Below are 144,179 nucleotides of genomic sequence, written 5' to 3'. Positions count from 1 at the left end.
ACCCAACTTTGACTATCTTTGTATGCTAGTTTACATGTGAAACCTCCCTAGATTCCTCTTAATATTGTTAATTGTCATTCTTGCTATCGTTTTAATTTGCAAACCAAAACTCAAAACAAACTCGTTCTGACCTAGATAAAATTCGACCCATGACAACCTTTTTAGCAACCTCCGTCTCCTTATATTCGACTTCGACTACACTAGCTTAGGTTAGAATCATTGGGTAATTTATCTTTCATTGGGGTATACGACTAGCCCTATCACCGGTATATTGTGATAAACTTTTATAAAATAATACGGCATTTAAATCTTTTTTTAATTTTCTCAAAAATTATGTGTTTGACGGGCTGAAAGTCGTATACCAATCAAAGTAAATTTACAATCACTCACTTAACTACACCACTAAAAATAGTAATATAGTGACAGTAAGGGTCGAACCCACAAAGAAGGACTAAGTTAACTAATCTGTATAATAATCTAGAGTTGTAGATACCCGTATCCGTCGATATTGGAATTTACAGAAATCCCGACAAAACACCCGATGATGATAGGACACATGTTTACTTACATCGCTCGTTAGCGGATTCCGATTTGTGATGCGGGACAAGAGTTATTTGACGATTTTATAATTTAAATGAAATTTATATGATTTCGAAATAAATGAAATTTATTTCATCGGTTTTCTTTATTTTCGATTTTATTTAAAATTTAAAGCTTTTATAATTTATTTGAAAAATAAATTATTCTTCAAAGTTTTTATTTTAAATTTATTTGAAATGAAATGTGTGACGGTTTCGTGTTTTATCGCTTTATTTTAATTCGAAGAATTGATTTCTAAAGCGGTTTTAAACGAGGTTTTTGAGACGGTTTTAAGCTCGTGTTTTGAACGGTTTTTAGCACGAGTTTCGAGGTATAGCTTTGGCATGTCCCATATCCCCTACGTCCTGGGTTTGAACCCCCATACCACCACCTTTTTCCCTTCTCTTTTCCTTCCCCAAACCCGCGACCAACCACACCCATTCCCCTGTTTTCGAGCCCAACCCGAAGCCCAAACCACTACCCAACCTAGCCTAGACCACACACCTACCTAGCCCACCAACCCAACACCCATCTTAACCTAAACCCGTGCCCATAATCAAGCCCAAACCGCAACCCCCAACCCGCACCCGTGCTCTGTTTTGCTATTTTGCGCAGCAAAACAGAGAGGTTTTGAGCCCTTTTCTGAGCCCTTATCCAACCCAATTCCTTCCCCTATCTTTTCTTACTTATTCCCCAAGTAAGATAGATATTTTCCCCTATCCTAACAGCTAGCAAACCCCACCAAAACAAAAACCGTATATCATATGTTGATCTTTTCCAAAACCGACATTATCTCCTCTACACTCCATATTTCTACCAAATTCACTTTCCCCTCCCTCAAGCAAGCTATCTCACCAGCAAACCTAACCCTAGAAGCACCCCCATTCTCTTTTCCTATATAAACAAACAAACACACACACACACACACACACACACACACACACACACACACACACACACACACACACACACACACACACACACACACACACACACACACACACACACCGAAAAAGGGGACGGAAGAACAAGGTTTTGAGAGCACTTGAAACCCTAGCAATTGGAATCCTTTCTCATGTAACAAAACAACCCTAAACTCCTCTCATACCTAGAAACAAAGTGCATAGTTCACACAAAGGATTAAACGAACATTAGAGCATTAATTTGCCCACTTTTTCATCTTTTCTCGAGTTTTGGACTCCTCCTGTTCTCGTTCATTTTGAGTCATTTTTAAAACGTTTTTACCTTTTTTTTTCACTAAAGTTTGCATCTTTGGAGTCTGCGAATTCCAGAACATCTTTCGTATTTAAATTTGAGTAAGAAACGAAGTCACAATCTTCATTTGAAAATCACTGCACGAAGTGCCTTTTACGCGAGAAAATTGTTTTTGTTTTCGAAATTGATTTTGTTAAATTATTTCGATATTTGTTTTACAATTGTCGAAGACACACCTTCTAAGAAACACTTGCATACGGGATCCCAGGTAGTGTTCAAGTCTACATGTAAGTTGAGGGTGCACAAAATCCCGACTCAATTCCTCTCCTTTTGCTCGTGGGGTACACGGCCTAAGGGCCTTTTATTTGCTTTTATTTCGTCGTTTAATTATCGTCTCATGTTTCTTAATATGTTTCATAATTATGATGCTAATGATGTTTAGTCGCTGTTTAGAATAAATAGCATGTCGATCATATGTTTGCTTTTGAATTTATGACGATAACATGTTTAGTTAGAATAATTATCATGTTTAATATTATAAAACCAAATAGTTTGCAATTGTATGACGATAACATGCTTTAAATTGATTAAAATGAAATTTTAGTCAGTTTAATTCCTTTCCACATGTTTTACACCTTGCTTAGTTTAATTACGAAGTAATTAGATTAATTCACATGTTTAATGACTTGTTTTAGTTTTAATTATGAAATAGTTAAGATTAATTCACATGTTCGATTTGATTTATTTGATTTATGATGCATGTATGTTCATTTGTATCGTTAACATTGCTAAATCGTAATTTGGTCAAATTAACAAGTAGAAAGCATGTTAATTGAATTAGACATTCAATAGGTCATACAAACCCGACATAGGATTTAAATGAATTTCTTTAAAGAATATAGTGAATTCATCTGTTCTTATGAGAATTTCTTGCTAGTTGAAATGCACATGCTTAGCATCCAATTCACGACACTCGATGACTAGAATAGTCAATTTTGACCTCCCCTTTGGCCGTGTGATGCCTCGACATTTTATCCCAAGTTTGGGTTCGTTTTGTTTGATTATTGCGGTTTTATTTCAATTGTTATTGTTATTTAATCGTTGTAATTATTTCATTATCATTTCAAGCAATGTAATTTCTACTTTAAATATGGGTCTAGTTAGTCCTTTATTTTGAGTCAAAATGATTTCACAAAACCTTTGCTTTAGTTAGTTAAATTGAAATATTTAACTAATTAAATCGAAGCAAGTGCGCAAAACGATGATGAGGCCAAGGACGAAGTCCATGTGAGCTGTGACCTCCCCATATAGCACGAATTTCGAGGCCTAAGTAGGTTAGTTTGTGTCGTCAGCCGTGTGTCATCTCTAGAAATTGTATTTAGATCGAGTTGTATCTTTAATTCAATTGTTTGCAATTTGAGTCGACGAGAATCGTCTGGGTTGTAATAACTTAGCTCCCCAACGGCTCCCCACTCCCCTCTAAGCCATGTCGTGAATGCTTGTTAGTATAGTTCAAATCAACCTCATATGCTAAATCACTTGGACAAAGTAGATTAGATGCATTAAACGATTAGAAACCAAGCTCACATGTTAGGATCAAAATGGTGTTTTGCACTTTCATACAACAATCGTAGTCTTAACCAATTAGCCATCATAGTCCCAAGTAGAGGCCGTTATTGCAACGGACGGGGGTGGGTGTTTTATTAACGAACTTCTCATCACGTACTTTCAACAACGAACTCAAACCTCTTTTCAAAAATGGTTCCAAAATTTCCTTAAATTTGGTGGTGACTCCAAGACGATTTTCAACCCCGTGGATAAGTACTCTCCATTTTCCCTCATCCACATTTTGGCGATTCCTGTGGGGAGTTGTAACTTGAAAAGGAAAATGATGGCTAATAGGACTACCACTACGACTCATTTTGCATACATGCATTACTCATTTGAGACTTTAGGAGGACCACCTCACCCATTGGGTTGATTTCAATGGTTAGGAGGTGACGTCCACTATGCCGATTTAAATATCAAGATGGTACCGCCGAGATCTTTAAGTACTTGCTCTTACCATATTGCACACTTCTGCTTATGGGAGGCTTGACATTCTTTGATTAGGTGGATCATTGGCATAGACCCAATTAAAGGACCGACCGAGACTTAGAAGAGTCTAGGCTCATGCACGATTAATATGCGAATGCTTATGTGCTATGTGATAATCCTCCATGCTTTTTAGAAAATCTCAAACTGTTTTGTCAAACCGTTTTTTTTTTCGAAAACCGTCTTCAAATCAAGCATGTTTTCAAAATCGGAATGCTGCCGAAATAGATGTAGAATTTTCGACCAAAATGAGCTTTTTATAGCCGGCATGCTTGCCATTTAAAATCTCATTTTCAAATCATCTATTTTCAAATCAATTTCGAAATGATTTCTCATCATTCCCGAGCATAGAATATGTTTCGAGACAAGTCTAGTCATGTTAAGAGTTCAAGCGAACCATGTCTAGTACATGACCCTAGTGGGTCGCCCAAGCCACCTCTTGGGTCCAAGTCAAGTATGTCGACCATTTGGTCAAAGTCAAACCACCAAACATCCAATTTAGACCACCTAGGACGTTTTCCATGAACCATGTTTAGTTCAACGATGGTTTAGTCACACCAAGTCGAAGTCAAGTCCAAGACAAGAAGTTAGTTGAATGGAGTCATAGCCCTTGTTAGGTCTAGACCCCTCTCCCGTGCGACCCCTTACAAGTGAGCCACTCAGCTTATTTCCTGGGTCAAAGTGTCTTTGAGTCAAGTTTGAGTCAATGGTCAAGTATATAAGTCGAGTCATAGTTCATGTAGGGTCGAAAACCCGAGTCATGCACCTCATTCACATTTGACCCCTCACAGATGAACCGTGTGGTTCATTTCATGGGTCTTAGTCAGTCATCAAGTTCACAGGTTAAGCCTAAGCCAAGTCCATCCAAGTTCATGTCAAGCGAGTTTGAGTTGAAGACCCAAACCCATTCAAATGAACCTTTCACAAACGAACCACCATGTTCGATTCAAGTCCACCCACGTTACGTCGAGGTCCATTTGAGTCGGAGACCCAAATCCAACACCATTTGCATTAGATCTTTCACAAATGAACCACAATGTTCATTTTCATGTCCAATCCGGTCCAGTCCATTTGCATCCCGAGTCAATAGTTAGAGTGAAACCTCTCTTGACTTATAAATAGCGTCGAAACTCTGTCGATTCCTGAACCCGAGTCACATAGTTCTTTTCCCGAAGTCGAAGCTGAACAGCAAAAGTGGGCCAACTTTTTCAAACCGAGCATCTGAGTCGAATCTTGAAAAGGGAAAAGTTCAGAACCGAGGTTGATGATTATGAGTCGCAATTTACATTCGAGTCTTAGTCCGAGTCGAGTCTAAGGTTCGTTTTTTCCTACAACATATCAAACTCCTTCTAGTATCAATGAAATTGATCCTGTTTCCAATCCCTTTTCCATTATCAAATTAATGAAAATGCACAACGCACTCGAAGGGTGCCCTTGGGTAGAAACATGTATTCCGTTGTAAATGGTAGGGTACTTTAGGATCCCGTGTATGTTTTCTCTACCTATTCCATGTCTGGCGGTAGAACCATCAGAACCAGTGCTTATGACAAGCTCTTATATGATTCTATGACAAACCCGGACTAGTTCCTTGTTTCCCATATCGATGACGGAAGGTAAGCCCATTCCCCAACAAAATCATCCCATCTCGAAGAGAGAAGAGACCAACCTGTTCTAACAAGGAATTGTTAGTTCTGACCCAATTCAATTGGCGAAGCCCAATTTTCAAGGTATATCCTTTTGTTACCAGGAGAATGAGTAGAAGACCATTTTCAAAGAGAGAAGAGGAAAGAAAAGATGAAAAAGAATGAAAAGATGAGAAAAAAGAAAAAAAAAAAAGCAAAACAAGCAAAAAAGAAAAAAGAAAAAGAAAAAAAAGAAAAAAAGAAAAGTGAAGGAAAAAAAGAAAGAGAAAAAAGAAAAACTGTTGAACTTACAGAAGCAAGTTGTGGCAGATGTCGAAGTTACAGAAGTGGGTACACAAAGATGTCAAAGTTACAGAAATGAGTAGTCGAAGATGTCGAAAATACAGAAATGAGTGGTCGAGAATGTCGAAATTGCAGAACTCAGAAGCCGATGTCGAAGTTACAGAAACCAATAATCAGTGTGCAAAGCGGAAGCCGAGTACCATAATGCTCGTGGTTGAATGTCAAAGTTACAAAAGCCAAGAGTCGGTATCTGAAGCAGAAACCAAGTGCCAAAACACTTGTAGTCAAAATTCAGTGGGCGAAGCCAAAATAGTAAGTTAGTGCCATTCGTAACCTTTCTACCCCTAAATCCTTCTCGAGACAGTTGCAAGGGAATAGTCAGGGATTTTGAGGATTCATCTAGCTTGTTTCATTACACCCAAGCCTTTAGGATCCAGACATGAAAATTTGAACCCACATCATTTTCCTACCCATTTGCACTCGGGTGTCATCAAACCCGAGACACCATTTCCAACCACATCACCAACCATAGCCCTTGATACGTGCATTTTATATAGTCTTTTAGATCCTTTATTGCACGTATTTCTATATAATTTACGTAGTGTTATGCTACAAATGTCTCTCGAATCGTATACTTTGGTCTGCTTTGTCTTATTGGCAGGATTGGACCCGAAAGTAGCGGAATCATGCCTTTTCCAGTCCCCTTAGCATGCATTTATGGAGATGGAAGAATTGGAGCGGAATTACTATGCCTCGGGAAGCGTGAAGTGGTCTCGGATGCAAACCAATGAAGAAGGGAAGCTGGTTCGGTGGCTAAGTACTCGATCAAAGCCCTTTATGTTCGATCGAGTGAAATTGGGTAGTCAACAATGCTCGATCGAGTCCCTGCTGTACTCGATCGAAAGATGGTATTTTGAAGGTTCTCGATCGAGAGGTGATGTTCTCGATCGAGAGGTTTGGATGGAGGAAGTGTTCGATCGAGTAGTTCCATTGTACTCGATCGAGAGCTTCAGTTTTTAGACGTAAGATTTAGTATCTTAATTATGTTTTAGGTTAATAAAATATCTTCTCTATATAAAGATAAGACGTCATTAGGTTTAAAAACACTTCTTAATCTGATACATTGCTCCTAATTACTCAGTAGATAATTTCTCTCTCTTTTGGACGTTGCTTTGTTCTTTCATTGCCGGATCTTGAAACTTTGTAATCTTTCTTTGCTCTTTGATTTAATTTAATTTTTCTTTGCATCCCTTTAATTCTTCTTGTTCTTTAATTTCTGTTTTAATTAGTGTTGTTGCTAAGTTTATGTTATTTCATCTTCATCATCCCTATATCATGTCTCTTGCTATTTCATCAATTATTGTTATTAGTTTTATTATGAACATGCGTAGCTAAATCCTTTTATGTTAGGATTAGGGGAGCCATGGTAGTGAAACAATAATGTTGTAAATAGATTAGGAAGTTTACATGTGAGAATTGATTCATAACAATTTAATTGTAATCGTTTAGTTGAGCGCACGCTTCTAAACTAGTTAATCCGGTTAATTTCAGACCTAGATCGAGAGATTAGAATGAATAGACCTGTTATGAACAATAGACTACACTAGTGAGGGCGAGAGCTAAGTTAGTAGTATTTTAGGGCAGATAGCAGACCGAGAGGACCTTTCTTATACCCTTCTCACATTAGACCGACTGATCTCATTATGACCGAATTGGCTAACTATCATGGTGAACCAACACCCTAGCATTCTTCTCTTTATTTGATCACAAACTATTTCATTTTACTACTTTTATTGTTCTCTTTCTCTCTGCCTTAATCTCATTTAGTCGTTTAGAAAACAAATTCAAACACCCCAATTTGTTACCATGACGGACTTAGATAACAAGTAGATATAATAGCCTCCCTGTGGAGTTAGTTGAGCCGGTTGGTTTATTTTTGATAGGGTTGCGACAGCCGTGTCAAATTTTAGCGTCGTTGCCGGGGAGGCAATTAGCCTATTTACTTGTCTATTTTCGTTTATCTCAGTCTCAAGGGATTTCTAATTCCTTGAGACAGTTCTTATTAGTTTTTTTTTATTTTTGTGTATGCCCAGGTCCAACAGGTCAAAATTAGTACCAGCTGATCCTGAACCGGAGCAGACTTTTTGCCGTAGACAAAATTTGTTGAGAAAGCATCGTCAAGAGGAAGTCGTGAGTACTTTTGACCCTGATCTTGAACACTTTACATTTGCAGAAGATCAGTCTTTAGAGGAAGACAGTTATATTTCTGCAACAGTTATTGAATCTGTGAAGATGCCTAATATTGCGAGTCATTCTGAGCCAACAGCTGCCTCCATTCCCAAGGGTTTCAATCTCGCAACAGAAGATGGGAACACCTTCGACATTCGGCCCTCCTATATTAATCTGGTTGAGAGGAATCTATATAGGGGAGTAGCTAGCGAAGACCCGATAAAGCATTTAGAGGTCTTTACTGATTACTATCCACCATTCCCGCTACTAAGGGAGTGACTCAAGATAAGATAAAGGAAGTCCTTTTACGTTTTTCTCTGACTGATGGAGCCGGTGAGTGGCTAACTGATTTGGATAGAGTAGCAGCTGGAATTACCAATTGGGAGACCTTGGCTCTCGCTTTTTACAAAAGATACTTTCCTCCACAAACAACCAATGCATTGAGAGGAAAGATTACGAGTTTTAAACAAACTCTAGACAAGAATTTGTATGAAGCGTGGGGTCGGTTTAAGAAACTGGTCCGGTCCGTCCCTCATCACGGGTTTAACCAGTGGTTTTTGTGCAACCAATTCTACAATGGGCTGTATGATGACCACCGTACTGTTTTGGATGCACTACTACAAATACAGGCTATAACAACGGTCAAAAATCGTTGTTATATAAAAAAGCGGACGTTGTTAAAGCGTCCGTTGTAAAAGGTTTTAACAACGGTTGGTTTTCTTAAGGAAACCGTTGTTAAAACTATTAACAACGGTTTTAAGTATCAAAACACGTTGTGGAAAGTGTGACTCAATTTTGGGGGGAAAGTTATAACAACGGGTTTTAATATACAAAACCGTTGTTATAACTAAAGACAACGGGTTGTTTGTAAATAACCGTTTTTGGTTGTTCTTAAAAAAAAAAAAAAAATTAAATTAAATATTACTAGATGCATGCATAATTACGGTCCGTTAGAATTCCGATGCGTGCATTATTACTGACATCACTGTGCATATGAACGGACAATATGGAATGAGAAGGGTTAGCGTAATAAGATTTGAAGCAGCATTGAGAGATATAATGATGATTATGACACAACTTCCTAACATATATATTAATTAAAAAACAACTCAACCCACACATTGCTTAGTATAAATACGTTGCATTATCTCAACTAACATTTCCATTATCTCAATATATACATCTCCAAACCCTAACTGCTAAAACAAACTCCAAATAAATAACTCTACTTAATCTTTCAAAACAAACTCCAAACTCCAACAAAATGAATGATTCCATCCTTAAGACTCTTACTATGATCGAGAACAACAACAGCTTCATCCGCCGGTTCCTCCATATTGAGGAAAGTTTCAGGAGCTACCTTGCGGATGCTCCATCCGCATCAAGCACGCCAAAGAAGATGGCTTGACGGAGCAGAAAGCAGATTGCGGCTATATGACGATACAAAGAATCTGCTGAACGGAACCTCCAAATAGCCAAGGAGGAGAGGACGGATACGATAGAGCAGAATAAGATCCTCTATGAAAATATAAGAATTGCATTTTTATATATGTAATTTTTTTTTTAATTTATGTATTTATAAATATATATATATATATATATATATATATATATATATATATATATATATATATATTAATTATGTTTATCTTGCTTCTTCATCTTGCTTCTTCATTGTTTTACTAACTAATTATGAGAACAATACTTAAACAAATAACATAATGGTCGATAAAAACACATACATGCAAAAGAAATAAATAGAAAAAAAAATAATGACGATGAAACTAACGGTGGATTTGCGAGATTTACCTGATAAATACGAACGTAAGAGACGATGAAATCAACAGTGACGGCGAGAAGATAAAGCGACGATGAGAAAGAGAGAAAGAGAAAGTGTGTGTTTTGTGTTTGTTTGTCTGCTGTGTTTGTGTTTGTGTTTGTGTTTGTGTTTGTGTATTAAGGGTTGTGTTTTGTGGCTGCAGCAGACTTGTGTTTGTGTGGTTTATAGTATGGAAGGTATTGACAACGGTTATTAAACAACAACCGTTGTCAAATAAGTTTTAACAACGGTTGTAAAAAACACCCGTTGTCAAATATGTTTTAACAACGGGTTACAAAAGTAACCGTTGTGATTACTTTTCACTAACTTTGCGCCAATTTTGCGCCAAATTATTAACAATGGTTGTGCATGTGTGACCCGTTGTTAAAACTAATAACATCGGTTTTTATAACCATACCCGTTGTAATTAAGTTTATTAAAATTCGCGCCATACATTCTACAACGTCTATTGTGATTTTCGTGAATAATCGTTGTTAAAGGGGCGTTGTAGTTGCCTGGATTTGTAGTAGTGATGCTGCAGCCAATGGTCGATTCCAGAAAAATATTGATAATGATAAGGGCTGTGGAATTATTGAACAGATGGCCACCCATTGTGTTGAATATGAGAATCCTAGGGGTGGTATTAGAACGGTTTCTACTATTGATAGTGCACTTATGGCTCAGCTGGAAGCCATGAATGCCAGATTTGATAAGTTTGAGTTGCAGGCCGCGAGGAATCAACAGACGGTTCACTTGTTGTCTAGACAAGAAACCGTTTCATGTGAGAGATATGGTAGTAATGATGGCCATCCTGCCGTGGATTGTTTAGCTGAGAAGGAGCAAGTGTATGCCTTTCAACAATATAGGCAAGGAGGCTCCTATTATAATAACCAAGATGGAGTCCATCCTAACTTGAGATAGACTAGTCAAAATGTCTTGAATCCTACACCTCCACCGCAACAACAAACTTATGTGCCACCTCATAAAGCTCAACAACAAGGCTTTCAAAAGCCTCCATCTTTCCCACCGCCGCAACAAGGTGCCTCTTCTAGTGGCATAAGTGAGATAGCTGAGTTAAAGTCGATGGAGCAATCATTGACCATCCAATTGCAGAAAAGTGACCAAGTAAAAGATGCCTCCATTAAGTCACTTGAATCTCAAATGGCTCAACTAGCTACCAATCAAGCTTCAAGACAACCGGGTCATTTACCGTCACAACTAGACAAGAAACATCATGAGATGATAAATATAATAAATCTGAGGAGTGGTTTTTCTTATGAGAGACCCAAAATGCCAAGTACAGATGCTGAACTTTCTGACCCGGAAGCTGAAGTTACTGCTCATGAACAGTCGTCTTTTGACGAAACAGTGCTGACACTATGAAAGGTCCTCGATCGATTGATTTCTAGTGGTCGATCGAGGAATATTATTGCTGAGGAAGTTCTCGATCGAGAGGTCGAAAGTGCTCGATCGAGCACAAGGGAAAAGGAAGTTCTCGATCGAGTAGATGAAGGTGCTCGATCGAGCACTATTACTGAGAAAGTTACTCGATCGAAAGGTATTGATGCTCGATCGAGTAAATCTGATGATGAACGCGATAATTCTTTGGCAACGAAGAATGAAGGACTAGCTATCCCAATTACGGTCCCATTTCCGAGGCGATTGCAGAGCAAGAAGATTGAACAACAATTCGGTAAATTTGATGAAATTTTGAAGAGTCTTCATGTTAATGTACCTTTCGCCGAGTTAATAACCCAGGTACCCTCCTATATGAAATTCATGAAAGATATTTTAGCTCGTAGGAGGCACATTAACGACCATGAGACGGTGGCTTAGACTGAAGCGGGCACTACCCTTATTCAAAATAAGACCCCACCTAAATTGTCTGACCCGGGTAATTTCTCTATACCATGTTATATTGGGACCCATTTAATTGACAATGCATTATGCGATTTGGGAGCTAGTGTCAGTGTCTTACCATTGTCTCTCGCTAAGAGGCTTGGTTTACCAAATTTCAATGTACTAATATGACCGTGCAGATGGCCGACCGTACTTTATCACGGCCTATAGGTGTCTTAGAGGACATTCCTGTTAAGATAGGGATACTCTTTATTCCCGTTGACTTTGTAGTCTTGGACATCCCTAAAGACTCTTACACTCCTATCATTTTAGGACGACCATTTCTATTTACCGCTCGCGCAGCAATATATGTCGGGGGGAAGACTTTAACTTTTCAGGTAGGCGATGAGGAGTTGACTTTTTATTAGTCAAGCGTTCGCAGGGCTCCTATGAAAGTCCAGCTCTGCAATGCACTACCCTCTATAGACCCTGACACGGAATCTCCAATCGATAATGTTGAATCATGCGCTGCGATTTTAACACCTTCGCCCCAGATTGGGAGCAGTATGAAGGACCATTCTGTCATTTCTGCTAGGCAGATTGGACATTGGAGATCCTGGCGATAATAGTACAGTGAAATTTAAGTTCAATGATAAGAATGATGCTAAAGATGAAGACCATGAAAGGAAAAAGCAGGAAAAAGAAAAGAAGAAAGTGAAAGCATATGTGGATGCGGATTATTCTTCTTCGATCAGTTCAAGTTCTTGGAAGCCAAAGAGGACGGTCCGCGATGTTGAAAGGACCTCGTCTAGTCAGAAGCCCTCTTTTTGGCTATTCAAGTGTTTTGGAAGATGAAACGGGACACCATCCCGTTTGTATAAACATTTTGTAATTTGAATTTGTTAGACATTTTAATGGCTCTTAGACAATAGTTTTAGATTAGTTTAATTAGCGTAAGACCGAATATAGACTACTGCTTTGAATTTGGTATTTTTGCGGGAAGTATTTCTGTGTTTTATGCAAGTTTGGGAGATACTTGACCATTGGAAAACGTGACCAGGAGAATATCCTCGATCGAACTCTTATTGTGCTCGATCGAGCAAAATGCCAAAAAGAAGTCTTCGATCGAGTGATCTACATTTCTCGATCGAAAGGTCAAAATTAAGGGGTTCTCGATCGAGTTGTCCTGTACTCGATCGAGCAAAAATGAAGAGGAAAAGTCCTCGATCGAACAACCCAGAGTTCTCGATCGAGTGGAATTTAATGCACCAATGGTAGATTTCGATCGAGCACTTTCAAAGCTTTCGTTTGAGCAACATGACGAGAAAAGCTCTCAATCGAGTGGTTTCAAATCACTCGATCGAGCACATTATTGGCTGATAATACGCGAGGGAGTATCTCTTTCTCCTCTCTCTATTTCATTTATGCAATAATTGTTCTTCCCCTTTTTGCTCGAAAACCCTCGATCCCCAACCTAAAATCATCATTTTGTTCCCTAATTTACCAAATTAATTTACCCAAATACCTTCTTATTCATCAATTAAATCATCCCCCTTGTTTGCTCCTTTAATTTTCGATTAATTTGGGGCTAAATTGAATTAGGGTTCGCGGAAATCCAATTTATTTCGATTGATTTGTGCTTTTTGTAGATTTTAATTGATCGTTTGTATTGGGTAATCGTCACAAGTAAGTTATTTCCCCTTCTTTTTCATGTTTAATTGCGTTTTTATGCTTATATTTCGAAATTAGGGTTTCGTCATGTTGAATTGGGGGAAAGATCGAAGTTGGTTAATTGCATTTTGATTAGAACTTGTCTTGTGATTATAGGATGGATAGTAGTTTATCGACTAGTTCTGCTTCTGCTTCTACTTCTACTTCTGCTACTGTTCCGTCTGTTTCTGAGACGGTTGTCCCTGTTGTTACCACCGTCACTACTGCCGCACCTGTTACCACCGTCACTACCACTGCTACAGTGGTTATCCCTACTGCTGCCGTTACTGTCCCTATTCCGGTGTCGACCGCTGCTGTGTCGACACCAGCTGTCACCACTTCCACCGCCCTTGTACCTACACCAGTCACTACTACTGCTGTTGGTTTGGCCACGGCTGCTCTTACTGCTGCAGCTGCTTCGGGTTCTCTTGCGGGGAAGGCTACGGGTTTTAGAGCTGCCGCTTTACGTACCGCTGCTAGGTACGCCGCTGACACTTCCCTAGAGACTCTGGCTGTGTTTCCGCAGGTACGCTTTATAAACCCGCTTCATCGCACTCGTTTCTTACATTTGATGGATTGTGACGTAACATTGACCCGTTTTTTGTGTCGACCTTCCTTGGAGAAGTTGGGGATTTTTGAGCCCGTTGTTGAGCTGCTCAATGGGACGGGGATGTCGGGTTTGGCCACCATGAAAGAGTTTACATACTGACAGTTGACCTTAGAGTTCTATAGCTCTTTCATCTTTTTCACCTGCGGCCAATGCGACTGACCCCGGGAGCAAGTGCATTTCCTTTCGACTGTTTAACACGACTTACACCTGGACCTTAGCTAAGTTTGGGGGGAGGAGGGGGGGGGGGAGGGGGTTCGGTTTAGTTAGCGACGGTCCTCAGGAGCCTCCTAGAAAGCTGCTGGTTGTGCTTTGGCTCACACTTGCACAGACTCCCTTTAGTCAGCGACGTGTTGCTCACGTCCACTTTCCCCTAGCCCATTACTCTCTCCGTCTGCTAGGAGAGACCATTTTTGGTCATCACGAGCCCAACAATGTTAACAATGTCGAGCTCTCCATTTTAGCGGGTTACCTGAACATTTGATGTGACCATTATTTGAGCGTATTTAGTCCCCGAATTAGCCTTGTTCCCATGCTTTTTAGTGCATATTTAGGTCATTTATTGTCTTTAGTCCTTTGTTTTGCATATTCTTTGAAGTTTTGATCCCTTGGTAGGAAAAGAGTGCAAACCTTGGATTTTCATGGCAAAATAGAGCTAAATTGATTGAATTCAATGACCAAGCATCAAAGAGAAGACAAGACTAGAAGGCCTTTGTACATATTGTAGTAGATGGGCAATGATGAGAAAAGATCCTTGCATCTCCGACAAAATCCCCAAGGATTGTATGAACAAGAAGGAAGAAAATAAGAAGGGAAGAAGCTGACCAAGAATCCGAGCGGATTGACCTCTGGACGCCCGTCCAAGACAAGGAATCCGAGCGTGTTCCTCAGAGGGACGCTCGTCCAAAAGACCCACAATCCGCTCGTCCAGCCCAAGAATCCGCTCGTCAAAAAGCCAGACAATCCACTCGTCCCGTGCCCTGGACGCTCGGATTGTGTTACATCTATTCCGTTTTCTTCTTGTTCTATGAAGGATGCGCATATCTCGGAAAGACTAGCAAAAAGGAGACTCGCATATTTTTCTGAGAGGAGTGATTCCTCAAGGACTTAATCGTCATTTAAGCCCTTAGTAAACCCTAATTTGTGTACCTAATCTCCACTATAAATACCCCATTAGTCTAATTAGATAATCAGGTTATTCTTATCAATCTTTAGTGTAGTTTATATTATTCTAATCTCTCTTTAACCTTGTAATCAACTTTTAATCAAGTCTTAATACAAATATCATTTCTTTAATCTCTCTTTTGTTCATCTTTCATTTTGGGTAATTGAAGATTATTTGGGTTATTGGGAGATTGACAACCTTCCAATCAATCATCAAGTACTTCTATTATTCTTTGCTTTATTATTGGAATCATTAGTAGGTATAATTCTCTTAATCCCTTTTTAATTATTGTTAATCATCTTCATTTATTCATCATGTTTTACTTTGTTGGTATGATTGACAACCTTGCTAGCATGTTCAACATGATAATGAGTGAGTAGTTTCCTTAACTAGGGTTAATGGGTAATTAGGGGAAACCAGCATGGGGGATGATTCATGCTTAATTTAATATGTTTTCATAGTTTATTTGCTTGCTTGTTGTGATCTCAATTTATGCACATGTTATGTTTGATGAAATGCGAGCCTATGAATCCTTGCATTTTTTACCCATCACTTATCTTTTCAATGAGACTTGTAAGACATAAACCAACTCGAGTCTCATTAGACCATGCATATAGTTGAGTAGGGAAGATTAAGTCAACTTGTAGGTGTTGTCCAATCTAATCGATTCGGCTCCGGGACCCAAACTTTCCTAGGATTGTAAGATATAAACCAACTCGATCCATCACAACAATAATTGCTTGCTTATAATTTGAGAATATGTTTGTATGATCAATTCCCATGAATCCCCTATGTCCCCATGACACCCTAGTGCCTTTTATCAATTTTTTACATCTCTTTTTAATCATCTTGCTTGTTTACTTTCATTGCTATTTAGTTTAGTGATCTTCTATTCCAACCCCAAATTGTGACACCCCTAGACACCGCTACTTGCAATTGAAAATCTCACTTCAATACCCATCCCTTGGGATCCTACCTTTACTTGCCTCTTTACTAATAGTAGAGTTGTTTGTAGAGTTATAAATATTGTTTTGGTCTAGGTGCTCCTAATGATAAGTACCGAAAACTAAACCTCTCAAGAGGGATCGACCAAAAAATGGCGCCGTTGCCGGAGACGGTGTTAACTTGATTTAGATTTTCTTAGATTGTTATTAGTTGTGTCTTTCTTTGCCTTGGGGAAGTAAAACTCCTCAAGGTTTGTTCTAATTGTTTTCAAGTTGTTCGATATTTTGCAAGATGGATCTTATAGATTGTTTTGTAGAGGACCACTTAAGTATACCCTTCTTCAAAGACCCCATGCAAGCATTGGAAGCCTTGGAAGCAAGTGAGGCTAAAAATATGTATTGGAAATTGGAGGTAGATCTTTTTGAGGCCGCTCTAGCTAACAAAGAACTAACTCATAAGCAATCCGAATTAGTACATAACATCCTTGTGGAAGCATATCAACCTATAGAACATGAGCAATCAATCCTAGAAGATATCTTACAAGCCCAAGACAAAGAGGAATTCGTCATGGAATTCGAGTATGATGAGATTGATGAGCCCGAAGAACAAGTTGAACATGCCATGAGAATGAAGTGTCTAAAGGAAATGGAGCAAATTCTCAATGTACCTTCAAAGGTGGAAAGTGAGGTACAAATCCCTACTTTAAAACCCCTTCCCCCAAATTTGAAATATGCTTACCTTGATGAATCAAAGACCAAACCCGTGATTGTTAATGATAGACTTGATGAAAACCAATTGGGAAAATTCCTTGATGTGTTGAAACAACATGAAAAGGCTATAGGTTATAGTCTAGATGACCTTAAGGGGATAAGTCCCAACTTTTGTTTGCATAGAATTCATCTAGAGGAGGACCATAGACCTACCATTGAATCTCAAAGGAGATTAAACCCCCACATGCAAGAAGTTGTCAAGGGAGAGGTTATGAAATTACTTGATGCAGGAATTATATATCCCATATCGGACTCTTTGTGGGTTAGCCCCGTTCAAGTGGTACCTAAGAAAGGAGGTACCACGGTGGTGACAAACGAAAAGAATGAGCTAATACCCACAAGGAAGATCACCGGTTGGCGTATGTGCATTGACTATCGAAAATTGAATTCCGCAACAAGAAAGAATCATTTCCCCCTACCATTCATTGACCAAATGCTTGAGAGGTTAGCCTCCAACAAATTCTTTTGTTACCTTGACGGGTATTCGGGATTCTTCCAAATCCCTATACACCCGGATGACCAACATAAGACCACCTTCACATGCCCTTATGGTACTTTTCCATATAGGAGGATGCCTTTTGGCTTGTGTAATGCCCCCGCCACTTTCCAAAGATGCATGATGAGTGTCTTCTCCGATTACCTAGAGACCATAATGGAAGTTTTTATGGATGATTTTAGCGTTTATGGAAAAAACTTTGACTCATGTTTGCATAATCTTTCTTTTGTATTGCAAAAATGTGAAGATGTTAGTCTTGTTTTAAATTGGGAAAAGTGTCACTTCATGGTCAATGAAGGAATTGTTTTGGGTCATTTAATCTCGGAAAAGGGCATTGAAGTCGATAAAGCTAAGGTTGAGGTGATAGAGAAACTCCCACCTCCCGTGAATGTTAGAGGGGTGAGAAGTTTTCTCGGTCACGCGGGTTTCTATCGCCGTTTCATAAAAGACTTTTCAAAAATAGCGAAACCCCTCACTCAACTCTTACTTAAAGATGCCCAATTCCATTTCACTGATGAGTGTGTTGAAGCCTTTCATAGAATCAAGGAAGCACTAATCTCGGCACCGATCATTCAACCTCCAAATTGGGAACTACCGTTCGAGATTATGTGTGATGCTAGTAACTACGCCGTTGGAGCGGTTCTTGGCCAACGGGTAGGAAGAGCTGTTCATGCCATCTACTATATAAGCAAGACTCTTGATCCCTCCCAAGTGAACTATGATACCACCGAGAAAAAGCTTCTTGCCATTGTCTATGCTTTGTACAAATTCCGTTCCTACTTACTTGGATCCAAAGTGATTGTCTTTTCGGATCACCGTGCCCTCCGACACCTCTTGATAAAGAAGGAGGCAAAACCAAGGTTGTTGAGATGGATTTTGCTTCTTCAAGAATTCGACTTGGAAATAAGAGACAAGAAAGGAGCCGAAAATGTAGTGGCGTATCACTTGTCAAGGATCCGGTTTCATGATGAACAAGGAGAAACGCCGATCAATGACTCATTTCCCGACGATATCTTGATGGCCATTCAAACACAACTTGAAAGGCACATCACCCCATGGTTTTCCGATTATGCCAACTATATCGTTGGAAGAGTACTCCCTCCAAATTTGAACTACAACCAAAGGAAGAGGTTCTTATTCGAAGTAAAGAGGTACTTTTAAGACGACCTAAATCTCTAAAAAGAGTGTAGTGATGGGCTCTACCGGAGGTGCATCCCTCAATGGGAAGTCCAAGGAATCTTGGAAGGATGCCACTCGTCACCTTACGGTGGGCACCATGGAGCAAGGAGAACCATTGCAAAAATTCTTCAATCGGGCTTCTATTGGCCTACGATGTTTCAAGATACAAGGGAATTTATCATTCATTGTGATGCTTGTCAAAGGACGGGGAATATCTCTTGGAGGAATGAAATGCCACAAAGGGGCATACTAGAGGTGGAGATCTTCGACGTTTGGGGGATCGACTACCAAGGGCCGTTTGTGACATCCAATGGGAATAAGTATATCCTTGTGGCCGTAGAATACGTCTCAAAGTGGGTGGAGGCAATTGCCACCTCAAACGATGATGCAAAGACGGTCACCAAGCTCTTCAAGAAAATAATCTTCCCAAGATTCGGAGTCCCTAGAGCAATCATAAGTGACGGAGGAACGCATTTTCATGAAAAGAAGCTCGCATCCGTTTTGACCAAGTATGGTGTTCAACATAGAACCGGTTTAGGAAATCATCCTCAAACAAGCGGTCAAGTTGAAGTTTCGAATAGAGAGATCAAGCAAATTCTTGAGAAAGTTGTAAACAAGACCCAAAAGGATTGGAGCACAAAGCTTGATGACGCTCTTTGGGCTTATAGGACGGCCTACAAGACTCCCATAGGAGCCTCTCCTTACAAGCTTGTTTATGGAAAAGCATGCCACTTGCCAATCGAATTAGAGTACAAAGCTTTTTGGTTAATCCGAGCCCTTAACCTTGATCTCAAATTAAGTGGTCAAAAGAGGATGATTCAAATTCAAGAGTTGGAAGAATTCTGACTACAATCTTATGAGAATTCCAAGATTTACAAGGAAAGGACAAGATTGCTCCATGACAAGAGGATCAAGCAAAAAGCCTTGCACAAAGGGGATAAAGTCCTTCTATTTAACTCCCGATATCTACTCTTTTCCGGAAAGTTGAACTCTAGATGGATGGGTCCCTATGTGATCACCGAGGTTGGAAAGTATGGGGATTTTGAAATCAAGGCGGAAGATGGAAGCAAATTCAAGGTCAATGGTCAAAGATTGAAGCCATATTATAAGGGAGCATTTATTGAAGAGGTCGAGGTCACCTACCTCGGGCCTCCTCATCCTTGAAGGAATCATCAAAGGGAGAGTTTGGCAGAGTCCTCCCTAAACCACCACTTGTAAATATACTAACCCCTCTAACTTGTATTTATAATTTTGTTGCGTTCCTTTTATCATAAACATAAATTCTTTCCATGCGAGTAAGTGAGGGAGGGTCACTAATGATTTTTGATGACGGAAGGAACGAGTTTTCAAGTGTGGGGAAGCTTTTATCGGAGTCGGGGAAATCAAAGGGAATCCGCAGCAAGAAATCCGAGCGTCTAAGGAGGAAATCCGCTCGGTTTGTAAAAAGACGCCCGTATTATTGAGAATCCGCTCGTCCAGCAGGAATCCGAGCGTCTAAAGAAGAATCCGCTCGTCTTATTGCTGCAACATTTTAAGAAAAGTTCCTGTAACAGAATCCGCTTGTCTTTAAAAAAAGACGCTCGTCCTACTTCAAAAAGGACGCTCGTCCTCAGCTCGATCCGCTCGTCTTGGCTGCTTCAATTTTTTGAAAAAATCCGCTGTAAGAGAATCCGAGCGTCTTCCCAGGAATCCGCTCATCCCAAATCAAGGAAATCCGAGCGTCCCAGGCCCGAATCCGCTCGTCTCCTTGTGGCCTTCACTCCTGATTTTTGCAATTTGAATTCTCCCCACCACACAATTTGTGACACATCACCCTTCCTTCCACTTGTATTATAAAAACCCACCTTCTTATGACTCCAAAGCATATCCCAATCACTCTTTCATTCCACAAAATCAAAAAGCCCAATTTCTAGGGTTTCAAAAGCAAGATTCAATCCACAAAGAGCATCTCCATACTTCAACAAATCAAAAATTTCAACTCCACAATCAAAGAATGGGACCAAAGGGATCTTCATTTAGTAATAGAAGAAGACCAAGAGTAAGAGGAAGCTCTTCTACTTCTCACATCAACACTCTAAGGAGGGAGCATGAAGAAATTGTGGATCTTACCAAGCTTGATGACTTCTCTAATGTTGAATTCGTAAATGATGTGCAAAGGCTCGTTTTTCACCGACTTCTTCGTAAGAACATTCTCCCTACTAAGTTTTTATTTCATAGAACTTTAATGAAGCTTGGGATTTACCATCAAATGGAAGCCCTTTTTGAGTTGTTTGGTCTCTCTACCTTATTTTGCATGCACGAGCAAACCTACCGATCCCTTGTTCTTGAATTTTTAAGCTTCTTGAAAATCACAACCTTGAATAGAATGATATGCATAGAATTTAGGTTGAAAAGTGTTTCAAGAATGATGACTCTAGTGGAATTTGCTAATGTGCTTGGTCTTGATGTCTCGCCTACCCGGACATCAAAACCGAAGAAATATAGTGTTGCACTCCTATGGAGAGCCATGACCGACCGAGATTTCATGTACATTAAGGAGTGTCTAGCTTTCCACATTCAAAAACCTATTTTGAGACTCACTTACCGTTTCCTTTCCGGTACCCTCCTTGCTCGCCGAGACCCGGCAATTGTGAACGAACTCGATCTTGTGTTCATGGAGTCTTATCTCGATATCCAAGGAAGGGGTGGGTACCATTTTAATGCGCCTCTTGTGCTACTTGAGAAGTGGGCTGAGTTTAGAAACGGAGATGATGATGGGATGAAACACATCGTCAATTGAGGGCTCATTACAAAGATTGCAAAGCATTTCAATCCAAAATTTAATGAGAACAATGAGTACACTCCTCTTTCCGGGAATACAAGGACAAATGAAGACCTTCTTCTTGTGCATCATCATTGGATAACCCTTGAGGGGGTTGATAAAAGGATCAAGTGGATAACAAAGGGGAGTGATCCAATCTACTTACCAATGACCGATCTACCAAGAATGTCACCACGAAGGGGTCCTCTATCACCGATCCCATCCTACTACCTCATCCCCGCAAACCCAACCCAAGCAAGGCAAGCACCACCACCACCACCACCAAATACCCAACAACAACAAGAGCAACAACATCAAGATGAGAAAATCAAGATACCTCCCTACTCTTTTCCATACCAACCGTACAACCACCCTAACCCCTTTATCCTCCCCCGTGATGACTTTGTAACGGGAATACTCCAAGACTTGCACTTCCGATAATATGAAGTTACCGTGGATAACTATTATGCACTTTACCCTCAATTCCACGATATGATTCAACGAGGGAAGATTAGTGATGAGGGAGCGTTTCCCACTTGGGCACAAATGGATACACTTTTCCCAAATTCGGAAAGAGCAAATGAAGAGGCAAATGGGCAACAAGATGAAGGGAGCGACAAATCTTGCGGTGGGGATACGGTGGAGCTTAATAGCGAAGAAGATGAGTTCATGGACCCTAATACAAGTGATGCATCCAAGGAAATATGGGATAGTGACCTAGAGGGGGATGATGGTGATCTCTAGAAGATCTCTTCATAGCTAGATGGAGCGGGCATGAGGCACCCATCTCAAGTTTAAGTGAAGTTTCCTTATCCTCTCTCTTTATTTTCAATTTTCATGAAAGAATTTAATGTTTTGTTAACTTGTACAATATTTGACTTTGACTTGTTTGGAGAGTCCTAGCAACACGAGGACTAACACCTTGGCCCCATTAAGGTGTTCTTTTTATTGTTCCCACTTGAAAAATATAAAATGACCATATATAGTTTCATGCATTGCATTTCGTGTGCATGAACTACCCCGGAATTTAAGACATTAGAAATAATGTCTATCTCGGTTTGGGGAAGTACATGCATACGCAACGGGAGGTAATCTAAATTACGCTCTCCGTCATAAACAAAAACCCATGCATCATGTAGTGTAGACTAGTATAGCTTGCATTTAGTCTAGAAATCATGCATCATACTTGCATAATTTTCTATCATATTGGCCATTGAGGACAATGCCCATATTAGTGTGGGGACGGGAAATTCTAACTTAAATTTTATTCAAAAATCCAAATAAATCAAAAATTTCGAAAAATCAAAAAATTTGAAAAATTCAAAAATTCAAAAACAAGTTCATTTCCTTTGTAGTGAAGTCATGTGTATATATTATGTTCGTCTATCCTTGTTCACATTGATCGACTACGCCACATCCGAGACATGAGGATATTGAAGACCGCATGGTATGATCTTTCCAATCTCCTTTTTCCTCTTTATGTTAATGACTATGTGGCTTTATTTTGATTGATGTGGTATAAACAATGTGAATTTAGGACTTGCATTTAGATTATTTGGCATATTAGTTGGTAGAATCATATGCATTAGGATGTATATATGTTAGTTGCATCATGGCATGTAGTTGCATGTTAGAAAATTTTTGTGAAACCGTCTACTTGGGAAACTTGACAAGTGTATATAGGCCCTAGTAGATGCTTTTTCTTCTTAAGACTTTGCTTGTAAGAATACTTGTAAAACACCCTAGGATGTGTCATGCTAGTATCCTTTGACCCATGGATTAAGGCCTAGTCAAGAGTACCTTGTGGTGTGATAACTCCTTAGCTACCGTTTATTCCAAGGTGACCCTTGAAACCATGCAACCATCATTCATCCATGTTCTACCATACATTTTGTCATCAAAGGGAATGGGCACAAAAAGAAATTGATTTGAATTCAAGAAATGAAATGAAAAGTGAAAGAAAGTTTGCAAATTGTATCAAAATGAAAAGAGGAGCAAAAATAGACTCCTATGTTTCAAATATAAGGCACCCTCACTACATATGGGGTGAATTTGAAAATTTTCATAAAGAAAAATGCAAAAAGTTGAAAGTTGTCAAGTATTGAAATGCCAAGAATCAAAAGAAATTGCAAAAAGAAAGTGTTCTCAAAAGTTATATGCCACAAGAAATTGGGGGTAATAACAACAACAAAAGCAAACTCCCAAATGAAACTCAAATTCTATCGATCCCTTTATCCATCGTATCCATTTTTGTGCATGGTAGAGAGGGGACGACCCTTCTTCTTGTCTAGGCAAGAGGGGGAATTCCGCGATCCTCCAGTGTTTCTAACACCATAAAGAGTCTACTCATGACAAAAGCATTTAACGATTGAGGACAAAGGTACCCTAGCTTGACACAACTTGGAGGTGATTTATTGGTATCCTTCTAGGCTTAGTAGTTTGAAGAAATTGCATCTATGAAGGAGTGTGTACCCTTGAATTGCTTCCCTTGTAGATAATTTCCGCCACTTAGATGACGAAAGTGGCTATTCTTTTGTAGATGCATCCATTACTTGATTTTATGTGCTTTAATGCTTGGATGTGTCGCCATTTTGGCAAGACCCACCTTGCCTTGCAATAAGGCATCCTACCTCATGGTTGTCTTGTTGTGAGTTGAAGGGGCGGAGTGAGACCCGCTAATTGTCTCATATCGGCTATGCTATTTTGTTAGTTTAAATAACGGTCCTAGTTTTTGTCACCTCTTTACTCGGGACGAGCAAAGGTTCGGTTTGGGGATATTTGATGTGACCATTATTTGAGCGTATTTAGTCCCCGAATTAGCCTTGTTCCCATGCTTTTTAGTGCATATTTAGGTCATTTATTGTCTTTAGTCCTTTGTTTTGCATATTCTTTGAGGTTTTGATCCCTTGGTAGGAAAGGAGTACAAACCTTGCATTTTCATGACAAAATAGAGCTAAATTGATTGAATTCAATGACCAGGCATCAAAGAGAAGACAAGACTAGAAGGCCTTTGTACATATTGTAGTAGATGGGCAATGATGAGAAAAGATCCTTGCATCTCCGACAAAATCCCCAAGGATGTATGAAGAAGAAGGAAGAAAAGAAGAAGGGAAGAAGCTGACCAAGAATCCGAGCGGATTGCCCTCTGGACGCCCGTCCAAGAGAAGGAATCCGAGCGTCTTCCTCAGAGGGACGCTCGTCCAAAAGACCCACAATCCGCCCGTCCAGCCCAAGAATTCGCTCGTCCAAAAGCCAGACAATACGCTCGTCCCGTGCCCTGGACGCTCGGATTGTGTTACAGCTATTCCGCTTTCATCTTGTTCTATGAAGGATGCGCATATCTCGGAAAGACTAGCAAAAAGGAGACTCGCATATTTTTCGGAGAGGAGCGATTCCTCAAGGACTTAATCGTCATTTAAGCCCTTAGTAAACCCTAATTTGTGTACATAATCCCCACTATAAATACCCCATTAGTCTAATTAGATAATCAGGTTCTGCTTATCAATCTTTAGTGTAGTTTATATCATTCTAATCTCTCTTTAATCTTTTAATCAACTTTTAATCAAGTCTTAATACAAATATCATTTCCTTAATCTCTCTTTTGTTCATCTTTCATTTTGGGTAATTGAAGATTATTTGGGTTATTATTGGGAGATTGACAACCTTCCAATCAATCATCAAGTACTTCTATTATTCTTTGCTTTATTATTGGAATCATTAGTAGGTATAATTCTCTTAATCCCTTTTTAATTATTGTTAATCATCTTCATTTATTCATCATGTTTTACTTTGTTGGTATGATTGACCACCTTGCTAGCATGTTCAACATGATAATGAGTGAGTAGTTTCCTTAACTAGGGTTAATGGGTAATTAGGGGAAACCAACATGGGGGATGATTCATGCTTAATTTAATATGTTTTCATAGTTTATTTGCTTGCTTGTTGTGATCTCAATTTATGCACATGTTATGTTTGATGAAATGCGAGCCTATTAATCCTTGCATTTTTTACCCATCACTTATCTTTTCAATGAGACTTGTAAGACATAAACCAACTCGAGTCTCATTAGACCATGCATATAGTTGGGTAGGGAAGATTAAGTCGACTAGTAGGTGTTGTACAATCTAATCGGTTCGGCTTCGGGACCCAAACTTTCCTAGGATTGTAAGATATAAACCAACTCGATCCATCACAACAATAATTGCTTGCTTATAATTTGAGAATATGTTTGTATGATCACTTCCCATGAATCCCCTATGTCCCCATGACACCCTAGTGCCTTTTATCAATTTTTTACATCTCTTTTTAATCATCTTGCTTGTTTACTTTCATTGTTATTTAGTTTAGTGATCTTCTATTCCAGCCCCAAATTGTGACACCCCTAGACACCGCTACTTGCCATTGAAAAGCTCACTTCAATACCCATCCCTTGGGATCCGACCTTTACTTGCCTCTTTACTAATAGTAGAGTTGTTTGTGGAGTTATAAATATTGTTTTGGTCTAGGTGCTCCTAACGACAAGTAACGAAAACTAAACCTCTCAAGAGGGATCGACCAACATTGATAGCGGTAACTCTTTTGTTCTTAACATTTCTTACTTGACTTCTCAACATTTTAACACTGTCGGGCAGAAAGCGACGAGCACGATAGCTTGTGGCGGGTTAGTGACTCGCATTGCTTGCAGCCTCTTTTCCGACTTTCCCTGTGGTCTCAAATTTCCAGATAGGGACAATGTCATTGATATTCCTACCATGCTTGCTATGTTTTAGTTAGCAAAAGACCAACGGACATGGAAGATAGGCGGTTCCACGTCCGTGACTTTACCATCACCTGACCTACCCCGTCTTTTACCCTTAACTACTGTGTCGAGTAGGTTACCACCACCCCCACCTTCTTACCTCCTAGACTTTATTCCCTCTTCTAAGAAGCGGAAGAGGCCTCCCACTGCTGTCAGGGAGGCCGGTGAGGGGTCCACACAGACACAGGCTAGGCAGACACCCACGTCCATGCCCACACCTATCCCGGCCCCTACACCTACACCCTCTATCTCTCAATCGGCTTTACCGGCTAATTTTGTTGCTCCTCCTGCTTTTGAGGCCTCTGAGGTTATGGACCAAGGGCGTCGTGACGTTTTGCTTTTTGAGATGTGCAGTAGAGTGGCTCGTATAGAGCGGGATCAGGCACTTGCCTTATTCCCTCTATATAAGTACCACATGATGAGAGGACGTCCTGTCCCAGCTGACTGGCTGCACCCTTCTTTCTACCGATTCCCGGCGGCGGGGTACCCACAGCCAGCGAGCGAGGAGTACACTGCTGAGAGGGAGGAGCGGTACCGAGCTGACCTTGCTGCTGGAGGTCGTCAGAGGAGGAGAGGAGAGGAGGAGACGGACCCCACCTATGAGGTGGTTGACGAGGAGGAGGCTGATGAGTAGCTATTGGTCTACTCACTTTCCCAGTTTGCTGACTGGTTTGGGGAAGTACGTATATATTGTGATTATTTCTTGTTTTTTATTCTTTTTCATCTCCATTTTATTTATTTCATTTCTTTGTATATTGTTTGTATTTTTCCCGTCCCCCATTTATTCTGCTGGTGTATGCTGGAGGACAACGAGGGCGTTGTCCGTTTTGGTTTGGGGAGGGTATTGCATCCTTTGAGTCTGTATTTGCATCTGTTTTTGCATTCACGTTTATTGCATTTCTGCTTGCATTGTATTTTAAATTCAAAAAAACAAATGAAAAATAAAAAAAATTCAAAAAACTCGAAAATTCAAAAAATATTCACGTTTACTTTTGCATATAGGTTGAGTCGGAACGGTGGTTTTCAATGATGGAATTGCACTACATTTAGTCATTTCACTTAAACCTTGCAACAAATTGATATCTTATTAGCTTTGTCATTTGCATAATCTACGAGTTAATGTTAAATATAGCTGAACATATAGACTTGACCTGATAATTTTGGCAAACTCCTTATAATTTCTAAGATTTTAGAGCCTTAAAACTGGTGTCGTTTATGACCAGCTCATGTAGAATTGTGAGTAGTATACTCCTTGCATAGCATGTTTCATTATTTTGCACGTATATGAAATTCAATTACTTTTTGCCTACATACATTCGGGTTAGTGGTTGGTGTCACACGCAGGGAGGTGCTTACATTCCCTTTTTTTCTCTCATTTTGACCCATTTAACTCCACATTTAGCCAAATTTGACTTTTGACCCTTAACTACATCCAAATTTAGCCTGCCTTGTTAAGCTAGTTTAGTGTATGTCTTTGCGGTATTTTGTCTATTGATCCGAATTTGGTTTGTATTGCATTACTTGGAGTTGGTAATTTATGGAGGAAGAGGATGATATATATGAAAAAATATTTGAAAGTGAAAAAAAAAAGAAAAAAAAAAACGTGAAGAAGAAAAAAAAAACAGAAAAACCGTGAAAAAGAAAGAAAAAAGAAAGAAAGAGTTTGATTGATGACGGTTTTCACTCCTATGCTTTATTTATATTTTATGAGGAGTATTTAGACGGTTAGTGTGTTTGTGTGCCGAAATAAGGGGCACTTGTTCTTATTTTATTGGATTAAGAATCAGATTTGGTTCACTTGGTTTTGTTAGGTAGCTAGCTTGACTATTACCTCACATATTCAAAACGTTTTGCCTTTTCTTACCCATTACCTCACTTTACCATACTTCTTGTAAGCCCTCGGCTTTGACAGACATTGACTGGTTGGAATGTATGTGTATGGTAGTTAGAATTGTCTATCATATTGGCTGCATGCATGTCTATGTAGGTCGTAGTTTAGGTGAGCGACTATTTTTCTTCTTCTCTTACATTCATATGCTTACCCTTTGCTTCATGAGAGAAGAGTGACCCGTGAGAGTCCATTCTTAAAGGACTTGCAAGGTCGACAGTTCAGCTTATTTATAAACATCATACAACTCGTTTGCACTTGACTATTTTGCTATAAGTGTCAGTTTCGCTTGCATTAAACCGGTTTAAGTGGACAATTTGTAGCTAGCTCTGAGTTTTCTTTTCCGTTCCATTAGTTAGTTTTGCATATAGTTTGCTTGGGGACAAGCAAAGGTTTGGTTTGGGGAGGTTTGATACGTGCATTTTATATAGTCTTTTAGAGCCTTTATTGCACATATTTCTATGTAATTTACGTAGTGTTATGCTACAAATGTCCCCCGAATCGTATACTTTGGTCTGCTTTGTCTTATTGGCAGGATTGGACCAGAAAGTAGCAGAATCATGCCTTTTAGAGTCCCCTTATCATGCATTTATGGAGTTGGAAGAATTGGAGCAGAATTACTATGCCTCGGGAAGCGTGAAGTGGTCTCGGAAGCTAACCAATGAAGAAGGGAAGCTGGTTCAGTGGCTAAGTACTCGATCAAAGCCCTTTTTGTTCGATCGAGTGAAATTGGGTAGTCAACAATGCTCGATCAAGTCCCTGCTGTACTCGATCGAAAGATGGTATTTTGAAGGTTCTCGATCGAGAGGTGATGTTCTCGATCGAGAGGTTTGGATGGAGGAAGTGTTCGATCGAGTAGTTCCATTGTACTCGATCGAGAGCTTCAGTTTTTAGACGTAAGATTTAGTATCTTAATTATGTTTTAGGTTAATAAAATATCTTCTCTATATAAAGAGAAGACGTTATTAGGTTTAAAAACACTTCTTAATCTGATACTTTGCTCCTAATTACTCAGTAGAAAATTTCTCTCTCTTTTGGACGTTGCTTTGTTCTTTCATTGCCGGATCTCGAAACTTTGTAATCTTTCTTTTCTCTTTTATTTAATTTAATTCTTCTTTGCATCCCTTTAATTGTTCTTGTTCTTTAATTTTTGTTTTAATTAGTGTTGTTGCTAAGTTTATGTTATTTCATCTTCATCATCCCTATATCATGTCTCTTGCTATTTCATCAATTATTGTTATTAGTTTTATTATGAACATGCGTAGCTAAATCCTTTTATGTTAGGATTAAGGGAGCCATGATAGTGAAACAATAATGTTGTAAATAGATTAGGAAGTTTATATGTGAGAATTGATTCATAACAATTTAATTGTAATCGTTTAGTTGAGCGCACGCTTCTAAACTAGTTAATCCGGTTAATTTCAGACCTAGATCGAGATATTAAAATGAATAGACCTGTTATGAACAATAGACTACACTAGTGAGGGTGAGAGCTAAGTTAGTAGTATTTTAGGGCAGATAGCGGACCGAGAGGACCTTTCTTGTACCCTTCTCACATTGGACCGAGTGATCTCATTATGACCGAATTGGCTAATTATCATGGTGAACCGACATCCTAGCATTCTTCTCTTTATTTGATCACAAACTATTTCATTTTACTACTTTTATTGTTCTCTTTCTCTCTGCCTTAATCTCATTTAGTAGTTTAGAAAACAAATTCAAACACCCCAATTTGTTACCGTGACGGACTTAGATAACAAGTAGATATAATAGCCTCCCTGTGGAGTACGATACCCGACTTACCTTTACTATATTAGTTGAGCCGGTTGGTTTATTTTTGATAGGGTTGCGACAGCCGTGTTAGCCCTTGGCCTTAGCACCACAAAACAAACCTTCAAAATGATGGTTAACCATTCAAACTTGTTGTTACCAAGCTCCACATCCCAAAAGATCCAAGCCTTTTGCACCTAACCCCAGACACGGGATTTAACGGTACTTTACATGCTAGAATGGGATACGACATGATACCTTAGGCGAAACCGTCGAGTGTGTACACACAATCAAAATGCCAAGTTTTATGCACCTTGATCGAACTACGTCAGATTTGATTTCGCTTCCCGCGAATACGTAGGCAGTCCTTCAGAATAAGGGATTCAATCTACCCATCATCTAAGTCGTCATCTTGTCGGTTTCTTACGGATCTTAGCCAAGTCCAAATGAAGCCACCTATATTTGAGATAGTCTTAACACTCGTTTCAGGCTAGGATAAGAATCTAGATTCAGGTGAGTAGTTGTTAAGTGTTGCATTGGGCTCTATCTAACGGGGTAGGCGAAGATGTTCAAATTGATAGTTGGTTTACAATTCGACAAAGACTTTGATTAGGGAGATTACGATACCTTCTTCCTATGTCTAGTTCAAGCCACGTGTCATTCATTTTGAAGGATCCTGCACAATTATGAGTCTGTCCGTCGATAAGATTTTGTCTCAGATCGAGTCAATCATAGTCAACGTTCAAATGTCAAATCGTTCATGTCACTTGCGAGTCATTCATGTTACATTCAAAGTCACACTCGAGCCGTATTGGAAATGCATGACACAGCATGCACACCCATCATTACCTAAGTGTCCAATTCAAATTTCATTTTAACAGAAGTTAAAAAAAAAATCGTTTTTTTCGAAAATGTATATGGGCTTACAAGTTTCGGGTAGATGACCCATTTCAATTCAAATGGTTGGTATCTCGGGTCGAAGACCCATTTCAAAAGTTATTGTGGGTCGAAGACCCAATTCGAAAGTCATTTCGGGTTGAAGACCCATTTCAAAAGTTATTGCGAGCCGAAGACCCATTTCAAATGATATTGCGGGTCGAAGACCCATTTCAAAAGTTATTGCTGGTCGAAGACCCAATTCGAAAGTCATTTCGGGTCGAAGACCCATTTCAAAAGTTATTACGGGCCGAAGACCCATTTCAAATGATATTGCGGGCCGAAGACCCATTTCACATGCTATTGCGGATCGAAGATCCATGTCTATTTAAAAATTCGGATCGAAAATCCATGTCCATTTGAAGAAATCCAGATCGAAGATCCATTTCTATTTGAAAATTCGGATCAAAGATCCATTTCAATTTGAAAAACTGGGATCGGAGATCCAATTCCATTTGAAAAGTCGGGATCGAAGATCCAATGCTATTGAAAGTTCCGGATCAACGATCCATTTGAAGATTTTGGGATCGATGATCCATTTGAAAACTTTGGACCGATGATCGATTTAAAGAATTGGGTCGGCGACCCAATTTGTTTCAAATTTTCGGACTTCCCGCCTCAAATTTCGAATGTGTTTGCAGGCTTTGTCAATATTTCGTGGGCCAGAATAACTAATCCACTTTTCTACCCCCAGCAAGTCAATGTTTGAATTAAAAACCCGTACACACTTATGGATTTTTATTTCCTTTCGAATGGGCTACGTCCTACCCATGTTTTTATTACGGGTCAAATTCCCGAGTCAGAAACTCGAAACATGTCTCCCCATTGTTTTTTCCTATGAAATTTCGAAAATTCAAAACTTCTTCGAAAGTGTTGATTCTGGGCGAAGCCCTTTTTCAAAATGAAATGTTGATTCCGGACGAAGCCCATTTTCAAATGAAGTGTTAATTCCGGGCGAAGCCCATTTTCAAAATGAAATGTTGATTCCGAGCGAAGCCCATTTTTAAATGATAGTCCGGACGAAGCCCATTTTCAAATGTCAGTTTCGGGCAAAGGCCACTTTCAAATGATAGTCCGGGCGAAGCCCATTTTCAAATGTCAATTTCGGGCGAAGCCATATTCGAAGGAATTAATTCCTGGCGAAGCCCATTTTTCAAAATGAAATGTCAATCCCGGGCAAACCCATTTTCATATGTCAAATCGAGTCAGAAACCCAATTCAATGTTTTAGTTCAGGCCTCGGGCCCATCCATGTTTTAGCCATGACTTTCGAAGGTTCGGGATAGCATTATGTGATTTCTATAATGATATATGTCCAAGTTTAAGCGGGTACGCTTCAGCTAGGCGCCCTAAAGTCAGAAACTTTAGACCCCATTCAACTGGGGGCTTTGTCGCCGACTGGCTCCAGAGCCCATCACAACTACATAACAATGAACGGAGAAGTCTCCACCAAGTAAAGTAATCCACGTCGGGTTACTAAGATGAAAATAATCCACAGCGGAATGAAACCAGTCATGTTACAACAACGTTGTTGAAATGTTGGGCACCAATGTTGAAGAATCGCAGCTCAAGTGGGTTAATGCACATGCAACTCAACGAGTATAGACATCATGGGAGAGGTATCTCCAAAGTATGACGGCAACCTCCTTTCGGAAAGCTCGGTTTTGGGCTAAGACTGCAGAATGCCAAGGCCAAGGTATGTCGAACTACGATGTGGGTTTAATTCCTTCACAACGGATACGTAGGCGCCTAAGGATAAGGCTCAACCCACCATATATGCAAGTTTATGGGTCGACGACCAACGATGATGATTTGAAGCAACAACAGCAATAGTCAATCCCCAGCAAAGTTTCAGGTATGATCTCTTTTTATGGCTGGCGAGCTTACACACACTAGTCTAATGGACTCTAAACGACCCGCGAAATCCTCAGGTCGAGAGGGACTTGGGGTATACTTTGACTTTCGCCTTGTCCAAGCCTCAGTCAAAGTGGAGGCTCTGTAGATACCCGTATCCGTCGATATTGGAATTTACAGAAATCCCGATAAAACACCCGATGATGATAGGATACATGTTTACTTACATCACTCGTTAGCTTATTCCGTTTTGTGATGCGGGACAAGCGTTATTTGACGGTTTTATAATTTAAATGAAATTTAAATTATTTCGAAATAAATGAACTTTATTTCATTTGTTTTCTTTATTTTCGAGTTTATTTAAAATTTAAAACTTTTTTAATTTATTTGAAAATTAAATTACTCTTCAAAGTTTTTATTTTAAATTTATTTGAAATGAACGTGTGACGGTTTCGTATTTTATCACTTTATTTTAATTCGAAGAATTTATTTCTAAAGCGGTTTTAAACGAGGTTTTTGAGACGATTTTAAGCTCATTTTTTAAACGGTTTTTAGCACGAGTTTCGAGGTATAGCTTTGGCGTGTCCCATATCCCCTAGGTCCCGGGTTCGAACCCCCATACCACCACCCTTTTCCCTTCTCTTTTCCTTCCCCAAACCCGCGACCAACCACACCCCTTCCCCTGTTTTCGAGCCCAACCCGAAGCCCAAACCACCACCCAACCCAGCCTAGACCACACTCCCACCTAGCCCACCAACCTAACACCTATCTTAACCCAAGCCCGTGCCTATAACCAAGCCAAAACCACAACCCCCAAACAGAGGGCTTTCGGGCCCTTTTTCGAGCCCTCATCCAACCCAATTCCTTCCCCTATATTTTCTAACTTGTTCCCCAAGTAAGATATATATTTTCCCCTATCGTAACAGCTAGCAAACCCCACCAAAACAGAAACCGAATATCATATGTCGATCTTTTCCAAAACCGACATTATCTCCTCCACACTCCATATTTCGACCAAATTCACTTTTCCGTCCCTCAAGCAAGCTATCTCACCAGCAAACCTAACCTTAGAAGCACCCCCATTCCCTTTTCCTATATAAACAAACACACACACACACTCACACCGAAAAAGGGGACGGAAGAACACGATTTTTAGAGCACTCGAAACCCTAGCAATTGCCCGCCTTTCTCACGTAACAAACCAACCCTAAACTCCTCTCATACCCAGAAACAAAGTGCATAGTTAAAACAAAGGATTAGACGAAATTAGAGCATTAATTTGCTCTTTTTTCGTGTTTTCTCGAGTTTTGGTCTGCTCCTGTACTCGTTCATTTTGAGTCATTTTTAAACCATTTTTACCTCTGTTTTTTTTTTTGCTAAAATTTGAAACTTTGGAGACTAAATATTCTAGAACATCTTTCGGATTTAAATTTGAGTAAGAAACGAAGTCACAATCTTCATTTGGAAATCGCTGCACGAAGTGCCTTTTACGCGAGAAAATTATTTTTATTTTCAAAATTGATTTTGTTAATGTAATACTCCGTATTTTGATAATAATTTATGAAAGTAATTTATGTAATTTAATAATTGGTTAAAGACATTTCTAATAGTAATTATAATAAGACGTTAATTAAATAATAAATTAGTAATGCAAGTCGGGAATTGGGTTTAGCTAATATTTAGCATTGGGCCGTGTGCCATTGTTGTTTGGGCCGAAACTTATTAAGTTGGTATGAGTGTAATCGGGATTTGTATCGGGAATTAATAATAATATAAAGGTAATAATAATGATATCAATAATAATAATAAAGTTATGGCAATAATAAATTAGTAAATATTATATGAGGAAATCTTAGTTATGGTAAGATTAATAATACATGTAATAATAATATAATTTTTAATGGTAATAATAATATAATGGTAATTCCTATACTAATTAAAATAAGGTAAATTATAGTTTCCTAGTTGACCTCGCTTTTTCTCTAATCTTACTCTATAAATACCATGATAAATCTGAAAATATAATTCACAATTCACAAAGAAGAATAAAGAGCTTTTGGAGATGGAATTAGCAAGCGATATTAATAGGTAACAACTTTTAATCTCGTTTTATTTTCTTATACAGCTGAATGTCAGACGATCTTAAGACACTTATAAACTGACCCAAACCTTGACGGAATCAGACCAAACTTTGGGAGGTAGTTCGTGGGGTTGCAAGGGTTGGAATGGATGTAGTGGTGGTGTCTGGGTAGGCCTAGGGTGGCGGTGGCAGGCGCCTAAAGGTGGCTGGTCAGGGGGGTTACGGGTTTTGGTCGTGGGGTTTTGGATGGGTAATTGGACCCATAAACGGGACTGACTTGACCTGGGTTGTGGTGGTTTGGCTTCAGGGGATTGGGTCGACCACGGTGGGGGTGTTGGTAAGGTAGCTGGTGGTGGTTGGTGTTGGTGGTGGTCGGGATTTCGCGAAACAGGGGAGAGCAGGGGGGTAGTTGTCGCGGGGTTTAGGGCGTGAGTTTGTGAGTTTCTAGTGGCGGTTTAGTTGGTGGTTAGGGGTGAGTTGGATGCTCTGGGTTGCAAGCTGGTGGTGGCTAGGTCGGGTAGTGACGGTGGTGCCGTGTGGTGTTGATGGTAGCCGAGTAGAATAGTGACGGGTTTTCGGTATTGGCCTGGTAGTGTTGTTGCTGATTGTTGTCTATTGTTGTTACGGTGGTGGGTGGAGGTGTCATGGGAGAAGGTCGGGTCTGGTGGTTGTGGTTGGGCTGGTGGTTGTGGATGGTCTGGTGTTTGTGGGTTGTCGAGGTGTCATTGTTGTTAGGTGTGTGCGTGTCTCTCGTGTGTATAGGAGTTAGTATATGGGTTAGTTATGAGTTAGTTATAGTTATGAGTCGGGAGTGGAGTTGGGTTTAAAACGGGTTTTTGAATTATATTATACGAGATTATAATTGACGTAATTAATTAATTTATAATAAGTGAATCAAGTTTTAATAATCGTAAATCTTTAATAATTATAATAAATAAATTGGTTTGAATAATTTGTATACTAAACGGAATAAATAAATGAATAATTGAATTGAATTGAATTATAATTATTTATGATTAGGTGACGGTATTGTTGAGAAGCTTATATTGGATTTCTACTAATTGGATTGCGTAATTGGAGTGCTTGCTTTCGAGGTAGGATAACTACTCAACTCGTTTTCTTTTGTGGGATTGAATGGATGCATAAATTATTATTGTCGGATTATTGTGTTTGTTTATTATTAGATTGGAATATTCGTATTGGCATACTATTTTATTGGGTATCCTCAGTCTCGGACTGGGACGACATTTGTGTTTATATTGCGGGACATGTGATTGTTATGAGATTATCCTCAGTCTCGGACTGGGACGACAATGAGTTATAAGATATCCTCAGTCTCGGACTGGGACGACAATTGTGTTTATCCCCGGGCCAGGAGTTGGCGGGACGACGGTGTGGTGGAGCCTCGGTCAGGGACTGGGACGACTAGGGTGAATATGATGGAGAAATGGTGGTGGTATTTATTCCACGTGCTTACATTTTTTAAAGTTTGTATTTTAATGTTGTGTGATTATCCTACTCAATCTCGTGGTTGACAGTGTATTCGTGAACACCTGCGGTGAACCGTTTTATGGGGAGCAGTTTTGGCAGGTACTAAAGATTAGCTGACTTGGGAGCATTGGGATGAGAGCTCGACCTGGACCGTAGTTGAAGTCTAGATCACATAGAATAATTATATCACTTTATTTATTTCCGCTGCGAGTTGTAAATATTTATACTAAGTTTTAGTTGGATAATTTGTAATAAACATGTAATCATTAAAGTTTTAATTTAAAGTACTTTGGTATTGTTGTACTTTGTTATTCACTACCTCGGGAAACCGAGATGGTAACAGTCCTATTTATTTGGGAATGTCTAGCTAAAGGCTCCTGAATAAATGGGGGTGTTACAAAGTGGTATCAGAGCAAAACGATCCTCAGGCCTAACTAATGAATAATAATGAACTTAGGATGTGTCTAAATAAAATGAACCCCGGGTAGGAACTGTTAGGAGCCCCTCTTAGTACGGTTAGGAAAGCGCGCCTAATTTGTACCTTGGCCCTTCCAGTTTTGAACCGGGTACCTTGAGAGACATTTCAGTGTGGGGTAATTTAAAATGAATATAGTATATTTCCTTTAGGAATTTGTTTGTCTTGTTTGAATGACTTTTTTTGTTAATGATTGTGGATGATTTCTTTTAAGTATTGTTATGAGCATGTTGATATGGGGAAGGTATGTTGGCATGTATGTGGGAGGTGTGAGTATGATTAATATGTGAAGTGTTGAAGAAATTGCGTGAAATTGTGAAGAATGCGATTTTGGTTGATTTCTCAAAATTTTACCCTTGATTGTTTTGGCTGTCATTTACTGTCTATTTAAAATCCGTGTATGATATTTTTATGTGTCATACCCTTGTAAGTTAGCTTTCATATGCCACTGGTCTCATGTTCAAATAATATACGGTTTAGGAGAAATAAATATTTTAGTTGGCAGTGGTAAGAATATTCCTGTACAGTGATGTATTCGCGCCATATTTTTGTAAAATTTGCCATTTAAAATATACCGATCGATTTAGTGTAACTCCAACTCCATTGTTTAAAAGATTCTTATATGTTTCTAAATTGATAAGCCACGTTACAAGGTAAAGTTTTGACAATTAATAGTGATTTTTACAAGTTGACCTAAGTTTCTGACAAGTTGATGTAAAATTTCTGTTTCGACCAAGTTGTTTGTAAAATGCATTATAAATGGATCTTTTGAGTTTTGACTTGTTTATTTTTCTCATGGTTTATTAACTCTCTATATTTTCTAAAAAGTATAAGTTCTTTAGACTTAATTATGTTATTATTTATTTATGATTTTTAGAAGTAACAACATGTTTTCTTAGCCTTTGGGAAATATGTAAGTCTTGTTTCTTGTCTTTTGCACTTTGATACTATGATGTTGTCAATTATGTGAAGTAGGATGACATGTCTAGTGATATGCAGAATGTGTTTCCCTAAGCCCAAATATTTATATTAGTTGCATGGATGTTTATGTTAGATATCATTATTAAGAAAAGACTAAACCATTATGTGTATTTTGTTATAGACTATTATTTATTTTGGCTTGTATTCGTCGATAGTTAAGTAAAGTAGTTGAGTTTAAATAAAAATTAGTTCGAATATCTTGTGTGGTGTGATTTCGCTATTTGGAAGTAAATCAAATATTTTGTATTCATTTAACCATTAATTCGTGTTGGAAATAATAATTGTTTTATATTACAATGTGTGTTTTAATATTTTGTGGCGTTAGAACAATGAATTGTTTGTTCTTATTGTTTGATATTCCGAACTTCGAGGACGAAGTTTATTTTTAGAGGGAAGGAATGTGATACTACGAGTGTTTTAAGTTATTATTGTGATACCTTGTTATAAGATTGGCATGATTGATAATCATAAAATAAATAATTGTATTGGATGATGCTTAGTTATGAGAATGTCTATGTGTGTTGTGGTAGTAGTTGTGGGCGAACTTGGACGAAGTTCATTTTAAGGGGAAGACCAAATACTCCGTATTTTGATAATAATTTATGAAAGTAATTTATGTAATTTAATAATTGGTTAAAGACATTTCTAATAGTAATTATAATAAGACGTTAATTAAATAATAAATTAGTAATGCAAGTCGGGAATTGGGTTTAGCTAATATTTAGCATTGGGCCGTGTGCCATTGTTGTTTGGGCCGAAACTTATTAAGTTGATATGAGTGTAATCGGGATTTGTATCGGGAATTAATAATAATATAAAGGTAATAATAATGATATCAATAATAATAATAAAGTTATGGCAATAATAAATTAGTAAATATTATATGAGGAAATCTTAGTTATGGTAAGATTAATAATACATGTAATAATAATATAATTTTTAATGGTAATAATAATATAATGGTAATTCCTATACTAATAAAAATAAGGTAAATTATAGTTTCCTAGTTGACCTCGCTTTTTCTCTAATCTTACTCTATAAATACCATGATAAATCTGAAAATATAATTCACAATTCACAAAGAAGAATAAAGAGCTTTTGGAGACGGAATTAGCAAGCGATATTAATAGGTAACAACTTTTAATCTCGTTTTATTTTCTTATACAGCTGAATGTCAGACGATCTTAAGACACTTATAAACTGACCCAAACCTTGACGGAATCAGACCAAACTTTGGGAGGTAGTTCGTGGGGTTGCAAGGGTTGGAATGGATGTAATGGTGGTGTCTGGGTAGGCCTAGGGTGGCGGTGGCAGGCGCCTAAAGGTGGCTGGTCAGGGGGGTTACGGGTTTTGGTCGTGGGGTTTTGGATGGGTAATTGGACCCATAAACGGGACTGACTTGACCTGGGTTGTGGTGGTTTGGCTTCAGGGGATTGGGTCGACCACGGTGGGGGTGTTGGTAAGGTAGCTGGTGGTGGTTGGTGTTGGTTCGTGGTCGGGATTTCGCGAAACAGGGGAGAGCAGGGGGGTAGTTGGTGCGGGGTTTAGGGCGTGAGTTTGTGAGTTTCTAGTGGCGGTTTAGTTGGTGGTTAGGGGTGAGTTGGATGCTCTGGGTTGCAAGCTGGTGGTGGCTAGGTCGGATAGTGACGGTGGTGCCGTGTGGTGTTGATGGTAGCCGAGTAGAATAGTGACGGGTTTTCGGTATTGGCCTGGTAGTGTTGTTGCTGATTGTTGTCTATTGTTGTTACGGTGGTGGGTGGAGGTGTCATGGGAGAAGGTCGGGTCTGGTGGTTGTGGCTGGGCTGGTGGTTGTGGATGGTCTGGTGTTTGTGGGTTGTCGAGGTGTCATTGTTGTTAGGTGTGTGCGTGCCTCTTGTGTGTATAGGAGTTAGTATATGGGTTAGTCATGAGTTAGTTATAGTTATGAGTCGGGAGTGGAGTTGGGTTTGAAACGGGTTTTTGAATTATATTATACGAGATTATAATTGACGTAATTAATTAATGGAATATTCTACATGGTACCCCTCAACTTTTTGACTTTCTACGTGGTACCCCTACACTTTTTAAAACATACATGGTACCCCTAATTGTTGGCATTATCATTAAGTGCACCCCTACACTTTATTTTCCGTCAATTAAACTTAGTTTTAGGCGTTAGGTGATGACTTTGGCGCGTAACAAAGTTTGTCATTTATTATCCCATGACATATGGACTCTATTAGACTCAATATCCATTTCGATCCTAATATTTATTGATATATATGAGCTAAAAAATTTTTGACGGAAAATTTATTGATCTCATGCCAAATTATCACGTCCAAAGATGGATATTGAGCCTAATAGAGTCCTTATGTCATGGGATGATAAATGACAAGCTTGGTTACGGGTCTAAGTAATCAATTGACGCGTAAAACTGAGTTTAATTGACGGAAAATAAAGTTTAGGGGTACACTTATTGATAATGACAATAATTAGGGGTACCATGTATGTTTTAAAAAGTGTAGGGGTACCACGTAGAAATTTCAAAAGTTGAGGGGTACCATGTAGAATATCCCTTAATTAATTTATAATAAGTGAATCGAGTTTTAATAATCGTAAATCTTTAATAATTATAATAAATAAATTGGTTTGAATAATTTGTATACTAAACGGAATAAATAAATGAATAATTGAATTGAATTGAATTATAATTATTTATGATTAGGTGACGGTATTGTTGAGAAGCGTATATTGGATTTCTACTAATTGGATTGCGTAATTGGAGTGCTTGCTTTCGAGGTAGGATAACTACTCAACTCGTTTTCTTTTGTGGGATTGAATGGATGCATAAATTATTATTGTCGGATTATTGTGTTTGTTTATTATTAGATTGGAATATTCGTATTGGCATACTATTTTATTGGGTATCCTCAGTCTCGGACTGGGACGACATTTGTGTTTATATTGCGGGACATGAGATTGTTATGAGATTATCCTCGATCTCGACCGGGACGACAATGAGTTATGAGATATCCTCGATCTCGACCGGGACGATAATTGTGTTTATCCCCGGGCCAGGAGTTGGCGGGACGACGGTGTGGTGGAGCCTCGGTCAGGGACCGGGATGACTAGGGTGAATATGATGGAGAAATGGTGGTGGTATTTATTCCACGTGCTTACATCTGTTAAAGTTTGTATTTTAATGTTGTGTGATTATCCTACTCAACCTCGTGGTTGACAGTGTATTCGTGAACACCTGCGGTGAACCGTTTTATGGGGAGCAGTTTTGGCAGGTACTAAAGATTAGCTGACTTGGGAGCATTGGGATGAGAGCTCGACCTGGACCGTAGTTGAAGTCTAGATCACATAGAATAATTATATCACTTTATTTATTTCATTGCGAGTTGTAAATATTTATACTAAGTTTTAGTTGGATAATTTGTAATAAACATGTAATCATTAAAGTTTTAATTTAAAGTACTTTGGTATTGTTGTACTTTGTTATTCACTACCTCGGGAAACCGAGATGGTAACAGTCCTATTTATTTGGGAATGTCTAGCTAAAGGCTCCTGAATAAATGGGGGTGTTACAGTTAAACTATTTCGATATTTGTTTTACAATCGTCAAAGATGCGCCTTCTAAGCAACACTTGCATATGGGATCCCGAGTGGTGTCCAAGGGGGTGTTTGGTAAACGACATATTGGCCAATTTTTAGCATATTCAAGTGTTTTAACATGTTTGACCAGTCAATATGCTAATTTTAATGTTTGGTAAACAGCATATTGAAACAGCATATTTGGGTCAATATGCTGTTTTACAATATTTTGCTTACCCAGCATATTGGTTAGCATATTCTAAACTAGGAAATTTCACTACATTTTAATATGCTAGTCAAACCTTCTGTTAAAATCTACCATTTATAATCTGCCGTTGCAATCTGCTTATGCTGAAAATAATCCGCTGTTTACCAAAGAGGGCCCAAGTCTACATGTAAGTTGAGGTTGCACAAAATCCCGACTCAATTCCTCTCCTTTTGCTCGTGTGGTACACGGCCTAAGGGCCTTTTATTTGCTTTTATTTCGTCATTTAATTATCGTCTCATGTTTGTTAATATGTTTCCTAATTATGATGCTAATGATGTTTAATCACTGTTTAGAATAAATAGCATGTCGATCATATGTTTGCTTTTCAATTTATGATGATAACATGTTTAGTTAGAATAATTATCATGTTTAATATTATAAAACAAAATAGTTTGCAACTGTATGACGATAACATGCTTTAAATTGATTAAAATGAAATTTCAGTCAGTTTAATTCATTTCCACATGTTTTACACCTTGCTTAGTTTAATTACGAAGTAATTAGATTAATTTACATGTTTAATGACTTGTTTTAGTTTTAATTATGAAATAGTTAAGATTAATTCACATGTTCGATCTGATTTATTTGATTTATGATGCATGTATGTTCATTTGTATCGTTATCATTGCTAAATTGTAATTTGGCCAAATTAACAAGTAGAAAGCATGTTAATTGAATTGGACATTCAATAGGTCATACGAAACCCGACATAGGATTTAAATGAATTTCTTTAAAGAATTTAATGAATTCATCTGTTCTTATGACAACTTCTCGCTAGTTGAATTGTGCATGCTTAGAATCCAATTCATGACACTCGATGACTAGAATAGTCAATTTTGACCTCCCATTTGGCCGTGTGTTTGGCCGTGTGATGCCTCGACATTTGTGCCCTAGTTTGGGTTCGTTTTGTTTGATTATTGCGGTTTTATTTCAATTGTTATTGTTATTTAATCGTTGTAATTATTTCATTATCATTTCAAGCAATGTAATTTGTACTTTAAATATGGGTCTAGTTAGTCCTTTATTTTGAGTCAAAATGATTTCACAAAACCTTTGCTTTAGTTAGTTAAATTGAAATATTTAACTAATTAAATCAAAGCAAGTGTGCAAAACGATGATGAGGCCAAGGACGAAGTGCATGTGAGCCGTGACCTCACCATATGGCATGAATTTCGAGGCCTAAGTAGGTTAGTATATGTCGTCAGCCGTGTGTCATCTCTAGAAATTGTATTTAGATCGAGTTGTATCTTTAATTCAATTGTTTGCAAATCGAGTCGACGAGAATCGTCTGGGTTGTAATAACTTAGCTCCCCAACGGCTCCCCCACTCCCCTCTAAGGCATGTCGTGAATGCTTGTTAGTATAGTTCAAATTAACCTCACATACTAAATTACTTGGACAAAGTTGATTAGAGATGAATTAAACGATTAGAAACCAAGCTCACATGTTAGGATCAAAATGGTGTTTTGCACTTTCATACAACAATCATAGTCTTAACCAATTAGCCATCATAGTCCCAAGTAGAAGTTGTTATTGCAACGGGCGGAGGTGGGTGTTTTATTAAGAAACTTCTCATTATGTACTTTTAACAACGAACTCAAACCTCTTTTTAAAAATGGTTCCCAAATTTCTTTAAATTTGCTGGCGACTCCAAGATGATTTTCAACCCCGTGGATAAGTACTCTCCATTTTCCCATATCCACAAGAGTAAAGTAACTGATTTGGGGGGGGGGAGGATTTGTTTGTCTGGTAAATTAAGACTAAAACAAATAATAAACTTAGAGTAATCCAGATGATTAAAGGTCCCAGGTAAACTTATCTCCATTACCAATTAAGTCAATTGATCATCGAAAGTCTCAAATACCAATTTACCTTCAAGTATCTATCATGAAATAAATATGCAATATTAATTTCTGTTCCTTCTTAAGAGTAGTCAAATAATTCGATCAAAGATATTATAAGACCCTAACTATCAAATAATCCAACACACTCGTGCGAGATTCAACCCAATAGCAGCAATAATGAATAAAAGAACCGATAGAAACAATAACCAGTCGTAATTCAATTGTGTGTTTAATATCTTCCTAAACCCAAATAATGATAAACTGAATCAATTAGAAGGATAAAGGTTGCTACATTATTTTAGATACCAAGCAAAATGAGTCGATAATCTAAACTAGCAAAAGATTGATAATTACTTACACTATTGATCAGATAATGAAAGTAAATACAAATCAAAGGAATAAAGAACAAAAGATTAGAACAATACTTGAAAGATAAAAGGTAAAAGACGATCTCACAATACATTAATCGGTAGCTTCAAAAGTTGAACCAAGAAAGGGAGGAATTAGTTCCTCATACTAGGTCTAGAATAATCAGGTTTTTTTAAAGAATTGTCAAGAGTAAAAAGTGTTTTCTAAAAACTAAGCTTAATTCTTTCCCTAAAAAGTCAACTTAAAAATAATAGTCAAATTCCAAATCTCGGAACAAACCGAGTGAAATAATAAAACAAGACATAATAAGGCGAGCTACATCCAGGTCGAATGTAACTACAGAACCCGAATGTAGCAGAATAATATGACGTAGAGTCATTTGCAGCTCGAATATCGATCGAATGTAATCCCTGAAACTTCCATTCTTTTAGTTCGACCTACATTCGTCCCCATTGATTGCGTGTAGGTTGTGGTAGCTTCTTCCTTTTTAGCTTGAAAGATCAATCTTCACCTCCACTTCACTCGGGTAAACCATAGCTTACAAAAACCCGACTCAAATAACCATATTCATGACTAGTCAAGATCGCTCCATCCAAAACTTAAAAGTTATAAAGCACATATCCATTTAGCAAATTACTTGATAAAGCACACAAAAGATCGTCTCAAGACCTCCATTTAGCAAATTACATGATAAAGCACACAAATTGACCTTTTTAAAAATGAATTATAACGCAAAGCAAAACTTATGGCAACAGTGCAACATAATATTTGACGAAATTTATATGTAAATAATGTCCTGCATTTAATTTTGCAGAGGATCTTCTTCTTGAAGTACACTAGTAGGAGTCAACCTCTCTGCTAGTTTATGTTGGGTCATCAAGTGGAACTCTAGAAAAGTGATTTTGCAGGGTGATTGTTGCTCATCGCCATAGTTGTACAAAGTGCGGAACAAGCTGAAGCTCTGATTATTCGGGAAGGACTAACTGATGCTTTGAAGTTTAATTTTGTTCATATATCTCTCTTCCCTGATTTTTTGCAAGTGTTATCTCAAGTCCTTAAAATTAATCGATTTCAGCATGTAATGAAGATTATTATTGAAGACAATTTTAATCTGGTTCATAATTTCCATTGTATTTCCTTTTGTTATGTCCCTAGAAACTGTAATATGATAGCTCATAAATTAGCTAAAGGATCTCTCCTTTTGTAGTCTGTACTCGGTTTCTAATTGTCAAAATAAAATAAAATACGACTTATTAAAATATTAGAAAATGGGATGACGATACATAGTGGTACGTAATCTGAATGCTTCACTCTCATATCTAATGTATGAGGCATATGAAATGATACCAAGCCTCAAACTGTCTTTGTCTAGTTCATAGATTATATATCAGATGATTTGAGTAGTTTCTGAGTTTTATAATAAACTTTTTGAGTTTTGTTTCGAAGATTACGAATTTTAATATAAAGTTTATGAGTTTGTTCATTTAATATAAACAATAAACTAAAAAGTTATAATAAAACTCAAAAACTTTACATATAAATTCAGTTAATTTGAGTTTTACAGTCAAAAAATTAAAATGTAATTTATAAACTTTAAATGCTCGGAAAAAAAAGACATGTAAACTCAAATACTAAAAGGTCTAAGGTAATACATCAGACGCGTAATCCTTTTTACCTTCTTTGTCACTCATCGCTAAAATGAATGAGACGTGAGTATCACTGTTTACTAAGTCCAAATTCTCTATCTTATTTTTGTGTCCGATCATGAGTCTTATTACATTTTCATTTGACAAATAAACATTAATTTTAACAACCCGGATTTTCACAATATTTAATTAAACTAATGGCGGAAAATTAATTAAGTCTAATAATAATTATTTGATAAAATAAGGAAATCCGGATCACTATGGATCCATGATACAAAGTATTTTGAGACTTATTCTCACTATAAAGCTTAGAATTTGTGTCCAACATTAAATAAAATTTATTCAATTCATAAAATCACTACGGTTCCAAATTAAATTTCCCAATCACTCCTCTTGGTCATATCCTCATCTTGGATTCCTGAAAAAAAATATCAACAACACGATGAGCGCGAGCAACCTAACCGTTCTATTAACAACCTTAATAATTCAAAAGCAGGAATGCGAATTAGGTCAATGATGCGTAAACAAGAGTCGCACAATACACATAACATATAAATCTCATATTTTAGTTTTTTTAATCATGTGGGTCAACAAAACAATAATAAAACAAAACCATGTGGTAGCCATTTGATTTGGAAAATCAATTTTCACATAAACATTCAATATACACACGAGTCGTGGCTCCGTAGCATATAACTATACATGCCTTACTTGACATGTACAATTATCCACCATACTCGTATACCGTGCCAATCCTAAGATGGTTTACATATAACACCAGAAGGCTCAGCAGGGCCGGACTTCTTAGTATAAATCAACTTACTTATCTGATAGCATAGAGGAGTGAATTACAAGTGACCTGATAAACCCACAAGTCATGGCACCTTGCACACCCGGCCATCAAGATCGCGAATGTGCACACTAACATTAAGCATAGTGCTTGTAATATCTAAAGGAAGTACGAGACTGATCAAGTCCCTGTATATGAATGGCCAAACACTCGCTACTTGCTACACTTGGAACACCAACAACTGTACCCAGCCTATCCGGCGCTACATCTTTTGTCCTTCGTACGCTGATCGACACTTCTCATTAGACACTCTATCAAGAAGTTGGCTGTTCTATACTCGAAGGCCTCATAAAGAACACCTCTCGAGCTATCCTCGCATACTAAGACTCCTAAATATCATTATAACAGAGTCGTCCGTGTAACTACACATAACTAATCAAATTTCAGTTCTTACCTCGTGTGACGGTGTCACGATACAGATTACTAGAATAGACTATCATTATCTTAAAGTTCATTATCATCCATAAAGGATATTTATTCCAACATCTCATAATTTTTATTTATAATAGTAACATTGTAATAGCAACATAAATAAGATGCTAAATATAATGATAACATTAAATAAACAGTTCAATAAATCATCCATTCGCAAATAACAACATTTCATGTCACAACAACATTATATTATACTTATTCTCTAATGTTAATATTATGTATTTAAACATAAAGAATATAAAATGTGAGTGAACTATTATATAACTCATGTTTCATGACGTATTAATATGCAAATGATAAGTTGTGTCACAATAATTTAATTATTTAACCATTTAATAATTATGATAATAATTACGCAATTTCACATGGTATAAATAAATTTAGTGGTCTAATGTTTCTAATCCATTTTTAACAATCAAACAAACTTATGGAACCCAAATTTAAACATAATCAATATAATTAGCATAAACAAGTTTTGTAAAATTAGGGAGATCGAGAGAAATATTAGGTTAACAAAAAACACAAAATCGCAGCTATTGCGGTGGTAACCGGAGGTTCACCAGCCACCAGGGTAGTCTGGTCTCCAAGAGCTACTACAATAGCGCATCATGGAGCCACCCTACAATACCGAAAACACTAACGGGTACTGGAGGAGATCGACCCGACTCAATCGTAACTTCAAAAAAAAGAGAAATAATCGATGGAGACAAAGGAGATTAGACAGAAGGAGAACTAGAGAATGGAGGAGAAAAGATGAAATCGTATCAATCTTTATCGATAATATTGAATTAAGGACAACAATGGAGATGCTTAGGACAAAATTTGAGAAATTTGGGGATGTTTGTGATATATTCATCTCCAGAAAAAGAAGGGCGAACAATCCAAAAGATTAGGTTACATCTTTTGGAAAGTGATGGACTGAGCAAATACGAAATATGGAATGATAATAAACCCTAAGCTTGAATCGAAAAAATAATAACCCAATTATTTTTCATTTTCTCCTTCTTCTTTTTGTTATTAGTAGAAATAGTAGTAGAAATAATATCAGAAGTTTAGAGATTTTTAGAGAGATGTGATTTTTGCATTGAATCTAAAGCTTGGCCTTACGTCTATTTATAAAAAAAATGGATGGCAGTATTTTAATGCATAATTGAATGACATTATTAGCAAGTTGTTAGCAAATTGATCAAGTAGGTGGAGGTGTATTGATCAAGTTGATAAAAATAGTAATAAGCAAGTGGAGAATTTGGGCAAGTGGATTGGCATAATACGAATCTAATCCTCCCAATACGGTCATTATACATTCATGATCGTCGGCTAAAAATATTACCATTGCGACGGACTTGGAAAAATAATAAATCTAGGATTTTGAAACGCATCAATCGGAGTCTGGATGATCATTTTCGGAGCGTTTTAAGATGCCAAATTTTCTACTTATACGGGTATTGAATAACGACGTTAACTAACATGCTAAAGTGGATGATTGGTCTTATTAAGCACTTTATTGCACATGGCTATGCAAGTAGGATAGCGGGTATGAGTTTATAACATAATTTCCAATATGACTCGGGTAATCCATGTGGTTTAGGTTTGCGTGTTCTACTAAGTCGAAACTTAACCATTATAACTATCGAAAGTTTAATTTTCTATTTGAAGGCTGATCAAGATCTAAACATACATAATTACTCTAATTACGGATAATGATGGTGAGTTTAACACGGGTTGTTACAATACTCTCCCTTAAAGAAATTTCGTCCCGAACTTTAGGATTTACACTATAGGGTTTAGGAAATTGAATGGTAATGTACCCCTTCTTACCCGGCCAAGGTAATTGCGCGATGTTACCTTCTCGGTTTCCCGAGGTGGTGAATCAGAGATACAATAAAGAAACATTTATTATAAATGACAAGTTTAGTGATTACAAACTATTAACTAATGAATAAAATACAACTCACGGCTACTATACTCATCTAACTAACTACACACGTCTCGTGACTCATCAAGCTCGTCCCGGCTCCCGCGTACTATCCAAACAATCTGTATCTAACCTGCTCCCCATATGACCAAAGGATATCATATGGATCAACACGGGCCACCTCAAAAGAGACAGGTGAAAAACACACAGACACAACAAACGTCAGTTTCAATGGACAAATAAAAGACGACACAACTAAAATGTGAACATTCAATATGACTACTAATGTGAATGTGACACCAACACACCACCACCACCACTACGGTACCGGGACACGCCCAGACATACCGACAACCACACTGGTACCGGGACACGTCCAGACATACCAACAACCATAAACAGGTACCGGGACACGCCCAGACGTACCGGGTCCGGAAGCCAACCGGATCCCCTGCCAGGCGTCGTGCCTCAACCACACGAGTCCCTCCGTAACTCAAGCCATTAATGTGCACATCCCCCTTGGAGTGGGAAGCTCCAAGAGGTGACTTAAGCGTAAGACGGTCTCCCAACCGTCTTACGTCTCCAAAACAACGATAACAACGACAACAACAACAACAACAACAACAACAACAACAACAATGACAATATGATAATGACCAATGCATGAACCACAACCAACATATCATAATCATCCTCTTAATAACGTGATTACCACTAAACATGTTATAATGCAAATGCCCTAATTATGCAAAACTAACTACAACAACATAAACAACACCACATTATTGAAACCGAGTAGGATTAACCTAACTTTTAGCAATCTCCTTAAGCTACTCGAATCCGGACCAAAACCATCTCAAGGAACTGTCTCATCCTATACAAACCACATAATAACTATCACAATACATCCTATACTAATATACACTACAAAGCCCCTTGTTATTACCCCTTAATTACCCCAAATACATATACTAATTGCTAATTAATTAACCATAACGAATTCCCCCAAAAGTTAGGGTTTAAAAGACTATAAAAGGGGAGATCTTTACTTAGTAGGTGAAGGAGATGAAGAGGAAGGTGGTAGATCTTCTAATCCAAGCTTGAATCCCAAGTAGAAGGTGTTTGTGAGGGTTTTAGAGAGAGGGGATGGAGTTTGGAGAGATAAGGAGGAAGGTGGAAAAGATTTTAGGGTTAGGGGTGAAAGGGATTAAATCCCGTATTCTGAAAACAGCGGCACTCGACCGAGTGCCGAGTCCACTCGGTCGAGTGGACTTACTCGGCCGAGTAGCACTCCACTCGGTCGAGTGGCCTCACTCGGTCGAGTGTACCCTTCACTCGACCGAGCGGACCCACTCGATCCACTGCAACGCCACACGATCAAGTCCAGGTCGAGTGTAAGGCTATCCTTCCCTTCCGAGTGATCTCTTATCGGTCTAAAGGTCGTCTCACGCGTCTCCAGGTCTAAGTACGGGTCTTACAAAGGCCGAGTATTACAATATTACCTCCTTAAAAATGAACTTCTTCTTCGAAGTTTGCCTCATCGTCACTTTTCCTTAACACTTTCTTACGACTCATTCGTGTCATGCCTCACCCCCAATTCTCTTTCTCACACATTCGCTCGTCTCTCTCGCTAGTGTTTTACCGTATGTGCTCTTTTGTGTTCTCATGTCCTTTCTTATTCCTAAATGTTACATTCACTCCCCCTAAAAGAGAACTTCGTCCCGAAGTTCGCCACTCGATCTCTCGCAAGAAGGATTCTCTTATTCACTCGATCTAGGGTCATGGGTCCGAGTACAAGTCAAGCTCAACATTCATTCCCAATATCATGGCTAAGGTCTAATCGTATCATGCATAGTGTGTGACTCTAGGTATACGTGTATAACTCATGACTCTGTACTTACAATCATAATGCGGTCGAGTACCTCGCCTACTGTGACTCACTCTCTTCCATATTCCTTATTTCTGACTAACTCATGTTGTGCATAAACCACGCGATCACGCATGTATTCTTATCCATCCTTCGTATCATATCATCTCACTTTAGTTGCCACAAGGCTCAATCGTGTATAAGACTCATAGACTTCTCACTTATCCTACCAATTACCGCTTCATTATTAATCTTACTAAACAAGTTGGATCTCATCCATCAACTAAACATGTTTGTACCACCACATACAAAACGACACTACTAGTTATTGTAAGCAACTCATTTCAATTCATTCACTAACGGTTTCACACTATTAGGGACCGGTAGGGTTATAAAACGGAAGTGCTCGATCCATGTTGGTTCAAAACCATCAAAAGAAGAACAAAACAGTCCACTCGGTCGAGTAGATACTTACTCAGTTAAGTTGGGATGGCACTCGTCGAGTGAATATGTCACTCGGTCGAGTGCGGGCTCTTACAAAAAGTTCCCAGGGTTTGATTTCGGCTTACTCGATCGAGTGAAATGGGGCACTCGGTCGAGTGGAACGCCACTCGCTCGAGTGAAAACGGCACTCGGTAATAGTCCAAAATTCGGTCATTCATAGTCTCTAGACTTACCTTTGGTCGATCATATTTGGAAACACGGTCTCAATGGTGATCATAGTATTATCCCACCACACAACATCTACTAGGTTTTGGCCTTAGGGCCGAGTTTACAATGCGAGAAAAGTAAAGTTTTCAAGACTCAACTGACACAAGGTCATACAAGTTTCCACATGAGTAGATAAAACTAAGAAGATGACTTCCTCCTCTTACCAAACCTTTTCACCCACCGAACCCGGGCTCCTTGGTTGTTCACCGGTGACTCCTCCCTCCACGTGCTAAGCTCTTCACTCCTTGTATCGCCCGAGGTGTCCATCGTCGCGTCTTGTACAATTGCATTGACATAGAGGCCATGGTACTCCATAAGTCTTGGCACCCAACTAGATGCTCCACCTTCACTCCCACTCCCATAGAAGACATTGCTCCCACCCTCGTGAGAGACACCTCCCACCTTTTCTCGGTACGGACTATCCACATTACCTTGGTAAGCATTACCTACATTCTCCTGGTAGCCTCCACTTTGGTGCGTATCATTGAAGAAACTCCCGGTGGTATAGTGCGGTCCCGCCCAAGGGCCAAGTAAGTGTCCGTTGCCGTGAGAAATCCTGTGACTCCAATCCGAGGGTTGAATACCATAGGCCTTGAATACTCCGGAAGTGTCCCCATCCCCGGACCAAAAACTAAGGCGTTCGGTCGGCCTTACCCCTTGGTTATAGGTGAACTCATGCATATCTCTGAGGACCAAAGAGTTGTTCACTCTCTCAACTAGGTCTGCCATGGGGTATTGGTGACCATAAGCCGGCGGTGGTTGGTTATACCCTCCGGTGAAAGACGGCATGTGCATGGAGTGTCGGGGAGGGTCATGGTGCGGTGAACGTTCATACATGAAAGAAGAGGACGGGGCGTAAGTGGAGTGTCTAGGGCGATCAAAGGGCGGCGAGGGAATGGGCACATAGGAAGACAACTGGGGCATGTGGAGAAGTCCTAAGAGGATCGGAAAGAAGTTGTGGGGTTGATTCCCCTCGTACCGCTTCGCCATCAAGAGGGTAAGTAAGATTTTTGGGAATGAGGTAGGATCGGGCCGGAGGACGAGGTGGTGCTAGTTCGGGTAGGTGGGAGGTTTCGGGCAATCTCCCGTTTCCGGGAAGCTTTATGTATAAGTCCGTGTTCACTCTCCATGAGTACCCCTTTTTGTCTTTCCTATCCAAAACCCAAAACATGCCTTTCATGTAGGCAATGTCGAAGTATGGCACCTCCGTACTCATGGATCTATCAATAACCCCCGGTTCATAACCCAAGAGGTTCTTGTCTAGTTTGGTCACTAGGGCACCACAATCAAAGGAACACTTGTCGGACTTGGTCATCCTCTCAAACTCTAAGCATACCATAGACACGGGGTTAATGTAAAAAAGCCTCTCATAGTACGGATTGAGGTAGGAGCTTAGAAGTATTATCTCCGAGGAATTAAGTTTAATAGGGTCCTTTCTCCCGTAAAGGAGGTTGGTCAATAGGCGAAGGAATATTTTCAAAACAGGGTGTTCCACATCATTTATTTTCATGGCGCTAACGTCGGTATTGCGGTTACCCGTGTAAAGGTTGATGTATTTTGTGGCTTTCATTTCCTTCCTCACCTTGTCAAGAGTATGGGTGGCCCTTTTTCCTACACCTCTGCCGCTCCGCAAAGACATCACTAGATAGGTGAAAGGAGGTGTTCTTGAGTCGAAAGCTCACGGTGTGGTCTTTTGGATTGTAGAGGAAGGAGCTCAAAAAATTCTAAGGTAAGGATGCAGTAGCTTATTTCCGCTAAGTTATACAATCCCTCCATTCCAAGTACGCTAAAGATGTCATGCACCTGCACCTCTATCCCCAAGGCTTCTAAGGCACTCTCCGACACACACCTAGTTGCGTTCATACGTCTCTCGGTGAGGGCTAGGAAGGTATTCCTATGGGTTTCACTCTCAAATTCTAACCCCGGGTATCCCGGATGGGTAAAGGCTGGTGGTACCTCCGGTTCATGTTGGGGTTGACGGTTGTTTCTCCCACGGTTGCTTCTCGTGTTCGTTGACATGCTACAAGAGAAATCACACACAAGGCATAAAAGGGAAAAAAAATGAGATTTGTGACTAACTTTGAGAGTGGATGAAATTCTCCCCCAAATCAACTTAATACTTGACCAAGTAGTGAGCATTAAAATGAAGATTTTGACATCGTGAGTGTTAAATTTTGAAAAATTCATTTACATTTTTAAGATGAAACTTTCTTGATTTACCTCATAGTGTAATAATAATAGCCATCAAATTCTTAATTTACCAACACTTCTCAAACCATTTTCAAGACAAAATCAAAGTTGTGCATGGATACTTAGAAATTTTCAAGAGTTTCACCCAAACTTCAAGGTGGAAAAATTTTCATTTTGAGATCACATACCGCATTACCAATTAAAAGGGTAGTCTTATAAGACAATTAAACCAACTTTTACTCAAGAAAAAAAAAGTTGGGCATGACTTGTCTAACATTAGAAAATTTAAGACGAAGTTTTAAGGCGAAATTTTCACATATTCAAACAAAATCCGTCCATAAGAACAAAGGTTAAGCCTTTGTTGTCCAATTATACACATCAACAATCACCAAAATCCACATGCAATTTCATCATCAAAATTTCGTTTTCCTTGATGATGACCGAAATCTTTTACACAAAGTTTGATTTTTACTAACAACTATAATGTAGAAAGGTATTTGTTACCATGAATTAAGCAAAAGCATGAAATCAATTGATACACCTCAAGCACACTAGTGTAGATCTATCAAATTCAAGATGAAGGAATACGAAGAATAATGGTCTACTTACATTGCTAATAAGGAGAGACTTGAGACGGAAATTGTGAGTGAAAAACTTAGCCAAGTAGTAAATCACCAAAAATGGAGTTTTAGAATTATTTTTAGAGGAATTTTGGTGTTGTTGGGATAAGGTGAAAATGAGATATGAAGAAGATAAGGAATGAAGGCAAAAGGGAATCAAACCCGTGTAATTCTCAGCCCAGTTTCACTTGGTCGAGTGGCGAGTTCACTCGGTCGAGTGAACTTTCACTCGGTCGAGTGGGAGTTTACTCGGTCGAGTGGCCTATTTCCCATAAAATTTCTACCCTCTGGAAAATGGTCCACTCGCTCGAGTGTCCGGCCCACTCGGTCGAGTGCACTGTCATTCGGTCGAGTGCGGACTCGTACTAAGTAGAGTGGTTGCTTATGGCTGGAAATTTCGAGTCGAAAGAGAATTATGAAATCCCTGCAATACAAAGAGAAGGTTCGAGAGTTCACCGGCTTTTGGTGACTCACCCGAGTTAGCTCATACGTCATCCCATTTTACCGTCTTTTGTATAAAATCGTAGTACTAAGGACTACTCTACCAACATAATTCACCAATCATATACGACAAATACGCTAACATGCATTCATTTAGAACACGTTGTAAAATTCAAAAGCAAAGTCATCATGCGTATACCAACAGATACTACTGTTTCTAAGCATAATACTCCTAACAACCTAGCATTCAACCTCCACATTTTCTTGTATCATGGCAAGTATTATATCATACTAGAACTTAACGTAAATCACTCATTCAGGCAAGCATACTGTTGGAGTATGTGTCCTCGACAATAATGCGATCACATGTTTAAATCTCATAATAAGAATGCATGAGGGAAAGTAATATTTTATTATCAACTGATCCACATTAATCAGTAATGATTGGCTGACTAGAGTTTGACATTGTTGTCGTATGACGGTGGTGATCAGTTGATCCCTTAAGGTCATACTTCTAGGGTAACACTCTTAATTGTTTAATTAATTAATTGTATGTTGATACAAGTTAATTAATTCCTTAAATTGAACAAATTTTATTTATAAGAGAGAGTTTTATATCTTATTGTAATTTGATTAAATAAGATTCAATTTAGTAATTAATTTGTTATATTACTAAAATTGATTAATGTTTGTGAAACATTTGAGATAAGAGTAATTAGTAATTTATAATTACAAGATGTTGTAGATTATATTAACTAGACTCAGTAGCGTCTAAGGCCCAGGGCGGTCGAACCGGGCCTCCAAATTTTAGGCCCAAGTTCGTTGTCCAGTCCATCACTATTTAATAATAAAAAAAAGAAGAAACTAAACTAATTGAGCGTTGGAACATACGGGAGTCAACCACACTCCTAATTTTCTTCCCTAATTTATCTCCTTCCCAATTATTTCATTCCCAAAATCCCAATTCTGATATCTCATTCCCGATTTTCACTCAACCAATTCCCAAAATAATCAATCAAACGTTATAATCAATCAAACGTTCATAAAATCTCTGAATTCTGATTAAATATATCTTGATTCTTCACAAAATTATGACACAAGTTTACAATCAATTATTCTCATCTCCCAGTTTTTCCTTCAATCGGATTAGCCACCGGATTAAAGATCCATCTGTTACTATTTTTGACAGAAAGCATCCGTTGTTCATCAGTTTCAAGTTGAAAAGCTTACAAAGACGAAGTAATCTACCGACAAGGTATAAATTCTTCTCTAATATTAGTTTGTAATTCATAATTATTTTGTTTAATTATTTATTTCATTATACGGGTCTGATTCAGACCGTCTGAAAAATTTATTGATGGCGACGCCGCGACGGAGTTCGGATATGTAACCGAGATCTGCCTCCCCATTAACTTTTGGTTAATCGTTTGTATTTTATTGAAGGTTTTCGCCTTTCGGAATCAAACTTTCAAGTTTTTTTAATGGAAATTGATTCAAACGGAGGAGCATAGAACACGTGTACATCAATTTCAAGTCTACTGTATCAGGTGTTTCTTTCCCTTTTACCAATTTTTAACATGCCACCGAGAATAAGAAAGTTTGATTCGGGTTCTGAAAAACGTAAAAAAAGGAAGCGAATAGATGAGTTAACTCGATCCCAGGCTCCGAACCGGAGCCCTTGATAAATTTTTTGTGAAAGAGACTAGTATTGCGGCTGAAAATTGTATTGATGGCGATGATTTGGATATTGTTAATGAAAATGTTGTAAATTGTGCCCCCAAAGACGACTATGTGATTCTTAATGATAATAATGTTAATGTCGATGATACTAATAATAGTAATGATGGTGATTATAATGAAAATAATACTAAAAATAATGATGATAATAGTAACAATAAAAATGACGATGTTATTGTAGAGGAAGTCCTTGATGGTAAAAATGATGATGTTAACGTGGAGGAAGTCCTTAATACAAATGCTAATAATGTTGAGAATGTGTGCGATATTTTTGATCCGAGAAATTGGAATGTGCTTGACACTAATATGATCAGTATTTTAGCCGATAAAGGTCCTCAAAGAGATTTATCATTTGAAAAAAGTCCCAAGGATCATCGGTCTAGACAATTTTCGTCAACATGGTTCACTAGAGTTTGTCAAATGGGGAGAAGTGTGATAGGGATTGGCTCGTATATTCAAAGGAACTTGATAAAAGATTTTGTTTTTGTTGTAAAATATTTAGGAAAGGGGCGGCTAGAGGTCAATTAGCTAATGAGGGTTTTGGGCATTGGTCTCACCTTAGTGATAGACTTAAGGAGCACAAAAACGGTGTTGAACATATTACTAATATGACTGCTTGGTATGATTTACGTGAACAAGTTAAAAAGAATAAAACAATTGATAAAGTGGCTAAAAAGAAAATGAAAAAAGAGAAAGATCATTGGAAAAAATTATTGCAAAGAATTATATATGTGGTGGAATTTCTAGCAAAGCATAACTTACCCTTCCGCGGTAAAAAAAACAAAGATTATATCAAAAAAACAATGGTAATTTTTTAGGTTTAATTGAAATGTCAGGGAAGTTTGACCCTATTATTCAAGAGCATGTTCTTCGTATAACTAATGCTAAGATTCATTTTCATTATCTTGGTCATAATATTCAAAACGAGTTGATACTTATTATTGCTTCAATTATTAAGGCTGAAATTATTAAAAATGTTAAAGAAGCAAAGTATTTTTCTGTTATTCTTGATTGTACTCCTGATATTAGTCATCAAGAGCAAATATCATTGATTTTGAGATATGTTGATGTGTCTTCTAATTCTATTTGTGTTCAAGAGTCTTTTTTAGGATTTTTGAATGTAGACGATACTACCGGTCAAGGTCTTTTTAATGTTTTATTAAATGAGCTGAAATCACTTGACCTTGATGTTGATAATGTGAGAGGACAAAGTTATGATAATGGCTCAAATATGAAAGGTAAACAACAAGGGGTACAAAAAAAACTTTTAGATATAAATTTTCGAGCATTTTTTACTCCTTCTGGTTCTCATAGTCTCAACTTAACATTATGTGATATTGCGAATAGTTGTGGTAAGGCAAAAGATTTTTTCGGAGTCATTCAAAGAATATATACTATTTTTGCAAATTCAACAAAAAGATGGAAAATTTTGTTAGAAAATGTACCCGATCTTACTCTAAAACCCTTATTATCTACTCATTGGGAAAGTCGTGTTGAAAGTGTTAAAGCTATTAGATTTCAAATTGCGAAGGTACGTGAAGCTTTACTTCAAGTAGGAGAAACGGACAATGATTCTAAGATAAGGAGTGAAGCTAAATCCTTGGCAAAAAATGAACTTGGCGATTTTGAGTTTTTGGTAGCATTGGTCATTTGGTATGAAATATTTTTTTTTTAAATATATATTGTTTAGAGTTAATTATGTTAGCAAAAGTTTACAATCACATAATATGGTTCTTGATATAGCAATTGAAGATATTAGGAAATTGATTTTGTTTTTTTGAAGAATATAGAGAATCTGGATTTTTGGATGCTTTAAGTGTCGCTAAAAACATTGCCATTGAATTGAATGTGGATCCGATATTTCCAGAAAGACGAGTAATTAGAAGGAAAAAATATTTTGATGAAAATCAAGCTAGCTCATCTGACGAGGTTCCCCAAACTACCGAGGAATCATTTAGAGTGAATTATTTCTTATATATTGTTGATCAGGTTATTGGTTCACTTGATAAAAGAATTGAGCAATATCAAGAGTTTCAAAATATTTTTAGATTTTTGTTCACTTCTAGTCATTTGCAATCATTAGATAACGAGACCTTGAATTATAAATGTAATAATCTTCAAAAGGCTCTTACTAATGGAGAACAATTTGATATCAATGTAATGATCTTTATATGGAGTTAAAGTTGCTCAAGGATATTTTGCCCGATAAAGAGATGAAAGCCACTGATATCTTGAACTTTTTGAAACGTAAATGTTATTTCCGTAATGCATTTATTGTGTATCGAATTTTGTTGACTATACCTGTGACAGTTGCATTTGCGGAAAGGAGTTTCTCAAAGTTGAAGTATTTGAAATCTTATTTACGCTCCACAATGTTGTAAGAAAGACTTAATGGATTAGCATTGATAGCCATAGAGAAAGATTTGTTGAAGAAGGTTGATTATGAGCATTTGATTGATATATTTTCTTCGAGAAAAGCTTGCAGGAGGCTACTTTTCATGTGATTATTTTATATACATAGTTTTGAATGAATAAATGATGTAATCCAAGTTTTCTTATGTACTTTTACGCGTTAAGCATATGAAAAATAAAAAATTTGTTCACTTTTTATGACCTCATTTTGTTTTTCCGCACCGGGCCTACGATTCTTTTGAGACGCCCCTAACTAGACTTAATGTGACCCATTTTATTTACATGTAATTGTGAATTACTTGTTAATTTGTTAAATATAATTTATTTAAATATATAATGATATTTAATTTGTTAAATATGCATTATTATGTCTAATGACATATTACTTGTCATATGTCACACAAATTACAAATGACAAATTACAAAAGATAAAATGGAGTCCATTTTACATATGGGTGCCGGTTTTAAGTAGGTTGTTTATGGTTTTATGGTTTATTGTTTTTAATTAAGAAACACCATCATGACTACCCTATACTGGACCTACACCTAGCCTTTCTTGTGAAGACAAAAAGCAAATTGAGAAGAACAATTTTGGCTCCCAATAAGAGCCAAAACCGGCTCCCTCTTCTCCATATGAGAACATTTGGTTCTCATTTTTCTAGTGTAGAAACGTTATGCGTATGTCTCTTATATTCCATCATCCTCTCACACATAAAAATGGATTTATGAATAATTTGTTCAAAATCTCTAATATTATTCCACCATTACTAAAGGTAGTAATCGATAATATTTGTTATTATTTTTAAGGGTATATATACTAATTTCTAGTATCTAAATTAGTATATGTATTAAGAGTGATTACCTTGGTACAATCCTTGAGGAGTAGATTCTACTATTGAATCTAAGGGTTTTGTTGGAGCACTTGGTTTTTTTAAGAAGATTAATTTGGTAGGAGACCAATTAGTATAAACCATTCGGCCCTCCATTGTAAGTTGATCGGTTTTCTTCTTACTTTGTACTTTAATGTTATGCATGAATAGGATCTAATTATTTTATGACTAAACTAAATCAACATAGTTATTAGAAGTGTCTAATAAGAGATTAATGAATCTTTCAATTGGTCTCAGAGCAAGAGTTGTTGCATGTATAATGGGTTATTGTTTTTCCGAGTTAAAATATTAACATATAAAACTTGTAATTTGTGATTTATGATGATAAAGGTCAAGAACTTTTTGCATGATAAAAATTCTGGTCCTAAATTTATTTTAGGTCATTTTGATGATTTATGGTATTTTATTACTCTTTAGTATGATTTTAGTATTTTTATTACATTTTATTGAGTAAAATGACTTTTAAAATACTAAAATTAGTCAGACTATGATTCTGACCATGAAATTTTAACAGGACCTCACATGCATATTTTACTTATTGTATGTAAAATTTCGTATAAAATGGTTTTATATTGCATGTTTTATGATTTTTACATGATAAAAATTGATTAAAAAGAGGTATTTTGTTAAAAATGGTTAGACTTCGTTTCTGCCCATGAAATTTTACTATGTTATCACATGCAATATTTACACACTGTATGTAAATTTTGAGATAAAATGGTTTTATTTTTCATGATTCATGATTTTTAGATGTAAAAATCACATAGCAAAATTAGCTAAAATGAATTTTATGGCATGAAATTTTTTCCCAATGTTGTATATATGATATGAACATCAGATCTAAAGTTGAATGTTAAATTTCGTATGATTTAAATGATTATTAATTTTTATGTGATATAAATTGATAAATAGTAGTCCCTTCGGGGACATCTGATAAAATTGGAACGATACAGAAAAGATTAGCATGGCCCCTGCACAAGGATGACACGCATAAATTGAGAAAGGGTCCAAATTTTTAACCAAGTGGTGTTAGTCCAGTGGTAGCTGGGTTAAACCTTGAAGTTTGCAGAAATGTAGAAGTTGAGTGGTGCGGGAATGCATGGGCCCGTGGGGACTCAACCCCCTCGTCATAAAAAAAATGATAAATAACAACTTTATTAGTCATTAATATAAAAATTTGATTTTGGCCTTAAAAATTTGTCATTTCCAGGTTCTAGAAACTTATTTAGAATATTCAAAATTTTAATTTTGATTTATTGTATAATTTTATGTTTAATTTGGAATTAAAGGGTTAAAATTATGTTTTATACAATTTATTTGTGAAATAAATTAAAATAATCTAAGGGCAAGTTTTATTAAAATTTTGGAATGTTGGAAATTTTCCAGAATATACAAAATTATGATTTTGAAATTTTCGAATTTTTATGACTTAATTGGGAATTATTTCTTTATTATTATGAATAATAGTGTTTAAAGAGCAATAATAAAATATCAAGTTGAATTATTGTCAAATATTTAGTGAAGACTAAATTTTTGAGTCCTAAGAAGGTTGGGGTAATTAACTTGGACATAGATTTGATTTATGTAATATTGTGTGATTTTAATAAGTTAAATGTCACAATTATCCATAAAACCGGACCGAATATACGATATTAGCTTAAATAGGGCGATTTGGCACATCACATGGCATGTTTTATACATATATTAATGCTGCTTTTTTTTTATTATGGTTGTCATATTTTAATTTTATATAATTTTGAATTATGTAATTTGTACTTAGTATGGCCTTAGTTTTAATTGGTATTTCCCGAAATGAATGGGGATATCGATTTGGTTGTAATTATTGTAGTCTCGTATCACTTTTATTTTATTTTGTTTTTCTTTTTATAATGTATAAAGTAGAAAAGCTATGTAATTTATTAATTCCGGAGTTCCTTGAAGACGGTGCCATTCGAGAAGGCGGTCCGACAAAAACGGTGTTGCCATGAATTGCGTGCCATATGAAGTTCTAGGGACCAATGGAGTTGGTTTCCGAATTTTGTAAATAGTTTATTAGATTTACTATTTTAGGAAGGCCATACTCGGATTTTATTGTTTTTTGCTTTGCATTTGTTTTATATGTTTGCATGCATAGCCAAATCGCCATAACAACACATGCATATTATTTAATCGAGTCATCGACCGTGTCAATTGTAATTATCGTAGTTCACCGCTTTAGTTCACTTAAAACGAGATAGATAATAAATTGACAAGACCTCTCACTAAATAATAATTGAGAATTAGCTTTACCAAATAGTAGAACCATGAATCCCAATTTCATAAGGTAGTAGGCTCGGCTCACCGGGGTGCTAAACTTGTTACGTTGGGTAAGTGGGTGGTAAATTGTTACTACATCGAAATTTGGATTGAGCTCAACGGAAGTATTCGTGACCGTAGTCGCATGTGTTCCGGGCTAAAGATAAATATTAAAGTAATTTTATCGACCGAGAGTTCTAGAAGTAGAATCGATTAAAGAGTTAATCCACCGAGTTATATTGATTAGGGATGAATCGGCTCACCGTGCCCGAATTGATATGAATTTGAATCTCGAGATCATTTATAATAGTTGGGTAGAGGTCTCTATATAAATGCTAAAACATTCTTAAATGTTTTATATATATAACGATGAATGTTTGATTTTCCCACTATTTCGTTGTTTTATGTTGTTCTTTATTATCGCTCCTACACATATATGATATCAATTCGATTGTCACACGAGTCTCCGCTAAACCACTATTACTTACGACAAATAGAATCTCTTTCTAAATGAACTGTATCATAGGTTGTGGACTAGATCCATAGGAATCGTTCTATTCCATAGAACTCAATAGGAATCATCCTATGCAAATATAAGATTAACATCTTAAATTCCTTATATACCTATGATTTCTTATGAAGAAATGTGAATAGAAGTAATGATTAGTCAAAATATGTTTTGATAATGTCGTCTATGCATCCACAGTTCAAAAGTCTTATTGCTCAAACTAAACACTTGTCATTAAAGTACTTAATTTGTTAAGCACATGACAATGTAAAATTGGTAAATTAATTTGTTAGAAATTTTAATTAACCAAATACCACAAAAGAGTCCATCCTTGTAAAGGATTAGCTAGGAATTTATATGAAGACAAGTCTTCATCAAGTAGAAGTTCTGGAAGTGGCTGGGAGCAATAAGAAGTAAAGTATCTATCTTAATTGTTAAGGATAGAACTAGACTCGAAAGAGAGGGTGTTAGACACTAAAATAGAGACAAATCTCTAATAAGTAAAGATGAAGGAAGTTGGTTGTGTGACACCAACATATTCCTTCTTGAATATATATGACATTGACATAGCCTTCTTGCGAATTATCACGTTATGAGTAACTGATACAAATTTGTGAACAATGTTAGAAAATACCACATTTCATGATTATGAACTATGGCAAAAGGATGTCAAAAACCACCTTTCTAAATGGGTATTTAGAGGAGGATGTGTTCATAACACAATCCGAGGGTTTTTTAAATCCTTAGAATCCTAAAATTGAATTATCGTACGACGACTAGCAAGAATAAATTCAGAAATTTACATGAATGGAACTAGGGTAGTTACCATTTCATCCATGGACATATAAGTGTTATAGTGTATTCATTTTAGTTTTGTATTTAGAATTGTACTTCAATAATTGTTATGATGTACACTAAGTCTAAATAAGAATATAATTCAATTTTTCGTAGAAAAATGCAAAGGGTTTCACTATTGTGCAATTAAAACAAGTGTTGTGCCCTTACATATCACGATTAAGGTTATGGTGAAACCATACATATCTAGGTAATTATATTCAAACTAAAATAAATGTCATATATACAAGACTCAAATTGGTGAACCCCATTGTTTCTCGATTCTCGATTGAAATTGCTCTTAGAGACTAGTTTTGACTAGTGTCACAAACCATTTGATAGAGAATCTCTTGGATGTGTGAATCTTGTATTCAAAGCAAGATTAATTCATGACTTCTTTCTAGAAAAGAATTATGAATATAGAAAGATATTCGGCCTATTTACACTTTGATGTGTATGGTTGAATACAATTAAATCAGAAAGTGTTATTACTTCATCATCTCTTTTACCAACGAACTAGGTAGATACTTGGTATCCACTTAATGAGGTAAGAAGAGAAATTCTTTGAATAAGTTCAATGAATGTTTAAAAGTATCAAAACCTAGAGATAATAACCAAAGTATTAGTACTTTGTTAATATAGGGAACAATAAAGTGAAGACTTTTATATGCACCAAAAGGAGTGTGATATAGTATCACAAGTTCACCTTCATAATATTAGAAAGTGACAAAGAATCCTATACGATATGATTGATTCTTTACTATAAAGTTGGAAGTAGTTTCTATCACAATTTGTCTAGTATTTACTTATTCCACTAAATCAAAACATAATTAAAGCAATCATCTACATTTCATATGAGATATGGTTAGGCATGGTACCTAAATTGTAGCTTGTTTCGATAATGAACGTGTGGTCTCTCTTCCTAAATGATCACAAGAACAAACGGTTTGTGGTTTGTGATGCTGTCTATTAGAGAAAAGAGTATTATTTCTTATAGACAGAGTGGGAGAAAATGTTCAAGAGCCACAAACTGAGAATAAGACATAGGAAGATGTTCCTTCTTGGTCAAAATCAGTAATTATTTCTTCGAATTCTAAGTGGACAGGAGTCATGTTATTTTTGAAAGTAACAAACCTGTAACTTATTAAGATGCTTTATCTAGTTTCAACTCCGCAAAAATCCGAAATGGGCATAAACATGAAAATGTTTATTTAGCTTGGCTGGTTGGTGGCAAGGGTTTTGCACGCAACAACAATGCTTCATTGTATTCGGATATGATTTGATAAAGTTGGTTTTTAAAATCATCTTGCATGTATTTTGTAAATCGCAACTATCCTAAAGTAGGATGTAAACTTAAGAGGAAGTCTTAAGTAGATGTCAAAAAGTTGAATTGTGTGTTTTGATCATGTGATAAACATTTCTCGAATTGTCGAGTAGTTCTGTTTATACATGGAGTTTAGTGGGAGTAATGTGGTGTTATTAGTCTTATATGTAAGGGACATATTGATCATTGTGAATAATGAAAGAGTTAGGAGAATAATAATACATCTCTAAGGTATCCAGACCTATAAGGATAGTTCTGAGTGGATATTATTGTTAAATGAATATTCTTATATTGATAAGAGTCTTGTCATGTTCAAAGGTATTGGACATGTAGAAATTGAATCCACTTGCTTCCGCTGCGGGATTAATTCATTATGCTTAGATGTATCACCATTCTTATACCTCGTATACTTGGAGTATGACGAGATGTTACAAATCGAATTTTTGAGAGAAGCCTCTATATAGCCATATAGTTCATTGGTTAGTTCTCTTGGAGCACTAAAGAAATGAAGCTAAGTGATTAGAATTGATATGGATTTATGTGCAAGGCGTTACACGATAACCATATTATAAACACACTAGGATGGTTAGAGAACCATCATGGCTATATTATTTAAGGAGGATATCTGCTAGATACGCTCTAGGCAATAGAACAATGAGAGATTTACAATGAAAATTGAGTACACTTGCAATTATGAAAAATGCAAGTAGAAAGGGATGTTATTAGGATTCGGTTTTATGAATTGGAGGAACCATGGTAGTTCATTCCAACAACCGAAGGTCCTATTCCTACACACTGTGAAGACAGTGGGAGTGATTCCAAGGCTAAGGAACCTATCTCTAGATTGGATCTAGACATGTACTCAAAAGGTTGTTATAATAAAGATTATACAAAGGGATATGGTATAAGGTTAGGGAAAGTGCAAAGTGTTGCTAAAACTTGCTAGCCAAGGCCTTTTCATAGGCTAAGCATGATAAGTCATGCCATTTCAATTGAGTTGATATGTATAGTTGTATTCAATATTGAGTATGTATTATAGATTATGTAGTAATTGATATGGTATCAATTTTACATATGTGATAATGCATTCATCGTTTGAGTTTTTATTAAAAACTCTTCTATTACTTTGTTACATCCAAATGGATTGTTGGGACAATATTGAACCCCATTAAAGTGAACTGGATTGACATAGTATTCGCCCCTAGTTGCTTATATGAGGTGACATTTCGAAATGACTGGAGTGTGATGCGATTGATGGCAAGTTCAAGTGCCATAGAGTCATGAGAGATGACTAGTTGATCACATAGGCAGACTGTATGGGACACTCTGTCGGGCTAATGACCGCTTATAGAGTTCTGGAAATTTTTATAGCTTGGTCGTGGCGAGAGCTACAATAGTATTCTTATGAGTCGATTCTTTGACTAAAGACTGTTCGCCTAAGATGGCATAGTTTCAGAGTGACTTTGATTTATGTTCTACGATCTTCGTAATTGGGGTAAAATGAGCATGTTTTGGGTCATGATGAGCTGTGGCTATTCGAAGGGAAGAGTGCAATAGGAATTATCCATCCCTGTCAGGGTTATCTTATATCTCAAGGCCACTCGAGGAGTAATGAACTGGAAATGCGTGGCCACGCTCGGATGGAAATGCGTGGCCACGCTCGGAAGGTATCTACGGTAGATAATTCCGGTCAGACAGTTATTCTCCAGATCGAGGAAACCACTCATGATATGATCAAATGCAAGTACGACCTGCAAGACACCTTGCATTAAGTGAGAGATAATAATGGGACAAGAAAATTGGTGACGCACACTTGTCACATGTTTAAATCTCATAATAAGAATGCATGAGGGAAAGTAATATTTTTTTATCAACTGATCCACATTAATCAGTAATGATTGGCTGACTAGAGTTTGACATTGCTGTCGTATGACGGTGGTGATCAGTTGATCCCTTAAGGTCATACCTCTAGGGTAACACTCTTAATTGTTTAATTAATTAATTGTATGTTGATACAAGTTAATTAATTCCTTAAATTGAAAAAATTTTATTCATAAGAGAGAGTTTTATATCATATTGTAATTTGATTAAATAAGATTCAATATAGTAACTAATTTGTTATATTACTAAAATTGATTAATGTTTGTGAAACATTTGAGATAAGAGTAATTAGTTAATTATAATTACAAGATGTTGTAGATTATATTAACTAGACTTAATGTGACCCATTTTATTTACATGTAATTGTGAATTACTTGTTAATTTGTTAAATGTAATTTATTTAAATATATAATGATATTTTATTTGTTAAATATGCATTATTATGCTTAATGACATATTACTTGTCATATGTCACACAAATTACAAATGACAAATTACAAAAGATTAAATGGTGTCCATTTTACATATGGGTGCCGGTTTTAAGTAGGTTGTTTATGGTTTTATGGTTTATAGTTTTTAATTAAGAAACACCATCATGACTACCCTAAACTAGACCTACATCTAGCCTTTCTTGTGAAGACAAAAAGCAAATTGAGAAGAATAATTTTGGCTCCCAATAAGAGCCAAAACCGGCTCCCTCTTCTCCATATGAGAACATTTGGTTCTCATTTTTCTAGTGTAGAAAACTTATGCTTATCTCTCTTATATTCCATCATCCTCTCACACATAAAAATAGTTTTATGAATAACTTGTTCAAAATCTCTAGTATTATTCCACCATTACTAAAGGTAGTAATCAATAATATTAGTTATTGTTATATATACTAATTTCTAGTATCTAAATTAGTATATGTATTAAGAGTGATTACCTTAGTACAATCCTTGAGGAGTCTATTCTACTATTGAATCTAAGGGTTTTGTTGGAGCACTTGGTTTTTATTAAGAAGACTAATTTGGTAGGAGACCAATTAGTATAAACCATTCGGCCCTCATTGTAAGTTGATCGGTTTTCTTCTTACTTTGTACTTTAATGTTATGCATGCATAAGATCTAATTATTTTATGACTAAACTAAATCAACATAGTTATTAGAAGTGTCTAATAAGAGATTAATGAATCTTTCACATACAACTATATAACTTCCACATAGCGTTCACCCATACTTTTAACCACTCACGTAGTGACCAACCGGGACAATAGGCAGTAGTTTTGATATGAGGGCGCCCACTCATACAAAACCGATCTCCTATCGTACTCAAGCCGGGTTCATTTTATTAGACACCCTAGGTTCATTATGGTTCGTTGGTTTAGGTTCCAAAATCGTCGCTCTGATACCACTTTGTAATACCCCCTTCTTACCCGGCTAAGGTAATTGAGAGATGTTACCTTCTTGGTTTTCCGAGGCGGTGAATCAGAGATACAATAAAGAAACATTTATTATAAATGACAATTTTAGTGATTACAAACCATTAACTAATGAATAAAATACAACTCACCGCTACTATACTTTAAAAAAAAACTAACTACACACGTCTCGTGACTCATCAAGCTCATCCCATCTCCCGCGTACTATCCAAACAATCTGTACCTAACCTACTCCCCATATGACCATAGGACATCATATGGATGAACACAGGCCACCCCAAAAGAGACAGGTGACAAACACACAGACACAACAAACGTCAGTTTCAATGGACAAATAAAAGACGACACAACTAAAATGTGAACATGCAATATGACTACTAATGTGAATGAGACGCCAACACACCACTGCCACCACTACGGTACCGGGACACGCCCAGACATACTGACAACCACACTGGTACCGGGATACGCCCAGACATACCAACAACCACAAACAGTGCCGGACACGCCCAGGACGTCACGGGTCCTAAGCCAACCGGATCCCCTGCCAGACATCGTGCCTCAACCACACGAGTCCCTGCGTAACTCAAGCCATTAATGTGCACATCCCCCTTTGAGTGGGAAGCTCCAAGAGGCGACTTAAACGTAAGACGGTCTCCCAACTGTCTTACGTCTCCAAAACAACAATAACAACAACAACAACAACAACAACAACAACAACAACAACAACAACAACAACAACAACAACAACAACAACAACAACAACAACAACAACAACAACAACAACAACAACAACAACAACAACAACAACAACAACAACAACAACAACAACAACAACAACAACAACAACAACAACAACAACAACAACAAACAACAACAACAACAACAACAACAACAACAACAACAACAACAACAACAACAACAACAACAACAACAACAACAACAACAACAACAACAACAACAACAACAACAACAACAACAACAACAACAACAACAACAACAACAACAACAACAACAACAACAACAACAACAACAACAACAACAACAACAACAACAACAACAACAACAACAACAACAACAACAACAACAACAACAACAACAACAATAACAACAACAACAACAACAACAACAACAACAACAACAACAACAACAACAACAACAACGACAACAACAACAACGACAACAACGACAACAACAACAACAACAACAACAACTACAACAACAACAACAACTCCAATATATATGATAATGACCAATGCATGAACCAGAACCAACATATCATAATCATCCTCTTAATAATGTGATTACCACTAAACATGTTATAATGCAAATGCCCTAACTATACAAAACTAACTACAACAACAACATAAATAACACCACATTATTGAAACCGAGTAGGATTAACCTACCTTTTAGAAATCTCCTCAAGCTACTCGAATCCGGACCTAAATCATCTCAAGGAACCGTCTCATCCTATACAAACCACATAATAACTATCACAATACATCCTATACTAATATACACTATAAAGCCCCTTGTTATTACCCCAAATACACATACTAATTGCTAATTAATTACCCATAACGAATTCCCCCAAAAGTTAAGGTTTAAAAGACTAGAAAAGGGGAGATCTTTTTTTACTAGGTGAATGAGATGAAGAGGAAGGTGGTAGATCTTCTATTCCAAGCTTGAATCCCAAGTATAAGATGTTTGTGAGGGTTTTAAAGAGAGGGAAAGGAGTTTGGAGAGATAAGGAGGAAGGTGGAAATGATTTTGGGGTTAGGGGTGATAGGGATTAAATCCCGTGTTTTAAAAATAGCGGCACTCGACCGAGTGCTGAGTCCACTCGGTCGAGTGGACTCACTCGGTCGAGTGGACTCACTCGGTCGAGTGTACCCTTCACTCGACCGAGTGGACCCACTCGATCCCCTGTAACGCCACACGGTCAAGTCTAGGTCTAGTATAAGGCTATCCTTCCCTTTCGAGTGATCTCTTATCGGTCTAAAGGTCCTCACACGCGTCCCCAGGTCTAAGTACGGGTCCCACAAAGGCCGGTATTACAGGTAAGGTCCCATGTAGCTTCTTCAAACCTTTGACCACGCTAGAGTAGCTTAACCAATGGTACAGTTTTCCTCCTAAGTTGTTTTACTTTATGGTCTAGAATGGCTAAGGGTCTCTCCGTGTAGATAAGGTTTGGTTCTATTGAGATAACATCCGGGGTAACTATGTTCGACGGGTCACTTTGGTACCTACTTAGTTTGGAAACATGGAATAGGTTATGAACCTTTGCTAGGTTAGGGGTAATACCAAATGGTAAGCTACTTCGCCAATTCTCTCGAGGATTTCATATGGCCCAATGTATTTTGGACTTAGCTTTCCCTTGACACCAAAACGTCTTACACCCTTCATTGGTGATATTTTCAAGAATACATTATCGCCAACCTTGAACTCTACCTGTCGTCTATGTGCATTGGCGTATGCCTTTTGTCGACCTTGGGCTGCTTGAAGCCTCTCTCGAATCACCTTGATGTGTTCGATTTTCTCTTGTATCACTTGTGGTCCTAATATGACGTTGCCGCTAGCGTCATCCCAACAGAGTGGGCTACGACACTTTTTCCCATACAATGCTTCAAATGGTGCACAACCATGACTTGCATGATGACTATTGTTGTAAGAAAACTCGATTATGGGTAAATTCTGTTCCTAGATTGTGTTAAATTCCAATGCACATGCCCTAAGCATGTCTTGCAAGGTTTGATTGGTACGTTCAGTTTGACCATCTGTTTGGGGGTGGAAAGTAGTACTCATTGACTCCCCATGAGTTCCTGTAACTTGATCCAAAAATGGGACATGAATCGTGGATCTCGATCTGATACGATGTCTTTGGGAACTCCATGTAGTCGAACGACTTCCTTTACGTATGCTGCAGTCAACTTTTCTACACTCCAAGTCTCTTTAATAGGTATAAAGTGCGACACCTTAGTTAGACGGTCGACAATAACCCAAATGGCGTTTTTGCCAGTAGATGTTCTTGGCTATTCCATGCATGACAAACTCCATCGAGATGGATTCCCACTTCTCTTGTGGAATATCTAGGGGCGATAGTAATCCTCCCGATCTTTGATGTTCGAACTTGACGTTCTGGCAAGTCATGCATCTTGCAACATATTCTGCAATTTCTCGCTTCATACCTGACCACCAGTATGGTTATTTCATATCTTTGTACATTTTATCAGCTCTAGGGTGAATGGAATACTTCGAATTATGTGCTTCCTCAAGAATCTTTCTTTTTAAGGTCTCGTGCCTCAGAATACACCATCTTCCCTTAAATATTAAACTTCGATCTGGGTTTATTTCGAATCCTTCGATCTTTCCTTGATTTAATTCTTCACGAATCTTTGCCAACTCTGGGTCTTCCCATTGGTTGGTACGTATTTCATGGAATAATTTAGGTTCTCCTGTCATGGTGCATAAATGTACCTCTCCTTGCCTGACTATTTCTAGGTTCTGTCTTCTTTGATCTTGAATAAGATCATCAGGGACTTTTAAAATATTAGCAAGGGAGTGAATGGCCTTACGGCTAAGAGCATCAACCACCATATTAGCTTTACCCTTGTGGTACTATACGTCGATGTCGTAATCCTTAATCAATTATAGCCATCTCCTCTCTCCTCTTTCGCATGTTGAGTTCTTTCTGAGTGAAGATGTACTTTAGACTCTTGTGATCAGTGAAGAACTTGCAACTAACTCCGTAGAGGTAATGACGCCAAATGTTTAGCGCAAAAACCACTGCTGCTAATTCTAGGTCATGCGTGGGACGATAGTTCCTTTCATGAACTTTTAGTTGCCTTGATGCATAGGCAATCACCTTCCCTTTTTGCATTAGGACACAACCTAATCCATTTAGGGATTCGTCACTGAAAACTTCATATTCCTCTCCATCTGAAGGTAGAGCCAGTATGGGTTCAGTTGTTAACCTCCTTTTTAACTATTGAAATGTCTTTTCGAATTCTTTAGTCTAGATGTATTTTGACTTCTTTTTTAGTAATTACGTTATTGGTTTTAAGATTTTGGAGAAGTCTCATACGAACCTTCGATAATATCCGGCCAGTCCTAGAAAGCTTCATATTTCTGTTACGCTCTTTGAGAATTTCCAGTCCTTGACTGCCTCAATTTCTGCAGGGTCAACCATGATTCCTTCCTTGGAGATCACGTGTCCTAAGAGTGCAACCTTATCCAACCAAAATTCATATTTGGAGAATTTTGCAAACCATTGGTGTTGGCGCGATATGTTTAAGATGATTCGGAGGTGCTCTTCATGGTCTTTGGTATTCTTTGAGTAGATTAGGATATCATCAATGAATACAACCATACAGTTGTCTAGGTACTCATGGAATGTTCGATTCATTTGGTCCATGAATACTGTCGGTGCATTAGTTAGGCCGAACGGCATGACCATGAACTCACAGTGTCCATACCGTGATCAAAACACGGTCTTTGGTATATCTTATTCTCGGATTGCAATTTGATGGCATCCAGACCTCAAATCAATTTTGGAGAAGATTCCAGCTCCTTTGATTTGGTCAAAGAGATTGTCGATCCTAGGTAGTGGATATCGGTTCTTGACCGTTACTTTGTTCAATTCTATGTAGTCGATACAGAGTCGCATGCTTCCGTCCTTTTTCTTAACAAATAGCACGGGTGCTCCCCACGGTGAAGCACATGGCCTTATGATCCCCTTCTCGATCATTTCCACCAGTTGCTTCTTCAATTCTTGGAGTTCAATAGGTGCCATACAATAAGGTACTTTGGAGATAGGTGCGGTACACTGTATTAGGTCGATCGAGAATTTAACGTCACGTGAGGGTGGTATACCAGGAAGTTCATCAGGGAAAAAGTCTGGAAAGTCTCTCACGATCGGGATATCCTCAATACAAACTTCCTTCTCGACCTTTGTGATGTTTCAAAGGAACACTTGATGTCCTTTACGACTCATTCTCACTACCTTCATAGTGGTTACTAATTTGAGTCCTCCAGGGGTAATAATCCTTGATAAATGACTCTCACTCCAAGCGGGCTTTTAAGCAATATTTTCTGGTCACGACATTCGAATTTTGCATGGTACTTGGATAACCAATCCATTCCCAGAATTATATCAAAGTTCGGTAGGTTTAAACTTACGAGGTTAGATGGAAAGTTTCTCCCCATGATTACTACAGGAACATTATTATAAATGGAAGAACAATCTATGACTTGTCCATTAGGTAAAGAGATTGAAGCATCGATTAATTGAGGGTTGCATATGTTAGATTTTTTAATGAATTTGGGTGAAGCATGTGATAATAATGCTCCAGTATCAAATAAGACATATGCAAGAGTCGAATTAAAAAGGAATTTACCAGTGATAACATCTACGGTTTGTTCCCCTTCTTCCATCTAAACTAGTGCATACACCTTCCCATTGATCTTAACGGTTGATCCCATGCTTGTTGCTCCACCATTTTTTTATTATAAAGGTGTGTTTCCTTTCTTTGGGCATGTGGTAGCCTTATTCCCTGGTTCATAGCAGAAGTAGCATACTATTGGTGATCCCTTACATGGTTTTCCCGGGTGGCTCGGTTCCTTACAATGAAAGCAATTCCCGTTGTACCCATGATTATTTGTATATTGGTTATTGTTTGTGGTAGTGGAGTTGTTATTGTTGAAGAATTTGTTGTTAGGAGTGATCTGCAGGTTTTTGTTTTGGTAGTTGTGTTTTGCAAAAGTAGGTTTGGAATAATAAGGTTTTTGAATAAAGCTTGAGTTTGAAATAGGAGGGGTGAAGTTCTTCTTTTTCTTAACTTCGTTACTCTCTTGGATTGCGGCATTCAGGGTCAATGCTTTCTCATAGGCGGCTTGGTAAGAAGACACTTCCTGTGTCAACATTAATTGCCTTAGCTTTGGTTCCATCCTCGAATATAACACTTGGCTAAGTCAGATTCTGTAGGGACCATGTTCTTAGCATATTTGGACAGCTCAGTATATTTCTTAGTATAGGTTGCTAAGGTCATAGTTCCTATCCTCAAAGCTTGGAACTCCTCTTCTTTCTGTCACCTCATCTTCTGAGGATAAAATTTATCTTCTAATAATGCTTTGAATTCTTCCCACCCGAAGCCCTCATTAGCAAGATAGTTTTTCTTCAGTAATTGCCACCAACTATTAGCATCTTCTTTCAAGTAGTAGGTTACCACTGTTACTTTATCCGTTGCCGGAGTTTGGTTAAGCTCAACAAGTTTTTCCAACTCTTCAATCCAATACTCCAAAACCAAACAGTCTTCACTGCCCTCATAAGACGGGGGTCGGTGCTTGAGAACCTCTCAAAAGCGGTTGGTCGGTATACAATGGGTTGTGGTTTTGTTGTTGAATTAACTTGTTGAGCTAGTTTGATAACGGCTTCTTCAAATCCTTGACGTCTTGCGCCTTCGAAGTCTTGCTCGTTAGCATAACTCGTGCGGCGAGTGTTCGTCATCTATAACGGGTTATAGGTTATACTCGAATAGTGTAAGGGTTATAGGTTGAGGCTTTTGGAGCTAAGGTAGGTGCGTAAGATATCCTATGTTTCTAACGTGTGAGTTATACGATGTCTAAGTTATACTAGAATTAAGCATATAAACAATTAGTTGCAAATAAATAACATTCAACACATAGCATGCAATAACACATATAATGACAATACTAGAAATGGGTAAGTCCTTATTTTTCTACCCAACTTAGTTATTCTACTCCATTTATCATTCGAATAATCCTAAATGGTTTCTAATTGATATCTCAATTTAGTGATCTAAGTTGGTCTAGTTATTACCAAGTTATTAGTCCTATAAGTCAGAGTATTCCCGGGGCGTTCCTTGTTAGATAATAGAGACTAAATTCTCTTTTACGATCACAAGATCGCTCTGATATTAATTGTAACAACCCATATTTTCGCAAGACTTAATTAAACTAATGGCGGAAAATCAATTAAGTCTAATAATCGTTATTGGATAAAATAAGTAAATCTGGATCGCTATGGATCCTTAATAAAAAGTATTTCGAGACTTATGTCTCATTACAAAGCTTAGAATTTGTATCCAACATTAATTAAAATTTATTCAATTCATAAAATCACTACGGTTCTAGATTAAACTTCTCAATCACTCCCCTTGGTCATATCCTCATCTTGAATTCCTGAAAAAAATATCAACAACACGCTGAGCGCGAGCAACCTAACCGTTCTATTAACAACCTTAATAATTCAAAAGTAGGCATGCGAATTAGGTCAATGATGCGTAAACAAGAGTCACATAATACACATAACACATAAATCTCATATTTTAGTTTGTTTAATCATGTGGGTCAATGGAATAATAATAAAATAAAACCTTGTGGTAGCCATTTGATTTTGAAAATCACTTTTCACATAAGCATTCAATATATACACACGAGTTGTGGCTCCGTATTATATAACTATACATGTCAGGCTTGCATCTCACCTGACATGTACAATTATCCACCATACTCGTATACCATGCCAATCCTAAGATGATTTACATCTCACACCAGAGGGCTCGGCAGGGCCGAACTTCTTAGTATAAATCAACTTACTTATCTGAAAGCATAGAGGAATGAACTACAAGTGACCTGATAAACCCACACGTCACGGTATCTTGCACACCCGGCCATCAAGATCGCGAATGTACACACTAGAATTAAGCATAGTGATGGTAATATCTAAAGGAAGTACGAGACTGATCAAGTCCGTGTCTATGAATGGCCAAACACTTGCTACTCTCGGAACACCAACGACTGTACCCGGCCTATCTGACGCTACATATTGTGTCCTTCGTACGCCGATCGACACTTCTCATTAGACAACTCCATCAAGGAGTTGGTTGTTCTATACTCTAAGGCCCCATAAAGAACACCTCTCGAGCTATCCTCTCATACTAAGACTCCTAAGTATCGTTATAGCATAGTCGTCCGTGTAACTACACATAACTAATCACATTTCATTTCTTACCCCGTGTGACGGTGTCACGATACAGATTATTAGAATAGACTATTATTGTCCTAAAGTTCATTATCATCCATAAAGGATATTTATTCCAACATCTCTTAATCTATACAATAATATAAAAAGGGTAGTTGAGCATCCCTTTGAAGTACAAGTGGCATAATCCCTAATCCTGGCACGTATTACTTTCAGTAATCCTAAACGTTTATTTTGTTTCTTTGTCCATGAGGTGTAAATGTAAACTACAGTTATTTCCATCTCCTTAAAAGGAGGGCCTTCATCTTTCTCCGTTTCACACTCCAACCTTCAACAGATTGTTATCATTACATCGCCATTAATATTATTTATATACTTTAATCCCTTCTTTATTGTGGACTATAATTATAATTTAATCATACTCACATAAATGAAAACGATTTCAAAGTGATCCTCATCCTCTCTTTTGGCATTCTAGCGTTATTTTCCTTTATGCACTTATTGTATTTAAAGTGCTAGAAATATAGAGGAATAATCAACAGACTATCAATACATATACGAGAATACAATGGTGACCAGTGTACGGTAAGTTGCCTTATATTTTCCAGCATTCTCATAAAAGACGGCAACCTTTTTCTGTACTGGTGTTTTATTTGAGCTTAATTTACTTGTAGTTTGTTATTGGTTATTTATTTAGGGAACATTTGTGTTTTTGTGATATACACAGTAATTTATTTAGGGCTAATTTTTTGTTTCCGACAGGAGTTGAAGATTTTGACAATATTAGCAGTCCATAAACGCCCATTTCACATTACCTTCTCATGGTACGCATCCCTCGCTCTTTGTTGCTCATTTTGTTTTTATATAATTCCCTAACTCAAGTATTTTACCATGCGTCCATGTCACGTAATTCCTATGCTTTTTTTAAAAAAAAAAACAATAGATTTGGTTGTCTATAATTTATGTTCAATTTAAGCTTTGTATTAATGATTGATTAATAGTCAGATAACATTTGTTTTCCAAGAAATGGGGGATCTTAGTTTTATATTCAATAAAATCGGAGTGGCGTAAAATACTACTCACCGGAATGATGTCAATCGTATTAATCTCCGTCGCTGCATTATTGAGTTGCGGGTATGATGAATAACGTCATAAGAATGCTTACCCACTGGTGTGGAAGGTGATGCGATACAGATGGCTGAAATTTGTTTTAGAAAAGGGAAGAGCTTGTAGCAAAGCTTGATATAAGCTTAAACTTATAAAGGCTTGTATGATTGTATCCATGACTCGAATTATTTGAAAATATTTTATTATGGTCAAATTGTTAAAGTTATCAAGGTATCCGGATAGTAGTACCATGAGTACAAAAATTGAGTAGTACTAGCACATTGTAGAGATAAATCAGTAAAGGAGATAGCTCGATGGATTTTTGAATTTTGTTATGGAGTAATTTCGTTGCAAGATTAGACCACTAAAAAATTTTCAGCATGACATAAGTGAAAAGATATTTGACCCGTCTTAAACTTACAACGAATAATGCCATCTTAATGAGAATTTGTGGTACAAGTAATGTGACAAGGTTATTTACTAAGTAATATATTATTTTATTTAACATCTAAGCGGGGTCCTAAATCTATTTGATCGGCAATGTGCAAATTTCATATTGTACGCTCAGAAATTATATGCGATGACAAGTTCAGTAAATAACATAATTATGTTCGGGCATATTCTATTTCAATTCTATCATAAAGAAAAGATAATTCAACCGTTTCACAATGGACTTCAGTAATCTTAAGTGAAAGGAAAGCAAATAAAGATGGGTTCAATCTCATATGACTAAAGCGATATGGGATGATACAAAGAAAATCACATGATTAACCAACCATTCATTCGTTGCCATGCTTAAACTTTTCTAATTGTTTAGGCGTGGCAATGAAGAAGGTAACCAAGTTTTACAAAGATAGAAGGAAGTGACACAAATAGACGTGTATGCGAGGAACCTGATGTGCAGTGAAATACAGAAATGCAATAAGTAGTCACCTTTACAATAATGCGCAATGAAATGCAATAACAAAAAAAAAGCCCACTAAATTAGTACTGTCTTCAATTATTGCGAAAAAAGAACTAAAAAAACTTATATAGACCCCATTCTTTTGGGCTAAATGGAGCTGAATTGAACTGAAGTGAGCTGAATGGAGCTTATATGAGAAGAATAGAGCTGAAAAAAGCTGAGCTGAATTAAAATGCTCTGAATGAGAGCTGCAATAACACCAAAAAAAATCAGTCTTATAGTAGCTGGCAAGAAATATACACGACAAAATAAATAAAAAACCCGCGAAAGTACACTAACATTAGGATGTTTATTAATTTTGTACATACGCACTGTGCGAACAATCTCTTAAACAATTTCTTTACATCGTTTAATTTGTGTAATGTAAAATAGAAATGTCCCGTGAATTTCATGGGCAAAAGAACTAGTTTATATTTATAATAGTAATATTGTAATAACAACATAAATAAGATGCTAAATATAATGACAACATTAAATAAACAGTTAAATAAGTCATCCATTGGCAAGTAACAACATTTCATGTCACAACAACATTATATTATACTTATTCTCTAAAGTTAATATTATGTATTTAAACTTAAAGAATATAAAATGTGAGTGAACTATAATATAACTCATGTTTCATGACGTGTTATTATGCAAATGATAAGTTGTGTCACAATAATTTAATTATTTAGCCATTAAACAATTATGATAATAATTACGCAATTTCACATGGTATAAATAAATTTAGTGGTCTAATGTTTCTAATCCATTTTTAACAATCAAACAAACTTATGGAACCCAAATTTAAACATAATCAATATAATTAGCATAAACAAGTTTTGTAAGATTAAGGAGGTCAAGAGAAAGATTAGGTTAACAAAAAACACAAAATCGCAGCTATTGCGGTGATAACCGGAGGTTCACCAACCACCAGGGTAGTCTGGTCTCCGGGAGCTACTACAATAGTGCATCATGGAGACACCCTACAATACCGAAAACACTAACGGGTACTGGAGGAGATCGATCCGATTCAATCGTAACTTCGAAAAAAGAAGAAATAATCGATGGAGACAAAGGGGATTATACAGAAGGAGAACTAGAGAATGAAGCAGAAAGGATGAAATCGTATTAATCTTTGTCGATAATATTGAGTTAAGGACAACAATGGAGATGCTTAGGACAAAATTTGAGAAATTTGGGGATGTTTGTGATATATTCATCTCCAGAAAAAGAAGGGCGAACAATCCAAATCGCTGTGGTTTTGTGAAAATGAAAGGTCCGGTGAACGCATACAGGGCGATTGAGAGAATGAGGGGACAATGGATTGATAATTTCAGAATGTCTGTGAAAGAAACAAGATTCAAATAGCAGTTTAGCAAAAATGGATTTAGAAATGGTGAAGGGTTTAAATATGGTGAAGGACGGATCAGCAAAGGCAAAGATTAGGTACCAAAAAATAAGGAAATAGCTAGAAGACCATCTCGAACTCCATCTGTGGACATGATGAAACCGATTGACGAAGAAAACATAATTAAGGTGAAGGTTAATCAATCTATAGTAGAAGAATTAGAACGAAGCTTGATCAGAGAAAGTGAAGAACTGAGAGCTTGATTGGTGGAGTTCAATTACTAAGGTACGTGACTTGGGTCCGTATAAGTTTATTGTTACTTTCATAGAAAAGGAAGATATGGAGCATGATATTAATACCAAAAACCCCCTCCTAATGCAATACTTTAGTCATATATGTCCATGAGATATATAGCAACAAGGGGATACCAGACGGATTTGGTTAGAAGTGATGGGTATTCCTCCGCAAGTATGGTCTAGAGATACTTGTGAAAAGATTGCAGGTAAATTTGGGATACTAGTGTGTTATGACTCAAGTTTTGAAAGCCCTGACAGCTTCGTTACCCGTAGAATGATGATTGACACTAATATTATGTCGTACATTGCTGCGGTATTGTATTTGAGCATCGATGAGCAGTGCATTGGAAAGACAATTTTTGTTAGGGAAGGGTCAAATTTGACTACATGTTACATTAGACAACCAGAACTTAAATTGAACTTGTCATCACATCAATGGGATGATACACTATCAGTCAATAATCATGTCAAGTCTGGTGTCCATGAATCTGAGGGAAACAAGTTTTTAGGAAACGTGGATATTGTTACTGAAACACCCCAGGACAATGAACAATCAAAAGAAAAAGAAAGGACGGTAACCGTGGTCGAAAATGTCAACTATGATATTAATGAGAAAATGAGCCTACTATCTATGAGGTGGGGATTTAATCCAGAACTAAAAAATCCTACAGACACTTTGACTTTAGATGATGTCTGTCCTCTTCGATCCCAAAAAATTTTAAATGCCAAAATGTTCAAGAGAAACTCTAGACCTTCAGTTAAAGCTAAGAATAAGAACACAATCATTTCAAACAAGAAGGCGACAAGGTTAGCGAGGGATCAGATTTTAAGAGACGAAATTACTATTGGAGGCGAGGTAAATTCGGAAGACAACATTGAACCGAGGTCCGAAGATGACTTTGATACTGATAGAAGTGTGGAAGAAATAAAGGCCAAATAAGTTGGAAGGTTGTTAGGATTTCAGGTTGGTGAAAGTTTGGACATCGACCAATTGCTTAAATAGTCATAATCGTTAGAATACTTGCATAAATAGTCGTAATCGTCGGAATGCGGTGTGTAGCCTGGAATGTTAGAGGGGTTGGGAGTAGAGGTACTATTACCTGATGAAATGTTCGAAAGAAGCATAGAAGTATTAGTATGGAAATTTTTGAAATATGGAATGATACTTGTGATGTTTGGGGGGTGACATGGATTTGTCCTTGAAGTCTTATGACGCATTTCTGGTATGGAATGACTTTCACTTTGTTGGTTTTGAGAAACGACTTTGGGAAGCATTTTTTATTGCTATCGTGAATTATGGCAAGTGATAAATGAAGCGTTTTTTAGAACAATATACCCTATTGAGATCATGGAAGGGAAAAGGTTTATGCAAATGAGGACTCCACGACTTGATGATTGAATCTAGTACGCAAGATCTCTATTTTGGAAAGGATACATTGTATTGTGTTTTGATGTTTTCTTTGTTTCTTGAAAAAAAATTTGAGACTCTATTCGCTGTAGGTCTTCAGGTTTTAACCCCTTATTGCTAATCAAAAAAAAAAAAAAAAAAAAGAGAAAGATTAGTTACATCTTTTGGAAAGTGATGGAGTGAGAAAATATGAAGTATGGAATGATAATAAACCCTAAGCTTGAATCGAAGAAATATTGACCCAATTATTCTTCCTTTTCTCCTTCTTCTTTTTGTTATTAGTAAAAATAGTAGTAGAAGTAATACTAGAAGTTTAGAGATTTTTAGAGAGAGATGATTTTTGCATTGAATCTAAAGCTTGGCCTTACGTCTATTTACTAGTTTTAAACCCGTGCAAATTGGACAGGATGCTATTTCAAAATTTGTTAATAAAATTTAATGTAAATGAAGATACATTATATTTGTAGTTAGCGTAAATGATGTATTAGTGTATTACGGGCAAATAAAGCAAGTAGTTATTTTAGTACAATATGTTTTCTTGTTAGCTAAATTAGTAACGTTGCATGGGTTTAAATAGTTTATCAGACCGTTCAAATTCTTAACTTGTTTTTCATTTAGTTAAAGTCGTGCACTTTTGTAGAACCCGTGCACATGACGAAATGAAAATTTGAACTCATGCACATTTAAAATGGATATTTAAACCCATCTAAATTGTTAAACTTATTTTTTCATTCACTTAATGTAATTCAAGCGAGATCATATTCAATAAAATACATTAAACGACATTAAAAATCTAAAAAAAATCTATATTATCATAAAACTTTACCTAAACTACTTTCCACTAATAATCAGCCAAATGATAACATTTCATTTTTTTCATAATTTACTTTATTTTGAACTTGCCTTTTTATGTCAACGAAGCCCATAATCATCATAGTTATGTTTCAAAAGAACATTGCACTTAGCCCATATACTTTTAGTCCTCACTCATCAATAGCTATACTATCATATATTTACATCCTCACCCTTAAAAACCTTATTACTCCCATAGTCCTCACTAATTTCCGCCGCTGATAATAAAAAGTCACTTCTTGGTACATACTCCACTCACAGCTACAAACATCTATGTTTATCAATTCAATAAATCATCACTTCTTGCGATGGTCTCTCTCTCATACTAATCAAGATCATCGTATCTCAGTTATTTCATAGGCATGTTATTTTAATCTTCATTCATGGAGAGAAGATTTTCCGTATATTTATTATCAATTCTTGTGTTCATTGGAATTGTTTTCCGGAACTATTTTTTCAAAGAAATTAGTCCTTTTTTATCGCCATTTTTTACGATTTCAATAATTTTATTTCTCTCCTTTATTTCTTTTCTTTCTGCAATTTATACCCGTTCTAAATTAGTTTGAACTTTATTATTATATGTAAATGCTTATTTTTAAGATCTTCATGATGGTAGATCTAGTGACTGAATTATTGTTGATTTAATCTTTATTTTTTTTTATTCCAATATTTCTAAATCTTTTTTTATTGGACATTAAATGAGATTTTTTTCTCTTATTTTTTCTGTTTTAAATTGTTTTGACTATTATTTCAAAGATTTTACATGTAAATATTCGTATTTATAATTTTCTAGATATTTTTTATATCAATATAATTTGAATTTATTTGTGAAATTTAAAATAAAATTATTTAATGAGATTATGGTGTATTTGTGTTTTTTTGTTGTAGTGTAAGGAGTAATATATACTAACTTTTAATTTAACAATTTTAATTTAACACTAAAAATTATTAATTTTAGGGAGAATGCACATGGTGCCCTTGAGGTTTGCCATTTTGCACGATATACCCAAAATTTTGATCCGGAAAACTTTAAGAGGTCATAACTCGTGTTTAAGAAATCGGAATGTGACGGTTTTTTTTTCATATCGATCGTCTTTTCGAGAACTACGATTTGAAAAAAACATAGTCGTATTTGGATCCCGTGGCTAGGAGTTTTAGTATGTCAAAGTTTTTTTGACCGAACTAACTTTGAGTAACCATATCTCTTGGTAACGAATTGCAAACTTGAATTTTTTTTTCAAATCGTAGTTCTCGAAAAGACGATCGATTTGAAAAAAAAACCTCGTCACATTTCGATTTCTTAAACACGAGTTATAATCTCTTAAAGTTTTTCGGATCAAAATTTTGGGTATATCGTGCAAAAGAGCAAACCTCAAGGGCACCATGTGCATTTTCCCTTAATTTTATTCAAGTTTTTTAATTAGCAATTCACATGAATCACATATCTGAGTAAATTGTCATATTGACTCTTGTGTATGAAAGATTCATTGTTTAGATACGTAAAAAAAGGCTTGGAGAACGTGGTGGGCCATTTTTAAAAATAAAATAAAATACATCACTTTCCACCACAGGCTGACACATCAGCACTGTGGTTGTTGCTTTAATATATAAGATGGACGGTGTCTGGTTAGGATTAGAACTATAATAATATATATTTAATGAATATAATATAATTTAAATATTACAGTTAAATGAATAGAAAACTTATATAAGTTAGTAGTTGATATGAATAAGGTTAAACAACAACAACAACAACATCAGAGCCTTACTCCCAAAATAATTTGGGGTCGGCTGACATGAATCATCCTTTAGAACCGTCCATGGGTAAACGACACCTCGAAATGCGAAAAAGAAAAGAAAAGGGAAAAATGAAAAACAAAAAGAAGAGTGAAACATAATACAAAGTCAATTTAAATTTAAATGTTTTAACATCGAAGTCCGGATTATTTTACAAAAAAACTTCAAATTTAAATCGAGAATAATGATTAAAACAATTTTGAAAACCGAAGTAGAATTTAGGGATCCGGAATACCTTAAAAGTAAACCAAGTAAAATATATAAGAAAGTGGTTGGTAAAAAGATGTAATAAAGGAGAGAAGAACAATTTTTCTTTTTTAAAAAATTAAAAAATTAAATAAAAACACTAAATATGTCAAATAACATCAAATACTAAAAATTCACATGTATCATTTCCCTCCATTATGCCCTCTCCGTCACCATACTCTCCTCAAGCCCCATAAATATCATATCGTGCTCTATCACTCTCAACCATGTCTGTTGCAGTGTAAGCTATGGGGACAGACACTTTTTGGACAAACCCTGAAACAGACAAAGGGCAACTTTCAGGGAATGCAGTAAACTTGATGAATTTTGTAAAAATAGTAAATGGACTTGAAAAATTATGAAACTTGGTGACAATTTTGTTAAAATGGTAAATTTAAACTGTGCCAAATCTCAAAATTTTACACACATTCTAAGTATTTTTAGTAAATAGAAAACCAGACTGACACAGGCTAATTCTCAGACAGTTTTCTCAGTTGGAATGGAATGACTCTTTTGTGACCTAGAAACCAGGATATAATTATCAAATTCACCATCAAGCAAGCACAGAGGTTAAACATAATAATTTAGGGATCCTGGAATGAATTTACTCAAGCAAGCACAGAGCAAACTCACAACAGACAGACAATGCACTCAGAATAGTTCAAGGAAGCACATACCTATTCTAAGTAACACCACAGATCCTTAATCACCTTCTAAGCGAGCACAAGAAGATATTAAGTCTGACTTACAACTAAGACTCCGCAAAGTTAATAAGATTTGGAATTTTTGAGAGAAATCTCAAGGTTTTCATTAATCAAAATCTGAGTAAAACAGACTGAGGAATGGTCCTCATATAGGCCTTCCTGTGAAGTTTCAGTACATGTAAAACCCTAGATAACTCCATCTAAGGGCCAGGATTAAACTTAGGAAGCAAATAAGAGTAGTGGAATTATTTTACAACGGATACAAAAGAAATTAAAGCAAACTGAATAAGAACAAAAGGGTTGCAGGTTGATAGTGACATGTTGTCCTTGGCTGTTGCATTTCTTTGGCTGATTGTTGGAGGTCAAATGGCCTTGGTTCAGGCATCTTATGTGGCTCAAGGCTCTATATAATGAATGCTGAAACAGGCCAAGATCTTTTTTGTTGAGATTTTTTCCCTTGTTTGGCCAAAAATGACAACTTTGCTTTATCTGATTTACCCTCCTATAACTAGCTTTTCAGTCTGAATTTTTGTGCAATGCTTTAGGAATTTGACGTGGCTCCTTAGGAGTAATTTATGATTAGTTGAACAAGGATTCAGCTGGCCAAGGTGGCAGCTGGTGGTTAGCCTGATTGATGCACTTGTGGCCTGATGATCCTGGACTGACAGTTGAGGTTGCCTGATCATTGTTGCTAGCCTGATTCTGGTTTGCTAGGATTGTTGTGGCCTGGTTTGTGTCTGGTGTCCCTGGAAAGACAAGGGTCGTTGAACAGGGCTTGACCTCAAGCCTGGATCCCCCTCCTCCTCAGAATCTTCATAGAATGGACTGAGATCACCCACATTGAATGTACCATGAACTCCATAGTCTCCTGGCAAGTCAATTTTGTAAGCATTTGGACCAATTCTCTCTAAGACCACAAATGGCCCATCTGCCCTAGGCATAAGCTTGTTCTTTCTTTTTGATGGGAATCTTTCTTTCCTTAGGTGTAGCCAGACCAGATCTCCTGCCTCAAATTCCTTCTTCTTTCTAGGCCTCTTGGATTGTTTCTTGTACAGCTCATTGGACTTTTCAATTTGTTTTGTCACAGTTTCATGCAGCTTCAGCAGTTGTTCAGCTGTTCTCTTAGCATCAGGGTTAGACTCTCCCCTTGGGACAGAAGACAAATTCAAGGGTATAAGTGGATTACCCCATAAACTATCTCAAAAGGACTGTGACCAGTAGCAGTAGATGGTGCTCTGTTGAATGCAAATTCAGCTGCAGCTAGCTTTAAATCCCAATCCTTCAAACTCTTGCTAACTAGACACCTTAGTATCCTTCCCAAAGTTTTGTTAGTGACCTCAGTTTGGCCATCTGTCTGTGGGTGGTGGGAGGTATAGAACAAGAGCTTTGTCTTTAGCAGGTTCCATAGGGTTTCCAGAAGTAACTCATGAATTTGGTATCCCTGTCTGATATAATTGTCTTAGGAATCCCATAGAGTCTCAAAATTTCCTTAAGATATAACTCAGCAACACTGGTAGCATCCTCAGTTTTCTTGCAGGCTATGAAGTGAGCCATCTTACTGAACCTGTCCACAACCACCATGATTGAGTCTTTGCCTCTCTGTGTTCTATGTAGTGCCACAATGAAATCAAGGCTCACATCTTCCCAAGGCTTATCAGGGACAGGAAGTGGAGTGTAAGGTCCTGTTTGGAAGAAGCTCTTGGCTTTCTGGCATGTTGAGCACCTTCTCAGGACTGCCTGAACATCACCTATCATCCTAAGCCAGTAAAACCGATCCTGTAAGATCTCCAGTATTTTCTGGACTCCAAAATGTCCCTCTAGTCCTCCTGAATGGACTTCTCTGATTAGAAAATCCCTGTAGGATCCCTTTGGCACACACAACTTGTTACCATAAAACAGAAAACCTTCTTGCAGCATATACTTCTTTCCCTGAGCTGGTCCTCTTTCTGTGTGAGTAATCCACTCCTCAAAGAAATCAGGATCCTCTTTATACATCTCCTTCATGAATTCAAACCCAAGTACCTTGTTACTCATGACAGACAAAAAAGAGTGCCTCCTAGAGAGGGAATCAGCTACCACATTTTATTTTCCTTCCTTGTATTTACTTGAAAAGTTGAAGTCTTGCAGGAACTCTACCCATTTAGCATGCCTATGGCTCAGCTTGTGTTGGCCATTGATGTATTTCAGGGCCTCGTGATCAGAATGCAACACAAATGGCTTAGGTTTCAGGTAGTGACTCCAATGAGTAAGAGCTCTTATGATTGCATAGAACTCCTTGTCATAAGTTGAATATTTCAGCTTGGCTCCATTTAACTTCTCACTGAAATAGGCCACAGGTCTCTGGCCTTGGATCAGGACAGCTCCTATTCCAACCCCACTAGCATCACACTCTACCTTAAACAACTGTTCAAAGTCAGGCAGCTTTAGAATGGGAGTCTCACACATCAACTTCTTGATTTTCTCAAAGGACTGCTGAGCAGCTTCAGTCCGTTGGAAATCCTCTTTTCTCATGCACTCAGTGATTGGTGCAACAACTGAGCTGAAATTCTTAATGAACCTCCTGTAAAAAGTTGCTAAACCATGGAATCCCCTCACTTCTGTGATTGTTTGTGGGACTGGCCATAGTTGCATTGCCTTGATCTTCTCCTGATCAACAGATGTTCCTCTCCTAGATATAATATATCGCAGAAATGCTACCTCATTCACCATGAAGGTACATTTCTCAAGCTTCCCATATAAGTTCTGTTCCTTGAGTATTATAAAAACTGCTTCCAAATGTGATAGATGTTCAGATGGACTGCTGCTGTAGATTAGTATATCATCAAAGTATACTACAGCAAACTTTCCAAGGCAAGGCCTTAGAACTTCAGTCATTAGCCTCATGAAAGTGCTTGGGGCATTTGATAACCCAAATGGCATAACAAGCCATTCATACAGTCCATGCTTGATTTTAAAAGTTATTCTCCATTCATCACCCTCTCTTATCCTTACTGGATGATATCCTTGCCTGAGATTTATCTTTGAAAAGATCTGAGCCCCACTGAGTTCATCCAACATGTCATCCAACCTTGGAATACGGAACCTGTAATTGACTGTAATGTTGTTTATAGCTCTGCTATCAGTACACATCCTCCATGTTCCATCTTTCTTAGGTACTAGTAAAGCAGGTACTGCACATGGGCTCAATGATTCCTTCACAAACCCCTTTGTCATTAACTCTTCAATCTGATGTTGCAGTTCCTTGGTTGCTGTGGGATCACATCTGTAAGTGGGCCTGTTAGGAAGCACAGAACCAGGTACAAGGTCTATGTGATGCCCAATTCCTCTCAGATGTGGTAATCCACTAGGCAACTCAACTGGAAAAATCTCCTTGTATTTCTGTATCAGAGGTTCAACCTCTGCAGGCACACCAGTACTCTCCTCAGTGTTGATTTCCCTTGATAGTAGGAACATCACAGGCTGCTCTTGTTTTAACTCTTTGGTCATGGCTGCCTCAGATAGAAACAACACTCCATTAACCTCCTCAGGCATGTTAGGACTTCCATAACCTCTCTGGTTTGGTGGCAAGGGAGTTCGGGTGACTTTCTTGCCATTATGCTTGAAAATATAGACATTCTCCTTTCCCTGGTGAGTGATGTTCCAGTCAAACTCCCATGGCCTCCCTAACATCAAGTGGAAGGCATCCATAGGGACCACATCACACAACACTTCATCCTTGTACACCTTCCCAATTGAAAAAGGAACAATGCACTGCTTGTCAACTCTCACTTCAGAACCCTTGTTTAACTATCTTAGCTTGTAGGGACTGGGGTGCTCTTAGGTAGGCAAGCTTAGCTTGCTGACCATAATGGTGGAAGCTACATTGGTACAGCTACCTCCATCAATGATCAGATTACACACCCTCCCTTGGACAGTGCATCTACTTCTGAATATCATGGACCTCTGGTCAGCTTCTAGAGGAGCTAGTTGAGAGTGCATAACCCTCTATAGGATCAAATTGTGCCCTGTGTCAGGGTGGGCTACAACTTGTCCTTGACTAGTTTCCCCCTCAACTTCCACTTCTTCTAGGACCAATGTTTCATCTTCCTCATACTAAACTAGACCTTCCCTTTCCCACTCTTCAATCTCCATAGCTGTAAGAGCTCTGTTAGAAGGACAATCCTTCTTGAAATGGCCAAAGCCTTGGCACTAAGGCTCTGTTCTTTTGGACTGAAATTGTCTGAATCAATCAATCGAATCGAATCAATCAATGGAGCTGAACTGAATCTGAATCAACTTAATGGAGCTGAATCAATCGAATCGATCTCAATCAATCAATCAATCTGAATCAATCAATCGAAATAATAATAAAAAGATTATATTAATAATAATAATAATAATAATAATAATAATAATAATAATAATAATAATAATAATAATAATAATAATAATAATAATAATAATAATAATAAATATTATAATAAAAATAATACCAATAATAATAATAAATATTATTATAATATTATTCATTAATAATAATAATATATTAATACAATCTAATAATAATAAACTAATAAGATATATAAAAAATAAAATATTAATATAATAATAAATAAAGTAATAATAATAATATATTAGTAATATAAATGATAACATTATTAATAATAATATAATATATTAATCATAATAACTAAAAAATAAATAATATAATAATAATAATAATAATAATAATAATAATAATAGGTCTAATATAATAACTTATTAACATAATAATATTAAATATAATAATAATAATAATAAATATGTGATTAATAATATTAATAATGAGTATATTAATAAAATAATAAATATTAAATAATAACTTATTAAATATAATAATATTAAATATAATAATAATAATAATAAATATGTTATAAATAATATTAATAATAATAAATATACTAATAAAATAATAAATATAATATAATAATAATGATAATGATAATAATAATAATAATAATAATAATAATAATAATAATAATAAATGTATTAAATATAAATATAATAATATAAACAATACGAATTAATTATTAATAAATATAATAGTAATATAATAAATATAAAAATAATATAAAAATAATATTATAATAATAATAATAATAATAGTAAATACATTAATATAAAAATAATAATAAGAATATCAATAAGAATAATAATAATAGTAATACTGAATTGAACTGAACTGAACTGATCTGAACTGAACTGAACTGAATTGAGCTGAACTGAACTGAACTGAACTGAATGGAGCTGAACTGAACTGAACTGAACTGATTAGAACTGAAATTAAGTCCAAAAGAACAGGGCCTAAAAGCACTTAATCTTATCCCTGGATAGAGGTGGGTTGGTTTTAGGATACAGGGGTGTCTTCCCTTTGTCTACTGTGGGTTGGGTAGCTAGTTTAGGTATCTCAATGATCTTAACACCAGTATAAGGTTTGAATGTTGGTCTGATGGGAAATTTGGGTGTTACAGGTTTTGCTTTTCCCAGTTTCTCAACTCTTAAGGCTAGGTTGACTCCCTCATCAAATGACCAAACCTACTACATCCTTACTCTACTAGCTATCTTTGGATCCAAACCCTCAACAAACCTAGCAATCTTTTGCTCAGGTTTCTCAGTAACCCTACATTGCAGGGTTAACTATTCAAAGTTCCTAAGGTAGGCCTCAACAGATAGTTGTTCTTGTTTTAACTGAGTCAGTTTAATAAAGATATCCTAGGTATAGTCTTTGGCTATGAATTTCTCCTTTAATTTCTTTTTCAACTTAAGCCAAGACCTGACTGGTTCCTTACCATCTCTAATCCTTTGGTGTTTCATACTTTCATACCAAAGAGATGCATATCCTTTGAGTTTTAAGATGGCAACTTTAAAAGCTTTTCTGTCATCATAATCCTTAAACTCAAAGACTCTCTCAACAGATCTAAGCCAGTCTAACAAATGCTCAAGATTTAAACTACCATGGAAATCAGAAATATCTACCTTTACATCTTTGTCTCTGGCATCATAGATTCCTTCCTCCATTCTTGAGTCATCTGAATTAGAGATGGCTTCCTCCTCATGATGTGGTTGCCTCCTTCCTGCTCCCATTGCAATCCTTCTCCTCCTTCCTCTTCCTCTGAAAGGTGGTGGTTGCCTTCTTGGGTCATGGTTTGGGAATCTCTCCATGACAGTATGGACAGCATTGAGCAAGGTATCCACATTTCCTGCTAGGTTCTCTATTCTGGTCTCAATACCAGCAAGTCTCTCTTCACTCATTGGGTTGTTTTTTGTAGTTTTGATGTAGCTGGGAAAATGAACTCACTTTTCTCTCACTCAGGACTAACACAAGGTAGGATTGTGTTATAACCTAAGCTCTGATTACCAAAATTTGCAGTGTAAGTTATGGGGACAGACACTTTTTGGACAAACCCTGAAACAGACAAAAGGCAGTTCAGAGAATGTAGTAAACTTGATGAATTTTGTAAAAATAGTAAATGGACTTGAAAAATTATGAAACTTGGTGACAATTTTGTTAAAATGGTAAACTTAAACTATGCCAAATCTCAGAATTTTACACACATTCTAATTATTTTTAGTAAATAGAAAACCAGACTGACACATGCTAATTCTCAGACAGTTTTCTCAGTTGGAATGGAATGACTCTTTTGTGACCTAGAAACCAGGATATAATTATAAAATTCACCCTCAATCAAGCATTGATGTTAAACTTAATAATTTAGGGAGCCTGGAATGATTTTACTCAAGCAAGCACATAGCAAACTCACAACAGACAGACAAGGCACTCAGAATAGTTCAAGCAAGCACAAACCTATTCTAAGTAACACCACAGATCCTTAATCACCTTCTAAGCAAGCACAAGAAGATATTAAGTCGGACTTACAACTAAGACTCGGCAAGGTTAATAAGATTTGGAATTTTTGAGAGATATCTCAAGGTTTTCATTAATCAAAGTCTGAGTAAAACAGACTGAGGAATGGTCCTTATATAGGCCTTCCTGTGAAGTTTTAGTACATGTAAAACCCTCGATAACTCCATCTAAGGGCCAGGATTAAACTTAGGAAGCAAACAAGAGTAGTGGAATTATTTTACAACAGATACAAAAGAAATTAAATGTAATACCCCCATTTACCAAGGAACCTTAACAAGACCTTCCCTAGCAGATAAGGGCGTTACCATCTCGGTTACCCGAGATCAGTAATAATCAAATGTCGATAAAAGAACGTTTATATTATGTTACAAGTGAATTACAAACAACTGATAATATAAAAGATACAATTCAAGACTACTATCTACTATGTGAATTATTTCTGCCATGACTCGTGATAGACTTGTCCCTCCAAGCACCCAGCTATGATCCATATACCAACCTGCTAAGACTGACTGCTCACCATAGTGGATCACGGCAGACACAACACAAAAAGGCAGCACAACAAAACCACACAAGGTCAGTGACTGAGATGACAGATAAACAAAAGCAGACACAACACAAGTACAACGGCACACACAACAAATCTCCTCCAACCAACCACACTCCTCTGACTGCCCGAAGGTCCAGTCCTGCCGGATTACGAATCGCAACCATTAATCCACACCGCCAGTAGGGGACCGCAGCCGTTCCCACCTAAGCCCCGCTCATCTCATCCGAGCAATAAACCCATGTTTCTTAATGTGCACATCTCTCCCGTGGCGGGTTCCACGGAGGGCGAATCAAGGGCGTGAAGTCACTCCCGCAAGTGACTCCACTCAGCCGAGGACGCACTCGAGAACCACAGACAAACAATCACAATCTGCTGTACAACAACAATCACCAACTTCTATACCAACACAACATTAACAACTACCAAAACCAATCAACAACACTGATTAAAACCAACCAAACTACATCAATAGACTCTCTAGACAATCAACAGTACTGAGTAAGCGAACCTACCTTTAGCAAACCGCAGCAATTCCGCATCCGATCACAAGACACTCGTCAACCATGAAAACCACCTATACAATCATTACAATCATCTATTACTACCACTAAAAACCTACTGAAAACAAGGATGACGATGATGATGACGACGACATACCTATTACACAGCAATCTGACGTCAAGACCGCTACCCGACTCAAGCATCCCATCCCAAAGGTGCTCTCACTCACAAAGGCATCAAGGAGGTGAACCATGGTAAAGGAGAAGAGGAGTGACGACATTTAGGTTTAGGAGGAAGGTGGAGAAATGATTTGGGGTTTCACGATTTATGATTTATAATTCCCCGCTACAAACCCACTACTCGATCAGTAACCAACTTACTTGATCGAGTGACCTCTACTCGATCGAGCTCCCAAGCTACTCGATCGATTAGCCTAAGCTAGATCGAGTATCACGCACTCCAAAGCTCACACCGTCACCAGTCATCACTCGTAAAGTTTCCGAAGGTCAAGATGGATGTCTAGGGTTAGTCAACATCGGTCAACGGGTTCCTAAAAGGACGGGTATTACAGTCTCCCCCCCCCCCCCTTAAAAAGAACTTCGTCCCCGAAGTTCGACTCGGCCTCCCCCGCAACACATGGTCAAAGGAACCAAAGAAACCACCACTATTCGTCCGACACAGGTCAACACAACCGTTTAGAAATACCATCCCGCTATGCATGTTCATCGGCCATCATCATCATCTACCCTAGCACATATTACACAACACGACTCCCCCTCGAATCACCAAACACACACTGTACACAAGAACAACCAACTCAACTATTAGTTTCACTCATCTCATGTTATTACTCAGACGTAAACCAACATAACTATCAGACCATTCCTTCATGAATAACTCGCCAACAACTATCAGTTACAAAACACTCAAAAATGACAGTCCTATTACTAATTCACAACAACATATCATTCATTCCACACTATTACTTCAACCACACAACACAATCTACTAACAACCACTCTACTATTTGCTACTAACATCCAACTTCATGACGACATCGCGAGCAACTACTTGAAACAAGATATAACATGCTAACCTATTCAACAATTACAAACTGCTACTCAGTTATACAATAACTATTACGAAATTACTCACACAACCATTTTAAATACTTCAAAACTGTCATAAAAGTACCATAAAATTGATATAATTACGTCACTTTCCACTCGACATTACTCTTCCCCTCTTAAAAGGAACTTTGTCCCCGAAGTTCACCATCAAAACAACTTTAATTATTACCCAAGTCAATAAATTATTATACCGCATTGACATTAGAAATAACTATTATTCATTTGTATAAAAGCCATCGGCAAAGAGAAACACACGATTACATATCCCGTCATCCATTATTAGACGTTACACAAATTATTTTCTTATCTGACCATTCAACATATGCAACAAGCAACATAACCACCACACACTATATTACTTGAGATAATTTGATTTAGCATGTGAAATTATATAAACAACACCTAAATTGTATAAACCTTACCAATACTCACAACTGTATAACCACCGTTGAGACGTAAGAAAGATATAACATGTCCAAAACAAGAAGCATTCTCACAAGAATCACCAATGTGAAGATACAACCAAATTTAAAAACGAAATTATCAGTCCACAGAGGCAAACGATCGAGCTTGTGAGTTACTCGATCGAGTTGACGCTACTCGATCGAGTAGCCATAGGTCTAAATCCTCCACACGATCACAAGCAAACCAAAGAAATATATATAAGTCGGAATGTCAACTCCGACATCAACCACCTGAAGATCGAGTCCTAAAAACAACCAAAACACAGCCTTATGGCCAAAATACAACCCAAAGTGAAACAAAGGTACTAACAACCAAGTGCCAACAACCGACAAGTCATCAAACCGAGTGTTAAATATAACAAATCCACGAGATCAAGTATATATAAAACAAGACAAAAGAAACTAGCATCACTCCATGGCCTGCTCCTCCATCTCCTCACTGCCACCACCGCCTCCGGACGTGCTCGCTCCAGCTGTACCCGCACCTGCGACATCTCCCGTGCCAGAATCGGCTCCCACTCGCCATGGTGCCAAGCAACCGTAGGGTTAGCTCGTAGGCTCCCTCCAAGTAGACCGCTCCACGCCATAGGAATGGAAGACCCCGCTGTCATCTCCAACACCTCTCCACCACACCGGCTGAGCCGCCTCGGTCCCGATACCCTGAACATAAACCATCTTATGGAGGTTCCGGGGTGTCAAGGTAGCAGACACTCTCTCCGTGAGCTCACTCACTCTCATCTCAGGGCTGAAGAAGGAAGGATAGCTGGGAAACTGACACTGTGGAGGCACAAGTTGCTCTGGTTGGGTCTCAGCCATCCTCTCTCTCACCCGTCGCGGACCTCTCCCCACTCTAGGATGTCTATCCTCAGGTCTAGCGTAATCCCTCTTCGTCGGCTCAAGCATCACCTCCAAAAGGTCATCATCAATGAGGTAAAACTGCCTATCAGGGACCTCCTCCTCATCATCAGAATCGGCTGCCACCACAGCCGCCGGTAAAGGCTCGGTCACGGGAAGGTGCTTAGGGTCGGGTATCCTCATCCAACTCATCCCCCAAACTCTCCACGCTAGCCCACCATCCCCCAAGGTTCTCAACCATTTCTGGTCGAGAAAGTACTCACGGTCCAAGGTAGGCACCATCGGGGTCAAAGGTGTATAGGCCGAGGAGGCCTCAAAAGTGGTCAACCGCTCTGTCAACGGAGTGGCAATGGCACCACAACTCAAGAAACGGGTGTCAGAAGAGGCCATTAAAGCTGAGCTAGCACACACTATGGCCGAGGCACTGAAAGAGACTCGCGGGGGTCGGGTGGGGTTAAGGTACGCCGCAAGCAACATCACCTCATGTGAGTTAAGCTTACTCACATCTTTCCGATCATAAAGTAAATAGGTCATAGCATGAATAAAGATCTTTAGAGTGACGTATTACACGTCATTGATCAACATGTTGCTAGAGGTGGGGGGTGGCTTGCCGGTAAAGCAAGGCATGAGGCTACTCGCTCCACACTCAGTCGGGATGTCTCTAAGGGCTTCCTTCTCTGGTCTAGCAAGGCCGAGGTGGGTGGCAAACATGTCCATGGTCAGAAAGAAGCTAGTGTTCCTGAGACGGAACTCAACGGTCTTTTCCACCGCATCATAACGAAAGGAACTCATGAACTCCAAAGTCATAAAAGCATAAGAGTGTTTCCGAAGACGATACAACCCGGTCATACCCAAAGTCTCAAAGATGTGTCTCACATCAGTCTCAACCCCTAGGTCAGTCAAGATGGTAGTATCAATGCAGCGGGTGGGTTTCAAACGACGTCTCTGCAAAGCAACGAAAACATCTCTTTGCTTAAAATCAGCAAAGACAACAGAAGGGTACACTGGCACCGGTGGGACCGTAGGTCCCCCACTCCCCACACTTACCTCAGGCTCAGAAACCCTCTCCCTCTTACTTTAACGGGTTCCAACAGTTGGTCTCGGCATCTGTTTTCAACACATATTTTAGAGATACTATCAAACACTTACTTGAAAACATATAAACTTTCATGTATAGTCATGAAAAAAGAGCTACTATGTACACACTTTCACCAAACAATCCAAAACTTCAAGTATACAATTCTTAAATTCTCATCACACGGTCTCACAGCTACAAAATTTTGAAAGATTTAACCTCAATTAACACATCAACTTGACACTTTAAGGCATTAAACTTCCAAAATAGGTTTCCAAATAAGCAATCATCAAAAGATTTGGGGCGATTTTCAGTTTAGGGCACTTTTAAGACGGAGTTTTAAGGCAAAATTTTGGGCAAAATTCATATAAATCAACACAAAACATGATACCTATAACATACATTACTTAATTTTCCCCCTTTCATATGCAAAAGACGAACAAAAATCAATTTGAATCCCCAAATTGATTCGATTTTTCTACTTCTAGCTTCAATAATCAACAAATTAAAGTAATTAAATCATGTTACAACAACTATAAGTAAGATTTCATGTATATACATTGAATTTTAAAAAAAAAATCCAATAACCTACATGTTTCTAATCAATTAAAAACATAGAAAAAGATGAACATTCTTACCTTGAATGATTAGCAAGCAAAAGGATGAATTAAACAAGAAGAATATCAAGATTCAACACACAAAACACCAAGCACTTGAGAGAAGGAGAGATTTAGAAAGGGTTAGGGTTAGATATGAAGGAAATAGAAAGAAGAAAGATGGGAAGAAGGTATAAGAATCTCGTAAAATCCCGGGTACTGTTCACTTACTCGATCGAGTAAGTAGGTTACTCGATCGAGTGGCCTCTACTCGATCGAGTTGGAGCTACTCGATCGAGTTTCCGCTGGCAGTTTAAGTTATTTCGATCTTATAACTTCTCAACTAGATCGAATGAGGTCTACTCGATTGAGTAGGCACACGTACTCGGTCGAGCAAGATTAAGAACAAGGTTAAAAGTTACGAGTTTAGTTGATGATTCCTGCAAAACAACAACTTGTGTCGATTCCAAAATGTATTTGGAATTCGTCACAGATTATTATATTCATTCACAACACCTTATTACTACGCAAATGTAACTCAACTATTTCATTCAAACATGACACATATTACTTCATTCTTTATCAAACACTACGCAAAAACCGTTTACCATACCATTAACTTATTCATCCATATACTCAACACGTTATCTCACTTCTAATCATGCTTTTGCAAATTCAACGATTCAACTTATACTCATACTATTCTGAGCATTCATCTAACAATAAACCATCATATGTCACAACAAGTTATCAAGTAAATCATTCGACTTAAATATGCCATAACACAAAAGTACTCAACAATTCATCCATCATAATTTCCAATCACTACTTGACAAACATTACAACTAGTTCAAAACTTAATATTTACTATCATCATCACATGCAAGACTTGCAATTCCTTTATAAACTAATACGCATAGAAAGACTTAGAACACATCATTACAACCACATCACCCAACCTTGTCATACACTATTGACACTTCACCATTTCTACCACATTCACTCACACTTCTACTCAACCATAACCCTACGCAGATCATCAACATAATTACATGTACTAAACATTAACATAGACTCTATCACAGTTATTTCTAACTTAACCATTATACACACTAGGCACGTAATTCCCGACTCGATATTCCCATAATCGGTGACTGGCTTAAGCATAATGGGGTCATGATTTTGAAATGAGGGTGCCTACTCACCCAAAATCAAGCATCAGCTGGGGCTCCCAACACACATACACCAGGTTCATTTTATTAGACTCACTACGTTCATTAGGCTCATTTGTTACAGGTTCCAAAATCATCGCTCTGATACCACTTTGTAACACCCTCATCTACCAATGAGCCTTAACAAGACGTTCCCTAGCAGATAAGCGTGTTACCATCTCGGTTACCCAAGATCAGTAATAATCAAATGTCGATAAAAGAACGTTTATATTATATTACAAGTGAATTGCAAACAACCGACAAAATAAAAGATACAACTCAAAACTACTATCAACTATGTGAAGCTATTTCTGCCATGACTCGTGAAAGACTTGTCCCTCCAAGCACCCAGCTATGATCCATATACCAACCTGCTAAGACTGACTGCTCACCATAGTGGATCACGGCAGACACAACACAAATAGACAGCATAACAAAGCCACACAAGGTCAGTGACTGAGATGACAGATAAAAAAAAGCAGACACAACACAAGTACAATGGCACACACAACACATCTCCTCCAACCAACCACACTTCTATGACTACCCGAAGGTCCAGTCTTGTCGGATTACCAATCGCAACCAGTAATCCACACCGCCAGTGGGGGACCGCAGTCGTTCCCACCTAAGTCCCGCTCATCTCATCCGAGCGATAAACCCATGTTCCTTAATGTGCACATCCCCTCCCGTGGTGGATTCCACGGAGGGCGAATCAAGGGCGTGAAGCCACTCCCACAAGTGACTCCACTCAGCCGAGGACGCACCTCGAGAATCACAGACAAACAATCAAAATCAGCTGTACAACAACAATCACCAACTTCTATACCAACACAACATTAACAAATACCACAACCAATCAACAACACTGACTATAAACCGACCAACCAACATCAATAGACTCTTTAGACAATCAACAGTACTGAGTAGGCAAACCTACCTTTAGCAAACCGCAGCAATTCCGCATCTGATCACAAGACACCCATCAAGCATGAAAACCACCTATACAATCATTATAACCATCTATTACTACCACTATAAACCTACTGAAAACAAGGACAACGATGATGATGACGACGACTTACCTATTACACAGCAATCCGGCGTCAAGACCGCTACCCGACTCAAGCATCCCATTCCTAAGGTGCTCCCACTCACAAAGGCATCAAGGAGGTGAACCATGGTGAAGGAGAAGAGGAGTGACGACATTTAGGTTTAGGAGGAAGGTGGAGAAATGATTTGGGTTTTCACGATTTACGATTTATAATTCCCCGCTGCAAACCCACTACTCGATCGAGTAACCAACATACTCGATCGAGTAGCCTCAGCTAGATCGAGTATCACGCATTCCAAAGCTCACACCTTCACCAGTCATCACTCGTAAGGTTTTCGAAGGTTAAGATGGATGTCTAGGGTTAGTCAACGTCGGTCAACGGGTCCCTAAAAGGACGGGTATTACATTAAAGTAAACTGAATAAGCACAAAAGGGCTGCAGGTTGATAGTGACATGTTGTCCTTGGCTGTTGCATTTCTTTGGCTGATTGTTAAAGGTCAAATGGCCTTAGTTCAGGCATCTTTTGTGGCTCAATGCTCTATATAATGAACGCTGAAACAGGCCAAGATATTCTTTATTGAGAGTTTTTCCCTTGTTTGGCCAAAAATGGCAACTTTGTTTTATCTGATTTACCCTCCTGCAACTAGCTTTTCAGTCTGAATTTTTGTGCAATGCTTTAGGAATTTGACCTGGCTCCTTAGGATTAATTTGTGATTAGTTGAACAAGGATTCAGCTGGCCAAGGTGGCAGCTGGTGGTTAGCCTGATTGATGCACTTGTGGCTTGATAATTCTGGACTGACAGTTGGGGTAGCCTGATCATTGTTGCTAGCCTGATTCTGGTTTGCTGGGATTGTTGTGGCCTGGTTTGTGCCTGGTGACCCTGGCAAGACAAGGGTGTGCTTAGTTTGTCCCTGGCCATCCTATAAAAGATTGCTAGCCTGGTTAGAAGCTCCTGCTGCATCTGTCTCGGCCTCCCTCTACCCCTGTGAATCTTTTCTGTACTCCAAGTCTCCTGCCTTTTAACTGGTGCGTCCATAGGTCTCCTTCTCACATGACTAAATCATCTTAGTCGATTTTCCATCATCTTGTCCTCTATTGATGCCACTTTTACCTTTTTCTTAATCACCTCATTCCTTAATCGATCTTTCCTTGTATAACCGCACATCCACCTCAACATACACATCTCCGCCACACTCATCTTTTGAATGTGACAATGTTTCATGGCCCCACTCGGAACCGTAAATTAAGGCATGCCTAATTGTCGTGTGATGAAATTTTCCCTTTAATCTTTGGAGCATATCTTTATCGCATAAAAACCCTGAAGCACTCTTTCATTTCAACCATCCCGCTTTAATTCTGAGAGCCACATCTCCGTCTAACTCCCCATCTTTTTGAATAATAGATCATAGATATCTGAAGAAATCGGACCCCTCAACAACATTCCCATCGAAAATAATACTCCCCACCTCTGTCGATGTCGACCCCGCCACGTTAGTGAACTGACACCTCAAATACTCGGTCTTACTCCTTAGCCTAAACCCACGAGTCTCTAAAGTATGCCTCTACAATTCCAACTTTCTCTCTACCCCCTCTTTCGTCTCATCAATCAACACAATATCATCAGCAAACATCATACATCAAGGGATGTCCTCCTGAATATCCCTTGTCAACTCATCCATAACTATAGCAAAGAGAAAAGGACTAAGTGCGGAACCTTGATGCACCCCGATGGTAATGAGAACTTCTTCCGTTCTCCCAACGTTAGTGCGAACACTTGCACTAGCACACTCATACATGTCCTTTATGAGGTCAATATATTTTCGAGACACATCCTTTCTCGCTAAAGCCCACCAAAGTAATTCTCACGATACCTTATCATATGCCTTTTCCAAGTTAATAAAAACCATATGCAAGTCTTTCTTCTTGTCCCGATGGTGTTCCATCAACTGTCTCATGATAAAAATCGCATCCATAGTCGATCTCCCAGGCATAAATCCAAATTGGTTATCTGAGATGTCTACATATTTCCTAAGCCTTTTCTCGATTATCCGCTCCCATAACTTCATTGTATGACTCATAAGTTTAATTCCCCGATAATTGGAACACTCTTGAACATCACCTTTGTTCTTGTACAAAGGGACGAGAGTGCTTCTCCTCCAAGCTGATCGCATCTTGTTGCTCTTCCAAATCTTGTTGAAGAGCATGGTTACCCATTCGATTCCTTTCTCCCCGAAGCACCTCCAAACTTCTATGGGTATACCATCCGGTCCCTCTGCTTTCTTTGACCCCATCTTCCTTAACGCCTTTCTAACTTCACTCTTTTGTATTCTACGCACAAATTCCCGATTAACCATACTTGGTGTTACTTCTACATCCCCAAAACCTTGCTCCTGATGTCCATTGAATAAAGCATCAAAGTAAGATCAACTCCATCTAGCTTTTATTTGGTTATCGTGAACCAAAACCTTGTCATCTATATCTTTCACACACCTAACTCTCCCAATATCTCTCGTCTTTCGGTCTCTTATACGAGCCAGTTTATAGCTATCCTTCTCTCGTGTCCAACCTGGCATACACTTCTTGGTTAACTTTTGCCCTCGCATCACGCACTGCATTTTTAGCGCCTCGTCTAGACTCCTTGTACTTTTCAAAGTTTTCATCGCTCATGCATTTCTCCAAAACCTTATAGCATTCATGTTTTGTCTTTATCGCTTGTCTCACCTCATCGTTCCACCAAGATGTTTCCTTACTTGATGGCCTATTTTATTTAGATTCCCCTAACACCTCCCTCGCCAAATCCTTTACAACATGCTCCAATTTATCCCACGTTGCATCTATATCTTTCTCCTTACAATCCGACAAAATATCGCTACTTCCGACCTTATCCAAAAACGTTTGTTGGTTTTCCCCTTGTAGCTTCCCCCACTTGATTTGTGCCTCACCGATTATCTTTCTCATCCTCAAGTCTCTCTTACCCCGAAAATTAAGCACCACTAGTCTATGTTGCGTTGTAGCACTTTCCCCGGGTATGACCTTGCAATTGGTGTACTCTTTCCTCCACACATTCCTTACCAAAAGGAAGTCAATTTGACCAGCATTTCCTCCACTCCTATAAGTCACCAAATGAGAATGCCTTTTCTCGAACCAAGTGTTCATAATACCAAGTCATATGCCAAAGCAAAATCTAATATGTCACTTCCTGCTTCATTTCTCTCCCCGAACCCAAACCCCCCATGAAAGCTCTCGAAGCCAACTTGACTAGTACCCACATGCCCATTGAGGTCACCACCAATGATCAATTTATCTCCAATAGGGACTCATTCTACAACCTCTTTCATATCTTCCCAGAAGGCTCGTCGAAAAGAAGTATCCAATCCTTCTTGAGGTGCGTAAGCACTTATAACTGTAATACTCCGTATTTATGAGTCTTTGGGTACTCTATCGAGTAGGCCTTACTCTGTCGAGTAAGGGTAAGATGCGTTTTAGAAACGTTTCTGACCTGTTGGGTACTCGATCGAGTAACTAGGATACTCGATCGAGTAAGGGGGTACTCGATCGAGTGCCTTGGGTACTCGATCGAGTAACCGGTTTTACGGGGAGTTTTCTCGGGTTTTGTTAATTATGCGATTAAGATATATAACCTCCGTCGTCATTATTCTAAATCACTTTTGCAAAACCTAAATTACTGTTTAAGAGAGAAAGCAAGCAAGTTCACCATCTTAATTGCATTGTTAGCAATTCCGGGAGTTTGGGAGGTCGGTTCTCGTCGTTGATTATACCGTTGAGTTCCTTGCGTCGAGGGTAAGATCTATGTACCCTTTTTATTGTCTTTCCTTTATTTTGGTTAAACCCTAATATAGGGATTTGGGGGTTTTTGAATAGTATGTGATTTGGTAGCATTTATATATCGTATGATAGGAGGAGGGTTCATAGAGGAAGCTTTTGATACGGTAGAGACCGTCGACGGTGTGCTTTCCGGGGGATTTCTACTCGTATTAGTCCCATAATGGGATGATTGTTGATGTGTTGTGATTGGTTGTTTGATATAGTAATTGTATTGTGATTGTGATTTTGATTGTTGTCTATGGTTCGCGAGGCGTGGCCTCGGCCGAGTGAGGTCACTTGCGGAGTGGCTTCACGCCCTAATTTCGCCTTCATGGAACCCGCCACGAAGGGATGTGCACATTAATGGACAGGGTTATCGCTCACTATGTGGAGCGGGGATTTGGTGGGTACGGCTGCGGTCCCCCATCGGGGGCTGGTCCAATGGACGATCGGTGATTGAGATGATTGGATTTGGCGTGATTGTGTGTGTGTGACGGTTAAGCTGTCTTTTATCTTATTGTTAATATATATTGAGTTGTGTGATTAGTACTGACCCCGATGTTGTTTTGTAAACCTGCGGTGATCCATTCGGGGATGGTGAGCAGATATTGAGCAGGTATGAGATGAGTACTGGGATATCTGGGATGGCCATGACATGATGATAGGAGTCTTCCGCTGTAGCTTATTAGTTTATTTACATTTCAGCTAGAACAGTCAGTTTGAGAACATGTATTACACTTTTGGTTTGGTTTTTAAGAATTGTAACTCTTCGCTAAGTATTTATATTTAAACGTTGTTTCTTCATTGTTTATTTGATTATCATTGCCTCGGGTAACCGAGATGGTAATGTCTTCATACCTGGGTGGTCCTGGTAAGGCACTTAGAGTATGGGGGTGTTACAAATGGTATCAGAGCGACGATCCTGAAACCTGTAACCAATGAACCTAATGAACATAGGGAGTCAATTAAAATGAACCCGGGGTAAAAGTTGTAGGAGCTAATGCAAAGGCTTGGGAGACGTCCTAAAGTCGCGAGCTTGCCCTATAATTTTGAACCGGTCACATGGGGGGTGTATGTCAAGGTCGTATGTGTTCTTTGGTTAGCTTGTGTAAGAATGTGATGAAGTGTGTGTAATTGTTGGATGTTTGAAGTAGAAAGTTGAGAATGTGAAAGAAAGGTTAATGATATATGTAGACTTGTTGTTGGAGTGATAACATGTTGGATGTTTATAAGGTGGCATTTAATAACATGATATAATGATCTCGTAGATCGTACGAAAGGATGCGTAGCATTATATGCTTAGTTATGATATAATATGTGGTTTTATAAAGTTTTTAGCATGTTAGCATATGATATAGCATGTGGGTAGCGTTTCTGAGTTAGTATGACTCGATCAAGTGGGACTGACTCGATCGGGTGGGTTTTTGACGATTTTGAGTCCAGAATCGTGTTTTTGGGCACTCGATCGAGTACCTCGGGCACTCGATCGAGTAGGGGGTCACTCGAGCTACTCGGTCGAGTAGGTTAGAGATCATAAGGTCTGTTTGAGGTCTGATGTTGGGGCACTCGATCGAGTATGTTGGGTACTCGATCGAGTAGCCCGTTACTCGATCGAGTATGTTTGGGAACTCGATCGAGTAGGGGTCTGGGCAGCGTGTTTTCTTGTTTTTAGGTTTTGGCGCGTATGTTTATATCCACCCCTTTTTCTATGATAGTTTCAAGATGCCGCCCAAGAAGACTGCTTTGTATGCGAGAGCTGAGCTTATGAACATAGATGACATCATTAAGATGTTGGAGCATCAGGATGCTCTCACTGAGGCTTTAAAGACTGTGGGAAAAGATAAGGATAAGGATAAGGAGAAGGAGGTTGATCATTCTAAAATCAGCCTCTATATAGCGAGGTTTAACCCGAAAGAGTATAAGGGAGTTGGGGAGCCTAACCTTCTTGATAGTTGGCTTAGAGAGATGGAGAACATACTAGATTTGGTTCACTGTCCTAATGAGATGAGAGTGGAACAGGCTGCGTTCTATCTAAGGGAGGCAGCTGGCAAGTGGTGGGATACAGTGAAAGTGAGTGCTAAGGAGATATATACAAACCAAGGCTTACCTGCTATACCTTGGGAGAAGTTTCGTAGGGCTGTGAGAAAGGAGTTTGTACCGGAGCATGTGAGGAGTAAGTTGAGAGAAGAGTTTGACAGTTTAAGATGACCGGCCGAGATGTCGTGGCCGAGTACTACAGGAAGTTCAATGATAAGTCTAGGTATGCTGAGGATATGGGTTTGAGTGAGGAAAATTTGGCATTGAGGTTTGAGAGAGGGTTGACCCCTAAGATTATGGATAAGTTACCCGTGGGAGTCCTTACTAATGTTAAGGAAGCTTATGAGAGGGCTGGGAGAGCTGAGAGGTTGGTGGAGATGGCTCAGGAGAGGTCAGGTGGTGAGAAGAGGAAGTCTGAGAGCGAGGGTGGTGGCCAATCTAATCACAAGAAAGGCAACCACAATCGATCTAAGCGGTTTTCTTACGGGTCGGGGTTGATCTTTGGGGCTTCCTTTGGGCGTGGCCGTGGGAGTGTTAGTGGTAGTTGGGGAGTGACCTGCTATAGCTGTGGTGGTGTAGGCCACAAGAGACATGAGTGCACAAGTGCACCAGGATCTTTCCGGAGACTGCGTGAGCTACGCGAGCAACAGACCGGCTGGGTCATGGCCAAACCGGGGAAGTCAGAGTTACCAGAGTGGTGGCAACCGCAACGGCGGTAATTCTTATCAGAAACCACCGACGAACAACAACAACAATCAAGGGTCAGGTGCTAAGCCGACCACATCAGCAAGATCTTGTCCAGGGGAGGTGGACGGAAGACCGATGGAAAGTTATTCATGATGGAGAAGAAAGCGGTGAGGAGGATGCTCACGTTATCACCGGTACTTTTCTTGTTAATGGTATTCATACCTTTGTTTTGTTTGATTTGGGGGCTTCTCAGTCGTTTGTATCGTCGAGTCATGTTAAGCGGTTGGGTTTGAGGGTATATGAGTCTGTTAGTGAGCAAGTCTATATACCTTCGGTGAGTCTGTATCATGTGGGAGGTTGTTTAGAGATGTATCTATGATAGTTGGGCAAGTTGATTTCCCTGTAGACTTGCTAGAGTTTCCTTTTGACGGTTTTGAGATGATAGTCGGGATGGATTGGTTGGGAAAGTATAAAGCTAAGATAGACTGTCATCAAAAGAAAGTGTCTTTAAGAGGTCCTAAGGGCGTTAGTGTGTCTTATCGTGGGTTTCTAGTCAAACCCAAAGTTAAGTTGATTGCAAAATGTTACTTTGAAGTCATATCCGAGGAAGGGATGTCCTTTGATATTGTGCCATGTGAGAGATGACCGGATAGAGGGTCCGAAACGTTGATCGAGATACCGGTGGTGGGAGAGTTCGAGGATGTGTTTCGGAGGAGATTCCGGGTTGCCGCTGGAAGAGAGATAGATTTCACAGTAGAGTTGAAACCAGGGACGGGGCCAATCTCTAAGGCACCGTATCGTATGGGTCCTAAGGAGATGGAGGAGCTTAGGAAGCAGTTGGATGATTTGATAGAGAAGGGATACATTAGACCTAGTGTATCGCCGTGGGGAGCACCAGTTCTTTTTGTGAAGAAGAAAGATGAGAGTCTGAGGCTGTGCATAGACTACAGAGAGCTGAACCGAGTGACGGTGAAGAACAAGTATCCTTTGCCAAGGATAGATGACCTGTTTGATCAGTTGAGTGGTGCATCAGTCTTTTCTAAGATTGATTTGAGGTCGGGGTACCATCAGGTGAAGATTAGAGAGGTGGACATACCAAAGACGGCTTTCACGTCAAGGTATGGTCATTATGAGTATGTGGTGATGCCGTTTGGGTTATCTAATGCACCGGCAATGTTTATGGATTTGATGAATAGGATCTTTAGACCGTTTTTGGATAAGTTTGTAGTAGTGTTTATCGACGATATCTTAGTCTATTCTAAGACTAAGGAGGAACATGAGGAGCATCTGAGGATCGTGTTGCAAACTTTGAGGGAGCATGAGTTGTATGCTAAGCTATCCAAGTGTGAGTTCTGGTTAGATAAAGTGGCTTTTAAGGACATGTGATCTCTAAAGATGGGGTAGTGGATCCTGAAAGATAGAAGCGAAGGACAAAGTGGGAAGCACCAAAGAATGTTGCTGAGATCAGGAGTTTTCTGGGTTTAGCTGGGTACTACAGACGGTTCGTGAAAGATTTCTCCAAGATAGCTAGACCTATGACAGCGTTGATGAGGAAAGAGAACAGGTTTCGTTGGGATGAGAGTTGTGAGACGGCGTTCCAAACATTAAAGGAGCGTTTGACCACAGCTCCTGTCTTAGCATTGCCTGAAGGGAGTGAGAACTTTGAGGTTTATACAGATGCCTCAAAGAATGGGTTGGGATGTGTGTTGATGCAGAACGGTAAAGTGATTGCCTATGCTTCTAGGCAATTGAAGCCTTATGAGGAGAACTACCCTACTCATGATCTGGAGTTGGGTGCGGTGGTGTTTGCTCTCAAGATTTGGAGACATTACCTTTATGGAGCAATCTTTAAGGTATTTTCTGATCACAAGAGTCTCAAGTACATTTTCACTCAAAAGGAGTTGAACATGAGACAGAGGAGGTGGATGGAGTTGATTGGCGATTATGACATGGAAATCATCTACCATGAAGGGAAGGCCAATGTTGTTGCTGATGCTTTGAGTAGGAAGAGTGTACATTCTCTGTGTACAGCTCTATCTTTGATGGGGCTGAGAGATGAGGTAGCAAGGTTTGGGATACATATGATGCAGAAAGGAGACGTCATGGGTGATATGACAGTACATCTTGAGTTTTATGATGACATTCGAGGTAAACAGGCGTTGGATCCTAAGATAGTGGAGTGGAGAGCTGGAGTAGAGAAAGGGACAGTGTCCCGATTTTCTATTCATACAGATGGTAGTTTGAGGTTTGATGGTAGGTGGTGTGTTCCTAATGATGAGGAGTTGAAAAAGACTATCATGACAGAGGCGCATTGTACACCATACTCAGTACATCCGGGTGGTGACAAACTGTACAAGGATTTGAAGAAAACGTTTTAGTGGCCTGGGATGAAGAAAGAGACAGCTGAGTTTGTGTCCCGTTGTTTGACATGCCAAAGAGTTAAAGGGGAACAGCGACGACCACAAGGTAAGATACAGTCTTTAGAGGTACCTGAATGGAAGTGGGAATCCATTTCCATGGATTTCATTGTGGGTTTGCCAAAGAGTCAACAAGGTAACAACATGATTTGGGTAATAGTGGATCGACTGACCAAGTCAGCTCACTTTGTTCCAATGAAAGATACATGGACTAAAACACAATTGGCTATGGCTTATCGAAAGAACGTGCTTAAGTTACATGGAGTCCCTAAGGACATAGTGTCTGATAGAGATGCGATATTTATATCAAGGTTTTGGAAGGAGTTGCAGGAATCGTTGGGAACAACTTTGAAGATGAGTACAGCATTTCATCCTGCGACAGACGGACAGACTGAGAGAACAATCAAGACTCTTGAGGATATGTTGCGAGCTTGTGTGATGGACTTTGGTGGTAGCTGGGAACAGAGGTTGGACTTGATAGAATTTTCTTATAATAACAGCTATCACACTAGTATTGGTATGGCACCGTTTGAGGCTTTGTATGGGAGGAGATGTAGGAGTCCAATTTGTTGGGACGATAGTGCTGAGGCAGTGGTTTTAGGACCAGAGATGGTGCATGAGATGGTGGAACAGATTAAGATGATCAGGGAACGGATGAGGGCAGCTCAGGATAGGCAAAAGAGTTATGCAGATCTACATCGCAGGGACATAGAGTTTCAAGTGGGGGACAAGGTTCTTTTGAAAGTGTCTCCTATGCGTTGGGTTAGGAGATTTGGGAAGAAAGGCAAGTTAAGTCAGAAGTTTATCGGGCCTTATGAGATCTTAGAGCGAGTTGGGGAAGTTGCATATCGTCTGGCTTTACCAGCTGCGTTAGAGAGAGTGCATAATGTGTTTCATGTATCGCAGCTGCGAAAGTATGTGAGTGATCCGTCACATGTGTTAGAGGCAGAGAACTTAGAGCTAGATGAGTCCTTATCATATCTTGAGGTGCCTAAGCAGATTCTTGATCGAAAGGTTAGGAAGACTAGGAGTGGTGAGACAGTTTTGCTTAAGATCCTTTGGTCTAACCACGAGACTCAGGAAGCTACATGGGAACCAGAGGAAGCTATGAAAGAGCGTTACCCTTTCCTTTTTGATCAGGTATGTATGGTTACGGGTACGTAACCTTGAAAGAAAAGTAGATCTAGATACTTACATATTCATATATGATTTAATTTAATTTGTCATAAAATTAAATATGGATTTTATGCATGCAAACAAAAGAGCAAAATAGAGGAGAAATCATGTTCTTACATTGGATGTTTCGGTTTTGTGGGTACAAGAGAGATCACCTTTCTCTCTTGTTCTTGTGCTATCCTTAAATGGAAGAACCAAGATCCAAGTATAGGATCTCTCCCTAAGCTTAATCCCAAGGCTTTCTCTTAATAAAATTAATATTATAGGAACTAGTACAATATTAATTTGAAGAAAATTGAACCAAAATATTATGTAACACTTTGAATATTTCGGTTTTGTAGAGAGAAGAAGAGGAGAATTATTTTTCTCTCTAGAATTATATTTTGGATGAGTGTTGTAATGAATAATGATACACAACATTTTTGTATATTATTAGGTAAAAATATGAGAAAACCATGATGGTTTTCTCTTCTCAAAAACCGGGTGGAAGGGGGGCTTTTGGGTGAGCCAATGCATGCAATTGTTGCTCTCAACAATGTTTAATAGGGTTGCATGGCTAGACAATTAGGTAATCATTGTGTTTACTAATAAATTAAACAACACAATATTAACCTAATACCTCTTTAATTTCGGTACAATCATAATATGGAGTCCATATTAATTTTTGTCAATTGTCAATATGTCACATGTCCCATGTTACATAAATTTGTTATGTATTTTTAACAAATTAAAATCAACGTATTAATAAAAATACGTCACATACAAAATCGACTCAGTAATATCATAATTACTTGTACCAAAATATTTTACCATTTATAAATCACAACAGATTGTATTTATAATAATTCATTCAAATTTAATTGTTACCTTAAACAATTATTTCATCCGAGTAATGATACGATTCAATTACTCAGACCGTATCTTATTTAATCACATTTCAATATGATACGTAAATTTTACTTTCAAAATCGTCCGTCAATTTTCAAATAATTTAATTAACTCGTCACATTATACGACTAATTAAATAATCAATTAAGAGTGTTGCCCTATAGGTATGACCTAGGGGGTCAACTGATCACCACCGTCGCACGACAGTAATGTCAAACTCTAGTCGACCAATCATTACCGATATATGTTGACCAGATTGACATAACAATATTACTTCCCTATTGTATTCTTTATAATGAGATTTAAACATGTGATCATCATGATCAACAGTCGTGATCGCATTATTGTCGGAGGACACATATTCCAACAATCTCCCACTTGTCCTCGACAAGTGTGCGTCACCAATTCTCTTTTCCTATTACTATCTCCCACTCAATGCAAGGTGTCTTTCAGGTCGTACTTGCAAGTGATCATATCGAGAGTGGTTTCCTCGATCTGGAGAATAACTGATTGACCGGACTTATCTATCATAGATACTTTCCGAGCGTGGCCACGCATTTCCAGTTCATTACTCCTCGAGTGGCCCTGAGATATTGTTATAACCCTGACTAGGGGTGGACAATTCCTATCGCACTCATTCCCTTCGACTAGCCACAACCATCATAACCCAAAATATGCCCATTTGACCCCATTTACGAAGGTCGTAGTAACATAAATCAAAGTTAATCTGAAACTGTGCCATCTTAGGTGAATAGTCTTTAGTCAAAAGAATTGACTCATTTGAATACTATAGTAGCTCTCGCCACGACCAGGCTATATAAATTTCCAGAACTCTATAAGCGGTCATTAGGCCCGACAGAATGTTCCTAACAGTCTGCCTATGTGATCGACTAGTCATCTCACATGACTCTATGGCACTTGAACTTGCCATCAATCGCATCACACTCTAGTCACTTCGAGACGTCACCTCATACAAGTAACTATGGGCAAATACAATGTTAATCCATGTTCACTTTAACGGGGTTCAATTGTCTCTACAACCCGTTTGGATATAACAATGTACAAGGTGAGTTAATAACAACTCAAACGACAAATGTCGACATCACACTTGGGTAGTTAATATCATATTACAACCTTGTGATGTATATCGTAAGTGTAAACACTTATTGATTGCAATAGAAGTTTAACATGCTATGTGTCCATGTGGTCAAACTTCTTATACTTGCAATTTCCTTTACATTCATGTTCTTTCTCATAGCATGAATCTTACCAAGTACACATCAAGGTTCCCGACCTTGGTTTCGGTTCTTTAACTTGAAAGAACTTTCTTATCGACTATCACATAACGAACGAATTTATGATGAATGATATAACTTGTACTGATCAAGTATTCCATCCACACACAATGCACTAGGTATATGTTTTGTAGAATTTTGTAACAATTGTCAAGATTATTATCTTAGCACTTCTCACAAGTCCTAGCTTAACTAGGAAAGATTATTTTTGATTAACATCTTATTCAACCAAGCATCTTTCCAAAACTTCTCATTTCTCTTTCTAGGCTTGAAAGAATTGGGATTCTCATAAATCCTTATGTGTGCTCGGATTTTCTATAATATGTGCAACCTCTTAACACACAATGGAACATTCCGTCAAACACTGAAATCGCTCATCGGATTCTATTCGAGAATCCATGACGTTTCTATTATGGCTTACCAATCAATCATCATGCTCTTATACATGTACATGATTATTTTAATGGCGGAAACATTAGTTACTAATAATCACGAGATCAACCGTTCATAGGTTCAATGAACGACCATGACTGCTAATGGCAATTCCATTTTCATCTACATGAATAACCTATGTGAATGTTGATACGATGTGTATCTCTTAATACTAATCCAACATCCCTTGATGTAATTGGATTCATCATTGTCCATTTTCATCCAGAATTGAAAACTCAAATGCTTCTTTATGAAAGAAGGTATTATCTCGTCATTCTTCAATGAGTGATGAGTTGTAAATATTCAAAGGATGATAGCTCCCACTAAATTCCATGTCTTCACATGAGAATTTCTTAACTCCCACTCAATTTCACACATTTCGAAATTGACTTCTCAATCAAGAATTGAAATATAAATTGCACTTTATGCAAGTTATTAGGATAAAACCATATATGTTCCCATCATATCCTTTCAAAATACCTATTTTGAAGTGGTCTCATCTTAACCTTATGGAAAGAGATTTTTTAAATCTCCAACACACTCATGTCATAATGATGTGTAGCAATGTCATTATTCCAATATAAATAATATCTAGAATACGTCCTTCGAAAATACCATTTTGGAAGGAGGTTTAACCATTTCATAATAAGGTTAAGTAATGACATTTGCGTGGTTAAAACTTTGGCCATTGAAGATATTGGTATATCAATCTTTGCAACTCGATCATAACTAGTATGTTACTATGATTCATTTAGGCTCTTAAGTAAATCTCAAGGTTGAAACTATTGGTCAAATGTTTCATAAACTTAGTCAAAAACTTGTTAAGACTTTACATTAGTCATTTTTCTTCCAAAACTTTCTTTTGGTCTCCTCGTGTAGTTATCTTGAGAATATACTCTTATGAGTACTTCACTTGGTCTCCTTAGTCATATAGAACTAACTTGAGACCATAGATCTCATCTATTCGGCATACTATGTAAATAGATATACCTTCATTCAAATCATTCTCTCTTGCGTAGATCTTCATATACACAAGTACACAATTTTATCTTGCCTTGTGTGTTGTGTCCTCTCTTGCCTAGATCTTCATATACACAAGTACACAATTTTATCTTGCCTTGTGTGTTGTGTCCTCATTTTTCTCCCACTCTATCTTTAGAATAAATACACTTTAGATTCAAAGATAGCATATGAGACACAAATAATGATGTTGAAGTATAAGGAGAACTATCTCATAGATTGACTAATAGTTTTAGATTTCATATGTGTACTTGGTGATTGACATACCTTTAAGAGAGTTCATAGACTCAAAATCACTTTATAAATGATCATACACACGCCTTAAGCATGTGGACATATAATGAAACCCGTCATTATATTTGTCTATTAGATCACTTTAAGCGAATAATCTTATATTCCTAAGAGCAAGCATTTAAAGATGAAATTTTTAGAACATAAAAGGATAAATGATAAAACGGGTGAGACTTGGGTTGCAAACCAAGTCACCATTATCCAAAATACAAATCGTTATCCAAAATACCTTTCCATGTCGAACACGGAAACTTATAGTTCTAAAAATCCAAAACATAATTTAAAATAAGACAATGAAAAACAAAGCTCCATAAAAGCTATTCATAGCTTCTCCATGGTTTCTCATCCTTGCTTTTCCTTTCCCTTGTCTTTGCTTGGTGGAGGCCCTATTTACAATAAAAAGGGAGATACATTATCACAACTTTGCATCATAATACCATAGTTGAATTAGAAACATAAAAGAAGGATAGTCATTTACCTACTGGAGTAATCTTTCCAGCCTTAATATCACCAAGGTATTTGGAACAATTTCTTTTCCAATGTCCCATACCATTACAATAATGGCATTTATCAAGAGGACCCTTCTTGATCTTTGAGGTGCTAGCTTCACAAGTCTTAGCTTTGGTGAATGTGGGAGCTTGCTTCTTGCCCTTTCTCCCATTCTTCTTGAACTTCCCCTTACTCTTAGTGCTTATGTTAAGCACATCCTTGGGAGGGTTCACATTTAACCCCATGTCCCTCTCGGCTTGCACAAGTAACTTGTGCAACTCCTCAAGAGACACATCCTTGTCTTGCATGTTAAAATTCACCCGGAATTGAACATATGCTTTGACTTTGGACAAGGAGTGTAGAATCCTATCTACAATGAGTTCTTTGGGGATTTCAACCTTTTGAATTTTCAAGGTCTCGACAAGCTCCATAAGTTTGAGCACATGAGGGCTAACCTTTTGGCCCTCTTTGAAGTCGAGATCAAAGAATGCCGCGGCCGCCTCATATTGGACGATCCGCGGAGCTTGTGAAAACATGGTCACAAGTTTGGAGTAAATCTCATTAGCATTGCCCATTTTAAAGGCTCTCCTTTGGAGGTCCGCCTCCATCGCAAATATTAAGACATTTTTCATTGCGGCGGACTCCTTTTGGTAAGCCTCATATGCTTCCCTAGTAGCGGCGGTGGACCTAGTAGTAGGTTCGGGTGGAGAGGCCTCGGTAAGGTAACGAAGCTTGTCGTCACCTTCGGTGGCTAATTTGAGTTGGGCATCTCAATCGGAGAAATTTGACCCATTCTTTTCAAGTTTACATCGATCCATGAAGGATCGGAGCCATGATGAACTAGCGAGAGGTGTGGCGTTTGGAGTTGGTGTTGGTGTTGCCATTTGTTATGAAAAAGAAGTGGTCTACAAAAACAAAATATAAGGAGTAAAACAAATGTCGTTTTCACAATAATACTCGTAAAAATTGTATAATTTAAACAAGTTTTATGCATTTTTCTAGTGACCTCTACCCAACTAGATAAATGATTCCAAGACCCAAATTCATATCGACTTAGGCACGGGGTAGCCGATGAAACCTTTATCAATATAACTCGGTGGATTAACCTTTTAATCGATTCTACTTTTAGAACTCTTGGTCGATAAACTTACTCTAATGTTTATCTATAGCCCAAAACACATCAACAAGGGCACGGGGTAGCCGATGAAACCCTTATCAATTACTTTTGTTGAGTTCAATCCAAATTTCGAATAAATGTGTCCATTATCCAAACCCATATTAACTTAGGCACGGGGTAGCCGATGAAACCCTTATCAACATGAATTCGGTGGATTAGACATTTATCACCCACTTCCCCTACGTAACAAGGTTTGTACCCCGGGGTAGCCGAGTGCACTCCCTCGCGAAATAGGTTTTCATGGTTTCTACTATTTGGTAAGGCTACGTCTCAATTAATTGTTTTAGCGAGAGGTCATGTCAATTTATTATCTATCACGTTTTAAGTGAACTAAAGCGGTGAACTACGATAATTCTAATTGACACAGTCGATAAACTCGATAAAAAGATGATGATGCATGTTTTAGTTATGGCGATTTAGCGATGCATGTGACATAAAATAAAATGCAAGCATAAAAATAAATAAATCCTAGTATGGCCTTTCCTAAAATAGAAAAACTATTTAACTATTACAAATTCGGAAACCAACTCCATTGGTCCCTTGAACTTCGGTTGTGGCACGCATCTCGAGGTAACACCGTCTTTATGTATCGCCATTCTTGAAGAAATCCGTCTTTGGGAACTCCGGAATGAATAAAATTACATAATAAATTACATAATTTCCTATTATACATTTGTAACTAAAATAAAATAAATCTATTAAATTACAAAACGGTGATACGAGATCACAATAAAATTACAACCGAATCGATATTCCCATACATTTCGGGAAATACCAATTAAATCTAAGGCCATACTAAGTAAAATTACATAATTCAAAAATTACATAAATTAAAATTATGACAATCATAAAGAAAATGCAGCATTATAATATGTATGAACATGCTCAATTTTATGCTAAATCGACTTTAATTAGCCAATATCGTATATTACTCGGTTTTTACGGATTTGCGTGATTTCAACATTTTATAATCACAAAAATACATAAATTCATATTTATGCATAAGTTAATTACCCTAACCTCTTAGGACTCAAAATTTAGTCTTCACTAATAATTTGACCATAATTAACCCATATTTATAAAATTGTTCATAAATGGACCAAAAATTACAAAAATAAGCTATAAACTTCAAATAAATCACAAAATTTCAAATAAATTCAAAATTTGAAATTTAAACTTATGAAAATTCTGGAAAAATACCATGACACTCATAATGTTCAAAAAGTTAGGTTAAAATTTCGAAATTTTTCCGGAAAAACAATGTTGCGGTTTATCGATTTTAACTAAAATAATCATAAAAACATGGGAAAAATTATATTCATAAACTTTTCAATTTTAGATCTGAAAAATATAATAAAATGCAACATTAGACGTTTTTCCTAAGTCATAGATTATGTTTTATTAATTTTTCACTAATAATGTCACTATTTATGCTATTTTTCTTCAAAAATCCATAAATCATGCAAAAAGACTTCTTTATAGCCAATTATTTTACACACATCTTTTAAAATTTCATGTGACAACATACTAATTTTCTATGACCAGATTCGAAATTTAACTCATATTAACCTATTTTTCACCTAAATCCGAATTTAATAATGAAAAATCCATTTTTCGAGCATAACAAGTCCAAAAATTATGAAAATTTACAGGTTATCTCAAAATAATATATGTGACAATATATCCAAAAATCAATGGAAAATTCGAAGTATAGCTAATTTTAGACCGAAAATGACATTTTTACTCATAAAATCATATTTAAATGCCATTAATGTATAATATGAACAATAAATGACATTTTAGGACCAGAAATATTAACATGCATGAATTAATTTCGTGATATATCATAATAACACAAATTTTACAAGTTTTATTTGTTATTCTTATAACTCGGAAAAACTTTTAACCGATTTGCATGCAAACAACCGTGGCTCTTGATACCGATTGAAAGAAAAGTAGATCTATATACTTACATATTCATATATGATTTAATTTAATTTGTCATAAAATTAAATATGGATTTTATGCATGCAAACAAAAGAGCAAAATAGAGGAGAAATCATGTTCTTACATTGGATGTTTCGGTTTTGTGGGCACAAGAGAGATCACCTTTCTCTCTTGTTCTTGTGCTATCCTTAAATGGAAGAACCAAGATCCAAGTATAGGATCTCTCCCTAAGCTTAATACCCAAGGCTTTCTCTTAATAAAATTAATATTATAGGAACTAGTACAATATTAATTTGAAGAAAATTGAACCAAAATATTATGTAACACTTTGAATATTTCGGTTTTGTAGAGAGAAGAAGAGGAGAATTATTTTTCTCTCTAGAATTATATTTTGGATGAGTGTTGGAATGAATAATGATACACAACATTTTTGTATATTATTAGGTAAAAATATGAGAAAACCATGATGGTTTTCTCTTCTCAAAAACCGGTGGAAGGGGGCTTTTGGGTGAGCCAATGCATGCAATTGTTGCTCTCAACAATGTTTAATAGGGTTGCATAGCTAGACAATTAGGTAATCATTGTGTTTACTAATAAATTAAACAACACAATATTAACCTAATACCTCTTTAATTTCGGTACAATCATAATATGGAGTCCATATTAATTTTTGTCAATTGTCAATATGTCACATGTCCCATGTTACATAAATTTGTTATGTATTTTTAACAAATTAAAATCAACGTATTAATAAAAATACGTCACATACAAAATCGACTCAATAATATTATAATTACTTGTACCAAAATATTTTACCATTTATAAATCACAACAGATTGTATTTATAATAATTCATTCAAATTTAATTGTTACCTTAAACAATTATTTCATCTGAGTAATGATACGATTCAATTACTCAGACCGTATCTTATTTAATCACATTTCAATATGATACGTAAATTTTACTTCCAAAATCGTCCGTCAATTTTCAAATAATTTAATTAACTCGTAACATTATACGACTAATTAAATAATCAATTAAGAGTGTTGCCCTATAGGTATGACCTAGGGGGTCAACGATCACCACCGTCGCACGACGGAATGTCAAACTCTAGTCGACCAATCATTACCGATATATGTTGACCAGTTGACAGTAACAATATTACTTCCCTATTGTATTCTTTATAATGAGATTCAAACATGTGATCATCATGATCAACAGTCGTGATCGCATTATTGTCGAAGGACACATATTCCAACAAACCTTGTTTCTTTTAGGGGGATAGGAGATGATCGCAAAGAGTTTTAAACCGTTTTTATACCCTTTTAGTATGTTGTGTCGGCATGTTTGTCGGGATGAGTTGGGTTAGTACCATGTTTTATGTTGGGTTTTGTTTTGTTAGTGAGTCGGAAGCGTTGGGGGAGTACCTTTGTTTAGTAGTAGTTTGAACTTCGGGGACGAAGTTCTTTTTAAGGAGGGAAGACTGTAATACTCCGGATTTATGAGTCTTTGGGTACTCTATCAAGTAGGCCTTACTCTGTCGAGTAAGGGTAAGATGCGTTTTAGAAAAGTTTCTGACCTGTTGGGTACTCGATCGAGTAACTAGGATACTCGATCGAGTAAGGGGGTACTCGATCGAGTACCTTGGGTACTCGATCGAGTAGCCGGTTTTACGGGGAGTTTTCTCGGGTTTTGTTAATTATGCGATTAAGATATATAACCTTCGTCGTCATTATTCTAAATCACTTTTGCAAAACCTAAATTACTGTTTAAGAGAGAAAGCAAGCAAGTTCACCATCTTAATCGCATTGTTAGCAATTCCTGGAGTTTGGGAGGTCGGTTCTCGTCGTTGATTATACCGTTGAGTTCCTTGCGTCGAGGGTAAGATCTATGTACCCTTTTTATTGTCTTTCCTTTATTTTGGTTAAACCCTAATAGAGGGATTTGGGGGTTTTTGAATAGTATGTGATTTGGTAGCATTTATATGTCGTATGATAGGAGGAGGGTTCATAGAGGAAGCTTTTTGATACAGCAGTAGAGACCGTCTGACAGTGTGCTTTCCAGGTAGGATTTCCTACTCAGTATTAGTCCCATAATGGGATGATTGTTGATGTGTTGTGATTGGTTGTTTGATATAGTAATTGTATTGTGATTGTGATTGTGATCGTTGTCTATGGTTCGCGAGGCGTGGCCTCGGCTAAGTGAGGTCACTTGCGGGAGTGGCTTCACGCCCTAGTTTCGCCTTCTGTGGAACCCGCCACAGAAGGGATGTGCACATTAATGGACAGGGTTATCGCTCACTATGTGGAGCGGGGATTTGGTGGGTACGACTGCGGTCCCCCATCGGCGGTAATGGTCCAAAGGGACGATCGATGATTGAGATGATTGAATTTGGCGTGATTGTGTGTGTGTGACAGTTAAGCTGTCTGTTTATCTTATTGTTAATATATATTGAGTTGTGTGATTAGTACTGACCCCGGTGTTGTTTTGTAAACCTGCGGTGATCTATTCGGGGATAGTGAGCAGATATTGAGCAGGTATGAGATGAGTACTGGGATGGCTGGGATGGCCACGACATGATGATAGGAGTCTTCCGCTGTAGCTTATTAGTTTATTTACATTTCAGCTAGAACAGTCAGTTTGAGAACATGTATTACACTTTTGGTTTGGTTTTTGAGAATTGTAACTCTTCGCTAAGTATTTATATTTAAACGTTGTTTCTTCATTGTTTATTTGATTATCATTGCCTCGGGTAACCGAGATGGTAATGTCTTCATACCTGGGTGGTCCTGGTAAGGCACTTGGAGTATGGGGGTGTTACAATAACAGTCAGCACCTCATCCCCGACAACAAGCTTAATGCTCATAATCCTATCACTCTTTCTCAATACTTCTACCACATCATCGATGTAATATTTATCAATGACAATACTCAATCCATTACGACTTTTGTCTTTACCCGTATTGGCCGTGTACCAAAGCTTATAACCCCAAGGCTCTATCACCCTTGCTTTATCTCCGACCCACTTTGTCACTTTTAGGCACATTATATGCACTCTCCTCCTTTTCATAACCTCCCCTACCTCAGCTAATCTTCCTATCAAAGAGCCAACATTCCAAGTACCAAAACGTAACCTACTACCCTTCCTAAAGTCATGCGTTGATTTCTTTACCCGCTCTTGATCATGCTTCCTGGATCCAAACCAATTTGACACCACGCCCATACTTTGAGATGGCGCGCCGCTTTCGGGTGACGACCTAACATTCCTTGCATATTTTTCACTACACCTGGGTCTAGAAGATGTAGCGCACCCTTACCTATTTGACACCACCCCAGGTGTAAAAATGGCGCGTCGCTTCCTGGCGATGACCTAGCAACCTTCACATACTTTTCATTACACCCGGGTCTAAGAAGTGCAGCGCATCGCTTTTAAGGAGACGCCTCAACGATGTTCAAATTCTGATTCATGTCCATAAAATGTAACTAAATTTATATGCTGGCTGCCACAGACCAACCGCAATCCTCCTCCTTTATCCGGGCTTGGGATCGGTAGTGAATGCCCGAAAACACTCACAAGCGGAGTTATGAATAATGTTAAAATAACAAAATAATATATCGACATATATATTTAAAAACAAATTCTCATTGAAAGCAGACACTATCCGTCACAAGCTGAATACGGATAGTTCTCCTCTCACAATATGCAAGTGGCAAATAATTGGTAATTAAATGGAGTACCCTCATTTACCCCCCCCCCCCGCGTGATATTATAAGAGGGGCACTATCCGTCTTCAGCTTATGACGGATAGTGCTCATTTTCAATGAGATAAACTGATATTTAAAAAACGTAATTTACACACATCGACATTATACAACCCAAATTAATTTACACTCCTATTTATCTCTCCCTCATAACCTTATTTAACCTAATGACTCTTACCCTCCCTCACTTTCAGTGTAATTTTATTAGGCCACCGCTCTCTATCTCCCTCTTTCACACTCTATAAGTTAATAGCTATAGCTATCTCATTTAATCATAGATCCATCTTCATCATCTTAAACTTTGTTGTACCCTCTCTGCTTCAACCTCAAGAAAAAATAAAAAAAATAAAAAGAGGATAGATTACCGTCTAATTTTCCGCCTCATCTTCAATTTGCATAGCATATATTCTCGTTTACACCTTTTACATTCAAATTTAATGGATTTAATATCATCATTGGAGTTACTTGAAGAGTATAATCAGAAGATGACTTCATGCAAGTATCATCCGAAACTTAGGGGTTGTTTGGTTGATCAAGGAATTTAATTTTCCTAGGAAAATACAATTCATGGGAACTAAGTTCCCTCATCCAATTCGGGTGAATTTCGGAAAAGTGTTTGGTTACTCATGTAGGAATTAAATTCCACAGAAACTTTCAATGACCAAGGGGGGAGTAGGTAAGCAACTTCTCACATCATGTAGCCATTGGAAGTTCCTGGGAAATTCTAATTCCTACATTTTCCAAAATTTATGGCAACCAAACAACCCATGTTTTTTAAAATCATGGGATTTTCCAATGCCTATGTTTTCTAAGTGGCAACAAAAAGACCCCTTATATCTGGATTTTTTTACTTCGCTTGAATGTATTTTAAGATACATATTTTTTCAATTTTTTACAATTTTTCAATGTGCTTATTTGAAAGAATTTTCTGATCTTATATGCTCCTTGTATATTTATTATATTTATTTTGATATGGTTTTTTTAATGACAAATCTGTATATTTTTTTTTCTACTTTAATAGGAATGCTCTTTTTACTTCGAAACTTCTTAGTTCTCAAAGTTCCATTTGTTAATCTAACCATTGATATCCATATCAAACCTAAAATTTTTTACTTAAAAAAAAGTCGGGTATGATAATTATTATTCAATTAATTTTATGATATGTTGATTATTTTCTAACAAAATTTAAACAATATTGTTATTAATTTCGTTATTCTATACATCTATAGCTGTGCATTATGTTTTTTTAAGCTTTCATTTTTATTTTTGAGCTTATTTTTTTAAAAAAAATTTAGATGATCGATTGAAATTTAAATTAAAATTAGAGGTTGATTATAGTTCACATTATTATATGATTGGCAACATAGAACTATATAATCATTATATTAGATTTGATCCCAATTTTGTATCATATTTTTTTATAATAATTTTTATAAATTAGGAATCTCTGAAATCATAAAATAAGAGTATTAATTACGAGTATAATTTTTGTCAAACTGATGCACATAGAAAAGTAGGAAGGGTGAAATGTTGAAATTAATTGTTCCTGAAATCACGTTGCCCACATTAGAAGTAGAAAAGTGAATTTTTCCTAAATACTAGTTTTAGTCCCGTGTAAAAAAAATGCACGAGCAACTTTTAAAAAATACAAACAAAATAAAAAGTTGTGTTATTATATATAAGTAGATAAGTTTTTTTTTTTTTTACATTTTGTAATTATGTTTCATTAAACAAAATATGGACGGAGGTATATTATTCATTTTATGAAAAAAAAAAAAATCAAATTATATAAATTAAACTTCAAAATATATAAATTTTATATTTTAATTGTGAATATTAAAGCAATGCATAATCAGAATTTATAAGGTGAACATTAGTATAATTAATTAATTATAATTGAAATTTGTTGAATCAAACTATACAAATAAATTGTGTTGAGGTAAATGGGTAGAATTTTAAGTGGTGGGGTCATGTTTTTTTTAACCCTCAAATCAAGCAACCAAATCACATTCCGGGTATCCTTTTATCTTTATGGTTACTTTGTGATTAATAGAAGTCTTCGGATTTCGTTTATGGTTTTCATCCGCATCCTCAAGGATGTTATAGGTTGATTTATAATCATCCTAATTTCCTTACCTTATCAAAAAAAAAGAATCATATTCCTCTAAAAAAACTCAGCTTTTATATATATAAGATAAGGGACCATTCAGGAGTCGTTAAAAAACTCGAATTTTATACTAGGTAGATAGGAAAATGGATGACAATAATTTAATGCATAATTGAATGTCATTATTAGCAAGTTGTTAGCAAATTGATCAAGTGGGTGGAGGTGTATTGATTAAGTTGATAAAGGTAGTAATGAGCAAGTGGAGAGAATGTGGGCAAGTGGATTGACATAACACGAATCTAATCCTCCCAATACAGTCATTATACGTTCATGCTCATCAGCTAAAAATATTACCATCGCGACGGGCTTGGAAAAATAATAAATCTACGCTCTTGAAACCCATCAATGGGAGTCCGGATTATCATTTTCCGGAGCGTTTTAAGATGCCAAATTTTCTACTTATACGGGTATTGCATAACGACGTTAACTAACATGCTAAAGTGGATGATTAGTCTTATTAAGCACTCTATTGCATATGGCTATGCAAGTAGGATAGCGGGTACGAGTTTATAACACAATTTACTATATGACTCAGGTAATCCATGCGGTTTAGGTTTGCGTGTTCTCCTAAGTCGTAACTTAACCATTATAACTATCGAAAATTTGGTTTGCTATTTAAGGACTGATCAAAATCTAAACATACTTAATTAATCTAATTACGGATAACGATGGTGAGTTTAACACAGGGGATTACACTAATCATTTTAAAAAATTATGAAAATGTTTTCATTTTTGGTGACAAAAAATTATGTTTATAAGTTGACTATGCGCGATAAGATAAAAAAAACGGAGAATATAACTAAGATGCGACAATTCGGGTCGAGCGGGTCAGTGGGTCGGGTTTGAGTCGGGTCAAGTCGGGTTGGGTCATATCAGGTTAGCCTATCCTTTCGGGTCGAGTCGGGTCAAGTATGGGCCGGTCATTACGGGCCCAGTTACTTCATCGCAATATTTCAAATTTTGACCATTAAATATAGTTTTTAACCATTATTTAGTTTAATTATTTCATTATTAAGTCAAACTTATTGATCTAAACACAAAATCACTTTCATTTTGATAAATATTAAGCTTAATAATTATCGGGTTATCAATTTAATCGAGTCAATATCAAGTCGAGTCCGGTTCGGGTTCGGGTCATTGATAATTGGGTCGTGTCGGGTTACAGGTAATCATCGGGTCGGGTTGGTTCGATTTTAGGTTGTAATATTCCCGAGTTCTATCGAGACGGGTTTGTTCGGGTTCAGGTCGAGTCAGTTCTACGGCCATAACTAAAATGAATGATACGTATCACACTATATATCATGTTTTTTTATCCGATCATGAGACTTATTACCTTTCATTTGACAGATAAATAGATAATCACCAATCATTTTTAAAAAGTATGAAATGTTTTCTCGGTGACCAAAAATTATGAAAATGTTGTAAGTTGATTATGCGTCATAAGGTAAGAAAAGAGTATATCCCTCCTATTCATTCATTTCTTCATCTATCATTTTTGTATAATAAATAAGAAAATAGATTTGGACAATAAAAAACACAGAACCCTAAATGTAATTGAATTTGGACCACAAAAAACATACAACGCAGACATGGCAATGGGTCGGGTTTGGGTCGGGTCCCCGCAAATCCGGACCCCAACTCTGACGCGTAATGCTAACCTAGGACCCACACCCGACCCAGACCCGTAAGGGTCTAAAATTAGCAGACCCATACCAAATACTACGGATATGGGTCGGGTCCAAATCTACATGTGGGTCCTATCTTCAACAACATTTTTTTTTTGACAATCGGGTTAACAAGGTCTACAGTTTAATAGCACGCTTAGCTAACCTATGAGCGGATTTATTACAAATTCTAGGTACATAAGCAAAAGAAACGCAGTGAAAGTTTGCTGCTACTTCAGTGATATCTTCAACAGTATTCCTTATCCAATGTTTGAGTTGAGAGAACTTTAGGACTTGAGCAAGAACCTGTAAACAATCAGAGAAAATGGTAACATGAAGGATATTGCGAGAGAGCGCCCACTTCAAGGCCTCCCTAATTGCCAAAGCTTCCGCCTGCTCAGCATTTTCAGCACTTCCTTTGATACAGAATTCACACACAACCTCATTACCAACCATAATACACCCACCCAGACCAGTAACAAGCTCTGTAGACCACGCCGCATCTACATAAATATGAGACTGAGAGCAGTTCAGAGAACCCTGGATCAAAGGAAAGAGAACTCCATTCCTAAGGTTAATCAAGTCTTCCTCCCAAGGTGTTTGGGAAGTCAAGGACCCCGATTTCCTGTCCTCCGTTGAAAGAGACAAATTAAGAGAATCTTGGTATAGTAAGATAGAACCTATAGGGGAACACTCAGAATTATCAAAGACCTTTCTGCACCTTACCACTCATATAGTCCAGATAGTACACAAAAAGGAAAGACAAGACTCATGTTTATTATCAGCCTTAAAAAGAATAGAAAGCCAATTACACACCCAAGAATGGAGGTTCAAATTATCCCCTGATTGAGCCCAAATCCCCAGAACACTTCCAGCCCAAACTCTACTAGCAAATGAACAATCACGGAAAAGATGATCAGGCGTTTCCGTTTCTTGTGAGTCACAAAGCACACAAGTAAAGGGGCCATCAAAACCCCTCTTTAAGAAACCCTCCCCACAGGGCAACAAATCAGTGAAAATTTTCCAAATAAGAATGATCCAGCTTTTTGGCCCTGGAAGGTTCCAAAGGATTTTCTGAAAAACACCCATACACGCAGCTGGAACTCTTGAAAGGTCCTTCGGGGTAGCTGAAGTATTCCAAGTGTTTTTTAGTGCAATGCGATAGCCAATCTTAACTGAATAATTTCCAGACGACGAAGCCGACCAGAAGAAATTATCACTGCCTTCAGAGCATCGAATCGGAATAGCAAGAATGTATTTCACAGAGGTTTCATTAAAAAACATTGACACGAATCTAAGGTCCTAACAGCTATTGTTACAAATAAGATGTTTGATTCTCAAGTTACTCAAATTAGGGGAATCGGTAAGAAGCCCTAAACATAGAGATTTCGGCACCATTCCATTAACCCATTTAGTATTCCAAACACTAAGATCAGAATGTGGAGAGATGTTCCAAGCTAAGAGAGGTTTAATGAGTTGAAGGCCCCAAACGATACCTTTCCATCCCCACGAAGAATTACTCTTGCCATCATTAAAATGCAGATCGCCATCACGCCATCTTAGGCCATATTTAGCCCCAATAGACTTACTAAGAATAGAATCTGGGTGGGTGATCATTCTCCATCCAATATTAGCTAAGAGAGCTTGATTGAAGTCTTTCATACGTCTAATACCCAGTCCAGCATTCTCTTTAGGTTGGCTTAGGAAAAGCCTACTACACCAACTAATAGAAGGAGATTTCTTATGACCCGCCCACCAAAAATGTGACAAGATAGCATCCAATCTTTTTGTCACACTTATCGGTATTTTGAATACTGATAGAAAGTAAACAGAAAGGGAAGACAAGACAGAAGAAATCAAAGTCAATCTACCCGCCGGCGATAGAAGAACACAATTCCATGAGGATAATCGTTTCCTAACCTTGTCAATGATAAACTCAAAAATTTCTCTTTTGCTTTTGTTACACCCAGAGAGGCCCACATCAGTAGGAATACCCAAGTAGGAACCCATATTAGTGCCACACGGTATATTGAAGGTTTTCAAACATTTTCGAGCAAAGGAAAGACTAGAGCATGAACTTAAAGTCATAGAGGATTTATTATCATTAATAACCTGACATGATGCATGACAGTATTCCTTAATAACTTTGTCCAGGTTAGCGCAACTCTTGGAATTACCTTCGATAAAAAACATAGAATCATCCGTGAAGAGCATATGGGAGATAGGGATACTCTTCCTGCTAAACTTAATTCCCTGTATAAGCCCCTCCTTTTCCATATGCAGAATGTTTAACGAGAGAATTTCAGTGCACATAACAAAAATATATGGAGAAAGTGGATCACCCTGACGAAGACCGCAACTCGGGTGGATACGCCTTGAGGGAACACCATTAACCAATATTTCATAGGACACCGTCGTGATACACTTCATAATCAGCTGAATAAAGTTGCAGGGGAAGCCCATCAAAATCAGCGTACCTCTAAAAAAATTCCAGTCTAATCGGTCATAAGCTTTGCTCATGTCTGCTTTAAACGCCATTCGACCCATCCTACCATTTTTAGATGATGAGATTTTTTGTAATATTTCATTAGTAATTAATATATTATCGCCAATATTCCTCCCAGGAACAAAAGCATTTTGGAAATCGCCCACAAGTTTTCCCATGAACTTCTTCAAACGATTAGTGATACACCTTGTAATAATTTTCATTATAACATTACACAAACTAATAGGGCGAAAGTTATCAACTGTTTCAGGGGCACTTGATTTAGGAATAAGAACTATGAAGGTCTTATTCAGAAATTCTGGTGAACAATTACCGTTCAAGATGGCTAAGACAGTCCCAACAACATCATGCTTGATGAAGTGCCAACATTTATGGTAGAAAATAGCAGGAATACCATCAGGACCCGGAGATTTTAATGGGCCGAGCTGAAACACTGCCGTGCGCACCTCTTTAGGAGTGAAATGGTTGCCAAGAGCATCACTGTCATCCGGAGAAAGGAACCCTTTATTGACAGTGAACAAATTCTTAACAGTAGGGAAGTACTCGTCAAACGAGACCTGGTTCACTCCTTCTTTAAAAAGACCAGAGTAGAATTGGACAAATAGTCCCATGATGTCCTCGGTGTCAAAGTTCCACTCCCCATTATCCATTTTAATCCCAGCAATATAATTCCTACCAGCTCTACCCTTAACCCAATTAAAGAAGTACTTAGAGCATGTGTCATCCTCTATATTCCATTTAATCTTGGCACACTGTTTCCAATATTTAGCTGAGACTTTAGCATACTCCACTTGACTAGCATACGTAGTACTGAAAGTCTGAGTCACTCCCATTGTCTCAATTTCATGCAAACCTTTTTTCAAAGAGTCATCAAAATCACTCCATTTCTTATTCCATTCTTTTCTCTTAGAAATAGACCATAGACGCATACAATTTCTAGCTCTGGATAATTTCCGTATCATTCTTACCGTAATAGAACCTGGGACAGGCACATACCATTCGTTATGTACCAAGCAAATACATTCCTCATAGTCCAAGTTCCAGGCCTCCATTCTATAAGGTCTTCTATCATTACAAGTAAGTAAATCTGTTTCAAAGATAATAGGTGCATGATCCGAAACTTGAATAGGAAGGTGAGTAATACCAGAATTCGGAAAAATATCATTCCAATCCCATGATCCATAGCCCTTATCAAGCCGTTCCAACACTATACTGTGATCATCCCTCTTGTTACACCATGTAAATCTTGGCCCCTTATACGGAATATCCATCAAAAAATGCTCAGCCTTCCATTTATTAAAACAAGAAGCTCCTGGGATCCTACCTTTACTACCTCCCCATTTATCTTCTTGATAGTCAACTTGGTTAAAGTCCCCTATAAGAAGGAAAGGGTTGTCAAAAGAGCGGATCCATTGACCTAGATCATTCCACACAGCTTCTCTCTTATGAGTGACTGGTTCACCATAAATAAGACACAAGTACCAAAAGTTATCTTTGCATTGCATGACTTTAATGATAATGAAGTTTTGACAAGTAAAAATACACTCAAATTGGGCATCAGACCTAAAATCAAACCAGAGGCCTCCTTTGGTTTCATAAGCATCAACACCAAAGCTCCGAGAGAAACCAAAAGAACGAAAAATAGGATCCACTAATTCTACATTACACTTTGTTTCAGTTAAGAACAAAAAATCAAAATAAGTACTAGTAAGAATCACTCTAATCTTCGCAATCGTAGGAGCAAGAGGGTTATTTAAGCCCCTTACATTCCAACAAAGTCCTTTCATGAAAAATAAAACCACCACTGTAAGACCACCAACTCCCCACCAGGCTCAAAACGACACGGCCTAATGATTCACCCCAAGCAAGAACCCAAGTCATCAACGATTCACCAAAGACACATGCTCACCATAAACAGGCGGAAACAACAAAACCCGCCCATACATCACACACAACCGACACAAAGAAAACGGGTCCAAATGGTGGGGGAGACGGGGGGGATCACCAAAATAGACCCAAAAAACACAAACAGCCACACGTACCCACACACACCCACGCCCACCTGATTCCATTTTATAAAAACCGAACACGCACTAAGCTAAACCCAATCACTCTGAATCCAACAAAGCTACTATCAATGCACGTATAGTGTGATAGCAACCAACAACTTGGACCCACCATGTCCCATACCATTTTTAAGGCAGAGAACAAAGTGAAATGAAAAGAACAAGAAACCCAATTTCGCCACACGATACCTCCCAGGACCACCGCCATACATGCAACAAGGCCAAAAATAAAGACGACACAGACACTAGAGACCTCGGAAAAGGGTCAGAAAGGTGGGGGAAAGGGGGGAAACACCAACCGTCCCAAATCAGAGTCACAAAGACAATCTCCAAAGACACAACTTTAAAACCGAAACACTATAGCCAACAGATGAGCTCAACTCATCAGACCCGACCAAAAAGCACCACTAAGAGGCCATACCAGGGGTGGGGGGAGTGGGGGGATCACCCCTAGGTTGCACACATGGTTTACGATGACAGGACGAGGACCGAAGGGACGGGAATCCGACACAGGAGGTGCTTCAATCAAGGCTGCAACAAATAATCTCATACAAGATTGTGTGTGATATATGAATACACGGCCAAAGACAAACAGGGTGAGACGATCGCAGTCCACATCCTCCATAGATGAAAACACGGAGAAGACAGTCCATGATGAGGGGAAAACACGATTGCGGGGGAATCATTCCGCCGGAGATGATCTAAGAACGCGCCTCATCTCCGGCGGACAGCCGATCAAAAAGAAGCTCAGGTGTCAGGAGCAGGCGGCTGGAAGTGGTGGAGCAGATTAGGTTAAAATTGGGGGTTTTTCTTGGGAGCTTTTAGAGAGAGAAATGCATTTTTTATTATTAGAATACAGCTCAAGAAAATGTTAACGTACGTTTCAACAACATTTATAGTAGGTACATGGTAAATAAAACTGGAAAAAACAAAAGAAATTGATATTTTTAAGACACAATGAGTTTAAATCCTCCATATATATACTACTAAGTTCAATATATAACACAAATTGATTTTTTTTTGGTTAAAAGAAGCGGGGAAACCCAGAAATACAAATAGAGCAAACAAATAAACGAAAAGAGAACTAAAAACGAAACAAAGTCAAACAAAAACTATCCTAGGCCACGAAACACCGCTTATATTCTGCTGCATCAGTCCGAATAATTGCCTTGGAATGCCATTCACTTCAATAATCCTTAGCTGCTAATTTTGAGACACGCCTTGGTTAGTCAGCCAGTCCGCACATCCATTAACCTCTCGATTGATTTGGTGCACTTCAATTTTCCAAGGATGGTCCTTAAAAAACTATTTCTAAGGCCCTGTTCTTTTGGACTTAATTTCAGTTCTAATAAGTTGATTCGATTCGATTCACTCTATTAAGTTCGATTCGATTCCATTCGATTCCATTCATTCATTCGATTCAGTTTAGTTTATTTCAACATTAATATTATTATTATTATTTTATATGCTTATTGTTATCATTATTATTATCATTATTATTATATTAATTTATTTACTATTATTATTATTATATTAAAATTTATTTTTAATATTTATTATATTACTATTATAGTTATTATTATTATTATTATTATTATTTTATTTATATTTACTATATTTATTTATTATTATATTATATTATTATGATTCATGGAAATATTAATGTATTATTATTTATTATTATTATTATTATTTTATTATATTTATTATTTTATTAATATATTCATTTTAATTAATATTATTAATAACAAATTTATTATTATTATTATATTAATAAATTATTATATTACATCTATTATTATTATTATTATTATTATTATTATTATTATTATTATTATTTATAATATTTTTTTTTTTGATGACGAGGGGTTGAATCCCCCCGGGCCTATGCATTCCATCACCACCACATGGACCATGTAAGCCACCCCTTCGGGGGCTGTAGTGGCCAAGTGATCATCGCCTCAGCTGGTAGTCAAACCCGGGACTTCTCAACTCCTGCATTTCTGCAAGCTTCAAGGTTTAACCCGGCTACCACTAGACTAACACCACTTGGTTTATTTATAATATTTATATTATACTTATCATATTTGTTTTTTAGTTATTATTATTAATATATTATATTATTTAATATATTATAATATTATTAATAATATTATCATTTATACTACTAATATGTTATTATTATTACTACTCTATTTATTTTTTATATTACTTATTAGATTATTATTAGATTATATTAATATATTATCAATAATAATAATAATAATAATAATGAATAATATTATTATAATATTTATTATTGTTATTATTATTGTTATTATTATTAATATTATTTTTATTATTATTATTATTATTATTATTATTATTATTATTATTATTATTATTATTATTATTATTATTATTATTATTATTATTATTATTATTATTATTATTATTATTATTATTATTATCTTTTTATTTTTATTTCGATTGATTCGATTCGATTCGAATCAGTTTAGTTCGATTCGATTCGATTGATTCAGTTGTATTAAGTTGATTCGATTCGATTCACTCCATTAAGTTCGATTCATTGATTGATTAATTTGTCCAAAAGAACAGGGCCTAAATCTGAACCAAATGATTTTGAGCCGACGGGATCTCATTACCCGACTAAAGAAGCTCCATAACCACCTTCGAATAAGTTTACGTGATAATTCGAGGAAACATACGTTCCCTAGCCAGCATTAAACCTCGTTTTAAGGCCATTAGCTCGGCCCTCGTCACCGTAGCCAATCCAAGCTTCTCAGAAAACGCAAGTAACAGATTGCCCGAAGTGTCACGAAAAATACCTCCAGCTCTGGCCAAGCCCCGGTTCCTTTTTACAGCTCCATCAATATTCAACTTTATCCAGTAATTTGGGGAGCTAACCACCGCGCAAAAATTTCTCGTCTCTTGGGTCTATTCGAATCCAAAGCACTATCCACTGAGTCTTTTGCATTCCTTACCTCCCAAACACGTTGCATAACAACAATTACGCCACTTTCATAACAACCAGACCACAATAGTGAAGTATGTGGGCCATGAATCCGCATTCAAACCCAAGTGTCGGTCTGACTCTAAATTGAGCACGGCCCAATTTTGTAGAGAATTGCTTGCGAAAAAACCATTAGGAATCGAATTGTGAAATATACTCCATACCTTTCTAGCCTCAAGACAAACTCGTAGTATATGCAAAGATGTTTCTTCAACGGTATTACAACTTCCATAAGTCGGGTCATCAATGAAACCCCTTCTTGCTCTATTTGAGTTCGACATAATTCTATCGTATAAAAGTAACCAAAAAAATAAGTGAATCCGCTGTGGAACCCATGTTTTCCAAGGCAACTTCCAAAACTCGACATTTTCGAATTGCGTACTTGATTAAGAACTTACTCGATGGAGTTTGTGACCAGTACAACACATGGCAAACCACCTCATATATATGATGCTATGGTCTGTAAAATTTCAGTAGGAAGGAATTCAGCGAATATGTCCCACTTCCAGCCTATACTCAAGAGCCGTCTCCCGTACCCTATGACAGGTTGATCGTATACCTACCAAAGATAACCAACTGGTCTCTAATTAATATAGCTATGGCAGTCGGGATCGTATCCACAGGGAGACTAAAATGTGCTCTACTTGCTAACTAAAGTCTGCCTAGGTAACAAATGGGGTTGATTTATTTTGTTTTAACTAAACTAAAAGTAATAAGGAAAGAGAAGTAAAAAGTATAAGAGATTATAGAAATATAAGAAGAGGGAACTAGGATTATCGGTTCACCAATGAATGTCTAATGGTTATAGTCTAGGTTATAGGTCGGTAACAAATATCGGTCTAAGGGGTAGTGAAAAGGTTCTCTAGGTCCGCTTTCCGCCCTAGAATGCTTCTAACGGGTGGCAGATATTTTCTTCTAACCAGTCGATCAACTGAAAGCAATAGTCGATCGACTTTTCTGAACAAACTCAACGTTCCGCATCAGCATAATGGCTTCCTTGAGACTTCACGCACTCCAAGACGATAGTTTCCGAGCTTCAACTTCACTATTATCCAAAATGCAACTTTGGGGACAGTTCTATTGCTTGTAATCGCACGTTTACGTTCAATATCTGCATAGAATACAAAATACCCAAAGTAGGCAATTCACGGGAGAATAGTAGCTAGCCGCTACCTAATATGCATAGAAATGCGTGCAGAATAATAGAGAAAACGCATAAATAAAGCACGCATCAAACCTCCCCAAACCAAACCTTTTGCTTGTCCCCAAGCAAGCAAAGACTACACATAGCAAAGAAACTAATGGAACGATGAATAAACTCAGAGCTAACTATGCTTCTAATATGCCCAAACCGTTTAATGCATTCGAGTCAACACCAAAGTACCAAATCAAATGCAAACGAAATAAATCAATAAATAGAATTACCGAATCGTCGACCTTACTATGACCAGGTTGTAGGTCAATTCCCCGTTTACAACGACTTTTGTAGACGGGGTACGTGCCATTCAATGCAAACCACCCCTCCTACAACTTATGGCCCGATGGTGGATACCAAAGCCAAGACGGGGGCATTGTCTATGGAGACCTAAATCTCCAACAAGATTACTTCTCCGTCCCTATATTTCCTCCACAACAACAAGAGTGGCTCGATGCCCAATGGTTCGGAGGAGTAAGGCCCTATTTTCGGAGCAACACGGATGCTTCCAGGCCGGGAGGTGGAGGCATGATGGCGGGTGACGGTGAGATCCCCATAATCACATATGAGATTATCCGTGATGATGATTTTGGTGATGGTGATGAGGATGATGAAAATGATGCCTAGGCGGACTAGTTACAACGACTTGCCTTGCTCCCGAACTCAATCCAAAGCACAAGTATGACTCATTAAATCCAAATCTCTCATGCATATTAAAATAGTTTGCAGTTAGTTTACTTGTAATATATTAGAAATAGTTTCATATAGTTGCATTCATATAGGATTGCATTAGAATTTAATTTCATGTAATATATTATCACATTTAAAAATTGTATTCATGTAGTATAACTTGCATCGTACTTAAATTTTGCATTTAGAATAGGACATGCATTGCACTTTATTCAAAATCACAAAAAAATTGAAAAATGAAAAACTTTACAAAAACATGTATTTCATTTCCGAATTTCCTCCACACATTTATTTCCATTGGAAATTATGTAAATAAATAAGTGTGGGGATGAAATTCTATTATTTAAAAGGGTTATTTCATAGGAATAATCCTAATTAAGCCTCTTCTTCTCATATTAATCATAACTAATATTTAACTGAGAATAATCCAAACTATTGTATCATTTAACTTTCACTGAACTCATGGAAGGGAAACCTGTACCGGTTTCCCTTGAGTATAACCCTAACTAGTCAGTTGAACTCCATTTTATGCACAAACAAAAATAAAACAAAACACAACATATTCATCCCTTAAATCAATAAAAAAAACCCTAAATTAATTTTCCCCAAATTGATTTTTTCCTTCAACTGTGGAATGAATTGATCATCGAGGACTTAATCTACAATGCTTTCCTACTTCTAGTTTTATTTGCAGCACTTGCATCTTCAATTTGTCATTCTTCATATTCAATTTCATCATCTTCTTTTCTACCATTTTATTCTCATATACTTCATCTTCAATTCACTCATTGATCGTAAGGAAGTGGAGGGCTGATTCAGGAAATTAATTGTATCCTCCCAGAAACCGAAAATTAATTTGGGACGTTTGAGTTGGGGGATGATATAAATTCCAATTTGATAGAATGTCGTAGAGTCCAAATTGCACCTTGACTAACATCTTCTAATTGGCAGGGGTGTTGCTGAAATTTTAGTTTAGTTTTGGTGCACCTCGTGATGTGCTCATGTACACTCTAGGTTACCAGATTCATTCTGTTGTGTATAAAATTCGTGGTGAAAAGTTTGATGTTTTCCGTTTCAGAGAAAGCTTGTTTGAAGATGAAGAATTCTCATAGAGGAAAGCTTGTTTCTAAGCTTGTTTGAAGATGGAAGAAGAAAATAAAAGAAGAAATAAAGTAATTGGAGAGATACTGAAGAAAAGAAGAAGAAGAAGAAGAAGAAGAAGAAGAAGAAGAAGAAGAAGAAGAAGAAGAAGAAGAAGAAGAAGAAGGAACTAGGAAAAAATAGAAATGAAGTCGACCCACAACATCACTTGTTGGAAATCTACTTATAACAGATCAATTTTGGAATGGGTTTACTGAAAGTTAAATGATGTAATAGTTCGGATTATTCTTAGTTAAACATTAGTTGAGATTATTCTGAGAAGAGGAGGCTTAGTTTGGATTATTCCTATGAAATAATCAACAACAACAACAACAACAACAACAACAACAACAACAACAACAACAACAACAACAACAACAACAACAACGACGACGACGACGACGACGACGACGACGACGACGACGCCGCCGCCGAGGCGGCCGACGACAACAACAACAACAACAACAACAACAACAACAACAACAACAACAACAACAACAACAACAACAACAACAACAACAACAACAACAACAACAACAACAACAACAGAGCCTTAATCCCAAAATGATTTGGGGTCGGCTGACATGAATCATCCTTTAGAACCGTCCATGGATGATCGCACACCTCAAAAAGCGAATAGAAATGGGAAAAATGAAAAACAAAAGGGGGAGTGAAATGTAATACAAAGTCAAGATAAACTTACACGTTTTAAAAATCGAATTTCAGATTTCTTTTATAAAAACTTAAAATTTAAATAGGAAATAGAGATTAAAACGATTTTGAAAATCGAAATAGAATTAAGGATCCGGAATGCCTTAAAAGTAAACCAAGTAAAATATATAAGAAAGTGGTTGGTAAATAAAGGTGTAAATATCAAGTGTGGGAAGGAGGCCCAAAAAAAAAGTTATTTTATTTTAAGAAAAAAAACAACAAAAACAAGTCTTTATTTTCCTACAAAAATACAAAAATATGTCTTTTATTTTCTTATTTTCTCCCTACATTTCATTCCATCAAGGACGATGTCCATCTTAAGTGTGGGGAGGGAAATATCCATTTTTATATATTTGTAAATAATACTTGTAAATTTGAGAAAATTTCAAAAAATGCCTAAAAATTAAAAAAAAACTCAAAATTCCATAAATATTGCATTGTTTATATTGTATATATTGCTTTGTCCTAACCACTTTGATAGGCAATGCGCGCAATGCATCGGAGAAGACGCTTGTTAAAATTCTTCCAATCCTTTCTCCTTTATCCTTCCTTTTTTTCTTGTATATATTACCATGGAGGAGGGCGGAATATTTGATGTGGATGTTCCTTTTGGCAACTTTTTGGATATGCGTGTGTTGTTGGTGTGCTGCTAGGACTAGATATTGTGTGTATTTAGAGTAGATGTATATATATGTGTTCACTCTTATATTCACATAGCTGGTTCATATGTGCTAGTTGCATTTCATACACGTTGTATCTTGTATGTAAATAGTTGCATAGAGAGTTTAAACATGGAGGGTCGGCAATGATGATAACTGTTTTGCCCGTGTTATTTCCCTCTTGATAGCTCATACCCTTTGATGACACATGTTAGGGTTTTTTCTTGCAAAACCCGGGAATACTAGCTTAACAACCGAGTGTCGACCACCTTGTGAGACCGTGTTAGGCCCAAGACTTCACCTAGGACCGACAAAACTACTCAAATATGAGGATAGAGCCTCCATTTGGCCGGTCCATCAAACCGGCCCCATTTAGGAATTGTGAGTAGTCTTCCTTACGTGATATGTCTTATCAAAACGCATAAGTATGGGGCTCGTTCCTTAATGTCGTAGAAATGTTGATGTGCATACTGAGACAATAATGTTTGATTAATAAAGTAACCTCACATAAACATATAGCCTTTATTTCACCCTTGAGTCATATTTCCCTTTTGTTGACCCATTTTGAGTATAGCCTTATCATTCATTTGCCAACAAAATTAACTACATTCCATAAAAAATTCACCAATTGTTGAGTAGTTCGTTGTTGTAGTCCTTTTTTTGAGGTATATTTGGGTTGGAATTTTGACTCTCCTTGAGGTGAATCATTTTTGGGATCACATGAACGTGACGGTGCTTCAATGTCGGTTATTTTTGCTCGAAAAAGAGGTTTACAAGTAATGAAAAATATGAGAAAGAAAATCAAAATAAAAAAAAAAAAAAAGAGAAAAAGAAATGAAAAGAATGAAGAATTTGTGTCCAATAAGAGGGTTGATGACAATTGCAATTGAAATTTTGTTTTGAAAAGAATTGATTTTTGGAATGGCAACCACCTTTGCCAAATTTTGTAAGAGTTATTTGGCATTGGGTAGAGTTTAGTGAGTTGGTTAGATGTGGCGAATACTTGACTTCTAGCACCACATGCCCTAAAACAGTGCTTGCACCAACCCCTTCTCACCTAACCCAAGCCCCGTTACAACCTGATTGTCTCTCTTGTATGTGCATCATTTTAACATCTCTTGTGGATATTGGATGGAGTGCCATATTAGAATACAGGCATACCTCACGAGTCGAGTTAGGGGAGTGATTTTGGTTAATTTTGTCATAAAAATCACCCGATTCTTAAATGAGTGATTAGTGAAACCCGTGAGAGTCGACACTTGGGTCTCCTTCGGTCAAGGGGTTGATATGGAGTCGAATATTGTGTGTGTCGTGTCAATCTTGGAGTATAGCAACGTACTTCCCTTTTCCCCACCTAGAATTCGTTTCTTAGGCACTCCATTTTGTCAATGTTGGTTACTTGAGCTAGATTTAGGGGATTGACACCTTGGTAAGTCCACTAATGACTTTTTGTTCAGTTTTAAGAAATTCCACTTGAATGAGGCGAATGTGTATGCATTTTGATTAATTCATTTCCATGCTTTACTTGGTAGTTTAGTGCAATTTTGAATCAAAGTTTTGTACCAAGACCTTACTTGCCTTGCAATAAGGCACTTCCCCTCATGAAGTGTCAAATTGTGAGTTGAAAGGGCTCCAGGTGAAGTTAAACCTGATTCGGCTATTATAAATAAAATGTGCAAGTTATTAGTCTTCGTTAAGGGTGCTAGTCTTGCTTAGGTTACTTACTCGGGGACGAGAAAGGAGTCCTAAAGAGCTTTCATGGGAGAATAAATGGAGGAAATGCTAAGAAGAGTTCTCTGCCGGTAGGCCGGTAGGCCGGCAGCCGGCCAGCCGGCAAGGAACCCCCTTCCATACACAAGGAAAAAGAGAGGAAAGAAAAGTTGGGAGAGTTCTCTGCCAGTAGGCCGGAAGCCAGCTAGCCGACAAGGAACCCTCCCCTCATGCATTAGAAGAAAAATGGAGATTTTGGGCCAAAAGAAAAATAGGCGCGCTACCGGCAGAGGTTTTAACACCCCCATACTCCAAGTGCCTTACCAGGACCACTTAAGGCATGGGAGTACTACCATCTCGGTTTCCCGAGGCAATGATAATCATAAGACAATAACGAAACATACTTTAAAAGTAATTATAGTTTAAGTGATTACATGTCTCAAACCAAAACTGTCAAACTGAAATACAAGGTTCTCAGACGATCTACTGATAAAATTATCAAAGCTATAAAACATCGTCTGACACAGCGGAAGACTTCTAACTGCCACGTGATGACTCATCCCAACTATCCCATACGCGTCATCTCATACCTGCCCAATAACTGCTCACCACCCCCGAATGGATCACCGCAAATTTTAAAACAATTAAATGGGGTCAGTATTAATCACACAATTAATATAATCCAACAACACAACAAACAACACGGCTCAATCATCACAGATATACTCCGAACTCCATTCCCAACTCCACAATACTGACTACACACTAAAGTGTGTAGCCCTGCCAGAGTGCCCATCGCAACCGGTCACTCCACGCCGCCAGTGGGAGACTGCAGCCGTTCCCACCTAATCCCCGCTCATCTCCATCGAGCGATAAACCCAAATTCCTTAATGTGCACATCCCTTCTGTGGCGGGTTCCACAGAAGGCGAATAATGGGCGTGAAGCCACTCCCGTAAGTGACTCCACTCAGCCAGGGACGCTCCCCGAAGAACACAGACAGATACAAACAATCACAACTACTATCAACAACCAAATCCAACAACCGTCACAGTACGAGTATGATAATATTCAACAACCACGAACACCAACAACACATTATGGGACTAATACTGAGTAGGGAAACCCTACCTGGAATGCAATACAGTCAGACGATCTCAACAGCTGATATCAAAAAGCCTCCTCTACGAATTCTCCGCCTAACACAATATCACATATATCACTAATCACACAAAACTACCACAAATCCCCAATTCCCAAAATTAGGGTTTAACGAAACTTAATTAAATACTATAAAATTGGTATTTAGATCTTACCCTTGACGCAAGGAACACTATGATGCAAAGAACGAGATGAGCCGACACTCCTAGCCTTGGGGATTTGCCAACAACGCAACGAGAGAGAACTACGTAACTCCTTTTTCTTTTGAAAGGTTTAGAAAGGATAAAAGTGATTAAAGAAACTGACGGAAACCTTTTATATTAAACTCGCGTTATTAGCAAAACCCGATAAAACAACCCCGTAAAACGCACTTACTCGATCGAGTAACTGACGTACTCGATCGAGTGCCGCCTACTCGATCGAGTACCAAGGCTACTCGATCGAGTACCCTACAGGTCAGAAACTATTTTAAATTGCAAACCACCCTTACTCGACAGAGTAAGGCCCACTCGATAGAGTACCCAGTGACTCATAAAACTGTAGTATTACAGAGGTACTGGAAGCCGGTTGCACGGCAGAGAGTCCAAAAAGAAGAAGAAAAGAAGGAGTGTCTTTTGCCGGTAGGTCGGCAGCCAGCCAGCCGACAAGGACACCATTCCACACTTAGCCAAATTTTGAAGCCAAAAGAAGTCCAAATTGAAAAGGGCTCGCTGCCGGCAACCACACCGGCAGCCAGCACATAGCAGCAAGACGCATTTCAGTACCTACCCCTCATTTGTAACCTAATTTCATGGAAGACTATATATACCCCCTCATAACTCACTTGTACACATAACCCTAGACTACTAATTATTTCCCAATTTATGTTAAGCTTTCCATAATCAAGCACTAATCTTTCCTTAATCAAACTTTAATTACTTAGCAATTTAGTGTAGATCTAGTTTAGTTCAATTGTTTCCCTTTGTTACTTAGATTTGTGAGAGAAGATCTTGAAGAAATTCTTCCATTATTAAACCAAAGCTTGAATCTTTATTACGTATTGGTATAATTTCTTTCCTAGTTTACTTTAGTTTTCAATTGTTTACATTTCTATTTCCATCTTTATTTGTTGTTTGAATGCATTTAATGTTTATTGCAATGATGTTGTTGTTCTCTTCAATTGTTTACATTTCTCTTGTTAACATGTTTGAGTAGTCCTTCCTAGGATTTAGGGGGATCTTAACTAAGGGTTAGATGTTATAAATATGTTGTTAACATTTATGTTTTGGGTGATTTATTGGTCTTCTTAAACATGCATAGAAGGTATTTGATGAAATGTGTGAGTGAAAGTTTACACCTTTTATCAATATATGCTTAGTATCTCCTTGAATGAGAGTTCTTAGGGATGCCTGATAATGTGTTTGTGATGAGTTGATAATCAAAGTGACAATTTTGTGTTCAACTTTAGGAGAGACTAAATAATTAGTCCCTTAATCCTAGACCATTAATTACCCATAACTTGTTAACGTCGTTTCTAGTCTACCTTGCTTGGGTAAACCCAAATACCCTAGTTTTTCCATCAATTGTTTACGTTTCATACTTTAGTTAATCTTGCTCTCTTTTGTTTGTATTTATAGTTAACTTAATCACATCTACATCTCATTTATTAGACTAGAATAAGATTTGCAACCAACCAAGTACAAACCCCTGCCATTCTTGTGTTCGACCCCGATTACTACTTGTTTTTAATTAGGTATTTATAAATTTTTTTGATTCGGGCATGTCGACAAACCCAATATCAGGTACCAGGTCCGAAAGCCAACTGGATCCCGTGTCAGATGTCATGCCTCAACCACACGAGTCCCTCCAAACTTAAGTCATTAATGTGCACATCCCTCTTGTAGTGGGAAGCTCCAAGAGACTACTTATGCGTAAGACGGTCTCCCAACCGCCTTACGTCTCCACAAAAACCATAATGACACCACCAACATGGACTTTAATTTAAGGCCTAATTAACCCAAAATTCAAAGACAAACACTAAAATTTAGAAAAAATTACCCGAGTGCAGTTAAATGTTTGATTTTGTTAAAAATAGTAAATGACCTCCTAAAATCATAAAGTTGGTGGCGAATTTTTTAAGAGGGTGAACTAAAACAGTGCCAAATTTGGTGATTTTTAAGGAGTTCTAAGTATTTTTAACAACAGCTCAAAGACGGATACCCTGACAGACTTTTTGAAGTTGATTGAAATGACTGTGAAAAAGATAAAACCCTTCTCAAAGCACTAAGCTAATAAGAGAGGGGTGTGAATCATGAAATCAGCACACATCAAAGGTCCAAGCTCCACTAACCCAGCACTAAGCAAAGGTTAACCTTGAATGAACCTCATATAAAAAGATGCCAAGCCATGAAAACTCCTGACTTCTGTGATATTCTTTGGAGTTGGCCAAGTTTTTATGGCTTCAATTTTTGAGGGATCAATAGATATCCCCTCATCAGATATCATAAAGCCTAAGAATTGAACCTCAGATTGCATGAATGAGCACTTCTTCAGTTTTCCATATAGTTTGTTGGCTCTGAGTGTTTCAAACAGCTGTCTCAGGTATTGCAGGTGTTCATCCTTGGTTAAACTAAAAACCAAGATATCATCGAAGTAAACAACTATAAACCTGCCCAAGTGAGCCCTCAGGTCCTCTGTCATCAACCACATGAAGGTGCTAAGAGAATTTGACAGACCAATGGCATGACTAGCCACTCATACAGGTGATGACCGGGTTTTTGCCGTCAATACTATCACCAAAAACAATTTGTAAACCCCAATAAAAGTAGTATTTATCGGCGTCGAACCACAAGGATGGTGGGCGTTAGATACTTGGGTTGTTTAAGTCTTTAGTTTAGTCTAACAAATGAAAGGAGATTAATTTCTAAGACTATTATGCAAACTAATATGAAAGTATGCTAAAATGAAAGTGTAGTTAATCAATATGAGAAAGACTAGAGCTTTTGGGTTCACTTGGGTAATTGGGTATGAAACAAGGTAAACATGGGAAATGGGTGATGCAAATAGTCAAGGAATTTTGCCTAATATCTTAGGACACCTAGAGTTCATTAACCAACTTTCATGTGATTAACCAAGACTCGTCACACACATACACAAGGATCATCTAATAGTCTACACACCAAGATTACGCATCCACTAGTATAGACAACAAGATAACCAAACATGTGAGAAAATACTCAAACTTTCATAGGAGCAATTCTACAAACACTTCATGTGCATAAAAGTGAAGACCAAAAAAATCACCCAAATTCAAATGTTAATAGCCCAAATTCACACCCATTGACAACCCGAGATCCCCCTAAGCTCTAGGTAAAACTACTCACACATTTTCATGGGTGAGAATTCAACAACAAAGTGCAACAATACCCAAGCTGTGACGCCTCGCGATAAAGCGGAAAATGAGAAGTTTTTAGAACTTTTATTTAATAGATAGAATTTTAGCATGCGGGAGTCACTAACATTCAACGGAAGGAAAATGCGGAATTAAAAATAAAGGTTCATACAAATAAAACGGTCAAAAGTGGGGAAAATATATCCCTTGAATGACATAATGAGAAAGGTGAGTCTAAGCGGTAAACAAGTAAACTAAAAGTCTGGGGTACTCGCTAGCTCACACGTCAAAGCCCACATAAGCATCTTCACCAACCTGTCATTCATGTAAACATAAAATCCGCAATCAGTGGGGAGTAACTCAAGGTTCTCCCAGCCACAAAACATCAAGACGAACATAACAAAGCTCATAAACAGATAATCAGATTAAATAAGATATGAATGAATTACAACTATACATATGATCATACATGTTTAAGAATACAAGAATAATAAAGGAATGAGATAGGCAAGTAAGCAAGGTATAGGCAGTGTTAAATAATAGAGAAGGGATGTAAGTGAGCAATATGAAGACCACTTAACCATGAGCACGTAATTCAAGGAGATATGACCAATATAACCATCCAAAATGCAAACATTCACTACTCTTAGACTATAATTTCCCCGGGTAGGACTACGGTAATGATACGGTACTAGTCTAAATCTGCAGATTCTCGGTTGAACATCCCGATTCGACATGCGCCAGCACAACACGCACCAAGACTCAACTACCAATGAAGACCGAGTACCCAAATCGCCAGAACAGAACGAAAGTGGCGGACAGACTAAGATAAGACTCACTTGCCAAAACAGCACAAGTGGCCAAAAACCGTACTTGCCAGAACATCAGAAGTAGGCCAAACCCGTACTTGCCAGAACAGCACAAGTAGGGCGTAAATGTAAATCAAGCATATATGATAGTATTATGGCATTTCTACAAGAATACGACTCTTACAAGTAATTATTTTTAATAATCTTTTCATACTTGTAACATATAAATAAACATTTCATTTCATAATTAAACATGCTGGTTAAATAAAATATAACAAGCGGTAATGAATAATTTACGTCATGTGAAAATTTACGGAATACATACAAATCCAATACATGTGACAAGGTGAGCCCAACCATTATATTGTGGTGAGCCCAAACATACAAAGGTAGTGAGTCCAAAGAATTTAAGGAGGTGTGCCCAACATGTATTCACCAAAATAAATCACTAAGGCAAAAAGGAAAAGAAGAAAGCAAGAAGGGTATACATACGGCTCATTCACCGTGACCAACAACCGAGTTACCAACTGTGGTTATGGCCTTGCAACCACCATCCCCTACCACCCAAGGTCAGCTCCCTAGCTGCAGCCACAGCCCTTCAACTCCCCCCTTTTTCCGTACCAAAACAGGGGCAAAGCCGAGCTGGTCACGGCATGAAAACAGGGTACCAACAGTCCAAAACCCGAGTTTTCCAAGCGGCAAAAATCGAGTATAAAGGTGACGACATTAGCATGAAGATACAAGCAAGAAACCAGACCTGAGGGACCGTTTAATCCGTCCCAAAACAGAGCTCAAAACAGCATAGCCGCGGTTTGAAAATTGCCTTTAATGGCTCTATTTTGGTTCCATTTTAAGACAAAGGAAAATTCTGGTTTAGGGACGGGCATGAGCATACATAGAACCTGAACAAACACCATCAGTTTCAGCATAGGTAAGCCCAGAAAACCAGCAAGCAAGAATGCACACTTGTTCAACAAGAAAACAAGCAACCCTCCATTTTCGAGATTTATAACCAGATATAAAATGAAAGACAAGCCATGAGACACAACCACCATGTAAGTTAACCACAAGTACTACAAAAATCGATTCCATACACGAGGAAACATATAAAGGCTTAAACTTTACGATAAACAAGGTAAAAATCGAGTAGGAAGGGCGAGTATCCCGA

The 144,179-nt window shown here is 37.6% G+C and overlaps 2 protein-coding genes, 1 long non-coding RNA gene and 1 other non-coding gene across 4 annotated transcripts; 3 read left to right on the top strand and 1 right to left on the bottom strand.

The window, feature by feature from the left end:
- The first annotated feature begins 56,941 nt into the window (after nt 1-56,941).
- On the top strand, nt 56,942-58,493 carry LOC141619895 (uncharacterized). The gene is made up of 3 exons (XM_074436909.1): nt 56,942-57,765; nt 57,930-58,101; nt 58,296-58,493. The coding sequence occupies exons 1-3, from the start codon at nt 56,942-56,944 to the stop codon at nt 58,491-58,493; spliced, it is 1,194 nt and encodes a 397-aa protein (XP_074293010.1).
- A 1,835-nt stretch (nt 58,494-60,328) lies between these two features.
- LOC141624277 (U6 spliceosomal RNA) lies at nt 60,329-60,431 on the top strand. Its single transcript, XR_012534084.1, has one exon. It is a non-coding gene; the product is annotated as a U6 spliceosomal RNA (small nuclear RNA).
- Nucleotides 60,432-75,878: 15,447 nt separating this feature from the next.
- LOC141621763 (uncharacterized) lies at nt 75,879-119,078 on the top strand. Its single transcript, XR_012532652.1, has 4 exons — nt 75,879-76,269; nt 76,447-76,508; nt 118,389-118,454; nt 118,910-119,078. It is a non-coding gene; the product is annotated as an uncharacterized LOC141621763 (long non-coding RNA).
- Nucleotides 119,079-124,121: 5,043 nt separating this feature from the next.
- Nucleotides 124,122-125,267, bottom strand: LOC141619893 (uncharacterized). The gene is made up of 2 exons (XM_074436908.1): nt 124,748-125,267; nt 124,122-124,663 (listed from the first exon to the last, which is right to left on the bottom strand). Exons 1-2 carry the CDS (start codon nt 125,265-125,267, stop codon nt 124,122-124,124), a joined length of 1,062 nt encoding a protein of 353 aa, XP_074293009.1.
- Between the last annotated feature and the right edge of the window lie 18,912 nt (nt 125,268-144,179).

Source organism: Silene latifolia, chromosome X (genome assembly GCF_048544455.1).
Source record: "Silene latifolia isolate original U9 population chromosome X, ASM4854445v1, whole genome shotgun sequence".
Classification (NCBI taxonomy): Eukaryota; Viridiplantae; Streptophyta; class Magnoliopsida; order Caryophyllales; family Caryophyllaceae; genus Silene; species Silene latifolia.
Note: the sequence above shows the minus strand (reverse complement) of the source record. Positions and strands in the feature narration are given on the sequence as shown.

What these genes read in the sequence shown, in the direction of transcription:
- LOC141619895 (XM_074436909.1), top strand. Translation starts at nt 56,942, where the DNA reads ATGTCAGGGAAGTTTGACCCTATTATTCAAGAGCATGTTCTTCGTATA. An exon ending in TTGGTAGCATTGGTCATTTG is followed by an intron (nt 57,766 to 57,929) that starts GTATGAAATATT and finishes GGATGCTTTAAG; the next exon opens with TGTCGCTAAAAACATTGCCA. An exon ending in TCTTATATATTGTTGATCAG is followed by an intron (nt 58,102 to 58,295) that starts GTTATTGGTTCA and finishes ATGGAGTTAAAG; the next exon opens with TTGCTCAAGGATATTTTGCC.
- LOC141619893 (XM_074436908.1), bottom strand. Translation starts at nt 125,267, where the DNA reads ATGTTTTTTAATGAAACCTCTGTGAAATACATTCTTGCTATTCCGATT. An exon ending in TGATAATAAACATGAGTCTT is followed by an intron (nt 124,664 to 124,747) that starts GTCTTTCCTTTT and finishes GTTCCCCTATAG; the next exon opens with GTTCTATCTTACTATACCAA.